The 143,468-nt window shown below is 45.7% G+C and overlaps 3 protein-coding genes and 4 pseudogenes across 4 annotated transcripts; 5 read left to right on the forward strand and 2 right to left on the reverse strand.

Moving 5' to 3' along the window:
- Positions 1–19,104: 19,104 nt before the first annotated feature.
- On the forward strand, positions 19,105–50,566 carry LOC136644050 (putative N-acetylated-alpha-linked acidic dipeptidase). The gene is made up of 19 exons (XM_066619545.1): positions 19,105–19,237; positions 20,897–21,005; positions 24,473–24,659; positions 26,605–26,706; positions 27,758–27,883; positions 28,966–29,152; positions 30,429–30,519; positions 33,086–33,184; positions 34,446–34,531; positions 35,851–35,970; positions 38,111–38,193; positions 39,722–39,785; positions 40,996–41,063; positions 43,119–43,210; positions 44,591–44,681; positions 46,063–46,327; positions 47,346–47,427; positions 48,956–49,048; positions 50,344–50,566. The coding sequence occupies exons 1-19, from the start codon at positions 19,105–19,107 to the stop codon at positions 50,531–50,533; spliced, it is 2,268 nt and encodes a 755-aa protein (XP_066475642.1). The 3' UTR covers positions 50,534–50,566.
- On the forward strand, positions 34,196–34,315 carry LOC136646216 (5S ribosomal RNA; annotated as a pseudogene).
- On the forward strand, positions 38,649–38,771 carry LOC136646363 (5S ribosomal RNA; annotated as a pseudogene).
- A 1,100-nt stretch (positions 50,567–51,666) lies between the features above and the next one.
- On the forward strand, positions 51,667–51,780 carry LOC136646535 (5S ribosomal RNA; annotated as a pseudogene).
- Positions 51,781–56,353: 4,573 nt separating this feature from the next.
- Positions 56,354–94,599, forward strand: LOC136643984 (N-acetylated-alpha-linked acidic dipeptidase 2-like). Of its 2 annotated transcripts, XM_066619434.1 has the most exons (19): positions 56,354–56,432; positions 62,103–62,214; positions 65,964–66,150; positions 67,090–67,191; positions 68,572–68,697; positions 69,492–69,678; positions 70,271–70,364; positions 71,993–72,091; positions 75,806–75,891; positions 78,338–78,457; positions 79,775–79,857; positions 80,594–80,657; positions 82,093–82,160; positions 86,312–86,403; positions 88,479–88,569; positions 89,890–90,154; positions 91,651–91,732; positions 92,238–92,330; positions 94,410–94,599. In XM_066619434.1, the coding sequence occupies exons 1-19, from the start codon at positions 56,354–56,356 to the stop codon at positions 94,597–94,599; spliced, it is 2,220 nt and encodes a 739-aa protein (XP_066475531.1). The 2 variants fall into 2 exon arrangements, with proteins under 2 accessions (XP_066475531.1, XP_066475532.1); XM_066619435.1 differs by lacking the exons at positions 56,354–56,432; positions 71,993–72,091 and having other exon boundaries at positions 62,156–62,214.
- A 680-nt stretch (positions 94,600–95,279) lies between these two features.
- CHORDC1 (cysteine and histidine rich domain containing 1) lies at positions 95,280–115,497 on the reverse strand. The gene is made up of 11 exons (XM_066622025.1): positions 115,367–115,497; positions 105,503–105,552; positions 104,920–104,976; positions 104,263–104,423; positions 103,848–103,948; positions 103,489–103,547; positions 102,054–102,124; positions 101,835–101,940; positions 100,916–101,035; positions 99,950–100,012; positions 95,280–99,128 (listed from the first exon to the last, which is right to left on the reverse strand). Exons 1-11 carry the CDS (start codon positions 115,428–115,430, stop codon positions 98,979–98,981), a joined length of 1,002 nt encoding a protein of 333 aa, XP_066478122.1. The 5' UTR covers positions 115,431–115,497; the 3' UTR covers positions 95,280–98,978.
- Positions 115,498–135,938: 20,441 nt separating this feature from the next.
- LOC136647257 (5S ribosomal RNA) lies at positions 135,939–136,057 on the reverse strand (annotated as a pseudogene).
- Between the last annotated feature and the right edge of the window lie 7,411 nt (positions 136,058–143,468).

The following is a 143,468-nucleotide window of genomic DNA, read 5'->3' on the forward strand; positions in this document are numbered from 1 at the left end:
ATAGCAGATAAGGGAAAGGGACACCTCCAGCCTGCCCACTTTCAGCACCAGACATGGCTTGGGCCATGTAGCCTCTCTGCACTAGCACTGAATAGGATTGGGCTGTCACCCTGTTTTCACGCTAAACAACTTATAACCCCCCCTTTTTTGCATAGTATGCTGCTTTATGTTCTAAATGTTTTCTTAGATTGTCACTTCAGTTCAAATTTTGGGGCTTGGAGGGGCAAGATGGGGAGACACGGGGCCCAATCCTATCCAACTTTCCAGCACAGGTGCAACCACAATGCAGCCCCAGGGTAAGGGAACCAGTGTTCCCTTACCTTGAAGAGGCTTCTGTGACTGCCTTCTCATCACAAGATGCAGTGCATCCCCCTTCTCCACTGGCATGGCTGCACTGGCACTGGAAAATTGGAAAGGATTGGGCCTACAGCATCTAGCAGAGGAGATTATATGAAAATATTACAGCTGCTATAGGTGGCTGGGAGTGGAAGACATCAATGGGAATGACTATAGCTTTTGTGCCCTTTGGGTGGGCTTCCGTTTTCACCTCTGGTTGTTCAGTGTCTGAAAAAGGATGCTGGGATAGACAGTGGTCAGGTCTGCTCCATCAAGTCTCTTCCAGTTACATTACATGAGACTGACAGGTTGTTTTATGCTGCTTTTATTAATTTTTTTTTAACATTAATAGATGTTAGATGTTGGCAACCTTCAGTCTCGAAAGACTGTGGTATCGCGCTCTGAAAGGTGGTTCTGGAACAGCATCTAGTGTGGCTGAAAAGGCCAATTCGGGAGTGACAATCCCTTCCACACTGGGAGCAAGTGCAGTCTGTCCCTGGTCTGTCTCCCTGGCTGTGGGCCTTCCTTCTTTGCCTCTTAGCCTCAGACTGTTGGCCAAGTGTCTCTTCAAACTGGGAAAGGCCATGCTGCACAGCCTGCCTCCAAGCGGGCCGCTCAGAGGCCAGGGTTTCCCACTTGTTGAGGTCCACTCCTAAGGCCTTCAGATCCCTCTTGCAGATGTCCTTGTATCTCAGCTGTGGTCTACCTGTAGGGCGCTTTCCTTGCACGAGTTCTCCATAGAGGAGATCCTTTGGGATCCGGCCATCATCCATTCTCACAACATGACCGAGCAAACGCAGGCGTCTCTGTTTCAGCAGTGCATACATGCTAGGGATTCCAGCACGTTCCAGGACTGTGTTGTTAGGAACTTTGTCCTGCCAGGTGATGCCGAGAATACGTCGGAGGCAGCGCATGTGGAAAGCGTTCAGTTTCCTCTCCTGTTGTGAGCGAAGAGTCCATGACTCGCTGCAGTACAGAAGTGTACTCAGGACGCAAGCTCTGTAGACCTGGATCTTGGTATGTTCTGTCAGCTTCTTGTTGGACCAGACTCTCTTTGTGAGTCTGGAAAACATGCACCTTGTGTACCTTGGCTCAACATTAATAGTTAACTTGATATTGTATTTTACTTGTTTTTTTACTTTATTACTGTATGCAGCCCTGTAGGCCTTAATGGGGTATGTAATAGGATACAAATTTTGAAAATCAAGTTGCCCCTTTTGCATGAGACCCTAATGTGCAGGAAGAAGATGTATCAATTTCCTGCCTTGTCACTTTCATGGAATATACAAAGTAATGGAGATGGAGAGTAAACAGAGGGTGCCAAAAAGCCATGTTTAACGGATTACACCAGTTTAGGTTATGATAAGACAAATGGCCCTTTGCTTTTCATCTGGGTTAATCTCTGTCTCCTTTAGATGTTGGATGCCTTCCACAACTTTCCTCATTTCTAAAGCAACCCTATTAGGCTGTGCAGTTATTTCTGTTAGAACGGGGGCTGATGAAGGATGGCTGATACATTTCCAGCACCAGATGTTCACTCCAACTGCTGCTGGATAAATGAGGACCTTCTCCAAATATGGCACTGGGTAATCATTTTGAGCCTGCAACATCTGGTCTGTTTGCAGATGCCCCACGTTGCCCTAATGGAATCATATCTAGCGTCAAAACACTCCATTGACTGAATAAGTTAATGGATGCCTCTGTCAAGCAACAATTTCAAAAGCGGGGAACAAAACCAAATGAGTGGACTCTTGTGAAACCAGATGGAAAATAGATTGTGCTGTTACCCTGGGAGTACAGTGGGACAAAATGCAAAGTGTGGTTACAATGGCATGATTGCCAGCACTTCTGACTCCACTCTGTGAGCTTAGCACCTCCAGTTCCCGCAACCATTGTGCATAACTATGCTGCAACCAGGCCTGGACCCAGTGTACCAATTCTAGAGCCCAGGTCAACCATGCGGGTAGACCTGGGCTCTGGGTTGAACTTAATGTCCTCTGTGGCTGAGGTTCGCTGGGCAGGTAGACCTTGGTTACCATCTGGACTTGTTCTGATTGAACTGTCCTCCAAAGCTGGGCAAGTAGATTTGGGGTCCTGCTCAGACTTGGAACCCAGATATACCTACCTAGTAGACCTGGGCTTCCATTCCACCTCTTCCAGGTGGGTAGACCTGGGCTCCCAGCCATGCTTGGGCTGTTTCCTGTACCAGCAGATGTCCTTCCCCCTCTGGTGTTAGTCTGGAGGGAGGGCATGCACCCATGGCCCCCCCCCCTTGGATCTGCCCTTGGCTGCAACTGTTGCTCCATGGCAGGAGAGAGATCTTCCTCTTTCTTCCTGGGGCCTGGAATGAATAATACTACATCATAACACAGTCCTCAGGAACTGTGTCTGATATCCTTAGGAGGAATGTCAGGTGCCCCTGGAAAATTGTATGTCCCAGTGGTCTGGGATATTCTGTAGCAACGTCCATTCTAAGCGCCATAGAGAGGGAGGAGGATAGCAACACTGGAGAGGAAGAGACTTCTAGGAAAGTGGTTTGGAATCGATGGGAGGAGTTCTTCAGCAGCTTGGATTACAATCTGGGCTGAAGTAAAGGTGTAGGGGAAATGGTCCTGGCTGAGGATGTTCACAAGCATTGCTAGCGGGTCAAATTCCTTTTACAAACGGGGAAAATTGTGGAATGCAGCAATAGCATTTCACACACAGGTGTGTGTGTGTGTGTGTGTGTGTGTGGGGTAAAATAACAGAAGAGTCCCTGCTTGCATAGAGCTCCGCATACAAATTGGAGCCCTGCGGTGCTTTGGAGTGTGCCTGTTGGCTCCGATCGTCTGTGCACATTGTCAGCTCTGACAGCAGAGATCTATGCCAGCAAGCTGCTCCGTAGCTGACAATGGGGCATCCCCCAGCCGCCCCCATTGTACTCAAGCACTGGATCACAGCCATGCATTGAATAAGACACCGGTAGCAAAACACACATCCTGTCTGCCAAAGTAGAAAAATATATGTAAAACACAACTTGCAAATCAAGCGCGTTTTGTTTTTGGAGGAGATTATTGATTAAAAAAAAAAAAAACTTAAGTGAAAACATTTTTTGATGTTGTTCTTCAATTAACCTTGCTGTAGAAGACATTGCTCCAGTTAGAGACAGAATCAGTTTTTCACTATACTCCTGTTCCTCTTCATTTTGATTTGACTCATTAATCACAGCCTCTTGTACCGATTAGCCCGTTTTAAATACCTGTATTATGCAACAGATGCCAAGCAGGGAGTGTTTTGCATGGTAATGTTCTGGCTGGCAGTTTTTCACCTGTTTTTGATTTGCTCATGTATAGTAATGGTTTAATACCACTGCCAACAACCGCATGATACATTGATTGAATTGGTTAGAGCCAGGGGTGTCAAAATCATTTCCTATAGTGAGCCAAATAGCATCCATGGCATTTGCTGAGGGCTGAAAGTGACATCATTAAGCAGTAAGTGACGGAAGAGAAAAATGTGCAAATCTTGATCTTGAAAAGGAGACTTAGAGATGGCAGAGATGGGGTACAAGCCATGATGTGTACGCGCAACCTCCTGATTTTAGAAATGGGCTATGTCAGAAGGCCAGATGCAAGGGAGGGCACCAGGATGAGGTCTCTTGTTATCTGGTGTGCTCCCTGGAGCATTTGCTGGACCGCTGTGAGATACAGGAAGCTGGACTAGATGGGCCTATGGCCTGATCCAGTGGGGCTGTTCCTATGTTCTTATGTTCTTATGATCATATTTTCAAGATATAGGAAAAGCCCAATTATCATGCCGGCTGCCGTTTCAGCAGTGCCGCTGAAAGAGTCACTTTGCAGCTCAAAAGCTGAAGGATGCTCTGCAAAGTGTCACTTCAGCAGAAGTGGCACTGCTGAAAGGGCAGGTCTGGGAAAGACCAGTTATAATGAGGGCTGGATAAAGAGCTTCCGGAGATTGCATCTGACCCTTGGGCCTTATGTTTGACACCCCTGGGTTAGACCATGTCTCGTGCAAAAAGATCTCAGGTTGCAGCAAGGCATGTTCAAATGAAGAGCAACAGTTGCTCTGTCTGAAAATATCAACACAGCCATTATTCCAATCTGCCCGAGGAGGAATCAGAATATAGAAACTGCTTGAAAGTTCAGTTCCTTCAGTACCTTGAAATGAAATGGAACACTTGAGAGGATTAAAGGAGGTCTCACAAACTTAGTACCGGGAAAGTGCCGGAGTTGAGGCCCAAGTCCTCCCCCCAGCCTCATACAGCCTTCCCCCCCTCCTCTGTCCCCAGCCCCCACCTGCTGGAGCCAACCCACCCTCTTTTCACCAAGTCTGTTGCTTGCGCCACTTTGAATGTGGCTTCCAGATCATCCCTGAGGTCGCTGTGAAAGCAGCAAAAAAAGTAAGCAAGCTCAGAGAGACACACAATGGACTGCCGGACCAAAAAACTCAAATTAAGAAACTTGAGTTCATGAGTCAAAACTCATTTTCAAGGAAAGACAGGAGTCAAGAACCCAGAACCGTTCTGGGTTCAAAAATACACGACTCAGGTCTGTACATGTCATGAAAAGTGTGTTTTCGCAACTCGAGTCCGAGCCATCTGAGTCTCAGCCCATCCCTACTTGATACAACTGTACACTTAGCTGTCCACTAGGCAGTGGCATAGCTAGAGGGGGTGCAAAACACTAAGCATTTGGCTCTAGAGGCCCAGAAGGGCTCCAAAGGAGAGGGGGAGGGACCTCTTGCACACTGCAGTGAGGCGCCATGCAAAACATAGTGTTTTGCACCCTCTCTAGCTACGCTAGTGCCACTATGCATGATTTCTGCTCGTATGGAAGAGCCTCCATGCATACAACTGTATGAGCACAGTTCCCCCTTTCAGATTTTCCCCTGGGTATATGGTGATCAGGTTTTGGTTTGACAGGTATGTCAGTGGCAAGGTCCTGATGCACAGTCCTGATGCACTTCCACCACCATGCTTGGGGGGTGGGGGGGGAGGAGAGTATCATCTGAAAACAGCTTATTTAAATCTAACTTCCCACTTAATCAGCATTGATAGTTGCTACTCAGGGAGAGACCAAGAGATCATTTCCCTTGCTTCCCCAGTGGTTGGGGCAACTTCGGTAGCCTGTACTGCATTTTTGCTCCTCACCAAACTAAAATTCCCAGGATTCTTTGGTGAAATTGTGGGAGAAATTATGGTGTACATATGCACTGAAGGTCATATGTGGTCCTACCTCTGAATCCCTCTTCGTGGTCAACTTTGGGCATTATAGTGGCACCACAGCAGTCAGTTACACATATGTTGTCATGTTATGGCATTTTGATGATGGTGAAAGATGACATTGAAAACATGACGAGGACAATCCTATCCGATGTTCACCCCTATGCATGCTAATCAACATCAGAGGTCCTGCTGGGTCACTTTGAATGAGGTGCAATGAGTGAGTAGAAAGGCTAGAGGCCTCTCCAGTTGTGGTGGCAACTTTGTGGAACGGTCTCCCTGGGGAAGCCAGCCTGGTCCCACCATTAATTTTGTTTCATTTTCTAGTCAATCCTTGGCTTTTAAGGGAGGCTTTTGGGAAAGGCTGGCAGGGCAATTACTCCTGCTACAGTACTGAAGATGGGGTAACCCCCATATATACCAAATTTTAATTTTGATGGTTGGATTTTTTTGATTTTTTTAATACTCTAACTTTGTTTTATTGTTAGCCACTTCAGGAAAAATAAAAAGATAGGACTGGTTTTGTGATAGGTAGACCCACTATGGGTGTTTACAGTGGGCTGCACAGGATCCATTAAAGCAAATGTTTCCATTCACTTCAATGGGGCTTGCAGAAAAGAATGTTTCCATGAATTGTGCCCTCAAAGGATGTTTTAAAAGCCTGCAGTTGGCTGTAGGAAGACGGGTGCAGAGGCTTGGGACAGGGAAGGAACTGGTAGATAAGAACATACATATCAATAAACATGTGCGTGTGTGCAGCACAAACTAATGAGATTATTATTACCAAAAAAAAAAAAGGAGATAGCACAGCAAGTGGTAGAGAGGGCATTTGTGCCAGTATTATAAATCTTGGGCAGATGCTCAGCATTTAATTTTTACTGCAGGGTGCATTGAATGGCTGAGAAAACTCTATAAATATCTGTTCTTTTATTACATCTCTCAGAAGGCAGAAAAGCAAGAAAATCCTACGAAGAAAAGGAGCACATCGGTGGCTGTGAGACAAAGGGCTGCAAACTTTATGTAGCGAAAACCCGCAAATTGTGAGGCAGGCCACAGGCCGTGCAGAAAGGACAGTGCCCCTGGGTTATGTTTCACCTTCCCAGCTATTAACGTCCTCCTTTCTCAGCGGCTGGCCACTCTACAGGTTGAGGCCAACTCTTCTGCAGTCAAATGTTTCTACAGTGGCTTCACTAGGTTTGCATCACTTGGTGCAGGAGGCCTGAGCATCACCCCCATGAGGGACTTCTTCCCATGCAATGGGTGGGGCAATGACCAGGGTGGTGGGCAAGATGATGCACCATTGCCCTGCCCTGCTGGGGTATTTTCGGCTATAACTTTTGATAAAATAGAGATATACCAACGCAGATTTTTGCATTGCATTCTGCATGAAAATACGCATCAAGTGATATATAACATGGGGGTATTATTTGAAAATACCAAGAATTTAAAAATTTTGGCCAATAGTGGTATCACCCTCCCTGTGCACGTCGCCCAGTGTGGCCCATACTCTCGACATCCCCTAGCAACGCTACTCTCTGTATATATTCCAGGATACCATACACAAGCACAGAAAAGCTACAGAATTTGAAGTCAAATCAGTGAGGGCAATTTTTCTTATTTCTTATCCCCATTTGGAATAAGTGCGGATTTTCACCCCATGTTGCAGCCTCCAGAATTATTGCCAAAATAAAAGGGGAAGGGGATTTATTTTTCCTGCATAACACCTTCTTGATTTAATTCAGGAGGCTACAAAAGCCCTATCTACATTCAGAAGTGGTACATCCCCAAGAGAGTTGGATCATATAGGTTTATTAATATGTCAGTTGGAAGTACAGAAGCAAAGTGGTAGGAGGGCATATTTAATTATTCTGTATTCTTCAATGTGTAATCTTGCGGAGGCCGTCAGAGCTATTCTTATGGCAACAAAAGATAACTAGGCAACTCTTCTAACCATCTCCTTCTCATGGGAGCTTCTTTGGCTCTTCCCCCCCCCCCACGATGCATTCCAAAGATAAACTGGTCCTCGCCATCACTAGTATGGCTTTTAATGGAGTCAGTCTACTTAAATAGCAATATAAGTGGGAAGAGAGTTAGCATCTAAATCCCAGTTCTGTGCATATATACATATATATATGCACAGAACTCCCACGTCCCCTCTGTGCTCTCTCTTTTCCAGCAGGTAAGAACATAAGAAGAGCCCCGCTGGATCAGGCCAACAGACACAACCTGTGTCCCGGTGCCTTCCCCTGCATCTGGCAATCAGAGGCAGCCTGCCTCTAAAACCAAGAGTTTGCACATACAGGTAAGGTAAGGTATTAAAAATGCCACTTTTGCTCTGTCTTCCGGAACCCATGTCTGGCTCAAAAGAACAGGGCAGGCAAGCAGAACCAAATCCGAGACTATGAACTGACATGCACAGAATCTGTGGGGAATCCAATAGCTCTGGTTGATATTCCTGGACTTGACACATGCTAGCCTAGAAACAGCTTCCAAAACCAATCGACTGATCTAGCTGTGTAATGAAGCCCATTTTTCACAGCTCCCTCCCCTCAAATCAAGGTGGCTTAACAATATTTTGTATGAAGAAAATCTTATGAATATATAAAAGGGCAAGTTAGTAAGATCATACCTTAAGTTGATCTGTGAAACCCCTTGCCACAGGATGTAGTGATGACATCTGGCCTGGATGCCTTTAAAAGGGGGATTGGACAAGTTTCTGGTGGAAACTTCCATCACAAGTTACAAGCCATGATGGGTATGTGCAACCTTCTGATTTTAGAAGTAGGCTACCTCAGAATGCCAGATGCAAGGGAGGGCTCAGGACTCAAGTTGTTGTCTTGTGTGCTCCCTGAAGCATTTGGTGGGCCACTGTGAGACAGAGGAAGCTGGACCAGATGGGCCTTTGGCCTGATCCAGCGGGGCTCTTCTTATGTTCTTGAGTGCTCTTCCTTGGATCTCATCCTGCCAAAACCAGATGGGGAGGCAGTTCCTGCGTACCATCAAGAGCAGGCCAACCTTTCAACATTAGGGCTCCTGAACCTTTAACAATTGTGTAGAAGAGGGAATTTCAGCAGGTACATCTCACAGACGACAAGCTGAACCTTCTGACATTTCCACCTCTCCGCAATTGTTAAAGGTCCAGGAGCCCTAAAGTTGAAAAGTTGGCCACCCAGTCTAGAGCAAGAGTGGGCTTATGGCCTAATACTATGCAGGCCTACTTAGAAATAAGGCTGAGTTCAATGGAACTTACTCCCAGGTAGAGCCTGCAGAGATTGTTTTGCATTTTTTCCCCAAGTGCAAGGAAGGTGCCGTTTGGCTTTTTTTCAAAGAACACTTGATTCTTTGACCAGGGATGACTCTGAAGCAACCCTGTTACAGTCAACACTGCCATGTGATGAGTTTTTATTATAGGAGATGGAAGGGGAGCAGTGGTTTCATGAAGCTGAATCTCATTTTTTTTTTTAAAGTTTTCTGCAGAAGTTGCTAGACCTCATTGAGGTCTAAATGTCATAAATGTCATGAGAGGCTGAAAACCTTAAGTGGGACCTAAAGACTGAGAACCTGCAGGATAATCTGAATCCAGTCTGAAGACAAATGCATGGCAATGTCCATGAGACAATCAGACATTCAATATTTTAGGATTTTGAGGGGCTGTACTTGCTGTTTTTTGTACATGGCAATCTTACATAGGATTTTAAACTGCTACTGATATTTCCCTATGAAGGAATGGCTCTCTATGTTGGACTACCCTAAACAGGATTCCAGTGCTGTATCTTATCTTTGATTATCTTGGCTTTCTCATGTAGCAGTTACCATCGCCATGAAACCTCATGTGACATTCTGCAGTGTTCCAAAAGCCTTCTGAGGACTCTGGAGTGGCTTTAACCAATACCTCTGATTTTCCTATGAAAACTGGGAATACGGTTAAAGGTGCTCCAGAGGCCTCAGAAGGTTTTTGGAGTGTGCTTGGGGCTTTTGCCAGGACTGCCTGTGTATGCAGACATGTGTAACAGCCAAAACATGGTTTGGTGTTGGCTCATGTACTCGCTCTGAGCAATGTGGTATTCTAACACTGTCACACTGACCCACAATCCCTGACTGATTGGGCTCACTTCTGTTTCAAAGAGAGAAAAATATGGTGTTGAAATAGCTGCTGATTAGACAGCAAACAGCCTATCTACAACCCCAAAAGTTGAACAAAGGTGGACCAGGGAAAATATTTCAACCTCCCCAATTATTATTTTTTTATATCAAAAATGTTCACATTGAAATATTTGATGCAGCCGTGACTGTATTTGCCTCACAGCAAGCTAAAGAAGCCACCCTGAGCTGCTATGGCAAGAAAGGTACAGTATAAATGTTTAAAAATAAAGAATGTAACGTTAACTCAATAAGGAAAGTGTGGGCGAAAGAGCCCCTGGATAGTGCAGGTTGATCAGCCTGGCCCTTTGTCTCCCATTTGACTGGAGTGTGTCAAGGTTAACAATAATTAACCAGGTTGCTATCTGGTTGTCCTGCTTCTCTCTGCAAGGAAAACAATACATATTCTGTGACTGGTGATCTTATTTAAAAAGCAAGAAATGGTTACTGCAGCTGTTTGTGGTATAACCCTGCCATCCAGTGGTAAAATAGGAAATTACAGAAAGCTGAGAATTACGTAAAGCCAGGGAGACCAGATGTCCTCTTTTTCCAGGACATGTCCTCTTCTTTAGCCTCATGCCCTGGAAAATAACTTCAGTGTCCTCCTTTTCCCTATGAGCAGGCAGTGCGTAGCCTTCTTGTAATTAATAAATTATATGTAATATAGTTTTAAATGCAATAAGTAATATAGTGTTTAAATTAACCACATGAAATCAATATACAAATGGTTTTTAGCTTTTATTTTGCCATGTCCTACATTTTTCTTGGCTGTCCTACATTTTGGGGCACCTGGTCCTCTTTTGCAGTTATGGCATCTGGTCACCCTGCATAAAGCTGAGAACAAAAAATACAGTATTTTCCCCTGTTAATGGGTTGAAGGATAAGGACGTAAGAGCTCTGCTGGTCCATCACCCTGGCTCCCACAAGGGTCAACCAGATACCTTCAGGTATACTGGAAGTAACCACTGGATGGAGCATAGCCATTGTTAGGTTTGTTCTTCATCAGTTTGTCTCATCCCCTTTTAATAAGAAATGGGACTTTGCTTTCTGGGCAATGGATATGCTTCTAGGATTCCACCCTACACTTCTTTGCTGTAGTGTGAGCTGCATCAGGGAATCTTTGGTGCATCTAGATATAGAATATAGATTGTGTTGGCAACCTTCATTCTCGAAAGACTCTGGTATTGCGCTCTGAAAGGTGGTTCTGGCACAGCGTCTAGTGTGGCTGAAAAGGCCAATTCGGGAGTGACAATCCCTTCCACACTGGGAGCAAGTGCAGTCTGTCCCTGGTTTGTCTCCCTGGCTATGGGCCTTCCTTCTTTGCCTCTTTGCCTCAGACTGTTGGCCAAGTGTCTCTTCAAACTGGGAAAGGCCATGCTGCACAGCCTGCCTCCAAGCGGGCCGCTCAGAGGCCAGGGTTTCCCACTTGTTGAGGTCCACTCCTAAGGCCTTCAGATCCCTCTTGCAGATGTCCTTGTATCGCAGCTGTGGTCTACCTGTAGGGAGCTTTCCTTGCATGAGTTCTCCATAGAGGAGATCCTTTGGGATCCGGCCATCATCCATTCTCACAACATGACCGAGCCAACGCAGGCGTCTCTGTTTCAGCAGTGCATACATGCTAGGGATTCCAGCTCGTTCCAGGACTGTGTTGTTTGGAACTTTGTCCTGCCAGGTGATGCCGAGAATGCGTCGGAGGCAGCGCATGTGGAAAGTGTTCCGTTTCCTCTCCTGTTGTGAGCAAAGAGTCCATGACTCGCTGCAGTACAGAAGTGTACTTAGGACGCAAGCTCTGTAGACCTGGATTTTAATATGTTGGCACCCTTCAGTCTCAGAAGACTAGGGTATCGCGCTCTGAATAGTGTTCTGGAACAGTGTCCTCTCCAGTGCTCGAAGCCTGGGTAAAGTAGATATGGAGGATAGACTGTTACCCATGCAGCAAATCCCCCCTCTCCACGTCGCTGAAATGGTCCAATGGAAAGGCAGAAGCCAATATGGTTGGTTCCAGTGGTGTCGCAGGAGTTGCCAGAACGTGACTGTGTTCAGCCATGAACTGCCTCAGGGACTCCAGCTCCAGATTTTGCCTCAAGGTTGACTCCTGACCTTTTCCATAACTGGATGTAGCCACAAGGCAGTGGAGGTTTGGGATCAGAGTTTTCCTTCTCTCAGATGAGCTGCCTTCCCAGGCTGACGAGTCCCATCTACCCGGTGGCTGTTTAGTCGCCTCTTACGACAAGTACAGCCAAACTGAGGGCCTATTCTTATCCCCAGCCCTCAGGGGATATTAATATAATATCTATAATATAATCTATTAATATAGATATAGATATAAATATAAATAGAGAATTTCCCCCCTCATAATTTTTTTCGGTTGCCCATATATTCGCAGAGAAGAAAAAACATTTCAGTGTCCTATGAGGTTTCCTCACTCTGATCAGCATTGGAAGTGAGCACTTAAGAACATAAGAACATAAGAACAGCCCCACTGGATCAGGCCATAGGCCCATCTAGTCCAGCTTCCTGTATCTCACAGCGGCCCACCAAATGCCCCAGGGAGCACACCAGATAACAAGAGACCTCATCCTGGTGCTCTCCCCTACATCTGGCATTCTGACTTAACCCATTCCTAAAATCAGGAGGTTGCGCATACACATCATGGCTTGTACCCCATAATGGATTTTTCCTCCAGAAACTCGTCCAATCCCCTTTTAAAGGCGTCTAGGCTAGACGCCAGCACCACATCCTGTGGCAAGGAGTTCCACAGACCGACCACGCGCTGAGTAAAGAAATATTTTCTTTTGTCTGTCCTAACCCGCCCAACAATCAATTTTAGTGGATGTCCCCTGGTTCTGGTATTATGTGAGAGTGTAAAGAGCATCTCCCTATCCACTCTGTCCATCCCCTGCATAATTTTGTATGTCTCAATCATGTCCCCCCTCAAGCGTCTCTTTTCTAGGCTGAAGAGGCCCAAACGCCGTAGCCTTTCCTCATAAGGAAGGTGCCCCAGCCCCGTAATCATCTTAGTCGCTCTCTTTTGCACCTTTTCCATTTCCACTATGTCTTTTTTGAGATGCGGCGACCAGAACTGGACACAATACTCCAGGTGTGGCCTTACCATAGATTTGTACAACGGCATTATAATACTAACCGTTTTGTTCTCAATACCCTTCCTAATGATCCCAAGCATAGAATTGGCCTTCTTCACTGCTGCCGCACATTGGGTCGACACTTTCATCGACCTGTCCACCACCACCCCAAGATCTCTCTCCTGATCTGTCACAGACAGCTCAGAACCCATCAGCCTATATCTAAAGTTTTGATTTTTTGCCCCAATGTGCATGACTTTACACTTACTGACATTGAAGCGCATCTGCCATTTTGCTGCCCATTCTGCCAGTCTGGAGAGATCCTTCTGGAGCTCCTCACAATCACTTCTGGTCTTTACCACTCGGAAAAGTTTGGTGTCATCTGCAAACTTAGCCACTTCACTGCTCAACCCTGTCTCCAGGTCATTTATGAAGAGGTTGAAAAGCACCGGTCCCAGGACAGATCCTTGGGGCACACCGCTTTTCACCTCTCTCCATTGTGAAAATTGCCCATTGACACCCACTCTCTGCCTCCTGGCCTCCAACCAGTTCTCAATCCACGAGAGGACCTGTCCTCTATTTCCCTGACTGTGGAGTTTTTTCAGTAGCCTTTGGTGAGGGACCGTGTCAAACGCCTTCTGAAAGTCCAGATATATAATGTCCACGGGTTCTCCCGCATCCACATGCCTGTTGACCTTTTCAAAGAATTCTATAAGGTTCGTGAGGCAAGACTTACCCTTACAGAAGCCATGCTGACTCTCCCTCAGCAAGGCCTGTTCGTCTATGTGTTTTGAGATCCTATCTTTGATGAGGCATTCCACCATCTTACCCGGTATAGATGTTAGGCTGACCGGCCTATAGTTTCCCGGGTCCCCCCTCTTTCCCTTTTTAAAAATAGGCGTGACATTTGCTATCCTCCAATCTTCTGGCACCGTGGCCGTTTTGAGGGACAAGTTGCATACCTTAGTCAAGAGATCTGCAACTTCATTCTTCAATTCCTTAATAACCCTTGGGTGGATGCCATCAGGGCCCGGTGACTTATTGATCTTTAATTTATCAATGAGGTCTGAAACATCTTCTCTTTTAACCTCTATCTGACTTAACTCCTCAGTTAGGAGGGGCCGTTCGGGCAGCGGTATCTGCCCGAGGTCTTCTGCTGTGAAGACAGATGCAAAGAACTCATTTAATTTCTCTGCCATCTCTAAGTCTCCTTTTATCTCCCCTTTCCCTCCCTCACCATCCAGAGGGCCAACCGCTTCTCTGGCGGGTTTCCTGCTTCTAACATATTTGAAGAAGCTTTTATTATTCCCCTTAATGTTGCTGGCCATGCGTTCCTCATAGTCTCGCTTGGCCTCCCCTATCACCTTCTTACATTTCTTTTGCCACAGTTTATGTTCCTTTTTATTCTCTTCATTAGGGCAAGACTTCCATTTACGGAAGGAAGCTTCCTTGCCCTTCACAGCCTCTCTAACTTGGCTGGTTAGCCATGCGGGCACCCTCCTGGATTTAGTGGAACCCTTCTTTCTTTGCGGTATACACCTCTGCTGGGCCTCTATTACTGTTGTTTTAAGCAGCCTCCATGCACTCTGGAGAGATTGGACTCTTTTTACCCTCCCTTTCAACCTCCTTCTAACCAGCCTCCTCATTTGAGGGAAGTCTGCCCGTCGGAAGTCAAGGGTTTTTGTTAGAGATTTGCCTGGTATTCTTCCCCCAACGTGCAGGTCAAAACGGATCGCAGCATGATCACTGTTCCCCAATGGCTCAGTAACGTTTACATCTCTAACCAGGTCCTGCGTACTGCACAAAATTAAATCCAGAGTCACCTGTCCTCTGGTGGGCTCCGTGACTAGCTGATCTAAGCCACAGTCATTTAGCACGTCAAGAAATCCGGTTTCCTTATCGTGACCAGAACACAAATTGACCCAGTCAATATGAGGATAATTGAAGTCCCCCATGATTACAACCCTGTCCTTCCTTGTCACCTCCCTGATCTGTTTCCTCATTTCAAGGTCCCCATCAGATTTCTGGTCTGGAGGACGATAGCACACCCCCAGTATTACATCGCTGCTCAAGCCTGGTAATTTAACCCACAGAGATTCTACGGTGGAGTCGGACCCACCTTCAATCTCTACTTTGCTGGATTCTATCCCTTCCTTAACATAAAGGGCCACCCCACCTCCAACACGCCCCTGCCTGTCCCTCCTGTAGAGTTTATAGCCCGGGATTGCGGTATCCCACTGATTCTCCGCATTCCACCAGGTTTCCGTTATGCCCACTATGTCAATATTTTCCCTTGTCACCAGACATTCCAGTTCTCCCACCTTTGCTCGTAGACTTCGGGCATTCGCATAAAAGCATTTATACACGGAATGCCCCAGGATGGGCTGCTTATTCGCTCCTTTGTCCCTGCATCCTCTCAGTGTGCCAAACTGTCTATCACATCCCATCTCCCTACCTTTCCCAATTTCTTCTCCTACTTCTTGAACTGTGGGTCGTGACGCACTTGGTGGGTCGCAACCCAATGCCAAGGTGGGTTGCAAGTTAGGCCCACTTGTCTGCCCTTTCATTTCTTTGGCTCCAAATGGATGCAACTATAGGCTGCTTCTGGCTGCAACCCACCACTGGCAGCCACCCTGATGTCTTGCCTTCCCAGGATAGTCTCCAGAGGCCTCCGTGGACCTCAAAAATGGCTCTGGAAGTGACTTCTGAGTCACTTCTAGTTTCATGAACACAACCAAAAGTGATTTAAAAGCAACACTTCTGAGGCCTGCAGAGGCCTCTGGAGGCTTTACTGGGGCTATGGGCCGTTGGAGTGGCTGCCGGAGGTGGGTCATGACACCCCCTCTCCCTGAAGACAAGGTGAATCGCAGCCCCAGTAAGTTTGAGAACCACTGGTGTAGTGGATGTAGTCTACATGATGGCTTATGTTTTCAAAACACTCTTGCAACATGCGAGTGTGCCCTGGTTGGCATTCTGGGAATGGCTGAGCTCAACATCGCCCAAGCACAAACAAGACCTGACTCACCAGCAGTTTGAGTCCTTTGAATCCATATTGCCAGACTGATCAAGCAAGCCCAGTGTGTGAGCCAAATGTGAGAGGGGGGCAAGAGGAGGGGGAAACAGTGAGTACTGAAGGTGCCACAATGCCGTGTAGGTGGAAATGGAAAAGGTGCAAAAGAGAGCGACTAAGATGATTACTGGGCTGGGGCACCTCCCTTATGAGGAAAGGCTACGGCGTTTGGGCCTCTTCAGCCTAGAAAAGAGACGCCTGAGGGGGGACATGATTGAGACATACAAAATTATGCAGGGGATGGACAGAGTGGATAGGGAGATGCTCTTTACACTCTCACATAACACCAGAACCAGGGGACATCCACTAAAATTGAGTGTTGGGAGAGTTAGGACAGACAAAAGAAAATATTTCTTTACTCAGCGTGTGGTCGGTCTGTGGAACTCCTTGCCACAGGATGTGGTGCTGGCGTCTAGCCTAGACGCCTTTAAAAGGGGATTGGACAAGTTTCTGGAGGAAAAATCCATTACGGGGTACAAGCCATGATGTGTATGCGCAACCTCCTGATTTTAGAAATGGGCTATGTCAGATGCAAGGGAGGGCACCAGGATGAGGTCTCTTGTTATCTGGTGTGCTCCCTGGAGCATTTGGTGGGCCGCCGTGAGATACAGGAAGCTGGACTAGATGGGCCTTTGGCCTGATCCAGTGGGGCTGTTCTTATGTTCTTAAGTGGCCCCGCCCACTCACTATCAGAGCCATTCCAGGCAGTGACAGCAACACACAGGAGACACTGTTTGGTTTGGTGAGCACCTGTGCATTGCCATTGCTACCTGGAATGGCTCTGACAGCAAGTGGGAGCGGCCACTTACACGGCGTGTTGTGGCACCAGCAGTACTTACAGTTTGGCCCTCCTCTAGCTACTGACTGCGCTAGCATTGCCTGCTGGCTGATCCTTTTTAAAAAAGGAAGAGCCTGAGATTGAGCACAGAATCTTCTGTGTGCAAGGAAACTGAACATGGAACCTTCTGTGCCCATCAGTGAACTATGACCCTTCCACATTTCAAATGGGAGAGTAGCAAAGTGACAAAGAAGTGTTGCTTAAAATGGGGCTAAACAATGGCCCAGTTCAGGGGTGCCCAAACCCTGGCCCTGGGGCCACTTGCGGCCCTCGAGGACTCCCAGTCTGGCCCATGGGTAACCCCCAGTGTCCAATGAGCCTCTGGCCCTCTGGAGATTTGCTGGAGCCCGTGCTGGCCCAATGAACTGCTTTCAGTGTGAGAGCGACTGTCTTGACTGTTTGACGTCTCGCATGAGCTATGGGACGAGAGCTCCCTCCACTGCTTGCTGTTTCACGTCTGTAATGCAGCAGCAACAGAAAAGGAAAGGCTGGTGTTGCTTTGTGCAAGGCCTTGCAAGCTATTGCAAGACCTTCATTCATTCAGATAAGTTCCATCTCTAATATATTCATTTACATAAGTTTATGCACATTTATTCAGATCTGAAATGTAAATTAATTGTTTTTTATTCCCTGCCCCCGACGCAGTGTCAGAGAGATGATGTGGCCCTCCTGCCAATACGTTTGGACACCCCTGGCCCAGTTCAGAGGACAGCCTGGCACGATATGCACAAGCTGTGGTGAACCACTAGCTCACATGCTCTCCTCCCCTTTTCTTCACACGCAAAGGAGAGATTTAAGGCTGTTTTTCATGGTTTGGAACAAAGTACAGTTTCATCCAAATGTGGGAAACGGTGGCTTCTACAAGCCAGTTAGTTGGAAAATGAGGATATTCGGCCACAGCATTTTCTAACTGTCATGGGTCCATCAATGCAGGAAATGGGAATAAATGGAAGCTTTAAATTTCTCTTGCACATGGGGGCTGGGAGGAGAGGAAGCCCACATGTCTGAGGTTTTTGCACCATGGAGCATGGTTGAATGTCATGTCTGAATTAGGCCAGTGAAGGATGGGAGAGTATTATACACTTTTTTTTTTTTAAGTGTCAGACACTTGATAGGTAATTCTTGAAAGGAGAGCACCTATTGTCATCTATCAAACACTGCAGGTTATCATGGGGGCCTACCAGTGGTGTAGCTAGAGGGGGTGGGAAAGCACTAAGTTTTGCAGGGAGATTCACCATGGTGTGCAAGTGGTCCCTCCCTGTCGGAGTTATTCTGGGCTGGGGGGGGGGAGCAAACCTCTTGCCAGTGGCATAGCTAGAGGGGGTGCAAAGCACTAAGTTTGTCAGGGAGACTCAGCGTGGGTTGCAGCAGAAAGCCCCTTCCCCTCCCCTTTGGAGCCATTCCAGGTAGGGGGAGCAAAACGGAAGTGAACACCTCCACCCTACCTGCAATGGCTCTGAAGGGGGGGGCGCTTGAATGCCACACTGAGGCTCCCTGCCAAATTTAGTGCTTTGCATCCCATCTAGCTATGCCTCTGGACCCCAATACTATATTTATTTATTTATACAGGTATTTATATACTGCCTTTCTTGGTCGTCAGATTTCTCCTCAGATTTTAATCCAAGGCGGTTCACATAGGCAGGCTGTTCTAAACCCCCGTAGGGATTTTTACAATTGACTAGTTCTAGTCTTTCATAGAACTCCTCCTTCCAGCTGGATTCCTTCCAGTCTGGCCCCTCTGTGGCCCTTCACCTCCCACGCTCCATACTATATGCATGCCATATTGATAGGATTTATATCTGAGATTCTCATTAAAGAACAACAACATTGATAAGTAGCTATGCCGCATAGATTAATGCTCCCCATTTATATAGTGCAGTCAGGGGTTCCTAAAAGCTTCACGTGCAGCATCTCAGTCATCCTTGCAACCAATATGTCCATTTTATAGACTGGGGAGCTGAGGCTCAGGGAACAGTGGTTTGCCCAAGGCCACGGTGAGCTTGTGGGTGAGCTTGTATCTGTGCTGACAGTTTCTGGGCTTGCATTCTTTGCCACTATGCTCCAGGCAGGGCAAAAGCCATAGTTCCAGAAGACAAAAGAGCAGCTTCAGCCTGAGAAGGAGTCCGTCCCCAGTGCCTTCCACTATCCCGAGCAAAGGGATGGTGGTGCCAGGCCGTGTGGCTTGGCAGCAGGACAACACTTGGAGCCTGGCCTGCTTCAGAGGCAGAGAGAGGACCCATCTCACTGCTGCTGCTGCCGCCTTTCCTACAGCCTGCAGGAGGAGTCAAGATCCATGCAACAGAGTGAGGACTTTGTCCCCCTTGTAAAGGGGGGCAGACAATACTGGAGGATATCGAGCTGAATCCAGACTTTGGGAAGTCTTGTTCGCAGCTGGGAGCAGAGACGCCTGTTGAGGATGTGGACCTCTCTCGGGACGGCCTCTGAGCCCACCTACCCCACAGGGGCCAGCAGCTGTGGCAGCAAGAGTCGTTTCTGGGTTCTGGCTGGAGGGGCTGCTCTGGGAGTGTTCCTCCTTGGTTTCCTGATTGGTACAGTTCAAACAGAACAGGGCTGGCCTTGCCCGGTGAAAGCAATTGTAGGAAAGGGTTGTGGGGTGCGGGGTGGGTGGGAGTGTTCTTGCGGCTCATTCTGGAAGTGAAATTGATTTCCCACATTCCAGGGAGAGGCAGAAGGCTATTCCTGAAGCTGTTGGGGGGGGTGCAGGTTGGAGATAGTAAAGGTCCTTTCAGCTGGTGAGCAAGATTCAGGAAGACATTTTCAGCTCAATTTGATGCATGAGTGCTCAGGAGTCTCCCTGTATTCACTGGGGCTTGCTCCCAGAACAATGTATATTGGATTGCAAGCGTTGTTTTTCTGAAGTCTGGCACAGATGCTCTTCTCAGAAAGATGGGAAAGTGCTTGCCTGCCTGGCCCAGCAGCTCATGCGCCCCAGAGATTCAGGCAGACAAAAGAAAAACGTTGCGGAATTCAGTGCCGTGTGCTGCCGCTGAGCTTAGATGACTGGAGAAAAGAAAGTTTGAGCAGAGGTCTGTCAAGGGCTGTTCTCTAGGATAATTCAATGAAATCTCCATGTGGAGGGGCACAGTTCCTCTGGGTACTCATTGGAGATAAATGACAAGGATCTGATTGAAGGTTTATCAGGAGCATGTCTTGGCCTCCCCCAGAAAGAGAACTTTGAACTCTAAGGACTTTTGGCCTGATCCAGCAAAGCAATTCTTATTGCTTGTTGGGGTCAAGAATGCATACTTGATCCCAGGTCTAAAGTGATACAGGATCTCTGCTAGCACAAATTCTCTCTCTGTCTCTCCCCATGTGATAATGATCTTTGTAATTGTTATTTATTTTTTTCACATTGTTATGCCAACCTTCCTCCAAGTTGCTCAGGGTGGTGTACCTAGTTCCTCCCCTCCTTTTGTCCTCACAACAAACCTGCTTGGTGGATGAGGCTAAGAGAGAGTGACTGGCCCAGGAAACTTTGCAGCTGAGCAGGGATTTGAACCTGGATCTTCCAGGTCTAAGTACAACTCCAGAACTACTATACCATCCTGGTTTTAATAGTGCTCTTGATGCCCTTTTATTGAGCTTCATGTGCAAAAACATGAAGGTTCCTGCACCGAATTGCCTTACAAATTGACAGTGGACAACGGAACAGAGGGAAGAGAGGGGGGAAAATCCAAAGATTTCATCCCCCATCTAAAAATGTAGAGATGAATGGAATAGGGAGGAGGATCTAATTGCACCTTAAAATTTCATGCACATTAGTTGATGGTTAATGCTATGTTCAGCTATAGGTTACATATTATAATCTCCTTTATCAAATTAGGAAGCAGATTGTCCTTAAATGACCACTATCTAGTCGTTTTTTCCCCCCTTTATCAAAAGGAATGTTGTGGTTTAAAACTTCTTTCCCTGTTTGGGAGGAAGCAAAGTCAGAGAGCAGTAACTCATCCAGAGGTATAGTGGCAACCTCCTTTGTAGACAGGTATTTGGGTCTTCAGAAGATTTTTATTATTTATTTATTTTAATTGGTTGATTGCTTGTAGCACGCTAGTACCATGCGTCTGGCATAGAGTTTGGGCATTAGCATGAATGGGAGGAGGTAACCATCATGTATTGATAAACCCATGTGTACATATCTCATGCTGAAAAATTTCACACTGTGGACATGTTTTTGTTATCACTCACAGGCTGGCTGAGTAACTCCGCAGATCAATTGCCGGCTACAGGTTCTACTGAGAAAATGAAGAAGTCATTTATGGTGGAACTGAACGCAGAGAACATCAAGCAATTTTTGCGGTAAGTGGAGCATACAGTTTGCTGGACTCTTCAAAGATGTGTGCTTTTTTCTCCCCTGCTCTGTTAAGATCAATGTGGTGAACAAACCTCAGCAGGCATGCGAGCAAGGACCAAACCACACACCATTGTTTACACATGGCAGTCAATAGGGATCAATGTGTTTAAACAGGATTTCAACATGTTGTCAGCAGGAATTGTGAATATGGACCTGTCCATGGACCAACATGGACCTGTCCAGATAGCAGCTCTTGGTCTAGCTGTTGAGCCCCTTTCAGGCATTCTAATGAACATATGTAGTGGGGGTGGGAGAGTAGGATTGCAGCAAGGTGGTTATTATTATCATTATTATGTCCTTCCTCCCAGGAGCTCATGGTGGTTTACATAGCTCCTTCCCACCTTTTGTCCTCACAACAGACCTGTGAGGTAGCTGCACCTGAGAAATAATGGCTGGCCCAAGGTCACCCAAGAAGCTTCATGGCTAAGTGGGGATTTGAACCTGGATCTTCCAGGTCAAAGTCCAACTCCCGAACCACTACACCATGCTGGCTCCAGCCTTTTCATTCATTGTGACAAATTTGGGTATTAAGGAAAAACAAAAAAGAATGCAATTTATAACAGTCTCAAAATTGACTTCCTGCTCCTAAACGCAATCTTAAAAAAAAAAAACTCTTACAAGCTGGGGCTTTTCCATCATGACCGAATGTGTCTGCCTCTTATTTTGTTTTGCCTAACATCTAGCCTTAAGTAAATGTCTTTAAGAACTTGATGGTTAGCTCACTACTCTGTGATATTTTAATTGGTCCTAATAAAGGTTTCATTTGGCTTCTGAGCATCTTTGAAAGCAGATTTGCAGATTAAAAGTTATCCCTTCAGACTAATTTGCATTTGAATTGACAAATGAAGTCTTCAGAATTGTTACCACTCAGCTGAAATAGATATACCATCTCCATCCTCCACCATGGACTAGATCTGTGGAAGGAGAAATTTAAACATGTCTTACAACAAAACAGAAAAACATACAGCCCTGCAGGACCAGGCCCAACAAAAAAAAACCCTGCAGGATGAGGCCCAACCCCATCTAGTCCAGCATCCTGTTTCCACCAGCTGCAGTGTGGTCCACCAGCTGCCACCAGCAGCCCAGAAGCAGGAGAAAAAGGCAGTCCTCTCTCCCACCATTGCTATCCTGTTTTTTCCCCTCCTGACTATATCTAACGAACAGCCCAGTCCTGTCCCCACCATTTTATGCAGTGTAGCCGCTTTACCAGAGCACACAATGCATGCAATGGGAGGTAATGAACATAAGAACAGCCCCACTGAATCAGGCCATAGGCCCATCTAGTCCAGCTTCCTGTATCTCACAGCGGCCCACCAAATGCCCCAGGGAGCGCACCAGATAACAAGAGACCTCATCCTGGTGCCCTCCCTTGCACCTGGCATTCTGACATAGCCCATTTCTAAAATCAGGAGGTTGCGCATACACATCCATACAGAGAAGAATGCAACCATACAGAGAAGTATGTAGAAATATTTTACTTACCTCTCCATAGGTCACCGGACCATCAATGGGGCTCATTGAACCTATGCCAGCTATACTGCTGGTATAAGCCTGTGGAGAGGCAGGGGGCATATCAGGCCAGGAAAATGGGGATAGCATCCCGGCATGTGCTGCTACCGCCAGGATCCAGCCCCTCCCACCCCTGCCCCCACCCCAAAACTCCCCAGAACAGCCCACGACTTGCCCCTGCTCTGACATGGGCCAGGTCTCTCTGGAAGGTGTGCAGACCCTTTGGCTGTTTGCACCGGTGGCTCTGACATGTACGATAACAACATAGCATCCTATGTGCTACTCCAGCACTTATGGTGGTGAATTGCAAGCTCCATCATCCTAACTGCCTAACGAGATTGGGCCATAGGGCTGAAATCCTGTGCACACCTACCTGGGAGTAAGTCTCATTGAACTTATTGGGACTTACTTTTGACTAGACATGCATAGACTTGCACTGGAAAGCACATAGTTGTCTATCAGGTTAAAAGTATGATGGGTGTATTCAGATGATTGGTTCAAGACATACCCCCCACCAAATGAAACCAACCCCAATGAAACCAACCCCAACTACATCTCCATTGTTGATGAACAAGGGCAAGAGGTAAAGAAGAGAAGGTGACTTTTACCCTTCCAATTGCATCTCTCTCTTCAACCCTATCCCAATGTTTTCCTGCAGGGCCGGCCCATCTATGAGGCCAACTGAAGCTATTGCCTCAGGCAACAGAGTAGTGGTGAAGGGGGCAACCATCTCTGTTCACCTACTAACCTCCCCTGCTCTTTCTTCTCCTTCTACCCTCTGGATTGGAGAAAGGAAGAAGGGGCAGGTTAAAAGTATGATGGGTGTATTCAGATGATCGGTTAAAGACCTACCCCCCACCAAACATTAGCCTTAGCAGGATAATACTACATGGCTAGAGTTGAAGGCAAGACATTCCATGCGTAATCATCCTGCCTATGAAGTGGGAGCAGAGTGGAAACTGACTGTTTTCAGAGCAAAATCATAGGATTGTCTTTGTCAGTTTCATCTTGGCAAGGAATCCAGATCAAGTCTCAAAGCAAAGGCCAAAGAGGAAGTTTCCAAAGGGGAGACCCACCTTGGGAAAAGGGAAATTAAAACACCGTAGGATTCAGTTCACACCAAAGTCCTAAGTAGAGCTTCTGCTTGAGAAGAAGCCCTTGAGCAACCATAGCAGCTACCTGACTGTCTTGTCACCTGTTACAGCCACCTGGAAGGCTCGTCCTCCAGATTCCTCCCAGTACCTGTCTACACCACATCCTGCAGAAATACCTTGGAGCTTCTTTGTGGTGAGAAGCTCCTGGGTGACTCACCTGCAGTGAGCCCCCTTACAGAACCCTCTCAGATGAACCACCTGTCTGTCTAGCCCCTCACCCTCCAGAGATATCTTGCTCATTTTTACAGTAACAGAAAGGAACAAGAAGGTCCCTGTCAATCAATAAGAAGCACCACAATGTCTGTAGGGAGAGATGGTGAAGGGGACATTACAGGTTACAAGTCATAGTAGGCATGTGCAAGCTCTTGGTTTTAGAGGGAGGCTGCCTCCGATTGCCAGATGCAGGGGAGGGCACTGGGACGCAGATTGTGTCTGTTGTCTTGTGTGCTCCCTGGGGCATTTGGTGGGCCACTGTGAGATACAGAAAGCTGGACTAGATGGGCCTTTGGCCTGATCCAGTGGGGCTCTTCTTATGTTCTTATCTTTTTATGACTACTAAGGCTGTGAGGAAGAGTGAAGGCATCTCTAATGTGACTCACCTTAGGTCACGATATAACCCGAGTTATGAGTTCTGAATCAAGTTCAAGACTGAGTTCTACTGGACACCTTCTATTAACAAAAAACCATCCAAAAGGATGTGTCCACCACTTTCCACTCTTGGACCAATAATGGCTTTTCCCCTCTTCCAGCAATTTCACTCGGCGTCCTCACTTGGCTGGCACCCCAGAGAACCTGTGCCTTGCTGAGCAAATACGAGCCCAGTGGGAGGAGTTTGGCTTGGATTCCGTTCAGCTGGCTCCCTATGAGGTCCTGCTGTCCTACCCCAATGAAACCAACCCCAACTACATCTCCATTGTTGATGAACAAGGACAAGAGGTAAAGAAGAGAAGGTGACTTTGACCCTTCCAATTGCTTCTCCCTCTTCAACCCTATCCCAATGTTTTCCTGCAGGGCCGGCCCGTCTATGAGGCCAACTGAAACTATTGCCTCAGGCAACAGAGTAGTGGTGAAGGGGGCAACCATCTCTGTTCACCTACTAACCTCCCCTGCTCTTTCTTCTCCTTCCACCCTCTGGATTGGAGAAAGGAAGAAGGGGCAGAGATTTGGCATGCTGCTTCAGGCATCAGGAGGTCTTGCGCCAGGCCTACATCCCTGCCTGTGACTTTTGCTCCTCCGGTGCAACTGCTGTAAGCCATCCAAAGGTCTTTCGCTCTCTTAAATGACTCTGCCCTTTCTCTCATGCTGCCCCTCAGGTCCAGAACTGCATCTCAGAATATCTTCATTATGTCTCTCCTATTACTTCCTCCAAATCCCGTCCCAAAACTGTTCTGAGAAACCTTTGTCATAATCCCTCTAGTCCCCAGCCTGAAACATAAGTATGGGCAGTGAATGCATATCCTTGCTCTGTTTCCTCTCTCCCTGTTGTCTCTTGGGTATTCAACGACACACTGCCTGTTAGCAATCATGGTGAATATACCAATCATTCAATGTACCTCTTTTCCTCCATGCATTTGTTGAATCCTATTTTTAATCTGCTGAGTAAGAGTTTGGTTTTACTAGCATGTTGTTGATTTCCTAGCTTATTTTTAGTCAATTCCTAGCTGCAATCCAGTTTGAATTTTTAATTTTATTTATATTGCAATAATGTTGTTTGTAAGTCACCTGACACCCGACGTGTAAGGAGGCCATGTGAAGCAAGGCGGAATAATCATTTCTTAAACCTGTTTATGCTATGCATAATTTGCATACCTTGCTGCCTGTCTTGCCACAGCTTCTCCCCACTGGGCCTCGTGCCCGCTTAAGCCTGATTAGTTTCCCTTGTGAAACTCACCAGTGCAGCAAGCAAAAGTCAGAGTCCAGTTCCAGTCCACAGATTCCAAGTAAACCGGTCCAATCAATGAGAGTTGCCAAATCAGAGTCCAGAGCCAGTAAGCCTAGTTACAGTTCGAGGTCAGGTTCCAGGTAAGTCGGTCAAATCAGTCAGGGTATCCAAGTCAAAGTCCAAAGTCAATACGCCAAGTCACAGTCCAAGGTCCGATTCCAAAGTCAATAAGCCCAGTCAGTCAGTCAGTCAGTCTCCTACCTCCAACCTGCACTCCTTCTACAACCCACAAACCCTTTCTGCCTCAGGTGCTCCTTATTTTCCTGAGGGCCCTATTGCCTTCAAGTGGCTGCAGCTGTGCAGCACACTCTGCTGGATGCCCAGGCCTTACCCTTAGGGGCCACTGCTGACCCCTCATCTACCTCCTTGCCATATCTTCCGCAATTCCAATACACTGCCTCACCATTGAGAGAGGTCAGGGGGATGGCGGCCAGAAACAGGGCCTTCTTAGTGGTGGCTCCTGCGTTCTGGAATTCCCTCCCCTTTGAGTTGAGGACATCTTCCTCTTTGTTAACCTTCCAGTGAGCCCTGAAGACATTTTGATTTAGGAAAACCTTCAAGACCCTATAATGGCTGCTTATAGGAATTTAATTAATGTTTTTAATTGACTTTTCTTACCGCTGTCTGCTTTTGTTTTAAATTTCCTGTTTTTATTGCCTATTTGATTTAGACCTTTTAGCTATATTTTATCTTTTTTGTTATTTTATGTTTTGATTGTTGTTAGCTGCCTTGGGTGCCCTTCAGGGAGAAAAGCAGATTACAAATCGAATGAATTAATGATTTATGAGACTTCCACGAGTCTTGGGAGAGACACGAGTTTGGGGCCACTAGCCCCCTTCCTTGAGAAATTCTGCTTAGCAATCAAAACTTTGGCCACCACACCAAATCTGACTGTTTTTCACATATGGTCACCTCTTTCACTCCCTCTTAACTCCCCAGATCTTCAACACCTCATTATTTGAGGAGCCTCCTCCAGGGTACAAGGATATTGGAGATATTGTTCCACCCTACAACTCTTTCTCAGCCCAAGGCACGCCAGAGGTAAGGACTGTTGGATGTTGTAAACACCGTTCTGCATAAATGGCCTTCTTTTTCTAGGGTTTATGTAAGCTGGAGGAGCCAAATGGCATTTGATGACCAGTGGCTACTTCATGCCACTGGATTTGTGTCATACAGTGTTTGTCTGGAAGGGAACTAAAAGAAAGTCATGTCAGGTTTGAAACCTGGCCATGGAGAGAGAGCAAGTATGAATTTTGAGAGCTGACTAACAAGGAGCAGCCCTGGGGAACTGAAATGGTGTACATGGAAAACCCAATCCTAATTAAACTCCCCCGCACCAATGCAGTGGTGCCAATGTGGGCTGTATCCCTTGGTGGAATTTAGCAGGTGGGAAGTCTCCTCAAATCCTCAAAGGTTACCTCATAGTTACCTCAAAGGTAAGGGGACATTCAGAACCACATTCTATCACCCTGCTTTGTCTATTCATTTTGAAAAGCGCTTTAGGATGCAGTTTCATACAGTGGCCTATCTTCGTAGAAAGGCCTCAGATTGCACCATTTCAGTGGCGTAGCCAAAGGGGGGGCAGCATAATATTTATTGCAGGCACTGCAAGGCACCATGTAGGCAACCTCTTCCACTCACCATTGGGGTGGCTGCTTTTACGGCGTGTTGTGGTGTCTGTAGTTCTTACCGCACCACCACCACCACTCCCGGCTACACTTCTGTACCATTATACTCTTTGGTGTGTTTGCCCTCATAGCAAATGAGTTAGGATTGTGTATGGAATATGGCAAGTGTGTGCAATGATCTGGAGAAAACAGGGTAGAAAGAGTTAAATAAAGACTTATTTAAGACTCACTGCAGCTCCTATAAGCACTGTGAAATGTAGTTGGTCTCAGTGGGTCAGTGGAATTTGGCTTGCTCCTTCTCTCCCCCCCTCCCCTGTTTTCAGCTGCAGTCTTAACAGGCCACTGATGGGCCCCAGTTGTGGGAGACTATAGCTGACCCCCACTCCTTGTCTGGTCTCATCATCAAGCCTTCTGTCTTTCTGCTTATGTTGCTTGTCTTTAAAACGGTGTTTGTTACACTCCAGGGAGATCTTGTGTATGTGAACTATGGCAGCATCGAAGACTTCCACCGCTTAGAGCGAGACATGGGAATTAATTGTTCTGGGAAAATTGTCATTGCCAGATACGGGAAAATCTTCAGGGGAAACAAGGTAATGAAGATATCCAAACTTGAAAGGTTGTGGTGTGCTCTTTAGGTACAGAGATAGAATCTGTTGAAAACAGAATGCCACTTGGGTGTTTTCAAGTTAAGTTAAGGGGGTGATGATAGAAGGGGGATAAATACTCTGAAAGGGGGCTCTGGAGTGGAGCTCATGATTAGCATACTGAAGACAGCTGGTTCAGTTTTGTTTGGGAGAGTTATGGAAGTTTTGTCCCCTCTTCAAACATTGACATGTACCATGGGTTGCAGGGAGTAGGCAGATTTGCCAAGACAGTAGCCAGGAACATATATCCAGTGAGGGCACTTGATGGATACAGTGAGGTGTGGGAGTTCTTGCTTCATACTTTTGAACTGAGACGTATAAAATTATACACGGATAGAGTGGAGAGAGGGATGTTCTTTTCCCTCTCACACCACATCAGAATCAGGGGACATCCACTCAAATTGAGTGTCTCTGGAGGGTTAGAACAGACAAAAGAAAGTATTTCTTTGCCCAGCGTGTAATTAATCTGTGGAACAGCTTGCCACAGAATATGGTGACAATATCTGGCCTCGATCCATTTCAGAGAGGATTGGATGGATTTATGGAGGAAAAGTCCATCACAGGATACAAGCCACACTGGGTATATGCAACCTCCTGTTTCAAAAAGTAGGCTACCTCAGAATGCCAGGTGCAAAGGAGAGGCAACAGGATGCAGGTATCTTGTGGTCTTGTGTGCTCCTGGAGGCATCTGGTGAACCTCTGTGAGATACAGGTAGATGGTCCCTTGGCCTGATCCAGCAGGGCATATTCTTAGCTGGGAAAGGAGGGATTTGCAGGGCAGCCAGGAATGTATATATGCTTCTTGAATACAACCTGCATTTCCGAGTGCACCCAGAGATGTAGGCTTTTCTTGTGTCCCTAGTCCTGGTCTATGCTCCACAGCCTGTCACGTTCCGTTGGGGTCACAGGGCCAGATGTGATGATTTCCAGCCGCAACTACCAGGTTCCACCATACAGAGGCAGTGTCCCATTTTGCATGAAAGAGCTGCCTGCTTGCCATACCAAAACAGAGGTGTTATTTTTTTTAGGTGAAGAATGCAGAGCTGGCTGGTGCCAAGGGTGTTATTCTATACTCTGACCCCGCCGACTCCTGCGCCCCTGGAGTAGAGCCTTTCCCAGTTGGCTGGAATCTCCCTGGAGGTGGAGTCCAGCGTGGGAACGTGATAATCCTGAATGGTGCAGGAGATGCTCTCACCCCAGGATATCCCGCCAAAGGTGAACACTACTGAGTGAACATGACTTTGTTTCATTTTTTCCCCGCTGAAGTGGCCCAGGCTCTAATCAGAAGTTTGGATGAGAGGAAGTTCAATTGCATAGAATGAAACTGTCATAGTTTAGACAGAATCACAGTTATTTAAGACTAAAAGTTGTCTCAGCAGTACCAGTTGTAGAACTGGTTTAGCAGCCATTTCCTCTTTTCAGGGAACCTTGGAAATTGTCATTCTGGATGACGAGAGCTGCAGATCTCTAAGAGAAAGTGCATTCCCCACCCCCACCCCAGATTTCAGAATTCAGTGTGTTGTCTACAAATGCTTAGTCAATACCTAAAGAAAAAGAATTATTGCCCTAGCTCAGTCTGTAATAGTTCTCACACATTTAGCATCGGGACCCACTTTTTAGAATGAGAATCTGACAGAACCCACTGGAAGCGACGTCATGATTGGAAGTGACATCATCAAGCAGGAAAATTTTTAACAGTCCTAGCTGCAATCCTACCCACACTTACCCAGGAGTAAGTCCCATTTACTATCATTGTTAAAATAATACACATAGTTGCTTGCTAAAAGTACAGGTCTGTAACATTTCCCCAAATGCAGTCACATTCCATGGTAGCATCAAGTCTAACATATTAAAAATAAGATATTGAAATGAATGGAGACCCACCTGAAATTGGCTCACAACCCACAGTTTGAGAAACACTGCCCTAGCTGATATAGTTTTCATACAAGCATCCTTTGAAGTTGACTGAAAAGATTTGTTCATGGAGAAAGACTGAAAAATTCCTGGAGAAAGACTGAACATACCTCCTGGAATTATGTTGGCACTTCAGTTCTTCCAAGATGCATGTTCTGCTGAAAAAAACGTACAGGTTTTGATCTGGGTTGGAAACCCTCTTTTTATTTGCTGCGATAGTTCTGCTTTCACCTGTCGGGCCTCAAAATCTTGTCAGGCCTTTAAGGTGATCAAATGCCCAATTCTACCCAGGGCTTATGGTAGTATAAATAGTGATCTGTCACCATAAGTCCCAGGTAGACAGTGGGAAATATATATTATTCAAAATAATATATTCAAAATTTTATATTTATATAGATTAGGAATTTTATATATAACCTTGTGTGTGTGTGTGTGTGTGTGTGTATTATATATATAATTCCAAAATACAAAGATTTTAAAAATTTTGGGCAGTAGTGGTGTCACCCCATGCGTCCCACACCCTCTAACAGATAACAGTTGTTGATGTTTGCAATAATTCCTGGGTTTCTTGCTCCAGAGTACATCTACCGCTATGATGAGATGGAAGCGGTGCCCTTGAAAATTCCCGTCCACCCCATTGGTTACCGTGATGCGGAGCAGTTACTGAAGTAAGTCCAGCTAACAAGATGATTTACAAGTTTAGTAAATTCTTCAATTACCTTTCCAAGCAGGGCAGTTGAACTTTTTGGCCAACAGGAGCTGGATAGCATCAAAGAGTTTACTACGGCTCTTAACAGGCAAAACTTGTGGCTCATTGGTTTGAATCATGTGGGGTTTTTCTGCGCTGTATTTAGCTGAACCAGTGTGATGACTTGGATGCCCAGGGTATTCAACTGTTTTCAGTCTGGATTCTGTGAAAAAAGAGAAACTAGACTGAGATTAACACCGTCACACAAGCAGACTGAGGACTGAGATGTCCCAGCTTATGGGAAATCTATCTGGTAGGGAGACCAGAGGCTGAAGGAAGAATACAGACTGGGCAACGAACTGAACCATACCATAATGTCAGAGGTGCACAGGTGTATGTCTGTTGTTTGTTTGTGAAAAGTAGTTAAGGTAGGGTGGAGATTTGTTTTGGCAGTAGTATCTTACAGGTATTTGTAGGAATTCCAGTGTTATATGTTTTCTCCTGCTTAGCTAATAGCAACATGAGTGGTTGTTATGTGCATTGGGGAATTGGGGGCAGTGGCCAAGCTAGAGGGGGTGCAAAGCACTAAGTTTTGCAGAGAGCCACACTGCAGTGTGCAAGGGGTCCCTTCCCCTCCCCTTCAGAGCCATTCTGAGTGGGGTGGTGGTGGTGGTGGAATGGAAACCAATGCCTCCATTTTGATCTCACTGCCTGGAATGGCTCCGAAGGGGAGGGAGGGGCCTCTTGCATGCTGTGGTGAGGCTCCCTGCAAAACTTAGCACTTTGCACCCCCTGTAGCTATGCTACTGATTGAGGGGTTTAATTGATTCTTATGGTGAGGGGTAACCCATGGCTGTTTCAGACAAAATAACTGTAATAAAAGACATTAAAGTTTTAAAAAGACCTTGGAGAAGCATTCACACATTTCTGATGTCATGATTAGTGTAGACCTAGGAAAGAGAGAAGCATAGGTGGAGGTAATTAAGTCTTAAAGAAAAAGTCAAAAGACTTTTATACCTTTGTAAAAGGTGTGCAAAGGTTTTACACCATTGTGAAATTTATATATATATATACACACACACCTCTGTGTATATAAGAATGGAATGTACTTATTATTTTAATTCTGAAAAAAAGTTTTAATTCTTTCGGGTGAAGTTTGAGAATATTATTGCATTAACAAAACAGAAAGGTGTGTGCATATTTAATATTAATTGATAGGAAAAAAATTATGCTGGGGGAAAACAGAAACCTGTGGACCACTCGTGAAGAGGCTGCCTACAATATTTTTAGAGAACCACTGTTTATGTAACAGGGATCATCGAGCAAACATTGGTTAAAAGAACACACTGTGCTGGGACATGTTTTTCAGCCTCTTTCCCATCCACCACCACCCCTTTCCTTGCCTTACAGGAATCTTGATTTGAGCCAGAAATGTGCAGGGGGAGAGAGGAAGGAGCCAGTGCTTAATGTGGAGAAAAAAGAGGTCAAGGATCATATTCTCAAATATCTTTGCAAAAGTCTTTAAAAAATAGGTGCAAGAACGCATTATCAGTATGAAAAGTCTGGAACCTTTGAGGTGTGGCTCTTGCTCAGTTTCCTTTCTTTCTCTTTTGGGACATCAAAACACAGCAGTCATTTTTATGTCTCTTTGTTGCCATGTTCCAATCTGAAGGGGAAAAAAAGAAGTACTTTTTTTTCTTCCTTTGTAGAGGGGACACTTCAGTGAGTTAGGCACACACAGCTATCCTGCCTGTGGGAGAGCTGGTAACACAGGTCAAGGACAAGGGACTCCTATGTTTGGAGCAGTGTGTCCAGGAAGAGAGGAAAGGATGTGGCATAAGACTGGATAACTGACATAGTCCTAGTAGTGTGAGTGGGTAATATTTCTGGATCCATAAATATGATAGGTTGACATAGCAGAAAAAACACAACTAGAGTTCACCATTCATTCAATGTGCTGGACCTTGCACACAGCTGCTTGTTGTGATTGCTTAGAACAGTTATTTTCAACCACTATGCCTTGGTACATTGGTGTGCCCCAAATGCTGTGGGAGATGGGGGGGGGGCTTATATTAGTAGGGCTATTGAGGAATGTGAGCCCCTGGCCTGCAGTGTGACATGTCTTATCAATTGATGTTGCACTGATGGTGGGCCAAATCCAATCCAAGTTTCCTGCCCTGTTGTAGCCATGCTAGTGGGGTGTGTGCTGCATCCTGTGGTGGAAGGGTAGTTATGGAGGCCTCCTCAAAGTAAGAGAACATTTGTTCCCTTACCTCCAGGCTGCACCAGCCCTGGAAAGTTGGATAAGATTGGGCCCAGTGCGTCTTGACAATTTTTGTGCTTTGTCAGCATCCATGAGATGAAAAAGGTTGAAAATTGCTGCCTTAGAGTATGACCAGATGTTCCATTTCTCTGACACCATTTTATTTGCAGTCCATATAAAGGAAGGTCTCTAAACTGTAAACTCTCTCATCGCAGGTGGAAAGTTTTCCATTCTACTGAAACTTATTGAATTCAGGAAGCTGTAATTTTCTCTTTTCCAACAGGGAGATGGGAGGGCCTCCTCCTCCAGATGACAGTTGGAAGGGAAACCTCTCTGTGCCTTACAACCTTGGGCCAGGATTTATAGGAAATTCCTCAAAAAGGTGGGGAAAAAATATTTTCTTGTGCTCTAGAGCAAATGATCAGCAAGAGAAGGAAGGCATTGGGACAGGAAGGACATTCTCCAGCACAATGCTGATTTCAGCAATTTAGGATCACCCATCCATCCACAGGCTTCAGGCATTAGCCTAGGCTATTTTTCTTTGCCCAGAGGTTTGCCCAAACCTTCTGCTTTAGGTTTATTTTTTTCAATATGTCTGATTGCTCTACAGCTAGAATTTTTAGCTGTGGCCTTTTGATGTGATTTCTTTATCATTGCTTTTATCTTCATCTGTGTATGCCACTTTGAAAAAAAATTTGTTTCATTATAAGGCAGGATGTTTTTATGTCAGGAAAGCAGTGCAGGGGCAAAGGGTTAACAGCCCTCCTCAGCATCAGGCACCAATTCAAATCCCCCCCCCCAATTCACATCCATGCTTGATTGCTTGAAAAAGAAAAGGCATCTGATGTCATAGTGACCGAACTCCCATGTCACATCTAATTGGCCTGAGAAGACTGAAAATGACAGCCCTACAGCCTAATCCTAACTAAATTCCCTTGCACTGGTGCAACGGTTCTGTTGAGGGCTCCGCTGTATCCTGTGGGGGAATTTCAGCTGCTGGAGGTCTTCTTGTGGTAAGGTGACATTTGTTCCCTTGCCCAGGGGTAAGCTCCAGCAGCTGGAACAGGTCAACTTAGACCTGCACCAGTGATATAGCTTATGCAAGTCCATGTTATTCTGTGTGGGTGGTTCAGGCCTGGGAAGTGGGACAGGATGCAGTGTGCACCAGCACCATTGATCCTGCCCCTTCCCCTTTTGCCACCCCCCAACCCTTATACTATCTTCGCACTTTCCCTCCGCCCTTGCATCAGACTTACCTGTTTCAGTGGGTGTCCCTCTGTGCGCCAGTGGGAAGGCTCTGCAAGTGCTGATAGATGCTGCACTGTCTCAAAGTGCTTTTTGGCACTTTTGAAACAACACATGTCCGTAAAAGGTAAGGTTGAGCCACTAATCTTTTAACAGCAACTGTTACCCTGCACATGCCCAATCTTGTCTGATCTCGGAAGCTAAGCAGGGTCAGGCCTGGTTAGTACTTGGATGGGAGACCGCCTGGGAATACCGGGTGCTGTAGGCTTATACCATAGTCTTTTGAGACTGAAGGTTGCCAACCACTTCTAACTTTAAACTCACTGACTTTTCTAAGATGCTTCTCTTTGTTAATCTGATTTTTCTCTTTGAATTTGTTTATTTTTTAACTGCATCAGCAAGGTCAAAATGCACATTCACAGCTTCAAGAAAGTGGCAAGAATTTACAACGTGATTGGTACTATCCAAGGTGCAGTAGAGCCAGGTAAAGCCAATCTCTTGTTCGGCAATCCCCAGGCAACGGGTGCAACTTTTCAGAAGGTGATCTCTGCAAATGGCAGATAGCATTGAGGCTTCGCGTCCTGTATTGGCTCCCACGTAACTAATGTATGGTTAATTCATGGAATTTGCTGCCACCATACTGTGGCAATGCCCACTATCTTGGATGATGTTAAGAGGTTATTAGACAAATCTGTGAAGGCAGAGAAGTCTATCAGTGGCCATTGTCCCTCCATGTTCCCTCTATCATGTTCACTAAATAGAACCTCCATGTTTAGGAGCAAAATATTTCTGAGTACCCAAGTGAAGGGCAAACTGTGTTTGAGAGTTGTTGCCTCTATGCCTTCTTTGTCGATCCCAGAAGCATCTGGGCAACCACCATTGGAAACATGAGACTGGACTGCAAGCGCATTGGTCTGATGGGCTCTTCTGTATGCTAACTTGGCAGTGGTGTCACAGATTGAACTGATTAACGAGTCTCCTGATATGTTAAAGGGGGGGCCAACCTAAATGTGATGACAGTGACGTCAGAGGCACTGGCCTGTTTTCTAGCATTTTGTTTAAAAGGTTCTTCTTCACTTACCATGTGGCAGCCCATATGACTCCATTATGTGCAAGCGAGCTAGCTACGTTACAGGTGTATAGTATATCATATCAGTATGCATACATTGCATATATTTTTCATACCACCATCTCTCCACAGAAAGGCTGAGAAGGTGTCCCAAGGTCACCCAGGAAGCTTTGCGGCTGAGTGGGGATTTGAACCTGGAACTTCCAGGTCTAAGTCCGACCCCAAACCACTACACCATCCTGGCTCTATCTGAGCTGGTGTGTGGAACAAAAACAATGCTCTAACTAGTCATGTCTGTGTCTGGGGCAGGCATCAGGTATTGGCCAAGACAGGCACTGTCCAAGGGCCTAAACCATCACAGGCCTCACCTAACCAGGCCAAGCTCTGAATTTTTAGAATCAGTGGCAGAAGTAGAACCACAAGAGGATGGGTAGAGATACTGTGGGGAACCCAGTGCAAGGCTTTGCAAGGCCCCAGCAACCAGCATTAGCATGGGGGACAGGATTCCAATTCTGTTTTTCAATTCCCCTGTCCATCTTCCTCAGATGGACTGTTGGCTAGCTGCGAGAAAATACAGGCATACCCCCTGTATCCATGGGTGTCCTGTTCTGGATCCTCTCACCCGCTGATACCAGGATCCACAAAACCGTGGATAACTCAAACCGTGGCTGCTGGATCTGTGGGTACCGGGGACCACCTGCACTGAGTGTAATCTTCCATCTCCTTGTCTCTAGACAGGTATGTTATCCTAGGAGGCCACCGTGACTCGTGGGTGTTTGGAGGGATTGATCCTCAGAGCGGAGCAGCCGTTGTCCATGAGATTGTCAGAAGCTTTGGGAAACTGAAGCAGCAAGGTAAGACTCAAAGAACCCAGACTGTAAAGACCGGCATCATTTCTGTGGCATGTGGGGGTTGTGCCCTAACATAGCAGCTCTCAGGTCTTCATGCTTACCCTTTGCTTTATGAAAGAATCTGACCTAGACAAGAAAGATTCTGCTTCTTTCATAAATGAAGTAAATTTATGTCAGCTCTTTTCTTTAGCGTAGTTTGGGCTTTAAAAAAAACAAAAACTCCCCATTTTGCATGGTTTATCTTGGCTTTGAAAGACCCAGCTATGCAGCCTAATTCTGTTTAAGGTTGGAGCCAGAATGATTAGTATTCACAGCAAGAAAAAAAAAATGGTGAATGCATTTTAATGTTTTGAATTATTTGTTGATCGTAATGATAGAGAGGCTTGATGAGACAATGGCTTGTTATATCAAATGACCAAATTATCGTTGCAAAGGGCAGAGTCAGTCTGGCTTGAACGGCATTTTGCAAGAAAAAAAAGGGAGGCTCATTGGTCATTAGAAAATGGGTGGTGCGGGATACAAAACAGAGGATCTGAAACTCAGAGGCAGCAATTTACAGGATAAATTGGTTCCCCGAAATCCTTCTAAATCTTCTAGATTTGGATTGCCCCACTGGCATAGCTAGAGGGGGTGCAAAGGACAAAGGCTGCAATCCTAACCTCACTTTCCTGGGAGTAAGTCCCATTGAACACAATAGGACATACTTCTGAGTAAGGATTGTGCCCTTAGGATTGTGCCCTAAGTCTTGCAGGAAGCTTCACCGCAGCATTTGAGTGGCCCCTCCATTTTGCTTCCACTGCCTGGAACAGCTCACAAGGGGGAGGAGGGGCCACTTGCATGCTGCAGTGAGGCTTCCTGCAAGACTTAGTGCTTTGCATCCCCTCTAGCTATGCCACTGGACTGCCATCTCAGTTTTTGCAGTTGCTCAGGAGGCTGCAGGAGGAGCCCTGTCTCTGGAGCATGCAGAATGTCCCAGATACAACTCCTGGGCAATTCCAGGAACACTGGAAGAAACTCCAGCTCCCAGGGGTCCTCTGCCATTCAGTTAGACAACACTGAACTAGGTGGACCAATGTGGTCTGATTCAGTTGAAAGCAGCTTAACATACAAGGAGCAGGGACTGTGAACTGTGAACATCCTGTTCTGTCACAGCTCCTCCCCACTGGGTATCCTGAACATTTAAGGCTGGTTAGTTTCCCTTGTGAAACTCACCAGTGCAGCAAGCAAAAGTCAGAGTCCAGTTCCAGTCCACAGATTCCAAGTAAACCAGTCCAATCAATGAGAGTTGCCAAATCAGAGTCCAGAGCCACTAAGCCAAGTTACAGTCCGAGGTCAGGTTCCAGGTAAGTCAGTCAAATCAGTCAGGGTATCCAAGTCAAAGTCCAAAGTCAATACACCATGTCACAGTCCAAGGTCAGATTCCAAAGTCAATAAACCCAGTCAGTCTCCTCTCCAACCTGCACTCCTTCTACAACCCACAACCCCTTTCTGCCTCAGGTGCTCCTTATACCCCTGAGGGCCCTATTGCCTTCAAGTGGTTGCAGCTGTGCAGCACACTGCTGGATGCCCAGGCCTTACCCATAATGGGGCCACTCCTGACACCACGTCTACCTCCTCGCCAGAACTTCCGCAATTCCAATACACATCCCTGGTCCCAAAGTTGCAAGAAAGCAACATTAAGTTCCCCAGGTGATTGCAGATTCTAACTGTTGCTGAAAAGTTCCAAACTACAAAGTCTAGTCCCTGACCTGTCAAAACATGTCAAACTGGATTTCTAATTTCAGTGGGGGCTGCTGGCCACTGGTGCAGGGGCCCTTAGTGGCACTTTAGTGGCCCTTAGTGGCCACTTTAGTGGCACTGGTGCAGGGGCCCTAAAACAGTCAAACTTGCACCCCTTGTGTTCAAAATGGGGTGACCCTAAAAATCTGGGGGGAAAAAAAATTCAGGGAACAAACCTCATCCCTCTACTATCCACAGTAAAAATTTCAGATCAGTACAATGATTCTAAGTACTTTTTTGACACTCATATATTAATGTTGCTTTTAATATACTTGGATAATATACTTGGATGATTATTATGAAAATCAACATCCAGATTTTATGCTATTAGGATATAATGTTGCTATAAATATCACTGCTGTAGGATGGAGGCCTCGAAGAACTGTGATGTTTGCCAGCTGGGATGCCGAGGAGTTTGGCTTAATAGGATCTACCGAGTGGGCTGAGGTAACTCAGTAGTAAATTAAGAATAATATTTTATATTGGTGTAGCCCTTTCAAGTGTACAATGCATCATCTTGTCATATTGCAACAACCCTGTGGGAATAAGTGAGCATTATTATCCCCAAATTGCTGATGGGTGGGATTGCACAACGGAGACTTCCTGCGGGAGGAGAGGGGAAGTCTAGGTGCACAAGATCTCATGTGTCCAATAGTGACTAAGGTTCAACTCTGTGCACACTCCTGGGTGTCAGTACCATTGAACATAGTGGGGCTTACTTCCAAGTTGACATGCATAGGGGCTAGGACATTTAAAGCTCTGACCCACCATTGAGATCTTTGGTAGTAGAATTACCCACCACCAGTAGAGGCCAACTGGAAGGAGAAAAGCAAAGTCAGAGCAGCAAATCATCCAGGGACCCAGCAGGCAGCCTCCATCACATCCCCCTGCACTATACTAGGGTATACAGCAGCAACTGTTACCCTGCACATGTCTGATCTCGTCTGATCTTAGAAGCTAAGCAGGGTCAGGCCTGGTTAGTACTTGGATGGGAGACCACCTGGGAATATCGGGTGCTGTAGGCTTACACCATAGTCTTTCAAGACTGAAGGTCGCCAACCATACTAGGGCATGTGGGTTCAAAAAATAGATGCTACCAAAAAACCACTGCATCTCTGAAGCATCTGAGAATGCTGCTATACAAATAAGATGTTGCTTTTTAAAAAAAATAAAATGAAAATGAAGGACATGAATGTGCATTCTGAAATAGCCCTTCCCATTCCACCACCTGTTTGTTTCGGAATAAATGGAACCTGATACAAATGGGTCAAATTCCATGCATTCAATGAACAAATGCACATACCTTTCACTCAGGATATTGATGGATTTCTTTTCCAATGTGCTAATATACCTATGTACTTGCACTTTGAGTGCTGGTTCAGTAATGCATGTTAATCATTTGAATCCCCACTTGTCCTTATTTAATACATGATGAATCTAAGCCAGTGTGTGCGTTGTCCTTTGATGTATGTACCTAGAAAAGATCAAGAGCTGTAACCATCTTGCACCACAATCATATACAAGTTTGTTCAGCAGTAAACACCACCATGCTCAATGGGAATTAGGACCCAATCCTGTTCAATTTTCTAGTGTTGATGCAGGCACAATGTAGCCCCAAGATAAGCGATCAAATTTTCCCTTACTTTGGGGAGGGCTCCATGACTGTCTCTCCCCCGAAACAGCAAATACAGTGCACACCTCATTGGCATGGCTGCATCAGTATTGGAAAGTTGGACAGGATTTGGTCCTTACTTGCCAGAAATGTAGTGCAGGTCATAAAGAGGTTCAAATTATGTTTGACTTAACATTGGGAGATAAGAATGTCCTATCCATAGGGCTGGAACGGCCAAGGTCCATTCACACATGCAAGGCATTGCTGGGCATTGAGTGATAAACCTGTATGTATGTGTGAACCGGCTCATAAAGTAATATCTCTGCACAACTTGAATGAGGCTTTTCCTTCCTTCTGTTGCAGGAACATGTCAAAATACTGCAGCAGCGAGGAGTGGCCTATATCAATGCTGATTCCTCCATAGAAGGTAAAAGGCACAGTGTTTAAGAGAGGAAGAAGGCATCTTGTAATTAGTTTATTTTGTCAAGGGAGGATTAAGCTTTTGTAGCCTTCTATACATTTTTGTGACTTTGTAATAATTCTCACTTTCATTAGAATTTTTTTTTTTTTTTTGGTCTGCATTTTCTCGTTTCTGCAGAATTTATATAAGGACATAAGACTTGTGCTAAATCAAGCCAATGCTTTATCACAGTGGTTCCCAAACCGTGGGTTGGGACCCACCAGGGGCTTGTGACCTGATTTTTGGTGGGTTGTGAAACTGACAAGCCAATAACTGGCAAGGAAAATGCACTGAGTCTAATGGAAACCGAGCAGCACATGTGTGTTTATTCACAAGTAGGCAAACATGTCTTGGTCCATTTCGAAGGGCAGGCTGAGGGGAAAGCAACACCACCTAAATGGTCCCAATCCAATGAAGCAGGCCTCAACAAACTCAATGTTCCATTCCCCCCCCCCCATTGCCCAGAAAAATTTTTTTTAGTCCTATAGAAAGCGAAATGGAAGCAAATGTGCACATTTGCTCAAGTGTAGGCAATTATGTCATGGCTCATTTAGGCCAGGCTAAGGGGAATGCAAAGTCACCAGAAATGTCCTGATCAGATGAACATGGAGCTTAATAAATGCTCCAGAAGGCGGTTCCCCCTCCCAACCATAGTGGAAAGGACAAAAACAGAGGCTTGAGTGGCTAGTAAAGTTAATTTTTTTTTAGCCTCATAAAACGAGGTGGGTCCCAATAGAGTGTCATTTTAAAAAGTGGATACCAGAGCTAAAATGTTTGGGAAGCACTGTTTTATCGAGTTCCAGCACTCGAGTCCCCTCCCCCCGCCAGCTGTTTTTCTCTGTGCAGGAGACAAAGTGCAGAAAATCAGCTGGGAAAGGAGGTTCTAAGAAGAAAAACAGGTTAGTGGGGAAGGGGCTAAGGAACCCCTCCTTCCTACTATTCTTCCACAGAAACTGAAAATCTCCTGCAATTTCAGAAGAGGCAATACTATTTCTGCACCTCTCCTATATCTTTTAATCTGCAACCCTATGCTCATTTTCCAGGGAGGAAGCCCCACTGAATTCAATGGGTCTTATTTTTGGGTAGACATGCAAAAGATTGGGCTGTTGGGCCCATTGCTGTCAATGGATGCTTTGATTTGACTTAGCCTGTATCAACTAGAATATTTTTCTTGTAGGTAACTACACACTAAGAGTTGACTGTACTCCTCTGATGTACAGCCTGGTGTACAATCTAACTAAAGAGGTAAAAAAAAATGCATGCATGGATAATATATGTTTATTTCACTAATGAAAATGACTGATGCTGAATTGGACCATTGAATCTAGCCCAGTGCTGTCTGTTGTGATTGACTCAGCTCTCTAGGGTCTCGGTCTTTCATTGGCTTGGTACAGACATCCCCTTTTATCCATGGGGGATACTTTCCAGCTCCCACCACAGATGTCAGAAACCGTGGATAGCAGCAAACCCCACAAAAAGTGGCGAACAAATCCCCCCCCCCCTTGTGCAAATGACTTCACTGGTCTCTGATTGCAGCACTTGCTGTCTCCTTTGCATGGCTGTGCTGTTTGTAAATGGTAACAGGAAGAACTAACAGGAAGCAGGTTGGAGGGCTGAAAGCAGTGTACCACTAAGCTCTTTGAACCTTGCAAGAGGTATCACATTCTTTCCAGCCCTCCAACCTTCTTTCAGTTAGTACTTCCTACTAGCAATTGCAGACAGCACAGAAACAGGCACAGGAGAAAGCTCTAGTCAGACAGGATGGCTCTAGTCAGAGACCAGTGAAGTCATTTGCGTGATGGGGTGGGGATTTGTGAATGGTGGACAAGTGAAATCGCAGATATGGGATTTGTGGATACAGGGAGATGCCTGTGTCTGAGATCATGTAAAACTGTAACTGGCACAGACTGAATCAGAACTTGATGAAAGCAAAACATGAGCTCCGTCACTGAGCCCCAGGTTTTCTCCTGAGGTCCTGCCCAGCATGCAGAAGTGGGTGTGGGGGGTGGAATGTTCTTCAAGGCTGTAATGCCTGTGCTGCCTTTCAAGATCCTTCACATTTCAGCTGAGAAATAAAGATTCTTCAAATAACAATACAGGTGGAGCCTATTTATCCGCGTTAGTTCCATTCCGTGACTCGGCGCGATTAACAAAAAACATGTTGTGCTAAATTCCATAGAGTTACGCAAATACACTGCAGCCTGACACTTCTGGATGGAAGGAAACTAAGGCAGCTGTTATCAATCCCCTCCCCTCCGTACTCAGCCCTCCCCGTTGCCAGCTGCCCGGCTTCTTTCACAGTTGGGATGCTGATCTTTTATGAGTCCAGCTCTATGCATTTCTACTCAGAAGTAAGCCCATTCCAGTCAATGGGGCTTACTCCCAGGAAAGTGTGGAGAGGATTGTAGGCTATATCTCATGCTTTGCTTGGTGGGAAGGCTTGCTTGTGTCGGTGATTGCCTGCACCATCTCAAGGGGGGGGGAATTTGGCAAACACTTCCTGGGTTTTTTAAAAGCAATCCCCTCTGCTGCTACCACACCTGCTCCTGTGTGAGTGAATGAGAGAGAGAGAGAGAGAGAGAGAGAGAGAGCGAGAGCGAGAGCGAGCGCGAGCGAGCTCCACCTTGCTGCATGTGTTCTGGCTACAGAGATTTTCGCCCCCACTTCCCCTCTTCAGCCTCTTTGCTGGCTCAGGGGCTCCAGGAGTGTTACTGTTCCTTTGCAAAAGGAACCTCTTCCAGGGCTCCAGGGCTATTTCCTTGCCTGGGCGAGGCAGAGCCTTTTTGCAGTGTTCTGGGCTGCCTGGAAATAGAGTGAGATGCCAGCACAAGCAAAGGAGGCAAAGGTGTGTGTGACTTTCGGTTCCCCCACCCCATTCGCATTGAGACAAATCTGCAGATAAAAAATCTGTGGATAAATAGGCTGCATCTGTAATTATAGCCAATGGCCTCCCAGCTAGGTATGCAAATAACATGGTATGATGAAACAGATTGGATAGGACTTGGTTAATGATGGAGTAGCAGCATGTCAGCAAAAAGTATGCACTCTTTTCAATTGTAAACGTATTGCACATGCAACAATGTCCTTAGCACTGTAGGTCTATATTTTAAGCATTTCTGCCTTGGTCTTCAACCCAAGGGTTCCTAGAACTGCCAATGATAGAACAAAGTGGATGGAGCAGCAGTCATAGAATTAATAAATCCTCTCCTCCAGCTGTCACATGGCTGTAGTATTCTGTCCAGATGGCTGTTCTTTCATAGTCCATTTTCACATATGCAACATGTGCTATGTTTTTAATAGATTCCCAGCCCTGACAAAGGGTTTGAAGGAAAATCTCTCTACGAAAGCTGGTATGAGAAAAACCCATCGGCAGAGCATAAAGGTGTCCCCAGGTAAATGCCAAAGTGAGGGGAGGCCAGAAGTTGGATGTCTCCACTGTGTTCCATTCTTTGCAGGACAGAACTACAAATTCACAACTCTACTTTTCCTCCAGGGCTGCCATTTAAGGAGGACAGCCTGTTCCTCTCTATGTTTCAATCTCTGTATTATTAGGAGTACTTGTAGTTCTGATCAGCTCAATGGCCTTTCACATCCACCATGAATCTGTTATATAAACATGCCTGCAGGCTGTGAATTAGAGCAGAGGAATGGTGGGGGGGGGGAAGCTGAATCTGCTTCTTAACTCTTAATTTTCCAGTGATTTCCCCACTTAAAACCCCACACTTGCTCCTTTTTGCCTTGAAGAGGAAAAGATATGTGTAGGAAAAGGGTTCAGGATCTCCATCTTTCTGGGCTCCACCACAGCTTTCCCTGTTAGTGATATCTACAATGGTGCCCCTGTTTTGGGCATGCAGAGAAACAGTGTGTCCGATGTGAGATGTAATCACATATGTTGGATAGGGCCACCTACCCACTTCACACATAGAAATGCTTTCTGTCTTCAATGTATGATACAGGCAAACTCTTGCACACATGTCCAGTTCTGGTCGCCACATCTCAAAAAGGACATAGTAGAAATGGAAAAGGTGCAAAGGAGAGCGACTAAGATGATTGCTGGGCTGGGGCACCTTCCTTATGAGGAAAGGCTACGGCATTTGGGCCTCTTCAGCCTAGAAAAGAGACGCCTCGGGGGGACATGATTGAGACATACAAAATTATGCATGGGATGGATAAAGTGGATAGAGAGATGCTCTTTACACTCTCACATAACACCAGAACCAGGGGACATCCACTAAAATTGAGTGTTGGGCGGGTTAGGACAGACAAAAGAAAATATTTCTTTACTCAGCGTGTGGTTGGTCTGTGGAACTCCTTGCCGCAGGATGTGGTGATGGCAACTGGCCTGGATGCCTTTAAAAGGGGATTTGACAAGTTTCTGGAGGAAAAATCCATTATGGGTTATGAGCCATGATGTGTCTGTGCAACCTCCTGATTTTAGAAATGGGCTATGTCAGATGCAAGGGAGGGCACCAGGATGCAGGTCTCTTGTTATCAGGTGTGCTCCCTGGGGCATTTGGTGGGCCGCTGTGAGATACAGGAAGCTGGACTAGATGGACCTATGGCCTGATCCAGTGGGGCTGTTCTTATGTTCTTGTGTTCTTATGCACCTGGATGGACACAAACACCACACGGAGTAGAGTTTTGTGTTTGTGTGAGTGGAAATAGTTCAGGATTGGAGCCAATACTTTAGGTTTGGAGTCTACAGTGTCTTGCTATAAAACAATAAAATCACTGATTTTCACATGTCCTCTCTTTTCTTTTCTTTTCAAAAGGATAAACAAGCTGGGCTCTGGCAATGACTTTGAGGTCTTCTTCCAGAGACTGGGCATTGCTTCTGGAAGAGCCCGTTACACAAAAAACTGGGTAAGCCTGTTTCATTATTTGATAATGTCACTTCCCCCCCCCCTCCCTAAATGGGCACTCTGGGAACTAAATGCAGAGGTCAGCAACCAGCCAGGAGCAAGCTTTGAGCAATATGACCTATAGGCTTGAGGGCTTGACAGAGCACAAATTCCTAGACATAAGGATGCTGGTGGGGCTGTTGAGGGCACACTCCACGATGAGTTCTTCATGGAAAGAGAGGCTGCTGTTATTAGGACTTATTTGCCCAGGCATGAACCTCCACAAGTTGAGGGAGTGGAGAAGCACTGAGGGGTCACGCAACACCCACACCCCTGATGCATTTCTCCAGAGTAATTGCACATATGGTAGGAGACTTGGTGGAATCGTGTATGGGGGGAGGAATTAGATATGAGCGAGGCAGGGAGCTTCTTTAGCAAATATCTCCCACCCCCTCTCAAGCCCAAGGAAACACTTTCTCATAAGTGCTGCCCATAAATTTGTCCTGCTGCAATTCTTGTGTTATAGAAGTAAGAAGATTACGAAGTTGTAAAAATACTCATTACTCATAGCCAAAATTTGAACATGGTTGTCATATTTTTAAAAATGCCCCAAAGGTTTTTTTCCCCCCAAAATGCATTGAGTTCCACTCTTTCTCCAGGATAACCGAAAGTATCTGTGCATTAAAAAAAAAAAAATGAACAACTCTAGTTCATATTTAGGATTTTGTTGACCAAGATACTATCTTTGATTACTTGCATTGTGTTCATGATCTCAGTTTCTCCAAGCAGTGTGCAAAATGCATTACACATCACAAAATGAATAGCTAACATGTGGAATTCACTCCAAGAGGATGTTGTGATGGCCACAGGCTTTGTGGCTTTAGAAGGGGTGGGTAGACAAATTCATGGAGGAGAGGTTTATTAACCACACAGTTGATAGCCAAACCAAATTTTCAGAAGCAGTGATGATGTTGGAGAGCTATTGATTTTGTATTCTTGCTTCTGAACCTCTTGGAAGCATCTGACTTGTCACTGTTGGAAACAGGACCCATCAGCTGGTCAAACTGGCTCTTTTTTTATGTTCTTACATAACATAAGAGGTTTGGCACTTGTGGGTATTCAGCACTTCGCTTGAGAGTTGAGTGGAACATCTCACAAAAGCCAGACTTCAATTGCCTTAATGGCCAACTTCCTCTCTTCCTAACAACTAATGTGCTGGCTTTGTTTATTCAGTGTTCATACAGTCCAATCATTGTTTGCCAGGACAATCCTGTGTACATTTACTCAGAAGCCAGTCGCAAGGTGTTCAAAGAGGGATTACTCCCCAATAAGTATGTTTAGGATTGTATCCAAAGTCAATGAGCCATTAAATGCAGTCCATGTCTTTGCTTGTTTCTTTTCAGAAAGTGGACAAATATAGTAGCTACCCAGTTTATCACAGTGTCTACGATACCTATGAGCTTGTGGAGCGGTTTTATGACCCCACTTTTAAGAACCACCTGGCTGTGGCACAAGTGCGAGGAGGACTCGTTTTTGAACTGGCGGACTCCCTCGTCATTCCTTTCGACTGCCGCGATTACGCCATGGCATTAAGCAGCTACGTGCAAGTCATTAGCAACTTGACCTTGAAATATCAGGCAGCACTGACCACGTACAACGTATCCTTAGGTATTTACATGGTTACCAAACAAGTTTCAAAATATGAGTTGGGACTCCCAAAGGAGGCACTGGCTTTTCATAGACTAGCCCAGCAATTTTCAACCTTTTCCATCTCACGGCACACTGACAAGGTGCTAAAATGTTCAAAGCACACCATCGGTTTTTTTGTCACTTGACAAGGTACGCCACACAGCTGGCCAGGGGCTCACATCCCCCAATGACCCCACTAATATATGACCCTTCCCCAATCTCCCACAACACACCTGCAGACCAGTTGCAACCCACCAATGTGCCAGGGCACAGTGACACATTAAGTGGCACATTGGCTGAAAATCACTGGCATAGCTACAACTAACAGCAGGTCTCGCAGACGTATCTCCCATTACCTGCTACCTGATTCTTTCTTAACCAGCAGTGGTTTGAAACTGGAACTTTCTGCATTCAAAGCATGTTCTCTGGGCCCTCCCTATTGATCAGGAGCTAGTTTTGTCCTAGTTTCAGGGGGAGTCCATAGTTCCATAGTTTGCAGTATAAAAGGTCCCAGGTTTGGTTCCCAACACCTCTAGTTAGAATCTCAGGAAGCACAGAGGGGATCAGGAATGATGCCTGCTCAAGATCTGGTAGATGGTGCTGACCCAGATAGACCAATGGTTGGATTCAGTACACAGTAGCTCCATATGCCTGAGGGCTGCACTGAGAATGAAATTGAGGCTGAACTATCTCTACTCCTCAAAATAACTTACTGGTAAGACTTATTGTTGCACATGAATTAGGGGATCAGGCCCCAACCTTCAGACCCCAACCTTCAGGTTTAGCTTCAGGCTTAAGAACATAAGAACAGCCCCACTGGATCAGGCCATAGGCCCATCTAGTCCAGCTTCCTGTATCTCACAGCGGCCCAGGGGGTACCAGTTGCTAATTCTTACTGTTTGATTTTTACTTCTCTGAAATTATTATTTGGGGGAAACCCAAAAGCATCTCTTAATGTATTTCACTAGAGTGCACATTCTACCCCTTTTTGTTCCAGATTCTCTTTTTTCTGCAGTGAAGAACTTTTCAGAAGCTGCCAATGATTTTCACAGAAGACAGCAACAGCTGGACACCAACAAGTAGGTCTGTTAGGCCCTCACCTAATCTCAGGTTCAGGGACATCATCCTTTTTTATTCCATCAGTGGCGTAGCTAATGATCATGTAGCTTGCTGCCAAGCTCACAATGTTGCCCTGGAAGTGATGTCACAACCGGAAGTGACATCACACCCAGGCTTCTGAAAAAGTGAAAATTGGGAGGATCACACCTCCTCCCCACAGCCGCTCACCACCTACTTGCTCTGCTGCCTCCCCCCAGTCAGTGGCATAGCTAAGGCATCTCTCTGCAACTATCTGTCAAAGAAGATTGTGTAGCCTCCCCCACATGACAAAAATCAAATTTAATTAAGTAAATAAATAAAAAGTTATTGGTTCCATGCTGTATCATAATAACATCTCATTGGCACTCAGAAGAAACAGTCTTATAGGTCAGTTTGGAGTTAAGCAAGTCCACTTTTTGTTCCACAAGTCAGTTGTGTTTTCATTTTCTGGTTAATTGGCCATAACTTTTGATAGAAAACAGATATTCAAGTGCTGTTTGTTTCATTGCATTCTGCATTAAATTACCTTTCCAATGATATGTAACATGATGGTATTTTTCATACATACCAAGATTTTCACAATTTTGGTCAGTAGTGTCAAGCTCAGCTTGTTGCCCCCCTAAAGCTTGATGTCTGGTACAACTGCTACCCCCTGCACCCGCTTAGCTTTGCCACTGCATGCCATGGTCTTGACCTCACTGACAAATGCCTGCTAAAGACAGCCATTCCCCTGCTGCCCTGAGAGAGATCAGGTGGGGCAACCCCTCACATACCTTCCCAGGACTACTGAATGTCCCCATGTGGCCTTCGAACAGCACTGTGAAAGTGTTATTTGAGAGCAATTCAAATGGGCTTTGCTCAGCAGGGGCTATGAGCTCCTAACATTATGGTTTGATCGGGGATGGAAAAACCACCTGCGGCAACAAGTAATAATTTGCTTACCACTTAGTTAATGGTTTCAGTATTTGAATCATTTTAGAGTGGGAAGGGGTTAGTTTTCTGTATGACTGATGGTCACCTTGTGCATCCAATCCTGGGCAGACTGAATGAATGATTGAGGATGTCTGGGTGCTAGTGAGAAGGTATTGGCGAGTGTATTAATGATACCTCTGTCCAGAGTAGACATGTCAACAAACCCTGTTGATGAGAGGCGAATCTGTAACTCAGTGGGAGATACTCTTCCTGCCAGAGGTTCGAGGTTCAATCCCTGGCATCTCTGAGTTAGGCCAGTGAAGATACCTGAAAATCTTGGAAAGCTGCTACCAGTCAATGTAGACAATGTTGAACTAGATGGATCAAGAACCTGACAGTGCGCAGGGCAGCCTCATACGTTCCCTGGACCCTAAGAAGGTCCTTCAGTGGAAGGAACTCACTGGCCATGCATATATGCCCCAATATGCAATAGTCAATGTATTTAAATTTATTTCTCTGATGTAAGCTATTTTCAGCACAGTGCATACTCAAGCATTTGGGCATTCATTTTTCCCCCCTGTACTGTTTACTTTTCAGCCCAATTGCAGTGAGATCTTGGAATGATCAGCTGATGTTTTTGGAAAGAGCCTTCATTGATCCTCTGGGTTTACCAGGCAGGCCATTCTACAGGTAAGGATGAAAATCTGATGACCCTGTGATCCACCCTCCTTGCTGGAGAAGTCCTTAGGCATTTCATTTGCTTGAAAACTGAACTGAATTTTGTTTGCAACAGTTCTCCAGAGTGTCCAGTGGTGGTCTTTCCCAGCCCTACCTGGAGATGCTGGAAATTGACCTAGAAGCTGCTTCATGCAAAGAATAAGATCCACCATTGAGCTAAAGCCCCTCCAAAAGCTGAGTTTTTGTTTGCAGATGAAGTCCTTCAAAAGTCCTTCAAAAGTCCAGCTTATTCCATTATAGATTACAGAATTTAGTATTTCTTCTCCTTGTTGGATGAGCAAAGAGTAGGGTGTGCTGGTCAATTAGCCCTTTTGTCTTGATGGCATAAATCACCAGTCACTATGCTTGTAAAAGCACCCAGTCCATTTTACTATGGGATGTCTTTTCCTTTGTATTTATTTGTTTAATACAATTCAATCACTTTTCGCCATGACAGTTTTAGCTTCATAACCATGATGGCTTCTGAAGACATAAAAGGCATTTGGTGATAAAAACACCAAGACAGACCACAAGGGCACAAATTGAAATGCTCTTCTCTGAACATTTGTCAAATTATTTTGCTCAGCTCAGATGGTGCATGCTTCCTATTCCTCCGCTTCTCCATTTGAGTGAAGAAGCAGAGGCAAAATGTTTTATTCTAAGTGAAATGAAGAGAATCAGAAGAATGGGATATATATAGTGCATGAAAGAAGAAAAGGAAGCAGATCATTTGAAAGCAAGGGGGGACCCATAGGTGTATGCCCCCACCAGGATGGGGAGCAGCCCAAGTGTGGCCAAGAACCCAGGTCTACCTGCCTGGAAGAGGCAGAATGGGAGCCCAGGTCTACTTGGCAGGTAGATCTGTGCTCCAAAGTCTACATGCCCAGCAAACCTTGGCCATGGAGACCAGTTCAACTGGGAGACCAGGTCTACCCATCTGGAAGAGGTGGTTTCAGAGGGCAGAGTCAGAATGGGAGCACAGGTCTACCTGTCAGGTAGATCTAGGTTCCAAGTCCAGGTGGGAGCTCAGGTCTACCCACCCAGAAAACCTTAGCCATGGAGGCCAAAGTTCTACCTGCCTGGTTGACCTGGGCTCTGGAGTTAACGTAGTGCTCGACCCGCCCCTGCTTGAAAAACAGGGTTTGCTTTCCAACCTTCCATCATCTTGCAAGGAAAAGGGTCTTCACCTGTTTCAAGCTGGCCAGACAATACTATGAGCATCATTACTACTTTTCTTTCTCTAATGGCCAATTGTTCCCTTTCTCCAGACATATCATCTTTGCCCCAAACAGCCACAACAAGTACGCTGGCATCTCCTTTCCCGGGATCTACGATGCCTTGTTCGATATCACCAATGCAGGAGATCAGCACAAAGCCTGGGAGGAAGTGAAGAGGCAGATCTCCATTGCGGCCTTCACAGTGGAAGCAGCCGCTGAGACTCTCAAAGAACCAGCCTGAAAAGACTTGAAAGCTGCACAAAATGGGTTCCACTCTACAAAAACCCACTGAGCTTGGAGCTTTTGGACAGAGCCTTCTTATCTTATTATGTTAAAGGACCTAAGATCCATTCATGCAGTCTTGCTAGTGATCCTGAGAGCCCATCCTTTGGGTGCTGGGCATTCTTTTGTATCACATGAACCACGATGGATCAGACCAGAAGGTGGACCTAGAGCTCAATCTTATGCATGTGTAATCAGAAGTAAGTTCCATTGTAGTTAATGGGCTTACCAGGACTGAGGGGAGGGGGGGACGAAATCCCCAGGGCCCAGGCTTCCAGGGGGCCTGGGCCATGACAAAACAAACTATACAGTACAAAACAAATTGATAACAAAATAAATTTGGCTACTTGGTCTATCCAAGGCTGTGTATCTACTTCAGCTTTAATTCACTTTCAGTGAACTTCTATTACACCAATACATTTAGGAAGGGGGGGGGCAATCAGGCATCTTGTCCCAGGCCCAAAGCAAGCTCTTAGCAGCCCAGGGGTTTACTTCCAGGTAAGTGTGGATATGATCATATTCCTAGGGTCCAAACCTAACTAAACGCTGTCCGCAGGGCACCGTGGCAACGGCATCAGCACTGCTACGTCTTGCAGGCAGCCAGAGACCATGTAGGGTGGAGAGGTAAGCATGACGAGTCCCTCTTAGCTGAAACAAGTCCAAGTAGAAGCAAGGGAGTGTGTTGGGGCCAAAATAGAGTGGAGGATATCAGCAAAGCCATTGCCACCAATATCGACCGTTTGCCTGCCATGCTCCCCTGTGGCAGTGTCCCCCCAGTTCTTGCTGGCTTACCATTGGTGGCAAGGGTAGCTGGGTCAGGTGGCAAGCTTCCGATCCTGCCTGTGTCTGTGGCAGCACTTCTAAAATGGGTAGTGGCAGTGCGCTGTGCATGCCTCCAGAGACCACTTTACAACAACGGAATCATGCTTTGCTGTCATTCAAGCCAGCTGCTAGTCTAGCATCCTGCTTCCCATGATAGTAAAGCCAATGTTGCTCAGTTGTACTCCATGCCTGCTTCCCACAGTGGTAAAGCTGATGTCCAAAGCAGGGTCTGAAGCACTTTTTCCCCACTCCTGCTGAGCTTCAAAGCCTCTTTACTGTTACCCTGTAAATGCCTGATCTCATCTGCTCTCAGAAGCTAAGCAGGGTCAGGCCTGGTTAGTACTTGGATGGGAGACTGCCTGGGAATACCGGGTCCTGTAGGCTTATATATATGGCTTATACCATAGTCTTTCAAGACTGAAGGTTGCCAACCATTCCGCTGAGCTTCAACCAGCATTCCACAGCATACTGCTGATAGAGAGCAGGGCTTCCAGAAGTTCCCTGGCCTGTGACGTGTTCCCCCCCCCCCATGCTGAAAACGCAGCATGTGGCGCCTGGAAGTAACTGGGGATGATGTCATTGCCAGTTGCTTCTGGGTTCAGAGATTGCAACACACTGCTACAAACAGAGGTAAGAGGCTCGGGGTGGACAACCAGGTTTCTTCAGTCGTGTGAAAACTGCACACTGGAGCTCAGACCATCAAGCCGAGCCTCCTACTCCTGTTTGAAGCATCATGTCACGGTCTTGCTGCCAGCCAGAGGGCATAGCACAATGCCCCTGAGTGTTCACCATGCCACCCCTGGGAGCCACACTTCACAGATTGGAGACTTCTGACATATGTTTTCATCATAATAGTATTGATGGGAATCTTTGTTTCCCTTGTCTCTCATGAAGTGGGTGTCAGCAACCTCAAACCCCGGATGACCTCACCGGAAATAATAAAAAAAATGGTGTTTGTAAACTTGATTAGGCCAATGTGGATTTCTTTCTTTCTAGAGGTAAAACCCTGTACATAATTAGCTATGAGCAAATGAGTTACGCATCTGCGTAGGATCTAAACATTTTTTCCCCCTTTGGTTTTCTGTTGCTTGAGGATTTGGGGGATTCACCAAGGCTGTTAATAGGCTTTCATTATTGCCTTTTGATGCCCCAACTGCAAAGCCAGACTTCTGGCTGCTGAATTTCAAGAACAGCCTGCTCAGAGCACCTTCGTGGGAGTCTATCATCCCAGCAATGACTCATTGAGGAGCCTGCTTGACAATCCTGCTTGAAAACAGATTATTTATGGACAGTGGCCTGCTCCTCTTAAGTCTCTAACCCAGCCACCTACAAGATTATGTAATACTAACAATGCTACACTTTGGCTCCATGGCTACCATTTGTGGAGTGTTGCAGATGGCATTCCATCTGGTTAATGTACCTTGGGCAAGATTTGCTGAAGTGGGAAAAGTCTTTGACAGTGTTTTGATGAGAGCTTCAAGAGGTGTCACTGTGGATCTGGGGGACAAAAAACACCCCATAACAACAAACCTTGTATGCACGACTTAGTCCTGGATGCCAAGAGCTTAGATGGGTGGCTGAAACAATGGGTGCCAGGGATATTGGCATTAGAACTGCAGTGAAATCACCATCTCTGTTAATGCCCTTCCTGCATATGCTCACCATCAAGGACATCAGTGTGTGTTCCTCTCTTTGCAGAGTGGTGGAAAGTCCCTGGGGCAGTGGCATCACTAGGGAGGTACGGGTTGTGTGGGCTGCACCGGGTGATGCGCATGAGGGAGGGTGACACCACTACTAGTCAACATTTTTTTTAATCTTGGTATTTTTGAATAATGCCATCATGGCATATATCATTTGATGTGCAATTTCATGCAGAATGCAGTGAAACAAACTGCACTGAAATATCTCTCTATCAAAAGTTATAGGCAAAAAAACCAGTGGGGGCAGGGCAAATGTGCATCACCACATCCACTCCCTGGAGCACTGCCCCTCTCACTGCATGGGAAGAGGTCCCTCATGGGTGTAATATGCAGGCCTCCTACTACTGGTGATGCAAACCCTAGTGACACCACTTCCTGGGGGGCAGTGATTCTGGGTTTCATTTCCTCTGGGTGCTGGCAGCTCAAGGGCTCTTTGTAGGATTTGCTTTATTCACATATACAAGCAGACCGTCAGTGGAGACCCTCCTAGGTAGCCAAAGATCCCGAGTAGCAACTTGGGTAATTTCCACTGGGCTGCTATCCTACCCCAGTTTTATCTCATTGGAAACTCAATCATGTTTTCCTCTCTCTCTCCTGAATCCAATGGCAAACTGCTGCTTCTCTCGCCCCTTCCCCCTACACTTCTAACTCTTCCCTTCAGCTTCAGTGGTGACACCTCGAACTCTGATGAGTATCTCATTCAAAAGCAGAGCAAGATCTTCCACCCTGTAGCCGTCACTGATGAAACCTCATCAACCACCTTACCTAGGCAGAGAATGATTGGCCAGCAGCCACAATATGTTCTGGTGAGGGCCAGGTCTGTTTAGAGTTTTCCTGGTCAAGTGAAAGGCCTGGAGATTTGCAGCACTCTTGTAATGCAGTATCTATATATTCACAAATGTACCCATTGAGTAGGGCTGGTGGGTGGAAAAGGCAAGCATGTTAGATAGGCAATAACAGGTTTCACACAGTGTTGGCCCCTCAAAAGCAACAGCATGCGCTTGCAGTTCCCTCCATGCTGTGTCTTGCCACTCAGTGTCAGAATCAAACTCTATTTGTTCACCCAGATTCAATCAATCTGTTTTTTCATTCTGTTGGAACACAGGCCACATTTTTGTTCCTTCTTGCTGTATGTACTCCATGCACAAAGAAGGAGCAGAATTGAGCACACTGGTCACATACTATGGTGCAGCCATGGACCTCCGCAGCCCCGCGCCAGGCTCCACAATGGCACCCCCTGTGGGTTATCACCACCCCAGGGCAGAAATCTCCCCCCCCCCCCACTCACCAGAGGCTCACGGAGCCTTGCGTGACCACAGCCCATGCCGGAGAAACCTCTGTGAGGTTCCCCGGTGCAATAACTGTGTTTCTGGCATTCTGCCCCCATTGGGAGCCTCAGAGAGGCTTCCACGGGGTCCCAGCGGCTGGTGCCTGGGGCATTTGCCCCATCAAACCCTATGGCAGGCACGCAACTGCTATGGTGTTCATGTTTTCAGTATGTGCAAAAGAAGGCCTACACACCTTGGCCATCCAGAATTTCCAATCACGCAGAGGAACTGCATGCATATGAGGCCCTTTCACACTGCTGGATCGTGTGGCCAAGAGGTGGACTGGAGGGCAATACAAATAGGTGATGTCCTGTTTCCCCAGAACTACTTGCCTCAAGCCCTGAGGCTATTCAAAAATCAGATACTGTAGCTGCTATTTGCCCTGCAAAGAGCTCAGCTCCTGCAGTTTGCAAGCATGTGTAAATCCCATTCATTTCATGGGGCAAATGCCTCGGGTACAAATTTATTATTATTTATTTATTCACAGTTTTATACCGCCCTTCCTCCAAAGAGCTCAGAGCGGTTTACACAGCTGCTCCTCCCCTCCTCCTTGTCCTCACAACAACCCTGTGAGGTAGGTGAGGCTGAGAGAAGGTGACTGGCCCAAGGTCACCTAGGAAGCTTTGTGGCTGAGGGGAGATTTGAACCTGGATCATCCAGGTCTAAGTCCATCTCCCAAACCACTACACCATCCTGGCTCTTGTGTGCCTTTAGGACCCTACGGAAGCCTCTCTGAGGTTTACTGGAAGCACAGTTTAAAACATTGGGGAACCCTCAGGAAGCTTCCCTGATGTGTTCTGGAGTCGTGCAAGGCTCCGTGCGCTCCAGATAAGTGGGGGGAGGGCAGATTTGTGTGGGGGAGCAGTGACATCCTGTTGGGGGATGCAATGGCAGTGGGGCTGGGTAGGTCTGCCACTAATGTAAATATAGGAAGATAATTGTTTGAGGGTCTTTTTTCTGGTTATTATTATTTATAAATAAACAAAATAGAATATATTTCTTTCTAGATCCACTTTTTTAAAAGTCTGGTAAATCTAGGTGGGTCCCGACAGAATGTTGTTTTAAAAAAGTGGGCCCTAGTGCTAAAATGTTTGGGAACCACTGTCCTAGATTAAGCCATTTCTGTCCAATATTGCATATATGCATCAGGGACCAAATGTGTAGACCTGTGGACCGGGTTAAAAATGGGTTAAATCAATAGGTAGTCAGAGGCATCTATCTCTCCATGTGCACGATTCAATAAACTGGATTTTTTTTTTCCACTGTTCCCTCTCCCCTACTCATCAGGGACATGTGGTGGTGGGGAGGCAGGGGAGCCAGAGCCTCCCCACCAGAGTTCTCCGAAAAAAGCTTTTGCGCATGAGTTGTGAGTGCTTGCGCGCCTCACACGGTGGCAGCGCTTTTTGAAGGACTCCAGTGGGGACCCTCCCCACCCACTGCATGTCCCTGCTACTCATACCTGGGTAGAGGGAGTGATGAGGGGGGGCCAAAAGGTCCAAAAAAGCAAGAGGTCGCTGTGGGAGAGGCAGTCATGAAAAAGCACTCCGTGTATGCTCAAGGAGTGTCTTTCCTACTGCAGATGTTCCAAGTCTTGCCCCTGGAAACAACAACACAGTTCTCTAAAGGGTGTTGTTCTTTGCACAACTCTGCAGTGACACAACAGACACCCAAACAACCAGAGCCTCCCTTTGTCCTCTCCCTGGCAGATTTCTGGGGGAGGGAAGTGGGGACGTCCAGTGCCCAGAGGGGAGAAGCACATGGCCTGGAGCGCCTGGCCAGTAACCTCAGTTCAACTTCCCTGCGGTCCCTTTCCCTGGACTTCCCAGAGGGATCCCAGTGGGAGGAGAGATGGGCTGGACCCCTGGTCGGGGCGGGACAGCTGCCTGCTGTCCTGAGCCGGGATCCCTGCCTTTCTTTGCCTGGAGGATCATGGCTAGGAAGGTGACTCTGTGCAGTTGGCTGGGCGCTGCTGCGCTCCTGGCACTCTTCCTGCTGGGGATCCTGGTGGGTGAGTACTGGGGTGGGGAGGCTTTACTGGGGAAGGGGGGGCAAGGATGGGCTGAACACCAAGACCTCAAGTTGACACCCCAGACCATCCAGGGGACGTGGTCCAAACAGGGTCCACATCAGACCACCCAGGGCACCCCAACCAGTCTGGAAATAGATCTTGTAACCCAGAACCTCAGCCCCCACCTCTGACCAAGAGGGGGTGTGGGAGGGCTTGTGGCGGGGGGGGGGGGAGCCAGTGCTTGAATTTTGGGCGGAATGAATCAAAGAATCCTAGGGTTGGAAGGGACCTAAAAGGTCATCTAGTCCACCCCCCTCCAGCCTGTAGCAGAAAATCCCCTGAGAGCATCTCCAGCAGAGCCTTCGCTTGAAGATCTCCAGTGAGGGGGAATCCAAAAAGTGAGGGGGCATTACAAAAAGTCAGGAGTCCAGGATTTTTTTGAGCCCCTTAAATTGGAGTTCTGAGAGAAACACTCTGTACATGCTCAGATGTTTTACTTTCTCACACCATCCCAGCATGGAGCCTCTTAATGAGCCTCAGTTTTAGTTAATACCTGCAGAAAACCAATTCTATCCCAAGCATCCACCTGCTCCATTCAATATCCTGGATTTTCAGACCATCCCATCCACCGCTTATTGAATGATCACTCGTCAATAAGTAGGGCTTGTTTGATTTCTTTAAAGGGGGGGGGCAGTGAAGGTGTCAGGGGCTGAGACCTTCTGCTTTGGAAGTCATTTGCCCTAGTGCAGGCTGTGTTGTGTTGATTCCTGAGCAGATGGACACACTGAAATTTAAAAGTGAGGGGGCGTTTGGGGGTGGTAATTGTGGTGATCTGGGAGAAGTTGCGCAACTTGTTCCAGGTGGCTTAATTCTCCTCCTGAAGGTGTGCTGGTATGCAGTTTAAAGGTGGAAACTCCGGTTGCAGAGTCTAGGAATACTATAATTTTAAAAAATTGCTTTGAGTGGCTCACCAGCTGTGACCATTCCTGGAGAAGACGGCCATTGCTTCAGTTATCCATGCCCCAGTTACTTCTAGGCTCAACTACTGCAGTGCTCTCTACACAGGACTCCCCTTGAAGATAATCTGGAAGCTGCAATTGGTCTAAAATGCAATTACCAAAGCCAAACTGTTGTCTGAAACTCAAAGATGGGAATGGTGTTGTAGCTCAGTGGCAGAAAATGTGCTTTGCATGCAGGACAGTCCCAGGTTCAGTATCTGGCACTCACTGATTGGGCTAGCCAAGACCCTTACCTGAGAGCCCAAGCCAATGCTTGTCCATTCAGAAGTAAGTCCCATTATAGTCAATGGAGCTTACTCTCAGGAAAGTGTGGATAGGATTGCAGCCTGTAGGCCCAAGCCTATCCAGCTTTCCAGCACTGGTGCAACCGAAATGCAACCCCAAGGTAAGGGAATGAATGTTCCCATACCTTGAGGTGGTCTCTGTGACTGCCTCTCCACCTTAGAATGCAGTGCACGCCCCATTGGCACAGCTACACCAGGCCTGGAAAACTGGATAGGATTGGGTCCTGTCACCCCACAGAACAGCTACCAGGTGAGGGAGCACTGAACTAGATGGATTTATGTTCTGACTCAACAGAAGGCAGATGCTCATGAGCACATAATCCTGCTCTTATGTCATCTTAATGGGTCGCCTGTTAGTTTCTTAGCTTGAGTTAAAGCCCTAAATAGGTTGGGATTTGACCTAAGATCTCCCAGCATTGGGAGTTGCTGACCAAATGCTGCTCCCCTCTTCTTACCTGATAGTGCAGCTAACCGTACCTTGCAAGTCCATCACTCTCCTCTCCTTCACACTGCCCCTTCCACTCCATCCTGTTTCCATCCAGAAGGAGCAGTGAAAGAGAAGAGGTGGGTTGTATTGGAATCGCAGAAGATCTGGCGAGGAGGTAGAATGTGGTGTCTGCAGTGGCCCCTTTGAGAGTTAAGGCCTGGGCTTTCAGCAAAGCCACTAGAGGCAATGAGGTACCTAAGGATATAAGGAGCGCCTGAGGCTGGAAGGGTTTGTGTGTAGCAGAAGGAGTGCAGGTTGAAGGTAGGAGAGAAGACTGACTGGGCTTATTGACTCTGGACTTTGGCAACTCTGACTGATTTGACTGACTTACCTGGAATCCGACCTTGGACTGTGACTTGGCTTATTGACTCTGGACTTTGGCCTGGATACTCTGACTTTGTGGCTAATGGACCTACTGGACTGTTGACTTATTGCTGCTCTGCCTTGTGGACTGACCTGCTGGCTAATTGATTATTTGGCTCACTGACTAAAGGACTACTTGATTTGGGAGCTGAGGTGTGCTGCTATACCTGGAAGGACTGCTGCCTTAGGAACTGTGTCCCTGCAGTTTAAACAGGCAAGCTACCCTGGTGGTGGAGTCTAGCAGTACTGCAGTAGAGAACTGGGGCCTTTTGGGGGGAAGGAAAGGGGAGCTAATTAGCTTAGAGTGGGCATAAGTTCCCTAAGTGAGGCTCGGATTGGGAATCTGGCAGAACATGCGTGTGCCCCACCAATTGGCTACTTGAGACAAGCTCCTCAGTCAGCCTCATGAACTGGCCAGACCTATTGCCTGACACCTGTTTGGCACCAGAGGCCCTACTCTCAATCTCTTCTTTATGTGAGTTATTTCCAAACACAGTACTTGGGGTTGGGCCCTTTTCCATGGTGGCTCTGACATGGTGAAATACCTTTCCTCTGGAGGTCTGTTGTGTCCCTTTAGTTGGCAACCTTCAGTCTCAAAAGACTATGGTATTGCACTCTTGGTTCTGGTGGTTCTGGCACAGCGTCTAGTGTGGCTGAAAAGGCCAATTTGGGAGTGACAATCCCTTCCACACTGGGAGCAAGTGCAGTCTGTCCCTGGTCTGTCTCCCTGCCTATGGGCCTTCCTTCTTTGCCTCGGTCTGTTGGCCAAGTGTCTCTTCAAACTGGGAAAGGCCATGCTGCACAGCCTGCCTCCAAGCGGGCCGCTCAGAGGCCAGGGTTTCCCACTTGTTGAGGTCCACTCCTAAGGCCTTCAGATCCCTCTTGCAGATGTCCTTGTATCGCAGCTGTGGTCTACCTGTAGGGCACTTTCCTTGCACGAGTTCTCCATAGAGGAGATCCTTTGGGATCCGGCCATCATCCATTTTTCACATCTTTTCAAGACCTTTCTGTCTTGGCAAACTCATGGATTCCATGAGAAACATGTGGGGGAGTTGGGGGTGATGACAATATTGGATCCTTAGGGCACACAGTTCCCCTACTACTTCAACCAGTCAACAACTCCCTTCCCCCCCCCCCCCCGCAAGCTCCCACACCCATTTCATCCATGGCAATGTTAGAATCAGTAGATGTCCCTTATTTGAAAAAGTTCTTCTCTCTTTCCAGGGTCTTCCTAGGGAATAACATTGTTCTCAATGTCCTGCTGCATTTTATGTTCCAGACCCCATATATTGCATTTGTAAATATTTTTTTTACAGCATGATTGGTTTCCCATAGGGCCGCACGAGAAGTTAAATGCTTTTCCTGTGTGGGCCCATCAGGATGTGTGGAAGGTTATCCGTCACCCCAGACACCAGGAAAGGTCTGATGTAGCCCCTGCATCTGCTGTGGGGAAGGCAGTGGGACACAGAGGGCAGTGGAATGCGCAACAGCTCCATCTTCACGTGGCACATCACTTTATAAAGTCACAGGCCTGACCTCTGGGTTGATATCAGGCACCCTTCTTTCACTCCTGACCCTCGTTTCACTCCTTTCATGCAGAATGCCAGCCCTCTGGGGATATAATTCTTCCCTCCCTCCCTATGCAAGTGTGCACACTACTTTTCTTTATAGCACACTGTTGTAGCAATGAGACCCTTCCTTTGCTAAATGCATTTAAATGAAGTGATGAGAAAGGGCAGGCTTCTATATGGCACCTCTGTGAAGCAACAGGCCTTTGGTGGGATGGAGTGTTATATAATCCCTTTGATGCACTAAAGGAAACAAGTTGGACCAAGCCAGGTTGTTATTTTTTGTGCAACAATGCACAAAGGAAGCAATCTGGAAATGCTCTGGCTGTGTTGGTTGTAGTGAGTCAAAGGACACGGGGAATACAGGCAGTTGATTTTTATTGCTCAGCAGTGGGTCAGTGAGAACATGTTAACACCAATTCCCCAGGGTCTCTACAATACCTTTCTGAGCACAAATTCAAACGGCTGGTTTTACTTTATGCAGGGACTAAGCTTTCTATTGAAGGCCTGGTCTATGCGTGAAGCAGAATCCTGTGGTAGAACAGACACTGCCACTTCACATTTAAGTGGGGGAAATAGCATATTTTGATTATTCCTCTGTGTGGAGAAATTCCCTGCAGGCAGAAAACTAGTACAACATCTTTCCTTGAGGTGCTAGTTTTTGACTTGCAGGGAATTTTGTAGGTGTATTCTCCTGTCTTCTCACACGTCATCTTCTTTCGGAAGTGGTACAGTCCCCACTTTACCACCTCTGAATTCTAACATCTCTTTCATATGCATATCCTTTTCTTTTAAAATCAGTGACACCCTCTCTTAAGAACATAAGAACAGTCCCACTGGATCAGGCCATAGGCCCATCTAGTCCAGCTTCCTGTATCTCACAGTGGCCCACCAAATGCCCCAGGGAGCACACCAGATAACAAGAGACCTCATCCTGGTGCCCTCCCTTGCATCTGGCATTCTGACATAGCCCATTTCTAAAATCAGGAGGTTGCACATGCACATCATGGCTTGTAACCCGTAATGGATTTTTCCTCCAGAAACTTGTCCAATCCCCTTTTAAAGGCATCCAGACCAGATGCCGTCACCACATCCTGTGGCAAGGAGTTCCACTCTTCCTATATGATCTTATATGATCTTCTTGCTCTTCTTATATGATCAAGGCTTTTGTGAGTTCAAATGCACTTGGCTGCCAGCCTCATGTCCAATTTGGCCTTGAATTACCCTAATTTGGAGAGTCAAACAATTTAAAACAAGTTCCATTTGAGATGGCAGCTACAAGAGGAGGTGTGTCTAACTGCAGCAGGGTTGCAAGTTTTTAACCCAACTGGGCTCTTCATCAAACAAAAGCATTCTGGACAACTCCAATGAATTGTGGGTGGTTATGCAGCCAGACCCGGCACATCCTGAGTTCAGTGACTGAGTTCATTTTTTCCCCTCCATAGCCAACATCTTCACCTGCCATTCTTGATCAAAAAGAACATGTAACATAATTGTTTGAGCAATGTCATCTTGAGCTCTTGGTTATCGTGGTTAAAAAAGTGCACCACCACAACTGTAACTTCAAGACAGTGCCAGTGTCCTGGGAAATTTAAATGTTATCCTATTGGTTTCTAAGCCTTGCCACTGTAGGTGGTGGATTTGTTCCTATTTATGTTTTGCGTAAGGATTGCCAGTCCAATCTTATGTCTGTCTACTCAGAAGTAAGTTCTGTTAAATTCAAGTGGGGCTTACACCCAGGAAAGTTTGTGTTTAGGACTGCAGCCTGACCTGTTTATTCTATGTAGACAGCAGATACGTGTTGTGGTGGGTGATGTATACCATGTAGGAGGAGGAGAAGGTAAAAGTGCCCCTGTGATGACTTGGCTGTTGCTGCTCTGCCCTCCAGTAGTCTTTTATGATGGATACGCAACAGAATTGGAACTTATTGGTGTTGCGTCATATTTCAGGTTGGTCTGTGAAACCGGGAAGCAAATCCGTGCCCCCAGCAGCCCCCCATCAAGATGTAAGAAGGCAACTTCTCGCAGAAATGAAAGCCGAAAATATCAAAGCGTTCCTACGGTAAGCTGGTGACTCTCTTTGATAACAAAACTGTTGAAGATGCTGAAATCCAAACGAAACAACAAAAGAGGCTCTGGAAAGATCTCTCCAAGCCACATGTTTGGCATTCCAAAGATAAGAGGAGATTGAGGTCGTTGTAAGGAGGCAACCCTCTATACCCAGGAGCGCTGCCAGCTGAGGATAGCACTTCTTTATTTATATATATATATATTTAAAGGGATACTTATACTGCCTTTCTCAAGACATAAAGTGGTTTATAATCATAAATCCCTTTTTTCAAATGGGGTTTTTATAATTATTGTTATATATATACACAATTCATAGAAAGCTCAGTTTCTCCAGATGTCTACTTTTCAATGTGTGATCATTATTTGGGCAGCAACTGTTACCCTGCACATGCCCAATCTTGTCTGATCTTGGAAGCTAAGCAGGGTCAGGCCTGGTTAGTACTTGGATGGGAGACCACCTAGGAATACCGGGTACTATAGGCTTATACCATAATATTTGGAGACTGAAGGTTGCCAACCAACCAATTTTACACCTTCTGAGCCTTCACAGGCAACTGCAGATCACACCCTGGCCAGTTCTCAAGATTTTATCTGTCTCTCGTCAGCTGAGACTAGTACATTCCATGCACTTCACATTCCTCTGCAAGCTCCATCAGCGACTACTGGTCTCCCAGACAAGGGCGATCCAAGACTGATCTCGCTCAGCATCTTCAGGCAGGGCAACAGTTCAACCACCACACCACACCTCCTGTCTTCTCCATGCATCTGATGTGCTGGACTGTGGTTCACCAAAAATTTGGCTACAAGATACTTGTTAGTCTTTAAGTTGCCACAAGGCTCTTTGTTGTGTTTGCTGCAAAAGGCTCTCATTGCTATTCCTCTGGTTGTACATTAAAAGCAGGGTATATCCATGGAGGCTGCAGAGGTGCATGGCTGGTTAACCATCAAAGTCATTTACTACATGTGCCAATTAATCATTGAACCACAGAGCCCTGCTGAGTTGAGGGAGTCAGTCATGAGTCTCCTGAAGACTTTCTGTGCCTCTTTCTGTTCTCCTTCTCAGCTTTGTATCCTTACTAAGCACAGCAATATAATTTCACATACTGACCCACCACTAATCTCTTATGAATCTGAACCCAACTGAGGTCCCAATCCTATCCAATTTTCCAGTGCTGGTGCAACTGTGCGAATGGGGAATGCACTGCATCTTGTAGTGGGGTAGCAGTCACAGAGGCTTCCTTAAGATATGAGAACATTTGTTCCCTTACCATGGGGCTGCATTGTAGTTGCACTGGGACTGGAAAATTGGATAGGATTGGGCCCTAAGAATCCCAGCTGGATAGGCTGAAAAGAAAAGAAAAAAATGTGATGTGTTGCAACTTACCCCATCAATGTTCCATGCAAATAATTCAGGCAGCAGTTAATGATTCTTCATTCCTTTCTGAAAAACGTTTTCAATTAGTTTGCTGGCATACCAAGCAACACACCTTGTAGAACTCTATCCCTTTACACCAGTGGTATTGAAGGTGCATTCATCCACCCCAGGGCAGATGCCCTCCCCCATTGCATGACACCACCCCACTTACAGTGCCAGAGCAGCGGGTGCATCTACCACACATGTGCAAGTTGAAGCACTTGGTGGTGACATTACGATGTTGGTGTGTCAGCACCAATTGCTTCTGGGGGGGCCAGAATTTGGAGCCGGTCAGGTGCTAGGGCAGGAGAGAGAGCCCTTCTGCTGCCAACCACTGCACGGAATTCAGCTCTTTTCTTTAAATAAGTGTATCAACATGTGAAGATGACTTATTCTGCTGTTGCCCTGGAGTGCCACTCTTTTGCCAGCCCAGCAGTGGCATCTCTGGGGGGCTGTGAGCCTCACCGGGTGACGCACACAGTGGGATGACACCCCTGGCCAAAATTTTTAAATTCTTGGTGTTTTCAAATAATACCATCACGTTATAGATTATTTGATGTGCGATTTCATGCAAAATGGAACAAACCGTGTTGAGATATCTCTATTCTATCAAACGTTACAGCCAAAAAACCCGCAGGGGGTGGGGCATTGCTCCGTTCACTGCATGGGAGGAGGTCCATTGTGGGGGTGACACTCTGGCCTCCTGCACCAGTGACTCAGACCCTAGTGACGCCACTGCAGCCCAGCTTTAGTAATCCTGCACCATCAGTTCCCTCTTCTCCCATTCCTCCCGCTCCACCTTCTACACCTCAAAGATCAGCTTAGCATATGAAAACAATAATTAAACGGGCGAAGCTCATGGTGAAGCCTTGAGATAAACGGTGGGGAAACCATCACCTGCTTGACTTCTTCATGCATAGAAGTAAGGCCAGAAAAAGATTGGCAGCTCTAAATGTGGCAGTCTGCGTCATATATTTAGCTGGAAATTAAATTGCTGTTTCTTAACCATCTGTAAAATAAGCATCATAATAGTGACTGACCTGTTAGATGTTTGTGAGGGTCAATGAGATATGAAACTGTTGGGATGAAGCTGCAACGTTTTCCACCAGTAACTTGGTACCTTTAACATTTGCCTGTGCAGCAGAAACATAGCAGGTTCCACCTTTCCTGGTATGGCGTTGCATTCACCTTTCTAAAAAAATCCAGGAGCCCTGTTTTATAGGAAGGTATAAATCCTGATTATTGCAAGTAACAAAAGAAGTCAAGGTAGTGGTTATCAAAGGTACCTGTCATATTTTGAGCAGGCATAAGGATTAGACTATTGTTTGAAGCACTTCAAGTCATCCTTACCAAAACCCCTACAGGGCAGCGATGCTTTATTATTCCCTCCCACTTACTGTGTTGTCAGTTTCCAAGTAGAAGTTAGCTCCCTGTCATCCATGCCAGATGTTTATTTTGTAGCTAAAGAGCCAAAGGAGATGTGATGTGGGAGGCTTGTGATTTGGTCTTCTCCTATCTTATTCTTTGCTTAAAAATCTTGTAACCCTTTGTTACACTCTATTACCGTAAAATAACACAGACCCCACTCACCCACCTGCCTTAGGACCAAATCCTATCCAACTTTCCAGCCCTGGTATAGCCATACCAATGGGGTATGCACTGCATCTTGTGGTGGGAGGGTAGTTTTGGAGGCCTCCACAAGGTAAGGGAACATTTTTTCCCTTGCCAAGGGGCTTCATTGCAGTTGCACTGGGGCTGGAAAGATGGATAGGATTGGGCCCTTAGTTGGCATTAGCTATATAGGGGAAAAAACCTATATATAAAAAACCATCAGCTATATAGGGGAAAAAAAGTCTGGTGTAGATACCTGTATCTCCTGCCGTCCCTCCCAGCTAAGAGCATCTTTAAGGGGAATCTGGAACTGGTGTGCGGGAAATGGGCTGCCCCCTTGGTGAGGCAACCCTGATCTAATCTCCCTGCTCAGCTGCTTTTAAAAATAAAATTATATCAGGATCTTGCATATCAGGCCCACCTAGAACCAGACATTCTGCTTTTTGGACTACTCTGCAAATACTTCCAAACAATTTTATGTATATAGGCAGAAGGGATGCTTTAAAGATATCCTCAAAATCAAAGGCACTAGCCTTGGACATTGGTATCTTCACTAGAACTATCACTAGGGTATGGGTTCTGGAAATGGTATTAGCCCTGCTGCCCCCTGTAACATTGGGGTGAGGTGAACTGTAAAACCTTTGTAAAAGGCCCGACCTCGGGGCCCTTTGGCAAACGTGATCTTGTTGCTTACCAGCCTCCCTTTGAGTTTGCAGGTCTTTCACCAAGCTCCCTCATGTGGCAGGAACAGAACAGAATCTTCACCTTGCAAAGAAAATACAAACCCAGTGGAAGGAATTTGGTTTGGACACCGCTGAGCTGGTTCATTACGACGTCCTACTTTCCTACCCAAATCAAAGCTCCCCCAACTATATTGCAATTACTGATGCTCATGGCAACGAGGTAAAGAGGGCAGAATGTTCCCTGAGTGACGTGCGAGTCAAAAAAGCATTGTGTTCCCATTGCTAGGATGAAGTGATGTCAGATTTTGCAGTCAGATCTGAAAGCTGGTTAGGCTTTTTTTTTTTTTTTTGGGGGGGGGGGGGAGCTTTATACCTTTGATCAGTGATTTTCAGCATTTTTCCTCCTCATGGCACATTGACCTCTATGGTCTTGAACTGGCTGGCTGGGTGGTAGTGGACAAAAGGCAGGTGTGTCTTTGGGACATCCCATCAGTTTGCCCCCAGCCTGCTGCTTGAAGCAGCCACTTCAGTTAGCCTCATGGCTAGGAGGTCTGGTCTAGAGGGTAGAGCCTCCGTCTGCCTGAAGATAACATCCACAAGGTCGCCAGTTCGAGGCCACCGGCACTGTGACCTTGACAAGCTGAAGCCGAGCAATTCCATCTGCTCTGAGCATGGGAGGATGGAGGCCGGAATGTGAAGCCAGATCGGAATGAAACACCTTGAATGTAGTCATTCTTGAAAGAAAGAACCTTCTTTGAAATGGTAAAAATCCCTATTTAATAGGGATTTAATAAAGCCTGCCTTTATTAAATAGGGATTTAATAAAGCCTATGTAAACTGCCTTGAATAAAGTCTTGAATAAAGACCAAGAAAGGCGGTATATAAATACCTGTTGTTGTTGTTGTTGTTGTTGTTGTTGTTGTTGTTGTTGTTGTTGTTAATAATAATAATAATAATAATAATAATAATAATAATAATATATTATTATTATTATTATTATTATTATTATTATTATTATTATTATTATTATTATTATGGCCCTATTGGACAGTCAGAAATTCTGAAACTCTGGTGTGAAATTTCATTCTGGGGGATGAAATTTCCTTTTTGTGTTCTTTGTGCTCCAGATCCATGTTTGACATTCTTTTCTTCTAAACAGATTTTCAACACATCCCTCTTCGAACCTCCTCCTCCAGGATATGAAAATATTTCAGGGGTGCTGCCCCCATATAATGCCTTTTCCGCACAAGGCATGCCAATGGTAAGTTCTGGAAAATTATCCTTGGATAAATTCTGCTGTTGAAGGGCAGTGACCGGAAGGGAGGACAAAAATTGCCATACTGGGTCAGGTTTAGGTCCACAAAATCCAGCCCTCTTGTCTTAACAGGCAAATTCTCTGTAAGCCACATTCTCCTAGACATGGGCAAACCCAAATTATTTATACCCAGAATCTGGCCCTCAGATGTATTCTGCGCTTGATCTTGGAGGTTCTGTTTTGCTAACATGTCTAATAAACTGTTGATGGATTGATCTATCCTCCATAAACTAGCTAATTCTTTCTTTAAAACACCTTTTATTTTTAATGTAAGCTAGTGGTCATTCTGCAGTAAAGGGGATTGGCCATAACTCAGTGATAAGGCACATGCTTTGCCTGTATTGGGTCCTGAGTTCACAACCAAAAAGGATTGAGATAGGAGGTGATAGGAATGAGCCCTCGTGGACCAATGGCCTGGCCCAGTAAAAAAGTGTCATATAGTAATGAATTCCACCAGTGATTTACGCATTGTGTGCTTTCCTTTGTCCATCATAATCCCACTGCCAAACCACCAGAATTCCCTTTTTGATCAATTTACTATGGGCACCAGATATGCCACTCTAGAGCCCATTCAGACAACAAAACTACTCCCAGGTGAACTCTTTTGCTCTGTGATAGGTAGGCTGATTGTATGGTGGGAAGGAGAAATTCTGTTCTAAGCAATGGTGTAGTCAGGGCGGGTGCAAAGCACTTAGTTTTGCAGGGAACTTCACTGTGGTGTAAAAGCAGCCCCTCACCCTCCCCTTTGGAGCCATTCTGGGAGATGGGAGCAAAACAGATATATATGGTGGTTGGCAACCTTCAGTCTCAAAAGACTATGGTATAAGCCTACAGCACCCAGTATTCCCAGGCGGTCTCCCATCAAAGTACTAACCAGGCCTGACTCTGCTTAGCTTTTGAGATCAGACAAGATCCAGCATGTGCAGGGTAACAGTTGCTATCCACCTGGAAAGGGGAGAGGGAGGGATTGCTTGCACATTGTGTTGAGGCTCCCTGCGAAACTTAGTGCTTTGCACCCTTCTAACTATGCCACTGGTACTAAGGATTGTTAGTTCATTCATTCATTCATTCACTCATTTAGCTTTCTAAACTGCTTTTTGAGAATCGAATGACCATTAATGGAAATTTGATTTACGAGCATTGGCTGCTTGCATTCAAGAAAACTTGAATCAATTCCATTGCATGGTTCCCTAAATTTAAGTGTTCAGAGGAAGAGAGATCTTTTAAGAACAGCTGATCCTCAGAGGGCCCATATATTTCCCAGGAAGCAGTGTTATAGATACAAAAGTAATAAGGTGCGTAATTTTTCTTTCTCCCCTTGAAAAGGCAGATCTGGTGTACGTAAATTACGGCCGCACAGAAGACTTTTTCAAATTAAAAAGAGAGATGGGAATCAACTGTACAGGAAAGATTGTCATTGCCCGATATGGGAAAATATTCAGAGGAAATAAAGTAAGTGTTTAATGTCTCTGTTAGATTCCAAAGCCGCTCAAGTCATGTTCAGTAAGGGGTGGGGAAGTATGTCTGGCTTGGTTTGCACCCGCAACAGAGCGAGTTGGTAAAGTTTTGAGTCAGTACAATAGATATGCAATTTCAGCTTGCAGGTGTGAAATCACATTTTTGGGACAAAAATAACATAACTTGCGAACAGAAATGAATATAACCAGGAGTGGACTGGGTCAGAACCTTTAATCCTGATTGTATAGAGGTGTTTTTTCCTTGCAATGACTGTGTTTTGTGGGGGAGCTTTTGAAACTGTGATACACCTCTGCAGCCTGTAGATATGAAGTCTGTTCCATCATCTCATTTTGTTGCTCCTGCAGACCACTGTTAAGAAGGAGGGATTTGGGGCATATCTGCTCTTGGGTGGCATCAGAATTAAACTTAGAAAAGGTGTATTTTAAGAGAATTGGATACAATTACTTTTATACCTAATAGTTTAAGATCGCTTGCAGTCTAATAAACCCAAGCTGCCACCCTTTGGTAGAATGAAAGGAAGTCAAGCTTAATGCTATCTTCATACCTTATTAGAGTCACCCACCAGAACCAAGCAAGTAAGGCTGTGATCCTGTGCATGCTTACCTGGGAGTAAGCCCATTGAGCATAGTGCGGCTTCCTTCTGAATTAACATACACAGGTAGTTTATTAGATTTGTAGAAACAGCAATACAAGCTGCTGCTACTCATGTTTCTCTTAGAAGGAAACCAATGTTGAAAACCACTTCTTACTGTTTGGCTGCTCTGTAGGTTAAAAATGCCATGTTAGCTGGAGCTAAAGGGATTATACTTTACTCAGACCCTGCTGATTACTGCGCACCGGGAGTGAATCCGTATCCAGATGGGTGGAATCTTCCTGCTGGAGGAGTCCAGCGTGGGAATGTATTGAACCTAAATGGGGCAGGAGATCCCCTTACTCCAGGGTATCCAGCCAAAGGTGAGTGACAATCATCCCGAAAAGGTGCAGCTGTCTTGTTGCCACCAGTGTGGTTTGGTTAGGAGCCCACTGTGGTGGGACTTGGGAAAAGACCTGTGCATGAACCTTCCTCCCCCATGGCTTGCCAAGTTCCTCCTTGGTTCTCTGTATGCAGTTGCATGGGACATTGGGCACCCAGTGTACCAAATCCCAAGGAGAAGAGGGCTGATCACCTACGTGCAGAACATATATACTTGGATACGCACTGGGTACATGTGAATGCATGTACCTGGGTTTAAACTGTGCACAGATGGTACCTGCATTGAATGGAATGTGTGAATAATTGTGCCCAAGCACAGGCTGATTGCACCCAGGTGCAGTTTAACAAGTGAAGAGCCCCCATCTCTTCCCAAATAGTGCATCTGACTCATCAGATAGATGTGGTACTCTGAGAGAGCAGGGGTATGGCATGCATTGGTGCTGGGGCACTCTCATCCCCCTTATAATGGGGAACAATGCCTAGAGTCACATTAATGTCCAAGAACAGCCACAGTAAATAGCCCTATAGACCTCTGTGCATCCTGGTTATATCAATGTGTTCTTGTTTTCTTAGAGTACACTTTCAGATATGAAGTGGATGATGGAGTGGGGATTCCCAAAATCCCAGTGCATCCTATTGGCTACCATGATGCTGAGATATTATTAAGGTATGTAGATTTAATGTACTTCTATGCTTGTGTTTGCAGAAAATATTGCTAGTTTCCCAGGCTAGTTTTAACATCTAAGGGCCTGATCCTATCCAACTTTCCAGTGTCAGTAAAGCTGTGCCAATGGGGTGTGTGCTTTATCCTGTAGTGGAGAGACGGTCACAGAGGCCTCCTCAAAGTATGGGAACATTTATTCCCTTACCTTGGAGCTGCATTGCAGCTGTACTGGTGCCGGAAAGTTGAATAGGATTGGGCCCCGATCAGGCTTCAATCCTAAACACGCTTATTTTATTTTATTTAAAACCCACCTTATCTCTAAGATCTTAAGGCTGCTAGGGTATAAGCTCCATTGTTCTTCTTTTAACTCTCCTCCCACTTTTTATTGGTATGGGAAAATAATTACAGAAAAGAGGTCAGGGACAAACCAGAATGAAGATTACTGGTTGGCAATACTTTACTTAAAATAGCAACATAAGAAATACTGGATTGGACCAAGGGCAGTGAAATTTAGCATGTTGCCAGCCTTCTAAGAGCTGCCAGCCTGATGTCCCAGCAGAAGTGGGGCAATCAGGTGCTGGTCTGTACCTGCTCTTTGCCCCCAGTTCCCTGATACAGAGAGACTCTGCGACAGTTTATGGAAATTCCAATCAGCTGCCACGATGAATAGAATCTCTATGTATTTTGATTTCATTTTTTAAAAACTGCTACACTTCTTAAGACAACTTGGGGATATAGTTATAGAGAGTATGGCTGCAATTCTAACCACGCTTACCTGAGAGTAAGCCCCCTTGAACAAAATAGAACTGAGTAGACCTGGTTAGGATTGTGCCCTAAGACAGGTTGGAAATGCTGTTTAAAAAGCAGTGATAGGGCACAGAACACCATGGAGGGCTGTTCTGCATTTATTGGTAGTATCTCTTACTCTTACTCCTTTAGTGGGGCAGGTGTGTTAGCAGAGGGCATGCTTTGCCTGGATAAATCATCAATTGAACCCCACCATCAACCCCACACTGCAAAGGGCATGAGGCTACTGCTGAAAGTGACCACCCTACATCTTTTCCCCTCTCCCCACACCTCCCTTCCTGCACTGTGTTCTGATGTCACTCTTCTGTGCGTTTATTTCTGACTGTGCCTTTCTTCCAATGAAGAACCCAAAGTGGTTCCCAAGTGGTCGCCCATCTGATCCCTGGCCAGACTTGACGCTCTTTGACTTTCAGCAAGGTGGCAGGATTGGAGACCATCACCCCTACCCCTGCTTCACGGTGGCCTTGGCACCCCTGGTGTGATGATACTAGAACGTGGTGGGGAGGAGAAGGGGGGAAACTTGCTAAGCACCTGTTGCGTTTGGTGGTTGCCTCTGGTGTGTTTTTGAAACTTGCCTCTGATAACTGGCAAGAAGTCAACTTGGTTCCATGTAACCCCTTCTGCTACGTGGAAGGGATGATTCTGGGTGTGGTAGACCACGGGACTGACTCAGCAGAAAGCCATTCCATTTAGTGACTGGCTGATGATCCACCTTCAAACCTCCCTGTAATTAAATGCTAGCCCCTAACCTGTCTGTGTGGCGTCATCACATTAAGGAGATAGTTGTTTTTCAGAAGCTGACTGCTTCAATTTTCCTGCCACAGGTCCATGGGAGGCCCCGCAGCTCCGAATGAGTCCTGGAAGGGGAAACTGAATGTGTCCTATAACATTGGGCCAGGATTTTCAGGTGCCCACTCTGCAAGGTCAGTTTAAGTACATTTGCACTGTCCTTATTTTGCTGCTCCTGCATGGACTCTGTGTCTTTTATTGAAACATAGTCATGTTTTGTCCTCTGTTCGTAGCCACAGACTGCTGGGGTGACCTTAGGCAAGGTGGTTTCCCAGTGGTTTCCAAACTTATTGGAGTCATGACATCTCCGCAGCCTCTTCTTCCCAGCTCGGCTGGGCAGTGCCATCGTGGATCGCACAGAATCTTGCACAATTGAAGTTGGCGGTACCGAAATCTTGCAAGATGTTGCGTGATCCAAGATGGTGTCACCCAAATCTCATGTGATCTTATGTGATCCAAGATGGTGGCACCCTGGAGAGCTAGTAGGCCACTGGGGACCTGCAGTGCCCCTCCGAGTGTGCCGTGGTGCCCCAGGGTTTTGGGAACCTCTGCACTATCCTTTAGTCTCAGAGGCCCCTCCTCATCACCAACAGCGGAACTTATACTTCTCTGTCTTACAGGGTTGTTGTAAAGATTGCTGTATACTCCAAATGTAAACACTGCTACTTTTATTAGTATTAAGACCATAAATTCAACTGGTGAAGCTTCTTCAGCCCTGAATCTGCATGTCACCTGTTGAATCATGTAGGTTTTCTGTGTCAGGTCTATGTTCTGGATAAGGCAGAAACACAGCCAACAAGGTGGTTCAGGAACAGGTGCAGATTGCTGGAGTCAGCAGGATCAGCAAACACCTGTGACTGCCTCACCCTGGGTGTGGCTTAGCCTACACTGATTGGCCACTCCAACTACTTAATGTTTGGTCTGTTGAGCTTCCAGTGCAGCAGTAGGAGTGTAGTAGGAGACTACTGAACTGCTGCCAGTAACCTGGGAGGCTGGATGTGAGTATATACATGTTGTTACTGACCATGGAATGAACTTTGACTGTGTATCTTGGAAAACTGATTTGGATTTGTTGTTTATGGACTGACTGCTCATCGTGCTGACTAGGACTGTTTACTGATTACTCTACCTGTGATAGCCGATAACCCTTGCTCTGAAATATAACCACTGCATTCAAAGAACTCTGCTGGTGTATGCTGTTAAGAACATAAGAACAGCCCCACTGGATCAGGCCATAGGCCCATCTAGTCCAGCTTCCTGTATCTCACAGCGGCCCACCAAATGCCCCAGGGAGCACACCAGATAACAAGAGACCTCATCCTGGTGCCCTCCCCTACATCTGGCATTCTGACTTAACCCATTTCTAAAATCAGGAGGTTGCGCATACACATCATGGCTTGTACCCCATAATGGATTTTTCCTCCAGAAACTCGTCCAATCCCCTTTTAAAGGCGTCTAGGCTAGACGCCAGCACCACATCCTGTGGCAAGGAGTTCCACAGACCGACCACACGCTGAGTAAAGAAATATTTTCTTTTGTCTGTCCTAACCCGCCCAACACTCAATTTTAGTGGATGTCCCCTGGTTCTGGTATTATGTGAGAGTGTAAAGAGCATCTCCCTATCCACTCTGTCCATTCCCTGCATAATTTTGTATGTCTCAATCATGTCCCCCCTCAGGCGTCTCTTTTCTAGGCTGAAGAGGCCCAAACGCTGTAGCCTTTCCTCGTAAGGAAGGTGCCCCAGCCCCGTAATCATCTTAGTCGCTCTCTTTTGCACCTTCTCCAATTCCACTATGTCTTTTTTGAGATGCGGCGACCAGAACTGGACACAATACTCCAGGTGTGGCCTTACCATAGATTTGTACAACGGCATTATAATACTAGCCGTTTTGTTCTCAATACCCTTCCTAATGATCCTAAGCATAGAATTGGCCTTCTTCACTGCCGCCGCACATTGGGTCGACACTTTCATCAACCTGTCCACCACCACCCCAAGATCTCTCTCCTGATCTGTCACAGACAGCTCAGAACCCATCAGCCTATATCTAAAGTTTTGATTTTTTGCCCCAATGTGCATGACTTTACACTTACTGACACTGAAGCGCATCTGCCATTTTGCTGCCCATTCTGCCAGTCTGGAGAGATCCTTCTGGAGCTCCTCACAATCACTTCTGGTCTTTACCACTCGGAAAAGTTTGGTGTCGTCTGCAAACTTAGCCACCTCACTGCTCAACCCTGTCTCCAGGTCATTTATGAAGAGGTTGAAAAGCACCAGTCCCAGGACAGATCCTTGGGGCACACCGCTTTTCACCTCTCTCCATTGTGAAAATTGCCCATTGACACCCACTCTCTGCTTCCTGGCCTCCAACCAGTTCTCAATCCACGAGAGGACCTGTCCTCTAATTCCCTGTTTGTGGAGTTTTTTCAGTAGCCTTTGGTGAGGGACCGTGTCAAACGCCTTCTGAAAGTCCAGATATATAATGTCCACGGGTTCTCCTGCATCCACATGCCTGTTGACCTTTTCAAAGAATTCTATAAGGTTCGTGAGGCAAGACTTACCCTTACAGAAGCCATGCTGACTCTTCCTCAGCAAGGCCTGTTCGTCTTGTGTTTTGTGTGTCTGCTCATCCAAGGTTCCATACAACTCTTTACCAGACAAAGAGTTGCAACTCTAACATTCTGTTGTGGTGTTAGTAGTGACAGTTCGTTGTAAAGTGATTTAGGGTGCAGTCTTAACCAACTCTCCAGTACTGACATAGCTGTGCCAATCAAACTAAAGGGTAGCCTGAGCTGACAGAATGAACTCTTTATGCTTAAACGCCTTTGAGCAGATCAGTAGCATAGCTAGATGGGGTGCAAAGCCCTAGGTTTTGCAGAGAGCCTCGCTGTGCTGTGCAAGCAGCCTCTCCACCTCTGCTTTGGAGCCATTCTGGGCTGCTAGAGCAAAACAGACGCATAGGCCTCTGTTTTGCTCTAGCGGCCTGGAATGGCTCCGAAGGGGAGGGGCCGTTTGCACAGCATGGTGAGTCTCCTTGCAAAACTTAGTGCTTTGCAACCCCTCTAGCTACGCTCTTGGTACATTTCTGCACCTGCCTAGATTCTGCAAAATAAAAAACAAAAACAAGCGCCACATACTTGCCATTGGTGCAGCACGCACAGCTTCTTGAGCAGTGACCTGGTTCACACAATTCCTCCCCCTCAAAGAATAAGGGAAAGGGGGAACACTGTGCAAAGCAAAGGTATTACTGGGTACAGCCATTCTGCAAGTGCGGCTTGGAGGAGGTGCAGGGTCCTGGAGAACCCACTTCACCCGCTAAAAACACTCTGCAGAAACATATGGCTATGGCCAAGTTTGTACATTCAACCATTGCTTTCAGAAAGGAGTTCCGTGACCAAGACCAGAAGTAACTGAAGGTGTGATCTTAGATTGGATTAGAGCTGTGGTTCCCAAACTGTGGGTCCAGGATCCACCAGTGGGTCATGGCCCAATTTTTGTTGGTTTGTGAAACTGACAGGGCAGATTAGGCTACGTGCAACAAGAGTTAAACAAGCTATTACTTGGGGGAGGGGGGAGAACTGCTTCCCAATTACCATTATAGCCATACCCCTTGGCATTTATAAATCATGCGGCAGTCTTTAGGGACGGTAAAAAATCTGAGAACCACTGGATTAGAGCCTTCATTTCTGTTACCAGCAGAAGGGTGACTTTTGGCCCTGTCAGCAGCATCAAGCCTCAATGCTAATGCGATGATCACTATCGCCCAGTTCCAGTCCTAGGTTGGCTGCTTTCACTGTTTTTTTTTCCCCCCACAGAATAATCCTTTCTCTCTCTCCTTCATCTTCTTCAGAAAAATCCGAATGAATATCCACACAGTCAATCAAATCACGCGAATATACAATGTCATCGGGACCATTAAAGGAAAAGAAGAACCTGGTAAATCTTAGTTTAATGACTGCCGAGTGTCATAACTGCTCCCTCTCTGGAAGTGTGGATGTTAAGGGGTTACTAACATGCGCATGAATTGAATTTGAAAGTGGAGAGGACTTATTGGGCCATCATATCTATTCCCCAATAACCAGCACTTTAACACTGTGAGACATGGATGTGGAAAGTGCACTGGCTAAGAACATGATCTGGGTAACATGAGCTTTCTGCATGCCTTTGGGGCCAAGCTACACATTATGTTAAGCACATTGTTACTGCTGACACACTTATGGTAACTTTTCTGTAATAAATAAGATCTACCAGGGCCCCAGTCCAGATCCAGGAAGGAAGTTTTAACCTTTTGCTTCCAACAGAGTTCCAATTTGAATCGGATCCCCTGAAAATCCTTTTCAGTACAGAAAAGCCAAACAGGTCAGCTCTGATGCTTAGTGTAATGTGTAGCTTGACCCCTAGTTCAAGGCAGTGGCATAGCTATGAGGGGTGCAGTAAGTGCTGCAGCCGCTGCAATGTGAAGTGCAAGTTGCCCTTCCCACTTACGGTGGAGCCATTCAAGGCAGTGATAGTGAATGGGAGGGGCTGCTTACATGGCGCCGAGTGGTGCGTGCAGTAGCTTACTGCCCTCTGTAGCTATGCCACAGGTCCTAAGGCTCATTAGTCAAGCCATAAGAACATCACACGTGTCCTGCCAGATCAGACCAAGCATCCAGGATCTTGCTTCACACAGTCACCAACTAGATGCATCCCAGAAGCCCACTGTTGGGGCTTGTAGGAGATAAGCCTCTCCTGCCATTGCTCCCTGCAGCGGGTATTCCAACACATTACCTCTAAATACTGAGGCTACATGTAGCTCTCAATCGCCATTGATGGGTTTGCCTAATCCCCTGGAGCCACACTATCTCGGCCTCAGAGCCCCATCCATGATATCAGTGACTGACCTACCTTACAGGCCAATTAAATCAGAGGCCCACTATAAGCTAGAAGCAGGAACTGGTTGCTTATTGCCCCAAGTCTTTGGAACAATCCCCTCCCAAAGATGCCTGCCTCCCCTCGTTGACCTTCAGGAAGGGTTGTAAGGCACACCTGTTCTGTCTGGTTTGGGGCTCAACTCATTACTCTTTCTAGATCTTTCCCAGCAGTTGCTTACTCTGTGTGTCTGTTGTGTACTAGTGTACAAGAGTTTGAATAGAGAAAGCTGCCAAGATGTTCAAAATAAAGTAAAAGCAGTGAATTTGAATGGTCTTTTTAGACATGTATCTGCATACCTGGTTTTTCACAAGCTGATTGTGTAGTGACTTAGTGTCGCTGTACTATACGGTCCACTCCAAGCTGTGACTTTTAGGCCATAAAGTTGATCCACAGTACAGGAGTGGCCGTGTTCCTGGAACCTGCATGCCTGAAAGAAAGTGTCAGCACTGGAATTCGTCACAACATTCTGCTCCTTGGTTTTGAGAAGGGCAGACCTCCCTTCTAAACCAGTGAACCTCCCCCTAAACCAGTGGTTTCCAACCTGTGAGCTGTGGCTCCCCAGGGAGCCGTGGAAACCAGCTAGGGGAGCTATGAATCCTGGCAAAAAACCCTGCTACCCTATATAGTGTATAGGATTGCAGCCCTAATGGAGAGCCACGACCAATGACTCAGTAGGTCAAGGCAGCCACCGGTTGAAAGTTTGGGAACCACTGGTGGATGTGATGGGTAATAGCACCCCACAGGGCCTTTCACCTGTTACGTAGCCTGAGGTACAGCTTGCTTATTTCTTTTTCACATTTTTATACCACCCTTCCACCATAGTTCCTGCCCTCCTCTTGTCCTTGCAATAACCTTATGAGGTAGGTGAGGCTGAGAAATAGTGACTGACCCAAGGTCTCCCAGGAAGCTTCATGGCTGAGAGCCGGAATCTGAACCTAAATCTTCCAGGTCTAAGTCCAACTCCAGAACCACTATGCCATCCTGGCTCTCTTACATAGGGTATCTATAAAGGGAAGTTGGCTAAGCTTTTGATCAAGGAGCTCCCCTCAGCTCAGGGTAGAAAACCACTATCTCAAAGGCTTGATTGTACCCCAGAATTGTCAGAATTTTCTGAAGCAAGAAAGCAAGACCCACATCCAGAATGTGGATGAAAAACATTTCAAAGTCTTGGGGGCTGTCAGAGACATTGAAGAATAAGAGTATGTTTCAGTGTTAACCAAACCTGCAGAGATGATTTTGGGTCAACATTAGTTTGAGACTGCAAGATTTGCGGCTCACAAAAGAACACTATAGCTGTGCTGTTCAGAAAGAAAATGAACTGAGTCCTCTGTTTTGTGTGAACGATTCTATAGCTCTGACACCTGCTGCCATCCACCCCCTGAAGCGTCTCTGATCTGAATCAGAAAAGTGTCCAGCTTGTCTTGAATGAGATCCAGTTCTTTCTGACTTTTCTCTCCTCTCCCCCAAGATAGGTATGTTATTTTTGGAGGCCACAGAGACTCCTGGGTGTTCGGTGGTATTGACCCAACGACTGGAGCAGCTGTTCTGCAAGAAGTTGCTCGGAGTTTGGGCAAGATGGTGATGCAAGGTAATGATCAGCACAAATAGAATAAGAACATGTGAGTAGAAAAAAAAGAAACACGCAGGGGACAATGACGGTAAGCTGGGACTCGCTTTCTAAACTTCACAAGAAAATGCATTATATACTATAGATCAGTGGTGTCACTAGCGGTTGCGTCACCCAGTACAGGAGGCCAGCATGTCACCCCTATGATGAACCTCCTCCCAAGCAGTGAGTGGGGCAAAGCCCTGGGCAGTGGGCATGGTGATGCACCATCACCCCACACCTGCTGGTTTTTTGGCTATAACTTCTGATAGACTAGAGATATTTCAATGGCGTTTGTTTCATTGCATTCTGCATGAAATTACGCATCGATTGATATATAACATGATGGTATTAGTTGAAAGTACCAAGATTTTAAAAATTTTGGCTGGCAGTGTTATCACTTTTCCCCAGTGCTCGTCACCCGGGTGGCCTGCACCCCCCTTGTGATGCCACTTCCACAGACTGGATGCAGACCAGCATGTGTGCAGAGCAGGCTTGCTTATGTGATGTGCCTGTACGTGTATCGTCCAGGATCTGCCTGCTGCATAGATTCCTGATGTTGTCAAAGTTGGCAGTTCTGGTTGCCTGTTTCGGCGGGGATGTTAGACAGTATCCAGGCCATCGATTTCCCCAATGGGGAAGTGGGGAAAAGGGAGTTGTGGTTCTCAGTCTTCTAGTGGTTCCTAGTCTAATGTGGAGATTCTGGAGATTGAACCTGGAGCTTCCTACATACCATGAATGTGCTCAGTCTTCAATTTTTTATTTCAAAAGCATTTTGAGCTCGATACAGCAAAGTTTTAAAAATGTATTCTGGTTTTATGACACTGACTTTCTCATTTTATTGTTCTCATTGATTGAAGCTAAATGTTTAAATGTCTGATTTTATGCATGGCAAGTTGCTTTGAGTTTGTGCTCAATAATTATGATAGGCAAATGAATAAATACGTTCCTGATCATAAATAAGGCAAGCAGAAATCTGTATTTCTGGAGACATTGTTTAAGGATAGGTGGTTAAGCACCCCAAGTGGTGTAGATATTTAGGGGCCATAATTTGGTGGTAGGTAACATGCTTTTATGCAGAAGGACTTGCATTCAGTTCATGGCATTTCAAGTAGCTGGGTAAGATGTCTGCTAGAGAGACACTGTCAAGTCAGTGTGGACACTGCTGGGCTAAATGGACCAAAGATCATATAACTCAGCTTCATGTATTATAAAGGATTTTGTATGTTTTATTTTTTAAGTAACTGTAGTGAAAATGCATTCTTGGTATAACTTCTGATTCTTTGTGGTTGAGTGCAGGTTGGAGGCCTAGAAGAACTATCATTTTTGCCAGTTGGGACGCTGAAGAATTTGGATTATTAGGCTCTACAGAGTGGGCAGAGGTAAGCGATACACTACAAAAATGTTGGAAATAGCAGGTCAGTGACATAGCTAGAGGGGGTGCAAAGCACTAAGTTTTGCAGGGAGCCTTACCATGGCGTGGAAGCGCCCCCCCTTCAGAGCTATTCTGAGACAAAAGAGCGAAATGGAGGCAACCCTTCTTTATGTATGAATGCAGTTGGTTTTCCCATTCATATGGTTGGAGTTTATGGAGGCAACTTATGGAGGCAGCTCAGGAGCCCAGTCCTGAGCTACCTGGCACGCGGAGCTGTAACGGTGCTGAAACTGGCTGCCACATGCTCCAGGCAGCCGCTGGTGGCTCCTTGGGAGAAGAGGACTTTTGTCCCCTTCCCTCGGGTAAAGCGAGTAGCCCTGCAATAGGGCTACTCGATTCTATGGCGACTCAAAGGTTGGCATAGCATCAAGAGCCTCCGTGTTGGGCAACCAGGTCCAGTGGAGCTTCGACTATCTCCCGCCTCCCCCCGGAACGCCTCCTCCCTGCCCTCCTCTGCCCTGGAACGCCTCCCCCCACACCTCCACCTTCTCTCCGCTGCTTGGCAGTCCACATGACCACCGAGCAGTGGAGCTCCAGTGCTTGCCCGGCGTTAGTCCAGCATTGGGCTAGCACCAGCGAAGCACTTGTGCTAGGGCCTGCAAATGTGCCATGCAGCTTAGGATTGGGCCCTTAGTTCTCCATGGTCTCAATGCAGTAATGCTTTTATTTTCGTCCCACTGCAGGAGAATGCCAAAATTCTGCAGGCACGAACCGTTGCTTACATCAACACAGACTCTTCTATAGAAGGTGAGCATCTTTTTGATGTGCTCAAGAAAGCAGCAAGCTGGATTTGGGCTTTCAGGGCCATGAGATTTGAAGAGATCCCTGCCCTCTTTCTTTCCTCAGATCTGTACCAGCAAAATCATTGGTGCAGGTCTGAGGAGACCTATTGCAGGGTGGGAGGCTTGTAGAGGGGATTTAAATCTGATTTTCACACTCTGCCCCATCCGGATATAGCATGAGCCTTTTCACTGAGGCAGTGCACCATCAGGAACTTGTGCAATTATTATTTGTAGAATACCAACAAACCTGAACATGAGTACGTTTATGCCTTTCAGAGCAATGCCTGAAATTTCTGACTTTGGGAGCACATTTTACATAGTCATATGAGCCTTGAATAAGTCTGATTTCTCTTTCCAAGTTAGGAAAAGCTGTTAACACATCTCGACTTGTTCTGAGAGACATTCCATGAATTCCTCAGGCTTATGAAACAATGGTGGAGAAAGGGGAGAGAACTTAAAGTACACTATTTACATACTCCAAAGAAAAAGAGAAGAGCTTAATAGACCTGTCCATGCAGATACTGAACATGACTTTTTACAGTCTTGAAATTTGTTTGGAATTGTCCATGTCTTTTTTTTTTTTATTAATAAAGTAGCCAGAGAAGGATGACTGCCATTTTTAAATACTTTTTCTCTGTACCCTTTTCCTGCTGAAAACTATTCTTCCCACACATGGCACCCCACCCCCCCATTTGAAGTCTTCAGGCTGGTTTGGAAGTAAATTTGGAAAATGCACTGATTTTGGTATATTTGAAAATCAGTTTCTGAGAAGCAGTTAATCTTAATTAATGAAAGCCAATAATTTTGTAACTTTACCTAATTTACAGATTTTGTCTTCCAGTATTGGGCAAGAGCTGCTACTCTTGAACTAAGCACTAATTCATACCCCTTTCTCTGAACAGTAAGTGAGGAAACCTGTTTTATGGACCCAGACATAACAGAACATTTAGCATCACAATGACTGAAGTTGAAATCATTGAGACAGGGAGGGGATGTGTTGACATCAGAGGCAGCACTACTGCTACTATTCTATCCCCCTTTCCCAGCCTTGCCCCACCTTCGTGGATCCACTCACTCTTGTACCAGCAAGCTAGCGGGTGCAGATCCAAGGAGACCCGTTGGCGCTGGGGCAAGGGAACGAAGGTTCTCTTTTGCTCTTAGAGGTGAGGAAATTATTCTTCACCTCCAAGGCAAAAAGAAATGGTCAGAAAAGTTTCTTGTGTAACCTGTAAGTTCCTGGTGGTTGTTTCATCCCTAACAAAATTGCCCAGTAGGCAGAAAATTTGCTTTTTTGTTTGTTAGGAGTTAAAGGGGGGAAATGAAGTCAATACTTTTTAGGATTTCATTTAACAGGTCCATTATTGTTTGAAAACAATCTCTATCTGTGTTTCAATTCACAGGCAACTACACATTAAGAGTTGACTGTACTCCCCTCCTGAACCAATTGGTGTATAACCTGACAAAAGAGGTACAAAACCACAGTCTGGTTCCACTTCCCCTTCCTTCTCCTCCTCGGCCTGCTGCTGCTGCTAGCCTTCCTTTGTCCCAGTGCGGCTAGGGAAGACAACCAGAATAAGCAGAGACAGGACTCGATGTGTGTGGCATAAGAACAGCCCCACTGGATCAGGCCATAGGCCCATCTAGTCCAGTTTCCTGTATCTCACAGCGGCCCACCAAATGCCCCAGGGAGCACACCAGATAACAAGAGACCTGCAAGGCTTCCTGGGAATTGTAGTTAAGAACATAAGAACAGCCCCGCTGGATCAGGCCATAGGCCCATCTAGTCCAGCTTCCTGTATCTCACAGCGGCCCACCAAATGCCCCAGGGAGCACACCAGATAACAAGAGACCTGCATCCTGGTGCCCTCCCTTGCATCTGACATAGGCCCATTTCTAAAATCAGGAGTTTGCACATACACATCATGCCTTGTAACCTGTAATGGATTTTTCCTCCAGAAACTTGTCCAATCATCTTTTAAAGGCATCCAGGCCAGATGCCATCACCACATCCTGTGGCAAGGAGTTCCACAGACCAACCACACGCTGAGTAAAGAAATATTTTCTTTTGCCTGTCCTAACCCTCCCAACACTCAATTTTAGTGTATGTCCCCTGGTTCTGGTGTTCTGTGAGAGTGTAAAGAGCATCTCTCTATCCACTCTATCCTTCCCGTGCATAATTTTGTATGTCTCAATCATGTCCCCCCTCAGGCGTCCTTTTCTAGGCTGAAGAGGCCCAAACGCCGTAGCCTTTCCTCATAAGGAAGGTGCCCCAGCCCAGTAATCATCTTAGTCGCTCTCTTTTGTACCTTTTCCATTTCCACTGTCCTTTTTGAGATGTGGTGACCAGAACTGGACACAGTACTCGAGGTGTGGCCTTGCCATCGATTTGTATAAAGGAATTGTAATATTAGCTGTTTTGTTCTCAATACCCTTCCTAATGATCCCATGCATAGAATTGGCCTTCTTCACTGCCGCCACACATTGGGTCGACACTTTCATCAAGCTGTCCACCACCACCCCCAAGATCTCTCTCCTGATCTGTCAGACAGCTCAGAACCCATTAGCCTATATGTGAAGTTTTGATTTTCTTGTGCATGACTTTACACTTACATTGAAACACATCTGCCATTTTGCTTCCCATTCTGCCAGTTTGGAGAGATCCTTCTGGAGTTCCTCACAATTGCGTCTGGTCTTCACCACTCAAAAGTTTGGTGTCTGCAAACTTAGCCACTTCACTGCTCAACCCTGTCTCCAGGTCATTTATGAAGAGGTTGAAGAGCACCGATCCCAGGACAGATCCTTGGGGCACACCACTTTTCACCTCTCTCCATTGTGAAAATTGCCCCTTGACACCCACTCTCTGTTTCCTGGTCTTCAACCAGGTCTCAATCCAGGAGGCTACAATCCTATCCACACTTTCCTGGGAGTAAGCCCCACTGACTATAATAGGACTTACTTCTGAGTAGACAGGCAGAGCATTGGGCTCTCAGGCCACAATCCTAGCCACACTTTCCTGGGAAGGAAGCTGCTGGGCAGGTGGGTGCAGCACAGCAGCGGAGTGGGTCTGCCAAGCTAGGTGCACTCTCCGGGGAGGCAGACCTATGGGACGCAGTGGGACTTACTCCCAAGTAGACATGCAGAGGATGTGCCCGGGTCGGCCCGCTCACTGCAGTGGGGTCTGCTCAGGTCGCCTGGAGGGGTAGAAAGCCAGGGAACGGAGCCTTCCAGCAGGCAGGAGGGGGTGGCGAGTGTAGAGGGGGTGGCGGTGCCAGGCTGCCCCCCAAGAGTGGAGCCTGGGCAGTTGCTTCCCCGCGACCTCCCTTTAGCGACGCTACTGATCTTGCACTTTATCTGGTACACTTCCAGCCTCTTTTCATCTGAGCCGTCAAGTGGCAGCCCGTTCCGCAGGTGAACCCTGCGCCAAAAGCCTCCTCCGATGCAGGGGCTGCTCGGAAGCCGGTTCACACGTGTGTGTGTCAGATGTTGGAGGCTCAGCCTAGGCCTGCCCAGTGGACACCCACCTGGGGGATGCCCAGCCACGGGCTGGCAGGCGGGTGGAGCGGAGGAGAGGGCGGTTAGGGTGCCCAAGCGGGGCAGGCAGGCAGCAAAACGCGGGCGGCGGACTCCCGGGGTGGGGTCCTGCTCCTGGCACTTACTGCCTGGGGGGCCAGTGGCTTCCTCCCAAGGCGCGTCCAAGGCTCCATGCACTTGCCTGCTGGCAGCCAGCGTCACACTCCCGCTGCCTTGGCGGCCACCAGGGGTCGCGCTCCTGAGCCCTCTGCCTGCCCAGGCGGCCCCGGGTGGAGGCGAACTCCTGAGCTCGGGAGGCTCAACCTCTCCAGCTAGGAGGCTCCTCCAGGTGAGCCACTCGCCCTCCGTTCCCTTTACCTGCGCGGAGGGCGGTGCCTCCGTCCTCCAATGAGCTCTGCGCATGCAAATGAGGGCGCTGCCTGCCTGCATCCTCACCAGCATCCCTCCGGCTGAGCATCCCCAGGAGGACCACGGGGTGGGCAGAGTGAGGCGGGGTGGGGCTTCACAGCCCACTCCAAGGCATGTCTACTCAGAAGTAAGTTCCTTTAGAGTCGATGGGGCTTACTCCCAGGAAAGTGTGACAGGATTGCAGCCTTGGAGCCCAATCCTCTGCATATCTACTCAGAAGTCCGTCCCATTATAGTCAATGGGGCTTACTCCCAGGAAAGGGGATAGGATTGGGCTGTCCTGTGTTGCCATGAGAAGGGAGGGGGGTCTGGACTCTGTCCGCTTGCATGTTCTGGAGTGGGTGCCTTCATTAAGTGGCCCGAAGGGGAACCGTGCTATTGCACATGTTGCACATACACATCATGGCTCCTATCCCATAATGGACTTTTCCTCCAGGAGGAGGAGGAGTGGTGTAGCTAGATGGGGGGGGGTCAAAATGCTAAGTTTTTCCAGTGCCTGAACGCCTGTGTAAAGTAGGCCCTCGCCCTCAACTTCACAGCCATTTGGGGCAGTGAGAGCAACACAGAGGAGACACCTCTGTGCTGCTCCCACTACCCGGTATAGCTCTGGTAGTGAGGAGGAGGGGATGCTTTACTCTGGCATTCAGGTGCCTAAAAACTTAGCATTTTTACCCCCCTCTAGCTACACAACTGAAGAGGAGCACCACTTGAGAAGGTGCCTCTTTGCCTGGTTGGTAACTAACTGCTAACTAAACCGCTAGATATCACAGGCCAACACAAATTTTGCTTCCTTAAACGTTACACCAACTCCTGGGTATATTTGGGGTGCTGATTCCAAAAATGACATCCGCTTTGCCCTATCACATCTAGTTTTGGAGACATGGCATAGTCTCTTTAGTGAATGGTTCAAGCAGCTTCCTCATGAGGAAGCCTACACCATGGCTTCCTCATGAGGAAGCTGCTTGAACCATTCACTAATGAGCCTATGCTATTTCTCCAAAACTAGACATGATAAAGCAAAATGGATGCCATTTTTTGATTCGGCACCCCAAATTCATATCAAACCACCATAAAGTTGGGAAAAACTTTTCTGAACCTCAATTTTGTAGGCCTGTGTAATCAGTGAACAGTTCTCCTTCAGGGCTCATGAGAGGAGGGTACATTGTACCTGGGTGCGGGATCAAAAAAGGGGCCCGGGAGCCAAAGGAAGGGAGCCAGAGATTTCCTGGGATCTCATTAAATGTTTGCATATATTGTGTGAAGACTAGCATTCATTTTGCGTAAGCCTCCATGGTTTTATATACTATAATTGGTAGAAATTATGATCCAAAGGAAAAAGGAAGGGACCCAAAAGAAATTGTGTACCCCAAAACGCCCACCCCAAAACATTGCACCCCCCCCAAAGGCACCCAAAAGAAACATTGGACCCCTGATAAAATTCCTCTCCAAGGCCCTGCTTATGGTTGCAGCTTTAGGTCCAGTCTATCGTTGTCTTGTGTGTCAGTGGTCCATGGGTGTTGGCACCTGGATGTGTATACAGATGTCCTCTCCCCATGTCTGTTTGTGTTTGCTTTCTAGATTGTGGCAGTGACTTAGACACAGATCACTGTGTTTGGAGCCCCTACAATATTAAGATCTTGAATAACTGTGATGCTTCAGGTATGTTATTTTCCTGTCCTAGATATCAAGCCCTGATGCAGGATTCGAAAACAAATCTCTCTATGACAGCTGGCTTGAAAAGGACCCATCTCCAGAAAATGCACATCTTCCCAGGTAAGAATCTCCTCTAGTCTGGTTCATGCATAGATTGAACAGTAATCAAGGCTAGAGAAATGAAGCTATGCACATTCATGTGTGAACCAGTCCTTTGATTAAAACTTTTAAAAAGAAAATTCCAGGCACCTGATCTGCCCACTCCCCACCCTATTATGCCTTCCCAGCACTGTTCACTATAACCAAATTTTCTTATTAGAGAGTGCAGAAAAAGTTACCATGAAGCCTGGCACTAGTGAAAGCTATCTTAGCACACTTGCTAAGAACCTGAGCAGGTCTGGGACACAGTCTCCTGGTTCCTGAAGGGGTACACCAGATACCTACCTGGTGGTGCTCTAGCTCAGTGGTTTTCTACCTTTTTCATCGCTGTAAATTGCTGCAACCCCACGACTGAGGCTTTGCAACTCAATTGAGGTCCCAACTCCAAGGTTGAAGAACGCTGGTTTAAGTGAACACGTGAAAGGGCAATTCTTCTGACGTTGGAGTCACCTCCAGTAAGCCCATAAGTGGGGTTGTCCAATGAATCCTGGAGTTCACCGTGAACCAGCATTTATCAGCACATACGCTTCTATTTGTTTAGGACTAGGGTGAGACCAGGGTTTTCTCTCCCACTACAAGTGTTAAATAGGCATAACAGAGCTAGGAAGATGGTGTTACTGCCAATGACAGCTGGTGTGAGTCATTGCTGTGCTTATCTTGTATACAGCTAAGCTTTGCACAGAAATGCCACAGATTGTACTTCTTGAATTCTGTGGCCTGTTGGCCCTGCTCTCTGTTTGTAAAATAGATATACACATGTCTCTCTAGCTATCTACTTGTGTTCCAACTAAAAATAGCACTTCATTCAGCTGCTGTAGCAAATTGTAGTCCATGAAAGTCTCTGGGACAATAAAAGTTTTGGCCATTAAGGTGCCAGAAGATGTTTTCTTTGTGTTTGCTGTGACAGACTAGTGACCCAGTCCTAATCAGGTCTCCCGCTGATGGAACCTGCATTCCATTGATGGAAGGCTCAGGTCATTGGCTCAGCCGCTGTATCAGTGCCACATGGCATGGCACCACCAGCAGGAATGGCTGGTGACTGTGCACTCATTTCACCAGAGCACTCAACCACCCCTGGGCCCAGAAAGTTGGCTGCATGGGTGGGCTGTAGGAAGGGAGGGTGAGGAAAGGTGTGCGGATCGGAACTGGCTGGGAGCATGCTGGGGAAGGGCAGGGCAGATATAGGTGGCAGCAGCACCAATACCACCCTATGCTCCCATCTTGGCCTTGACATGTCCTCTCGGGCCCATTTGAATGTGTGCTAGCCAAAGGGCTGGCACAGCTTTGAGTAGGTCCATTGGGGACCATGGTGTGATGGAATAGGTAAACAAATTTTTTACAGAGCCTGTTGCATGCTTTGGGCTGGCTAAGGAGTGAGCAGTGAGATTGCAATTCTGTGTGTATTTTCCTGGGAGTAGGTTCTATAGAGTTCAGTGGCACTTATGTCTGAATAGACATGCACAGGCTTGTGCTGTAACAGGGTTTGTTGGTCAGAAGTGTGAGGCTGTATCCTACTCGGTAAAATGCCCATTGTTGTGATGAATGGGAAGGGACTAACTATTGTGGGCATCCTTGGGGAGACCTTTCATCCCCCCCCCCAGACTTGCTCAGCACAGACCAGGCCACCTAGTGTCATAGATGGGTATAACTTTCTTCTGTCACTACCTCAGGCTCATTTTCTACTTTGAGAATTGCTTTAGTTTTATGCACAGCAGGCAATAAAGTCTTTACAGAGAAGGGCTTAAATTTGCCACTTTTGGCCCAGTTTTGGAGGGGCGGGGAATTTTGCCCTTCATCCCACAATCATGCTAACAGCACATTTGCTTTGCTGCGTAGAATTTAATGGGGTTCATGCTAATGTGCTTGCATTGATGCACCTCATGGTTTGCAAAGCCTTGCTCCGAGATCTGTTTTTGGGTCTGATCTGAGCCCTCTTCACAATTCCAAGGATAACTCCTCCCCCCCCCAATGCTCCGAAGCCACTGAATGATGGCACTTTAAGAGGTCTAACTATAGCATCTCTTATCTCTGGCCAGAATCAACAAACTGGGATCAGGCAGCGATTTTGAAGCTTATTTTCAGCGGCTGGGGATTGCTTCGGGCAGAACACGTTACACTAAGAATAGGGTAAGTCAACCAGATTGCCCAAAAGGAGACACTGCTATTTGTGATTTAATTGTGGGGGAGTTCTGAATGCAGAAGTGTCCCCCTTCCTTTTAAAAGGAAAAGGCACCTTTGCCATGGCCAGCAGGAGGACAGTAATTTCCACAGTGTGCATAGAATATGCTCAGTGTGCAAGAGTGACTAACCCTCCTCCCACTTTATTTTCTTGTTTAGAATTTTACTCTGCTCCCTCCAGAAGCTGTTTCTTGCCTTGTTACACAAAAATTACCTGTAGCCATAAGTGTTCCCCAATGGACAAAAGAGTGAGTTGGCTCTTGGGAATTTTCATTGACAAAACAGCATGGAGGATCAACCTACCTCACCCCTACAACAAGCCCAGTGTAAATATGCTCCCTGCCCATTACCATGGCTGCAGCTTGCAAAAAATTTAAACAAATTTAAATTAGCTGATCATGGATCGTCGGCATTTCATCACTTTTACACTATGAAATGACCATTTCTGTGACCACTATACTAATTCTGGTCCTTCTGATGGCCATGGCAAGAAAAAGAAGCTATGCCCACCCAAAGAAGCTATGCCCACCCAACATATGATGAAAAAGGTTCTGCCAAGCCTGTCACATCCTCCTACTTCTGCCTTCAGATTTTTAAAAGGAATCATTAAAAAAAAATACCTTCCTATCTCCAGCCAGAAGTGATTCCACCACTTCACTCTGATGCAAGCGTAGCACTGTTTAGCACCCTCATAAGAACATTAGAAGAACCCTGCTGCATCAGGCCAAGGGCCCATCTAGTTCAGCTTCCTGTATCTCACAGTGGCCTACTAGATGCTTCTGGGAGCACATAAGACAACAAGGTATCTGCATCCTGTTGCCACTCCCTTGTATCTGGTAGCCTACTTCTAGAACCAGGAGGTTGCACATACCCATCATGGCTTGTATCCTGTGATAGAAATCTGTCCAATCAACTTTTCAAGGAATCTAGGCCAGATGCAATCACCGCGTCCTGCGGCAAGGTGTTCCACAGACTAATTACATGCCGGGTAAAGCAATGTTTTCTTTTGTCTGTTCTATCTCTTCTGCCAGTCAGTTTTAGTGGCTGTCACCTGGTTCTGGTATTGCATGAGAGGGAGAAGAATATCCCTCCATGCACTCTGGCCATCCCCCTGCATAATTTCCGATGCCTGTCATGTCCCCCTTCAAACTAGTCCTCCTGACGAGGAGTTTGGTCCCAAGTATATTCAAAGACAGAAAGTATTTCACCAGTTAGGGCTGCTGCAGCAATTTGAAAGTGGTTGACTGGCTTGCTTGTTCTCCTCTCCAGAAAGTGGACAAATTCAGTAGCTACCCCGTTTATCACACCACATACGAGACCTTTGAGTTAGTTGAACGGTTTTTTGACCCAACTTTCAGCAAGCAGCTTGCTGTGTCTCAGCTCCGAGGAGGCCTGATTTACGAGCTTGCCCATGCCCCACTCATCCCTTTCAATTGCCAAGATTATGCCGGAGCTTTATGGACTTTTGCCAACGGAATCCACAGTTTGGCCAAGAAACACGAGACACAGCTTGAGAAGTATCGTGTTTCATTTGGTGAGTATTGCATCCTCAACGTATGCATCTCGAACGCTTGTCAGCGACACACTTGTAACTCCCCCTGCTTAAAAACAGATTGGGAATGTGCCACCTTGAGTGACTTTTGGTTGTTAATTCAGGCACCTCACAGGTGTTGGTCATTTGACAGTTTTATATGCAATTCTTAGACAAAGCTCTTAATGCAGGCCTGCAGATGACTTTCCGCTGGTGCCAGGGAAAGGGAGACTGGCACTGAGTTGCCTTAAAGGGGAGAGTGCGCAATTGTGTCACTGGGCTTGAATACAGCCAGTGACGTCACTAGGGTTTGCATCACCCAGTATGGGCGGCCAGCATGTCACCCCATGATGGACCTCCTTCCATGCAGTGGGTGCGGCAACAACCTGAGTGGTGTGCCTGGTGATGTACCATCACCCCATCCCCACTGGTTTTTTGGCCATACCCTTTGATATATTTCAAGGTGGTCTGTTTGATTACATTCTGCTGTAACTTACACATTGAATGGTATATACCATGATGGTATTCCTACAAACCTTCATTTTGGTCACTAGTGTTGTCAAGCCCCCAGGGTATCAGTTTACTAACGCATTATTGGTTCTGTGCTGTGTCATAGCATCTCATTGGCTCTTTAAACCATCAGTCTTATTGGGCCATTTTGAATTAAGGAAATGTATTTTTTTTGTTACATGAAACAGTTGCGTTTTTTGTCATAACTTTTGAAAGAATAGAGATATTTCACTCGTTTTTTAAATTGCATTCTGCTGTAAATTCCACATCAAATGGTATATAACACAATGGTATTATTTCTATAAATTCACAAGTGCGAATCACCCCCATCCCCACCCCATGTGCGTCACCTGGTGCAAGCTCCACCTCCCTAGCAATATCACTGAATACAGCACGGTGACCTGCTCCCTTAGAACTTCTCCCCATGAAATCTCCAGCTAGGATTTTTGAGAAGAGGATGTTCATACGACTAGAATATTTTTATAGATTTCAGGCTTAATCAGAGAGAGAGAGATGTTCTGCATATCTTGGTGCAGGGCTAGGCTTATGGAGTATACCTGTATTTTCTTAGCATCATCAGTTTTACCAACCAAAACAAGGTACAAATCAGTGACTGGGGTGTGGGACGAGCCAGTTATCTTCTGGAGGGAATGACATACCTTTATGCTGGCCCTGTAGATATGACTCCATAAAACACATTTGCATGCAGAGAATTGCAAGTTTAATTTTGAGTATCTCCAGTTAAAGAATCTCAGGCAGTAGAGGTGGGAAAGAACTCCCTGAGAACCTGAAATGCCATGACTAGCAAGCAGTATAGAGGACATCATCTCTTCCTAAGCCAGAACTAATTGCACTCTCCCAGGGCCTCTGTGTCAGAGCTGAGAATTGCATTCCTTTCCCTTAAAAACAAAGCAGCTTCTCTCTTGTTCAGAAAGGGAGGTGAATTTTTTTTCTCTTAAGGCATTGTTTGAGTAACTCTGTATTTGCAGATCCCCTCTTTTCTGCCGTGGCTAATTTCACAAAGGAAGCAGCAGATTTTCATCAAAGGCTGTCTCAGCTTGATAAGAACAAGTAAGTACAATTGCACACCATCAGGTTTCACAGGCAGAACAGTGCCTCTGTGTTCTGTGACTGCTACTTTAAGAACATACACCCTAACGTCTAGTTTGGCCCTTATAATCTCTCAGTTCTTTTGCCAAACAAGAGGGTGCCTGGGTCCAGTGCCAGCTTCTGTCACTTCAACTAAATGGACAGAAGTACTTCAGAACACCCGAGTGCTGCCCTGCTAGTTCCACAACCCAGAAGAATTGTGACAGCTGCATGTTAACAGAGCAGCCAAAAAAAAGATAACAGGCAACCGAGTGAACAAGCACCAAAGGCAAGGGAAGACAAAATTGTTTGGATCTTCCCAGCAACTGGTTTGTTAAAAATACAAAACCTGCAAGTGAGTTGGGAGTGTAGCAGCCCTAGCTTTAGAACACACACACACACACACAGAAAACAGCACCAAAGGTAGAAATGCCTACCAGATACCCAGGGGTGGCTACAGCCCATCTCATGTTTCTGTCTTCCACAGCCCTCTTGCCTTGCGGAGCATGAATGATCAGCTAATGTTTCTGGAGAGAGCGTTCATTGATCCTCTTGGTTTGCCAGGCAGGCCTTTTTACAGGTAAGCCTCATCTCACCAGGAAGTTATTATTATTATTATTAACAGTATTTATATACCGCTTTTCAACTAAAAGTTCACAAAGCGGTTTACAGAGAAAAATCAAAGAACTAAATGGCTCCCTGTCCCAAAAGGGCTCACAATCTAAAAAGATGCCAAGGAATACCAGCAGACAGCCACTAGAACAGACAGTGCTGGGGTGAGGTGGGCCAGTTACTCTCCCCCTGCTAAAAAAAGGAGCACCCACTTGAAAAAGTGCCTTACCCAATTAGCAGGGGTAACATTTTCCTTTGTAAAGCATGAACCAGTAGTTCTTGAAAGGCTTCCTTTCAGTATCTGTGTGTGAGAAATTCAAACAGGTGGGAGAGCCAAGCTTCCCACAGATCACTTCCGTAACTCCCCCCAAGCAGTTTTTGGGGGCGAGGGAACCAGGAAAAACCAATGAATATTTTTTTCCCCCTAGAAATTCCTTTTGCTGTACAAACTCAGTGACCAACACTATCACACTTTGCCTTCCAAAATGACTTCACCCACACCACTGCTGCACCCAATAATCAAGGCCCTTTCTTGCAGCCCAACTCCCTGTACCAGAGGAACTAGCCATCTATTATTTGATTTTTTTGATACTTTATTTTATATATTTGTCTTAAAATGTTTTGATTGCTGGCTGCCTTGGCTGCTGCTTTTTAGAGGGGGAAAAGGTAAGAGATAACAGTGGCCTCCCTCATCTCACCAGTCTATATTTATCATCTAAGCCAGGGGTGTCCAAAGTTTTTGGCAGGAGGGCCACATCAGTTCTTTAACACTGTGTCAGGGGCCGGGGGGGGGGGAAGAATTAACTTACATTTACAATTTGAATAAATTTACATAAATGAATATATTAAAGATGAACTTATATGAATGAATGAAGGTCTTGCAATAGCTCAAGGCCTATAAAGGGCCTTGCACAAAGCAAGGCTGGCCTTTCCTTTGCTGCCGCTACTGCATCACAGACGTGAAACAGCAAGAAGTGGAGGGAGCCCTCATCTCACAGCTCATGTGAGGTCAAACAGTCGCCCTCATGCTGCGAGCAGTTGCATCGGATCAGTGCGGGCTCCAACAAATTTCTGGAGGGCCAGAGGCTCATTGGAGACTGGGGGCTTTCTGAGGGCCTCATTGAGAGGCCTCGAGGGCCGCATGTGGCCCTAGGGCCGGGGTTTGGGCACCCCTGATCTAAGCCTTGGTTCCAATTGAGAGACAACCATTACCCTATTGGGTATATTCCTTCTTCCTTCAAGGAGCTCACACTGTACATGTTCCAGCCCTCCCCACCTCACAACAACCCTGTGAAGTAGGTTATGCAGAGAAAGCCCTATTCAGACATATGCTGTCACACAAAAAAGGAATGAAGGATGGACATTCCAACAACACATGTGCTCTGGTCCTGCTCCAACCACCCCAGGCTGCACTAGACAGCTGGATGTGTGCTCCAACCCATTAGTAGAATTTATTGTGACTTGTTAATCATGGGGCCACCCAAATTGCTATACAGAAAAGCCTGACCCCAAAGGCACTGATCAGTCCTGCACCCAGTGCATGAGAGCAGCAGTTTTCAAACTCTCTAGGAGAGTTTGCACCGCTGTAAGTCCTTGTGGGGGCAGGGGGGAGGCAGCGATGCAATCCCCAGGATCACTCCGCTGCCTCCTCCCTGCCCCCCGCCCCTTATGGGGAAAGAGGCCAGGGCCCTCAGACTGGGGCATCGCGACGCCCCAGTCTGAAAACCACTGCATTAGAGATTCACTGTGGTACATGAACCTGTGAGATATGCATCTGAGAATCTTTGGAAATTCTCCCTAGATTCACAGGGGAAGACTATAAGCACATAGTTTGTGATAAAAGCAATAAAAAATAAGGATGCACAAATCTTAACTCCCTTATTGTGACTTGGTCACTGCTTTCATTGTGCTTTGCATGCATAATCCCCACTGCTCAGAGCTGTAGGACAGACAGTTCTGCTGGCTATGTTTAGCCTTGTAAGGGGAGCTGCTCTAATAGAATGGGCCTGTTTGTATTTTTGAAAACAAATGTTCTCTTGCCCTGCAGACACATCATCTTTGCTCCAAGCAGCCACAACAAGTATGCCGGAGAGTCTTTCCCTGGGATCTACGATGCCCTGTTTGATATTGAAAGCAGGCCAGACCAACATAAAGTGTGGGAGGAAGTCAAGAGGCAAATCTCAGTGGCCGCCTTCACGGTACAGGCAGCTGCAGGGACACTGAAAGTTGCACTGTAGGACTGCAGTGATGGGAGTGACTGACAGGTGTACCAGGACTGCCTGCTTGCATTGCATGGTTAGTTAAAGTCCGGAAAACTTTCCAAACGAGTGTACTCTTCAACCGTAGCCTCACTGATGCTACACAACCCATGTGGGCAGGTCTGAGCCACTCAGTGGCACTTCAGGACATTGGTGAAGTGACCATTTATGGACACTTAGGCTTGTCTCCATTGATACTGCCGCTCTGGACCTGTACAAATGCTTCTTGGTACTCTTCTGTGTACCATCAGGTATGGTGAGAACAGGTTGTGCCTTGTGTGACCTCTCCCTTCACCTTCTGGTGGAAGTAAGGCTGCCTGTGAATTGTTCTGAACATTCCATTGGCCACCACATTCCAGACTAAGTTACTAATGGTTGATTATATTTTGCCAGTACTTAAAAAGCTTCAATGGCACCAGCTCATTTCTGAGCCCAGCTTATTGGTTCAGACCTTTTAAAGACCTAACAGGTCTGGAACCAGGGTATTCCGCTGTGCCCAATGATTCAGATTACCATATAAGACCCTGGTCTGAGTATCCTCAACCTTCTGAGGTGAGATGAATGACTACCAAGGGACAAGGAACTTTCTTTTTTTTTTAATTTTCTAAAACAAAATAGAAGGTTCAAGTTGTTTACAAATCAAAATCTTAAATCGAGCCAAATAACATTAAGTTATCAACCAACAAGAACAAAGTATAAGATTTAAGTTGTTTGAAAAAAGCAAAGCAAGATCCTGTAAAAATCCAACCAAGGTATGAGTCTGAATTTGTTTTTATATAAAGAATTAAAAAAAACAACTATGAGCACAATCAAACTTTTCCAATTAAAACCATAATGACAACACCGTGCCAGTCTATTAATGAGGATCACTAAGTTACAGTTGCATAGGCAAGAGCCAATTACACCATTTCCATCACTGGTTAAGATGAGTTACTAATCTCTTAGGATCTCGCCACATCTATAAGGGACTCCAGTTCTAAATTACAGGCAGACCCTGGGTTACATCCTCTCTCTGCACATATGGGGGAACCCTATATAAACAGTGCCCCCCACATGCCCATTATGGTACAGTTTTATTTCTATAGTAGTGCTTGTAGTGCAAGTGTTTCCTGCTGAACTGAAGAACTGACCATGTAGGCAACTAGCCTGCATGTTACAGAGAGTTTAACAGTAAGTAGGAAGTGTCCTGCTTCCTGTTAGTCACCCTCTAGCATTCTTGCTGCAAAAACACATGGATCGTTGCTTACTGACTTGTAGTTTTTTTCCCATTCTATACCAGGGAAAAATAGGAAGTGAGTTATAACCATGTTGTTTTAAGATTCCATTGCATCTCTGCAGACATATTTGGCAACCAAACAAGCCAATCTTCTGGGGTTCCTGCCTTTCCAAACACTAATTATTACAACAGAATGAACCAAGCTTAGCATTAACCATTTATTCCATAAATTTAGCAGAAGGTCTGAAAACGTAACACCACTAAGAAACATTCTCCATCAACAAATTTAAAAGAGACATTCATGCAGGGGATGGGGCAGCAAACCACTGAAAAACCAGTTAATTTTTTAAAAATCCTCTAGTGTTCCAGACACCTATTTTTTTTCCAAATAAGCATATACAAATTAAGTTCTGGTTGCAACAGGGAAAAACTTAATTAACTTAACCACTATTTTAAAAAATTATCATGCCTTGCTATATTTAAAGCACAGAACTTCATTCTTACACAGAATAAATTGAATCCTTTTCAAGGCAAAACAGCTAGTGCTACGGACTGCTGAAGTGGTGACTTGGTGTTGCGACACCTCTAACAAGTAACAGTAAAACACACGTTCAAGTAGGGTTCACATGCACGCTGATGGAGAAAGCAAACTGGTGCATAAAAGGACAGTACGCAATTCTAAAAAGGAAAGTTCAAGTTAAAATTAATAGCCTGTGAACCACTTTGTGATGACAGCAGCAGCTGTGACCAGAACCGACAGCCATAGTAGCCCTGAGCAACTAGGTACGTGTCAGGCCAAACATGGCTAGCGGCCCCCTAAGGCTCAACCAACCACTTTTTCTGCCTATACAAGACGGTAGAAGTGGGGGTTATCAAGATGCTGCTGTTGGCAGTGCATGACTGGAGGCTGCATTGACTTTGTGGGTCACAAGTCATGCTGGTCTAAAATACAGGTGCCTGGGGAGAACCTTCAGGTGCCTGAGAGGTACCTGCTGCTCCCCCCTACACCTACAATAGCAGCTGGATTTTTGCATCAGAAAGGACGTCACCTCAACTTCCCACTGTTAACAAGCCAGATGCTGTTGGGTTTAGTTCATGGGCTACTGGTTGCCAGTGGGATAGGAGCTCTATAATTAAGAGGGGCAACTGAACTCTATAATTAAGAGGGGCAATTAACAAGTGAACTTAACATTGCAAGTACACTGACTTTTTCCTAGGAACAAAAGCATACAGTAAACCAAAAGAAGTGGCTAAGCTAGATAAAGCCAGTTTTGTTGCATTTGGTACATCAATATTTATACAATATAAACTGTTTCCCCCAAAAATGGATTTGCTCTTCAAGCATTAAGTGCCTTTTAGGCAGGGTCTTCAAGTCACATGTGAACAGTACATCATAAATAGAAGCAGCTACTCCACCACTTTCAGTCACAGTCTCAAGCTGCCAACAGTTCAGGCCCATTTCAATGCTCTTGGGCCATAGAAAGTACTTTGGCTTATACATTAGCCTCGTGTTGGAGAGCCAGAAAGTTGAATAACCGTTTTAACACACAGCTAGGGACAAATATGCCCCCTGACATTTCACAAGACAGCGATCAGTCTCTGAACATGGAAGACGAGAGTTTATCCAAACATTTCAGTGCCAAAACAGCAATACTAGGCCACAAGCAATTAGCAGAAAACAGCATCTGCAGTAGGAGAATGCTGTAGGTGGGACCCAATTTGTGCAGGTGCTTCACCCAATTATATTTTGACTGAAGGCAATTGAGTTACAACTAAGAAAAAGTTCCTGAAGCACAATGTCCCTTTAGCAAGGTGGCCATTAGGTAGCTTGGCGTTATTACAAGTGAACTGAACTGCTTTTGTGCCTGCACGTATGGGACCAATATCCATATTTAGGTAGTACATTCATTCAGACATAAGCCCTAACATAAGGTTTAGTAACAGGAAGGGACAAGACCTGGGTAGCTTTTATACCAGTTAAATTCAAGAAGAAGTCAGACACTTTAACCAATGCACTATCAGAGAAAGGAAATTGAAAAACAATTGTTCCTTCTCTACTTCAGTGTTCTTAAGGACTCAGAAAGCAAGGCCATGGCTAGTACAAACTGTGCTTCCCTAGGACAGAAACCAGATAGAGAATTCTCTCTCTCTTCACATTCTTTAGCCCCAAAATCAGAACTTTAGTCCCCACCACCAACTACTCCACCAAGAATCTGCAGTCCTTGTGAGGAGTGAGTGGCAGCAGCAAATAGAAAAATACATGGATGAGAAAGGGTTATGACAGGAGAGGACGAGAGAAGAACAGGTTACAATTCAGGGCATGGTGCTTGCAATCCTAAAAGACAGAGGTCTTTTCAGACATCTGCTTTCAGATTTTATTTCACAACTACAAAATGGTTGGGGATTTGATGCAAAGATGACCAGCAGTGTTGGGATACTTGTCCCAGGAGCTCAATTCCATAGCTGTTGAATTACAAGCTAATTGGCAACCCAGGTGCCAAATTTCAACAGCACCTGCCTCAACTACATCAAGATACTGGATTAAGAGCAACTGCCTACATCCTGGGAAGGGGCATAAAGAGGCAGTTTAGCAGCTCTTTGGCTGGGAGTTAACACTGCAAGTTGTGCACTGACACAACTGAGAACCTGATTTTATCAGCTTGAGGAAGCACAGAAGGAACCAGGATCCTATTTTATCAACTTATTTTTAATGTCTTTTGTGTTCTCGACCTAAAAATAAATGGGATGGGAAAAGAATCTGAAATTGAAAAACCCCACTTTGGGCCAGCCTTCTGGGCAGCAAGTGATATGGAGGAAGCCAAAAGCCTGCTGCATCTACCCTCTTGCAGGGTTTTTCACTTCAGATTTGACTGGATACGGATAAGTAGGAAATTGACAAGGTAGCACAACCAGTGTCCTCACAAATTATACTGTGGTTTCAAATGTCCCTGACCTAGATTATTGGCATCCACATGCCTTTCTTAGAGCCAGCTGAACGATTTCACTGTTGAAAAGCTAGCGCAGCACCTGAGTTGGAATGCAAGGTTTATTTTTTTTAAAAAATGATCATGTATAAAATCAATACATATTACAACAGCAAGTCACCACTTCAGAACGGGCAACAACTGGCCTCTTTCGGACTTCAAGCTTGCTCTGTAACGTCTTGCTGTTTCTGCTGCATTTTGGACACTGGAAGCTCCAAGCCTGCCCATAACATCGGCTCGGCTTTCTTCATTGTGAGCTCAATCTTTGTGGCTGTCATCATTACATAACTTCTCTTCACATCAATTACCTGGAAGGAAACATGAACATTTCAGTTCAAGTACAACTGCGTACCCATGCATGTGTGCATTGACCACAATAGTACAGTTTCTTCAACATGCTTGAAACTAAAATAAAGCGATATCTATTTCTAGTCTTATCGTGCATGAAAATTAACATATTCTAGTGGTTTTTGACCAGGACAAAGCAGGTGTGCACAAGTGCTCTAGAGCACAAGTTCTGCCCAGCTGTGCAATGCTCAGGCTACAGTCTAACCCTCACACAGAGGAGTTCTTCTGTAACCTTGTGCACACAGATTATGGAACTAGCAAGGAGAGACTAAATTGTTCGAGAGCTTTGTTTCTACAGAATATCTCATTGCTAAATACATGCAGTATATAATTCCTCAAAAAGAAAAGTAGGAAGTTGTGCTCTGGAAATCATGCAGAAAGTTCAGGGAGATTCAAATCTGTTGCTTTGCACACTATTCAAAGTACCTAAGTGGCTGATTCAAAATGTCTCAGACTGGCGAGAAAGTGGAACTCGCAAAAGGGAGATAGCCTACATCTGGGATGCTTGTAGCATGCTAAATATTTCAAACAGCATTTTGGAACTGGCTGAATGAATCCAATGAATGAATTCACATAGTGATGAATAAGCGCAGGAGAACACACATACAGCTGTAGACTGGTCCCTGTGGCATTGTACCTTTCCTGTACAATGTTACTTAATATAAGCATCACAGGTACAAGAATCTGACAATGGAAGCAAAAACTAGAAAGTGTCTAGGCCACAAAACTCATCACAGGAACAGCCTTGTACTCTCCTGAATGAAAAACTTTATGTACTTACACCCCATAGACTCAGATTCTGTTTGAACTCCTTATGGCCTTCGAACACAATATGGATATTTAACTGCAAGAAAATGAAAAATTTATGTAAGAACAGCTACACATACAGCACTACCAAGTCTAAATGCACATAAATAGGTTAGGACCTGAACTATTTACAGGACCTGCAATATCCCATATGTGACTGTCCAAAACCTTCAACTGAGGACCTCCTCACCCCTATCTGCAGTTAGATGGTGATCAGTAACAGTGGTGTAACTACAAGGGGGCAGGGCAGGAAAGGGCAGTAAGTACTGCAGGCACTGCAATGTGCCGTGCACGTTGCCCCTCCCACTTGTCATCACTGCCTGGAATGGCTCTGATGGCAATGAATGCCCGTCTATCGCTATTGCCACTCGGAATGACTGCAATGGCGAGTGGGAGAGGCCGCTTACCCTGGACATTGTGGCACCTGCAGAACCTACTGCAACCCCCCCCCCCCAGTAGCTACACCCCGATCAGAAAGAAGATCTCCGTGGCTATGGGAAGACAGACTGCTTTTCCCTAGAGACACAAAAGGCTAATTTTGATGCCTTTTCAGTGTCAGGCAAAAAATATTTGCCCAGGTATCCTAGCATGTTTTATAGCAATTTTTAGCAAAGTTTAGGGCTTTGCTACATTATATATAGCATTTAGTTGCCTGGCTAGTTCTACCATGAGATGGCACAGAAAAATCTCACAGTAGGAGAAGCCTAGTCTAGAAATCACCACCCCACTGGAGTTCCACAGGTATGCTGGTGTTTTACTGCTGCTTGTGGGGGAACATTCAAACAAACATGTAATTTCCCATCTCATGTAAGGAAAACCCCCAAAGATTACACCTTGTGCTTATTCTGAACAAGACAAGCCTAGAGTTTTGTGCGAGGCACAAAAATGACAAGGTATTTCAACTAAGATGGCAATGACATTAATCTAAAAGATACGTTACCAGTGTACTATTTGCTTCTACGTGGCTGAGTTCAGGAACAGAGTTCTTAGCATAGATCGAAATGGTCACTTCACCTCCAGTCTGATGCCAATCATGCCGGCACGGAACCACCTGTTTCTCCTACAGGTGAAAATAGTTGAGATGTGGTTTACATTTATAAAATACTTTCTCACCCCCCCCCCCCACCATTTTCTTAATTTCTAAAGCTGGAGAATACAAGTTTTGTAAAGTTCTTTTCATATAAGATACAAAGATCCTTGCATAGTGTTAAGATATTAACTGCTAGTATTAAAAACAGCCTGTCAAGACATTCCTGGGGAACCAATATGGGTAAGGCTTGACACTGTACGATGACACAACCATATGGTTCTGCCTAAATTGTTCTGGTTTGGGATTCTTTGGCATCATTAGACTGTATTTTAAAAAATCCTTTGCTTCCTGCCCCTCTGCACCAGAAAAAGAGTACGACAGTTGGTCAAGGGCATACTTTGAAACTGCATTTAGCATAACTGGCTTAACACTCCCTGTAACTGTGTTTTGTTAGCAGAAGCACGCTGTCCTATAGCCCACTCAAGAGCAAAGCTTACTAGTGAAATCTCAGAATACCTCCATAAAACAAACATTCTGTACTGAGTCAAGCTGCTCAATGCATCATGCACACTTCTGGTTTCCACAGGATATTTAAGAAGTTTGCCTCCCTAAAAGTTGTGTTCAATTTTTCCTCTCTTGGATATGTTAAAGTATCAACATAAGATTTTGCTGTTTGGGACTCTTTATTTTAAGATAAGAGTTGGTGGAAAAGATGGTGAAAATGTATTCCAAATTTCACACGCAAGTTAGCCTCTCTAAACAGATACAAATTTGCACCCTGACACAGATAAGGTAGCCAGTTACCAATGATACGATCAGAGCTACTTACAGCATCCTTCTTCACCCATAAGTGTGTACCTGTTGTACAACCCTCTTGAGCCAAAAACGTATTGAAGTCTGATGTTTTCCTCCTGCAACAACTCCAGTATTTCATCCTGTATTTGAAGATTTCAAGAAATGATACCAAGTCACTGAAGTACATGTCTCCTCATATGACCAATATCAAGAAAACCAAGGGGTACCAGTGTGCGATCTGCATAATACTCACCCTTCATGGAATATAGGCACACCTGAGTGGTAAGTACATATGTCTTCCATGTCATCTGGCCCTTCAAATGTCTAGAGCAAATAATACACACTTAATTTACTTGCCATTAAATTTAGACAAGGATACATGTCTGTGCAACAGTTAAGCATTCATCAGGTGATGAGAAAAGCAAAAGTATTGTAATAGTCACTCCTGAAATCCTCACTCCAGGCTGAAGTGTCAGTTAAGTTTGCTGGTGCTTACCATTTCGTCCAGTTGCACGATTCATTTCTGGGCTCAATCCAAGAAGCCGGTTTTGAGTTTTAATATCATATGGTTCAGAACCAGGATATTTAAAGAACTGCCTTCTTTCATATGAACTGACCCATCCCCTAAGGTCAGCAGAGGGGCTCTGCTGCATGTGCCATTTCTGGTGGAAGTCAGAGCAACAACATGGGAAGCAAAGAATTATCTGTGGTGACATTTCTATGATGGAGCTCTCTCTCTCTCTCTCTCTCTCTCTCTGAGTGGGATTAAGAAGTTCCCTCTCCCTGTGAGCCTTTCAGTAAGGCTGGAAACTTTTCTTTTCTACCTGGCCTTCCCTCCTTAATAAGTTGCTTTGGGGTTGTGTGGTTCTATTTTGATGTTTCTTATTGCACTATTTATGATGCTTGCATTTTACTGTTTTTCTCTACGTTGTACAATGCCCTGAGCATTTTGCTTTATTTCAAGGGAAAGACAGGATACGATTTGTTTTAATAAATAAACCGCCATATAAAAACTTTGCACAGCTTACATATCACATGAAGCTGATACTATTAATCATAAAAATGACTAATGTATAAAGGTTCCCTTATTTGCACCCACCACTGCAAAAATGTGTCCCTAAATAATTATATATTACATTCATTACTCAAGTACAGGCCGCTTAACAATCTTCCGCTTAACAACGGCCTGCATATACAATGGTGGTCAAAGCACAACAAAGAGGCTCTTAATGAGGCAGTCAGGTCTATCATAGCCTGCAGAAGAGTGTCTGCATTAAGAATTTTGTGTGTGTGTGTGTAAGCAGAGAAGAGGCAATCAGTCTCCAGTAGCTTGTGCAGCCAGCTGTTGTCTGGCAGGGAAGGTCTGTTTACTCAGCAAAGGCACTAGATTGGGCTGAATGACCGCTTAACAACCTAATCACATAACAAAAGGGACTGGAGAATACATCCCCATCGTTAAGTGCTGCACACCTGTATGTTGGAAGGGTGTCATGTGACACTAGGGCAGGCAGGATGTACTCAAGTGCTGAACTGAACAATGGGAAAGGGAAAATTAAAGGTTTCTGGAAGCGTGACATACTTTGGATGCAATCCTAAACACAATGTCTTGGGAGTAAGTCCCACTGACTACTTTTGAGTAGACATGCACAGAATTGCACCTTAATTTTTCATCAAATTAATACACTTACCTTTGTACACCCTCGGTTTTTGCATGCAGTTCCAATCTTTATTTCGTCGCTATCCTCCTCTGTAAAATAAGAGTGTAGCAATTTTAATAGCCTTTAGGGTTTCATTGTTAAAAGAAGTTGAAACACAAAATCAGTAAAGTTTATAATGAAGAAGAAAGCAAAAACCCAGAATTTTTTTCCAACTAAGATATTTTATCATTGAGCAACTGCAAAGAGCCAGAACATAATAGCCCCAACTGCACTGTCTTGATCCCGTGAAGGGGTGTAATAATAATAGTGGGATAAATGAAGTGAATACAGCACTGAGATATGGTACATTCAATTAATGTTAAACCTACAATTTTAACAAAGCCACATACCATGCTTTACTTCATTACCCGATGACAGTTTTAGCTTGTCTAATGCTTGTTTCAAGGAAGCCGACACCTTCATCTGCAAGCAGGTCATTGGCTCATCAGGACTAAAGAAAATACAAAATACTGGTGTTACTTTGGCTAGCGTGATTTGAACAGGACAGGAACATGATACAGTTCTAATCCGCTTTAAGTACTGTAGTCCAGAACGGAGCAGTTTCCTGGCTCTCAGAATGCCTTTTAAAGGCATATAAACATCACTTCCACAAGAAAACCGGAAGTTACGTTTTTTTTGCCTGAATCAGGTATTCTGACTTCAGGTTTAATGGGACATCTACCTAAGCATGACATCACAAGCTTCAGGCATACATGACTTAAAACAATCAACAGGAAACAGACTGACCCTATCTCAGTACAATACCTTGGTCTCTGAATGGCTTCCACGGGCTTTGGTGCCTGAATTATGTGTTCCTGAAATTTCGGTTTCAGGTCAGCCAGCTCTTTCCGCTCAGAGGTAGTTTTAACCTCGGGTTTCACAGGTTCAGGAGGCTTCTCACTGTTATGGAAACCCTTTGTACAACCCTGTTGTAGAAAGCACGGGGAGTATGTCAGTAAGCCAGCCTCAACTACGCACTACTACTCAATTAACATTATTTTATGAACAATTCTTATCACTTCATCTCTAGCATTCAGCAGTAAACATCAAGCATAGCAGTAAACATATAAATCAATTCTCCATTATTTCTCATATGCGATCCTCTAAATACATATCCTTTAAAATTTTAAATGTGCTGGGTTAAAAGATATTCCACTATAGCAGAACGCGTCAAAGATTTATTAGATACCCCATATCAAGTAATTTCCTTCACCTAACTACTGAAACAAAATTAAACATCTCAGCAAACAAGATGTTGCGGGTCAAACATGTAATGCACAGATGTTAAACATAATAGCTATTTCTTCTAGGAAAATGCATCTTTTGGTTTCACACTGAAATTCTGCTGTGACAAGATTGGTTTTATCAGGTTTTGTACTAAAGTCTATTTTGTAATAAAAGCCATATGTTACTAATACATACTGCAATGCTTAAGAAGTCTGAAAAGTCTGTGGTTCGCCTTTTACAGCATGACCAGCCCTGTAAAATACAAGCCAAGTAAATGATTTTAATCTAACAACTACTACTAGATAGCAAATGAGAACTATGGATGAGAACACAAGGCTAAAAATTTCACCTTTCCCAAATTATTGCTTTATTGCCTTGCTAGTACTATAACACCTACTTTAGCCATTATCTCCATTTATGCAACTGCACCGAAAGCTTTATTAGGTAATGTCTGCCATTTTAATATCAACACATACACCTAAAAATAAGTTAACATTTGTCCTAGCGGCTGAAGATAACAAAGTATATGAATGACTAAAAGTACATAACACTTTAAAATGGCAAATACGGTTCAATGCTGACAAATGCAGTGATATACGCTGGGGCAAAAAAAATATTCAGATTTCATGTGTACATTGATGGGGGTCTAAGTTGACAGTAACTAACCGGGAAAGAGATTCTGGGGTCTCTGTGGATAGCACCGCATTTGAGCAAATTAAAGGCACAGTTTAAGTGAAATCTGTAAAGACTTTGAAAATAATTATGTTTATACACCTACTTTAAGAGCATCATGAAAGACTGGTACTCCTGGGTGATATGTACATGACTCTGAAAGGGAGAGAAACACAAGAATTAGATGAAAAGAGTCAACACTGTTATTTTTAAGGGCTGTAGTTTGAGGTTGGGAGAAAACTGTGGTAACGAAATAGAAACACATCTGCACTTCTTATTTTGGTAAACAAAACCAAAACAAACAAAAGACGAAATTGTGAAAAACTAAAATTGTTTTGATTTTTATTTATTTTTTAATGTGGGGTGGGGTTTCATGGGTAAGGGCTGTGGCTGTATCTACTGACACTATACCATCTATATCACCTACCTCAGTGGTTCTCACACATTTAGCACAGGGACCCACTTTTGAGAATGAGAATCTTTCAGGACCCACCAGAAGTGATATCATGACCGGAAATGACATCATCAAGTAGGAACATTTTAAACAATCCTAGGATGCAATCCTACCCGCACTTAACCAGGAGTATATTCCATTTTCTATCATTGTTAAAAAAAAATACACATGGCAGCTTGTTAAAAACACAGGTCTGTAACATTTCCCCAAATGCAGTCACATCCCATGGTGGCATCAAGTCTAATATATTAAAAATAAAATATTGAAATGAATGGGGACCCAGCTGAAATTGGCTTGCGACCCACCTAGTGGGTCCTGACCCACAGTCTGAGGAACACTGACCTACCTAGTACACTTTTAAAGTGATTACAATTTAAAATGTAGATTTTGAATAAAAACACAGACCACTGCTTCCTGTACTTCTAACTTTGAAAAACATCAAAAACTGGAAAAAGGTTTTTGTCCACTTTTAGCTATAGTAAATCATTGAACAGAATCCTTTATTGGCATATAAAACAAACAAAACTTCAACTATATACAATTGGTCAATTGGTCAGCCAGGTGGCAAATTGACTTTATCATTTATCTGAGGATGGGGTCTGTGGGGACCCCCCCATACGCCCCCAGTGTACTCCCCCCTGGAGGCAAGGGGAGCTGTGCTCCCCTCACCTCTGGAGCATCTTCTTAGTGCAAAGGCCACATGCGGCCACCTGCGGCCTCTGCCAAGTTCAGAATGAGCGTGAAAAAACATGACTTCTAGTTTTTTTATTGAAAAACCAGATGTTCCTTTTTTTCACTCAGAGCACAGCTCCCCTCGCCTCTGGAGGGGGTATGCATGGAGGGTGCATATGGTGGGGGGGGGTGCCCAATCCGAGGATAAATGAAACCGTGGATACGGGATCCATGGATGTAGGGCCCCTCTTGTAAAATGAATATTATACATGACATACATGCAATCTTTTATACATATATGACAAAGATATTAATATTAACTTTACGCTTTGTTTCAGAAATTTTTATGGGGATCTGCTCTGCTGAGAAATTCTTTAAGGAAAATGCAAATATAGTTCAATGAGGGAGGATCTTAACTTTCTGAGCTTAATTTACATAATCAAGCTTATCTTTCAACTTCCAGTAATTATTGGAATAGCACTTCACAATGGAGAACTCCATCCTGGACAATCCTAGAGACTTTTATACTGTAAATATATAAGTAAATATATAAGTAAATAGGGCAGGAGCAGATGATGACCACTTATAATGATCTTGTGGAGTCCATGAAGGGGTTTCAGGAAGCCCCAGCGGTATTACGAGAACTCTTTGAGAAACGTTGGTCTAGAACAAGCAAAGCTGCTACATACAATCAAGCCGTTTTGGCAACATCATTCCAATACTTGAAGCGTAAGGCTGCAATCTTTAATGGGAGTAAGTCCCATTACTTACTGCCAAACAGATGTGCACAAAATTGCACTGTAGAACTAAGCATTCATTGAGTGCCCTTTCTATTAGGTATTTTGCCCTAAACGAGAACACAGTCACCATCCTGCTTAACGCTGATGCCAGTTTTGCCATTACATAAGCATAGCTGCTCGCATGTCTCAACTTCTCACCTTTTAATTAAACACTCTGTTCAGTTGTCGTTTCAAAGTATTATAGCTCAATCAGGGTTCTGAAAATAGTGCTAAATACAATACTGACATTATGAGTCCTGACGGCTAAACTTTGTAAAGTCAAAATTACGCTGTCTGGTTTTTACTGCTGGAACATCTGAATTGTTACAGACACACCTACCCAGAAAAAAATTACAGGTGCCACACATGTAATTATACCAATGACTAAAAGGAGTCTCAAAGGTGCTGAAAACCAGAACATCTTGACCAAAAAATCATGTTCCTTTACAGTAGGACTTCAAAGTTTTGTCAATTTTTTTTAATTTACTAAGAAGCTCCGAATGAATCAGGAACTTTTTTTAAAGTATATATCTTTAATGCAAGAATGATCAGTAGCAGGAAATAAGAATGAAATGCATCTTCCAAGAAGGTGCCTGCTGCAACATGTCTATTCTCTGAAAACCAGGCAAGGATGTGTTTGCTCTTCAGAGTTATATTTCATTCCTGTGTAAATCAAACGGCGGCAACCTTGACTTCCGACGGGCGGACTTCCCTCAAATGAGGAGGCTGGTTAGAAGGAGGTTGAAAGGGAGGGTAAAAAGAGTCCAGTCTCTCCAGAATGCATGGAGGCTGCTTAAAACAACAGTAATAGAGGCCCAGCAGAGGTGTATACCGCAAAGAAAGAAGGGTTCCACTAAATCCAGGAGGGTGCCCGCATGGCTAACCAGCCAAGTTAGAGAGGCTGTGAAGGGCAAGGAAGCTTCCTTCCGTAAATGGAAGTCTTGCCCTAATGAGGAGAATAAAAAGGAACATAAACTGTGGCAAAAGAAATGTAAGAAGGTGATAGGGGAGGCCAAGCGAGACTATGAGGAACGCATGGCCAGCAACATTAAGGGGAATAATAAAAGCTTCTTCAAATATGTTAGAAGCAGGAAACCCGCCAGAGAAGCAGTTGGCCCTCTGGATGGTGAGGGAGGGAAAGGGGAGATAAAAGGAGACTTAGAAATTAAATGAGTTCTTTGCATCTGTCTTCACGGCAGAAGACCTCGGGCAGATACCGCTGCCCGAACGGCCCCTCCTAACCGAGGAGTTAAGTCAGATAGAGGTTAAAAGAGAAGATGTTTCAGACCTCATTGATAAATTAAAGATCAATAAGTCACCGGGCCCTGATGGCATACACCCAAGGGTTATTAAGGAATTGAAGAATGAAGTTGCAGATCTCTTGACTAAGGTATGCAACTTGTCCCTCAAAACGGCCACGGTGCCAGAAGATTGGAGGATAGCAAATGTCACGCCTATTTTTAAAAAGGGAAAGAGGGGGGACCCGGGAAACTATAGGCCGGTCAGCCTAACATCCATACCGGGTAAGATGGTGGAATGCCTCATGAAAGATAGGATCTCAAAACACATAGACGAACAGGCCTTGCTGAGGGAGAGTCAGCATGGCTTCTGTAAGGGTAAGTCTTGCCTCACGAACCTTATAGAATTCTTTGAAAAGGTCAACAGGCATGTGGATGCGGGAGAACCCGTGGACATTATATATCTGGACTTTCAGAAGGCGTTTGACACGGTCCCTCACCAAAGGCTACTGAAAAAACTCCACAGTCAGGGAATTAGAGGACAGGTCCTCTCGTGGATTGAGAACTGGTTGGAGGCCAGGAAGCAGAGAGTGGGTGTCAATGGGCAATTTTCACAATGGAGAGAGGTGAAAAGCGGTGTGCCCCAAGGATCTGTCCTGGGACCGGTGCTTTTCAACCTCTTCATAAATGACTTGGAGACAGGGTTGAGCAGTGAAGTGGCTAAGTTTGCAGACGACACCAAATTTTTCCGAGTGGTAAAGACCAGAAGTGATTGTGAGGAGCTCCAGAAGGATCTCTCCAGACTGGCAGAATGGGCAGCAAAATGGCAGATGCGCTTCAATGTCAGTAAGTGTAAAGTCATGCACATTGGGGCAAAAAATCAAAACTTTAGATATAGGCTGATGGGTTCTGAGCTGTCTGTGACAGATCAGGAGAGAGATCTTGGGGTGGTGGTGGACAGGTCGATGAAAGTGTCGACCCAATGTGCGGTGGCAGTGAAGAAGGCCAATTCTATGCTTGGGATCATTAGGAATGGTATTGAGAACAAAACGGTTAGTATTATAATGCCGCTGTACAAATCGATGGTAAGGCCACACCTGGAGTATTGTGTCCAGTTCTGGTTGCCGCATCTCAAAAAAGACATAGTGGAAATGGAAAAGGTGCAAAAGAGAGCGACTAAGATGATTATGGGGCTGGGGCACCTTCCTTATGAGGAAAGGCTATGGCGTTTGGGCCTCTTCAGCCTAGAAAAGAGACGCTTGAGGGGGGACATGATTGAGACATACAAAATTATGCAGGGGATGGACAGAGTGGATAGGGAGATGCTCTTTACACTCTCACATAATACCAGAACCAGGGGACATCCACTAAAATTGAGTGTTGGGCGGGTTAGGACAGACAAAAGAAAATATTTCTTTACTCAGCGCGTGGTCGGTCTGTGGAACTCCTTGCCACAGGATGTGGTGCTGGCGTCTAGCCTAGACGCCTTTAAAAGGGGATTGGACAAGTTTCTGGAGGAAAAATCCATTATGGGGTACAAGCCATGATGTGTATGCTCAACCTCCTGATTTTAGGAATGGGTTAAGTCAGAATGCCAGATGTAGGGGAGAGCACCAGGATGAGGTCTCTTGTTATCTGGTGTGCTCCCTGGGGCATTTGGTGGGCCGCTGTGAGATACAGGAAGCTGGACTAGATGGGCCTATGGCCTGATCCAGTGGGGCTGTTCTTATGTTCTTATAACCCAGACTATGATCAGCTATGATCTCCTCAACTGGGTGACATCCTGTTTCAGAGAGGTGAATGTATCCCACACTAATACAATGCCTCAGAATGAGCACTAGGGCAGTGCTTCTTAAACTATCTCATGTGGCACACCAGCAATTGCGTTTTCCAGTGTGCCAGGGACAGGTAACATATCTGTGCCTTATTAATACTGTTTCAGTGGTTCTCATATTTTTTAGCACCGGGACCCACTTTTAAGAATGACAACCTGTTGGGACCCATCAGTAGTGATGTCATTAACTTGGAACTGATACCATGGCTGGAAATTACATCAAGCAGTAAAATTTTTATCCCCCCCCCATACGACCAAATCAAATCAAGTAAATTAAAAGTTTATAGTAAGTTTAAAAATTTATATAAAATAAAGAAGAATCTTCTAATCCTCCCAAGCAATCGCTGATCTGTTTAGAAAAGATTTCCCAAATATCCCAAATGCTGCAATCCTATCCATACTTATCTGGGAGGAAGCCCCATTGACTATCATTGTTAAAAGCATATACAGTACATTGTAGCCTGTTAAAAGTACAGATATGTAATATTTCCCCAAATGATGCTACCATAGTATGTGACTGCAAGTCTATTATATCAAAAACAAAATATGCATTGAAATGAGTGGGGACCCAACTGAAATTGGCTTGCAACTCACCTAGTGGGTCCAGACCCACTGCTTGAGAAACACTGTATTATTATATCTTTCCTGGACATTTGCCAGGCACCAGCAGCCAATAGTTGGGGGACCAATAGTGGTCTGCAGACTACATTTTGAGTAGCACTGGCCTGGGAAATAGACCCAGTGATCTGTGTGGCATTAAAGCCAAGTCACTGTTCACAGAATAATTCAAAACTGCAATTTATAGCACCATTATAATAATAATAATAATAATAATAATATACAGTATTTATATACCGCCTTTCTTGGTCTTTATTCAAGACTTTATTCAAGGCGGTTTACACAGGCAGGCTTATTAAATCCACGCAGGGATTTTTACAAATTGAAAGAAGGTTCTCTCTTTCAAGAACCACCACATTCAAGATGTTACACTCCGATCTGGTTTAACATTCTGGCCTCCATCCTCCCACGCTCCGAGCAGATGGAACAGCTCAGCTGCAGCTTGCCAGCTGCTTCAAGGTCGCACGGTGCCGGTGGCCTCGAACTGGCGACCTTGTGGATGTTAATCTTCAGGCAAATGGAGGCTCTACCCTCTAGACCAGACCTCCTGCCCAGGCAAGAAATCTTCATAATCTTGCCGATCCTCTCTTTCTGCCTTGAGCATCCCAGCAATCGGGGGGGGGGGAAGAAATAATTATTTTATATTTCAAATAAATGAAATCAAATCACCTCTCCTGCTAAAGTCTTCAACCCTCATCCCCAGAAACTGAACCCAAGGATGTGCAAACATATTTCCTTTGCATTCATCCCTTGTTTCCTTCTCCATTCCTCTGCTTTCTACTTGTTACTCTTGCCTTTCCTGCCCTCCTTCCTCCCATGTATAGGTAAATTTAGAGTTTCTGTAACTACAATGCAGTATTATAATACTATTAATAGTTCAGATTGCAAAGAGATCAAGCCTCAGGATCATAGTGTTGAAAGTATACATGGTTAATCATACTTCTCATTATAGTAAAATATGCCTTAAACCAGCCATTTTCAACTGGTGTGCCACAGATGGTCAGCACAGATGGTTACCCCAGCTTACTGGATAAGAGGCACTTTTTCAAGTGGGTGCTTCCATTTTTAGCAGGGGGAGAGTAACTGCCCCGCCTCACCCCAGCAGTGTCTTTCTAGTGGCTGTCTGCTGGTGTTCTTTTGCATCTTTTAGAATGTGAGCCCTTTTGGGACAGGGAACCATTAGTTGTTTGATTTTGTGTAAACTGCTTTGTGAACTTTCTGTTGAAAAGCAGTATATAATAAAATAATAACAATAATAATGGTCAGCAGGTATGCCATGAGAGTTGGGGGAGGGTCATTTGTTAGTTGGGTCACTGGAGGATGTGAGCCCCTGCTGCCAAAGGGTGTGCCTTGTCAATTGTCAAAAAACCGATGATGTGCCTTGACAATTTTAGCGCTTTGTTAGTGTGCCACGAGATGAAAAAATTGAAAATTACTGTCTTAAATAAAACTCCTTCCCCCAAAAAACTACAGCCAGTCCTTCACATTGTTCACGCTGCTCAGGCCCACCTCTTAAGATAGCTTCCATGTCATTTGTAACTCAAAACCACTATTAGCTTGCTACAACATAACATCATGTTCCCAAACAAACCTGAAATGTTATCTGCACTATAAGCTGACAGAACAACTGACATGATTTTTCTGAGATATCTGGATCACTTTGCAGACAAAAAGCACAAGATACTCTCTTCAAGATGAATGAGATTGAACTCCATGATTTGTAGCAACTCAAGCAGGACATCAGTAGGCTAAGTAATGGATGATCTGTGTATTTTTACTGATTCCCAATCTATGCAGTTCAGACTTTCGCATCTACCAAATTTTCCTCAAAGGTTACTACCAACAGGACAAAACAGTAGGTTCTAGGAATGCAAAAAAGACTTGGTGGATGGGAGAAGAGAAGTGGATAGGGTAGAATTGATGGCACCGCAGCATCTAGGCCAGTGATGACAAACTTAGGACATGTGTGACGTAGTTTTGGGTGCCACAGCAGCGTTCACCAACACCTGATAACTGAGTTTTACTCATACAGTATTTAATTTCTGTGATTATCTGATATTTATTTAATACAAAGCACCACAAATTATTGGACTGTATTCCCCCCCCCCCAAAAAAAAAATATGTAAAAAATTGTTTTTCTTTTGTTCAGGAGGGAGGGAGACATGCCAGCAGGGTCCAGTTAGGCATTTTCCAAATTTTGACACACTGAGCCCAAAAGGTTCACCATCACTGATCTAAGCCTTGTTGTGCCATCAGATCATAGCTCAGATAGTTACCTCCAAGTTTCCATTCAGAACATGTGTTAACACTTACCCTCATTTGTTCCCAAGGAGTCAATGAGAGATGGGTGCAGGAGGATGTGAGATCATCACCCCCACCCTCTCAGGAGAGTTGCAAGACTGAAAATGGATGTAAAGGGCTATGGCCAGCCAGTTTCACTTTCTGTCGAAATTTAATTGATTGGGTGAATTGAGTCAGCATCATGTTACTGTATTTTTTCTCCCCAGGTGCCGTTTTGATAAAGTTAACATAATGCTGAGAACAAAAAATTCCAAAATAGTTTCAACTAAAAATTGAAAGATGAGCATAACCTACAGCCACCTTCATATTCCACACTGTTCCCCTCCCTCCTCTCTTGCCCTGCTGATACTTTCAGTTTTTTCTTCTTTGCATCACCAGTAACAGCCATCCCAGTTTTGGAGCTCTCAAAGGGTGGGCAGAACACAAGAAGCCCCTGTCTTTTCCCTTCCTCCTCCCCTCTCTGTGTGTATCTATACATTGCATGTGCATAATTATACAAAATACATTCACTTTAAAAATGGCCAACTTAAATGCCCTGCTAACTGGGTAAAAAGGCACTTTTCCCCCAAGTGGTGCTCCACTTATATTTAGCAGGGGGAGAGTAAATATCCCCTTCCACCCCAGTGCAGTGTCTCTTCTGCACCTCTTTTTAGACTGGGGGCCCTTTTTGGACAGGAAGCTATTTCATTATTTTATCTTTGGTCTGTAAACTACTTTGTGAACTTTAATTTAAAAAAAATACTGTATTGCTGAACAATAATTCTTTTCATTCCCTATATCAGTGATTTTCAACCACTATACGGGCACATTGGTGTGATGCGAAAGGTCAGCAGGTATGCTGGGGGGGTTGGAGGGGGAATTAATAGGGCCATCTGGGGAGTTTGGGGAAGGACAAAACATGTGTCATTCTTCAGTCAACTGCTGTTCAGATCAGGTGTGTTATCCTGTATAAGCTTGTACTAATGCATTGTTATTTCTATATCTTAATACTTGCTTCTTAACTGATGAAATATATTCTTTCAAAAACTGACAGTGCACTTTGACAATTTTAGTGTCTTGCCCTGGGATTCCTTGCCAGGTGAACTTTCAGGCATAAGTCAGGGTTCATAAAATCATAAGAGCCCTGCTGCATCAGGCCAAAGACCCATCTAGTCCAGCTTCCTGTATCTCAAAGAAGCCCACCAGCTGCCTCAGGGACACACAGACAAGAGACCTGCACCCTGGTGTCCTCCCTTGCATCTGACATTCTGAAGTGGCCTACTTCTAAAACCAGGAGGTTGCACAGACCCATTGTAACTTGTAACCTGTGATGGAATTTCCCTTGATATACCTGCCCAATCCCCTTTTAAAGGCATCTAGGCCAGACACCATCACCACATCCTGTGGCAGGGAGTTCCACAGACTAGTTACATGCAATAAAGAAATGTTTCCTTTTGTCTGCCCACTGGAAAAACGGAGACACCATCACCAACAAAATTCATCAAAATTCCTATCCAACCCTCATCATGAGCCACAAGCTAATCTCAGACTGTACATACCCATCGTGGCTTCTCACCTGTGAAGGATTTTCCTCCAGAAACCTGTCCTTTTATAGGCATTTGGCAAGGTGCATCACCACATTCTGTGGCAAGGAATTCCACAGACTAATAACGCTCTGGTTGAGGGTGTAAGGGGGTTCCTCTCACTCATGATAAGTGCCATCACTACATCCTGTAGCAAGGAGTTTCACAGGCTAATAACACTTGGGAAAGAGTGTAAGGCCATTTCTGCTACTCACGATTAACGCCATTACCACATGCTGTAGCAAGGAGTTCCACGGACTAATAAAACTCTGGGTAAGGGCATAAAGGGGCTTCTTCTACTCACGATGAGCGCCACCCCCACATCCAGTGGCAGGACGTTCCACAGGCCACTTGCACTCTGCGTAGGGGGGCTTTTGCTACTCATGAGGTGCACCACCACCACATCCAGTGGCAGGGAGTTCCACAGGCCAGTTCCACTCCGGGTAAGGTGCCAGGGCTGCGGTGGGACCTGCAACGCCCCCACCAGACCACGTGACACCTCCTCCCCTCACCTTCGGTGTTGGCCTCGGGATCGAAGCGCTGGAGGCAGCCGCGATTGTAGCAGAGCAGCGCCATTGAGGCGAGCCGGCGACGAAGCCGCTCCTGGACAGGAAGGAAAACCCGGCCCCGTAGTCCGGAAAAAGCCGACCCGAACCTTCGCGAACCTTCACGAAGCCTCGGCCGGGGCCCCGCAGCGCGCAGGCGCACACGCCTCCCGACGGCAGTGAGAGCGGAACAGCCTCGCACATGCGCAGTCGGGAGACCTGAAGCAGCGCGGCAGGAACACTTGGGCGGGGCTGAAGGAGCCATGCAGCACAAAGACTTAATAACCGCTAGACCAACAATCGTCCGCTGCTTCGCGCAAAACAGTCTCACGCATGCGCAGTAGGTGAAGGAGAAGCCCGAAGGAGGCACGTGGGCGGGGCTTTCGGGCAAAACATAGACCTAATAACCGCTAGACTAACACCCCTGTCGTGTTTTTCAAAAACCAGCCTTGCACATGCGCACTAGGAAAAGAAGAAGCCACAAGGTAGGAACACTTGGATGGGGCTTAAGGAGTGATGCAAAATACAGACTTAACTGCTAGACTAACACTCCTCTAGTGTATTGCAGAACCCACCAGTTGGTTTTTTTTTTGCTCTGCACTTTTTTTTTTGCACCTGGATAGAAGTGAGGAGGGAACATTTCAAGCACTGCACAAATCTGGTGCAGAGACCAGGCTGGACCAGAGACAGAGACCAGGCCCCATTTTTTTTTTTTTTGCATCTAATTTATTTATTTGTAGCAAATAAACAAAATCAATGCACACAATAACACAACCTTGTTATTCTGTTGTGTTGTGAGTTGTGTTTTGTGTATTGCACAGCTCCATTTCTCTCCCCACCAAGGATTTAAAAAAGTGAGTGACTGAGTGCAAACTGGAAACCACCCAGAGATGGTTCTGAGCACCTACTTTTGCTGGATTGAGGCAAACGGTTATTGCTCTTCCACCCAGGCTGCTGGCAAACCAAGGCACAAAAATACTCAGACCAAAAATTAAGACTGAGAAGGAGTCTACTTACAATGGGATGCAGGCTCACACAGAGACTTTACTTGCATCAAGATTCTTGATATTGAAAGACCAGGAGCCCTAAATAGCTGCCCCTGGATACATGCAGGTGTGCTAAAAAACAGAGACTGAGATACACTCTTTTCTAATGCAAAAGTCAGCAAACGGGAAGCTATATATACACATAAAGAGGACTCAATCAAGACACACCCTTTACAATGACCATTAAAGGGACCACATACAATTTCACTTTAAAGAACTAAATGCTCAACTGTTGTATACTACTCAGTCTTGCTATTCCCCAACAATTTTTTGTCTCTCTGGTGCAAAATTGCACAATAAAGTGGAAAATAAAGTGTTGCAAGAGGCAAAATCCTGGCTATGTGCAGTCCTGGCAGGGAGCAATGCTCTGGGTGCATTAAGTGGTGCATTCAGCCACTGCATTAAGTGGTGCATTCACTGGCGCATTCAGTGGCTGAAACAGAGACGCCTGCATTGACTTGGTCATATCGTGAGAATGGGTGATGGCCGGATCCCAAAGGATCTCCTCTATGGAGAACTCGTGCAGGGAAAGCGCCCTACAGGTAGACCACAGCTACGATACAAGGACATCTGCAAGAGGGATCTGAAGGCCTTAGGAGTGGACCTCAATAGGTGGGAAACCCTGGCCTCTGAGCGGCCCGCTTGGAGGCAGGCTGTACAGCATGGCCTCTCCCAGCTTGAAGAGGCACTTGCCCAACAGACTGAGGCAAAGAGGCAAAGAAGGAAGGCCCACAGCCAGGGAGACACACCAGGGACAGGCGACATTTGCTCCCAGTGTGGAAGGGATTGTCACTCCCAAATTGGCCTCTTCAGCCACACTAGACGCTGTTCCAGAACCACTTTTCAGAGCGCAATACCAGAGTCTCCTGAGACTGAAGGATGCCAACATGTCAAGTGGTTGCATTAAGTGACATTATGTGACCCCTGATGGAGCAATTGCTGAACTTTCTGGTTTCTGGTTCTTTGCAGATTTTCTGCTCCAACCGAGCAAGAGACACCCAGCATACTTGGAGGCAAGCCCCATTGAGTTGGGGGCTATGCAGGGGGTGGATAGAGCAGGGACATGCAGGGGGTGGATAGAGCAGGGACATGCAGTGGGTGGGGAGGCAGGTGAGGCAGAGCGTCCCCGCTGCAGTCCTTCAAAAAGTGCCGCCGCCGTGTGAAGCACCCAAGCACCCACAACCCACATGCTTCACACCCTCTTCAGGGATTTCCTAACCAGGAGGACCTCTGTCTTTTCTGGATTCAGTCTCAACCAATTAGCCCTAAACCAGATTTTGGCCCAAAGCCTGGCCTGAAGCCTGATCGGAAGCGGTCCAGATAATCCATCTCATCTGCGACCTCCTGGAGTTGAGATGCCACCACCCCATTTATTTTGGGCTTCCGTCCCAAGAAATGACCCACAGGGAGAAGTGGATAGAAGACAAAAACACTTTTATACAGACACAGAACATTGCAGACGTTGAGTTCATAGATATCAGATGACATCTCCTTTGTCTTTCTGTAGCAGCAGTTTTCAATGTTTTTCTTCTCACGGCATACTGATCTCCATGGTCTTCTCTACGGCCTTTGCCTCTTGGTCTCTTGGTCATAATGGACCACATCCACTGAAAGTGGCTCTGTATAGTGCTGATTCCTCTTCCCTCTCCCCCCGCTTTCTGTAAGTGTAAGAAAGTGGAGGGAACCAGAATGTAGCAGGTTCTTCTGATGCAGCCCTCGTTACACCTGACAGGCGCCAAGGAAGTCCCTGGCATCTCCAAGTAGAAACCTTTGCCTGAAACCCTGGAGAGCTGCTGCCCGTCAATGTGTGCAGCAGGGCCTTCCTTGTGGCAGTCCCAGACCTTAGGAATGCCCTCCCCTTTGGAAGTCAGACAGGCACTCACACCTCTGCAAGCTTTCAGATGGTTAGCCAAAACCTGGCATTTCATATTAGTCAACTGGCTTTGTTGTGGTGCTCTCTTGCAACTGGCGATGTTTCGTTGTGATAGTGTTCTGATTACAGTGAGGATTTCTAGAGTAATTGTGTTCTAATTTCCCTATAGGAAGCTGAAAACATTGGTCATGGCCTGGATTGCATTGTCACTCCTTTCTTCAAACCCCGACTGACTGAGCACAGAGTTGGGCACTGGGGGAGGGAGCCATCTAGCTGTTAAAGTGATTTTCAACCTTTTTTCATCTCATAGCACACTGAGAAGGTACTAAAATTGTCAATGCGCACCATCGGTTTTTTGACAATTGACCAGGCATACCATACCTCCGGCAGGGGGCTCATATCCCCCAATGGCTCTACTAATATATAATCCCCCTCCCCCAAGCTTCTGCAGCACACTTGCAGACCATTCGTGGTTGAAAATTGCTGAGTTAGAAGGAGCATACTTTCCTGTGATTTGGGGACCTTCTTGACAATGTACATCTTTTCTCAACTACATAATCATGTGGGCAGTTGCCTGCTGCGTTCCTTGTAATGGGAGTTATTAGATCCCATCAGAAAAAATTTTCCAATCAGTCAGAGGACAGAGATGTTCCTGTCCTCACAAGGATGTTCCCAGAAGGGAAGATTGCTCATTAACCCCACTTTTATGGTCCTTTCAGGCCGCGCTGCTGACATTCTTAATGGCAGCGACAATCTGAAAAAAAATTGATTACCACCATTTAGGATGTCAATGTGACATTGAAGAGCTTGTATACCGGACTCCAGAGGACATGGCGCATATTAATTTGCAGCTTTGCTCCACGCTGGATGTCAGATTGGCCTTTTGGCCACAATTCTTAAATCATTGGTCAGTGACTTTTTTTTCTGGAGAACAGAGTGATAGGTCAGCACTTCAGCGCAACCCACAGCTCCTTAAGTTACTGTGGACACTTTGTCCCTCTCCTGCTCATCCCACTGGGGGAGCTCTGCATCAGTGATTTTCAATGTTGTTCTCATGGCACATGGACCTCTATGGTCTTCCTCTCTTATGGTGTCACTTGCGGTTTCCGGGAGACTCTTCTGGGTTCTGCGGCTGTGTTTCGAGGGCAACTGTCTGTAGTAATGAATTGTCCGTTCCTCTTCTTCCCCCAGCTGTGGGGGGGGGGAGGAAGGAGGGGGTTGAGAATGGGAACAAACAATTCTGTACCACAGACCGTTGCCCTCGAAACACAGCCGAAGAACACGGATGAGTTTTTCAGCGATTTTCAATGCTGGTCCCCAAACTCCCGCAGCACATCTGCAGACCTGTTACGGTACACTAATGTGCGCTGTAGCACGCCAGTTGAAATTAGTTGCTCTGCATCATAAAGTGTGAGAAACAACATCATGTTGTCCTCCTTCTCTGTCCCTTCTGCCTCTTTCTCTGATCCTTTCCTCGATCCTTTTAAGCTTTCCCTCCAGCCTTTCCCGCACTTGGCAAGACTCCAGCCACCAGCTGTGCTGACCATATCTCATGAAGCTTTGTCGCTCAGCAATGTCATCACCTGGCCCCATCCAGCTGTTGGTCCACACGGCTTGGTGTCATAGGTCCCAGTGTTGCTTCTAAGTTGGCAGTGAGAGGACCAGACAGAACCTCTGAGTTCCGATTTGGTCTAGTGGCACATTGGACCCATATGTACGTTATCACTGACTGAGCATTAGATCTTTAGGCCCCTTCCAACTCTATGATTCTATGCTCAAAAAGTTTGTATCCTCATTCTGTGTCCCCTCCATTGTGTCCTTTGGTTCCCTGATGGCCATGCATTTGGCATTAGGTATAGCATCTATAGCATGGCATTAGGAATGGCCAATCAGGGATCTCAGTTGCATTGAGGAGTCCTATATGAATTCAGTTGCATGCCCCTTCTGATTCGGAACACCGACCTCTGGGGACATGCCTGTGTGGCAATTGTGGTCCTCCTCCCTCCTCCCACACCCTATAAATGCTGGAAGGGGAGGGAGGAACACGTGAATTCCCAGGGCATTGGGCCATCCAGCCCATCAGTTTTAGACCATAGTGGCTCTTCATAGTCTCTGGTATTTCTCAACCTTGATACTGGAAATCCATTTACCAGGTTGGGGCTCAAGTTGTTGGGATCTTTCACATGCAAAGCAAACGGCTTTTAGGTAGAAATCCTAAATAATATACTCACAAGTGCATAATCCCACTGGAGGGGGAAATAGCATTTACAAACCCTTGAATGGGCATAGATCTCATTTTTGAATTCCTGCCCTTCTTTGTGTGAAGGTATTTCATGACTTCTTGAATATTCCAGCAGATGGCACTCCTGGGCTACTTATGGAACACAACATGACAGCCCATGATCCCAGAGGCTAATTAAAACATATTATTGCTACCTCTTTCCTGCGCATCTGTAATAATTGCCAGTACTCCAAAAATGCAGTTCAATGTTCCCTCCTCCACATTCCAAGGTCACAAGATTTACAGATTGGTTTGCAGTAGTAAAAGCCTGAGATGCCAGGGGCCCAGTGTTGGGAAGCTGACACTCCCAGTTGGAGACTCTTGTGGGGTGTGGCTAGGATTCCACACCCCATGAGATTCCACTCTCATGGGGTGTAACAACTGCAGCCGAAAAAGGCCTCACTCGGTGACGGAGCAGCCAAGAGACTGAGCTGTGAACTGCAAGTTCCACATCCAAGTCTTTAACCAGGAAGGTTAAAGGAAGCTCTTAAAAATACAATCCAGGTCAAGTTCTGTGAAGCCTGTGTGGTTTGGCCCTTAGTGTTCACTGACACACCTGAGGACCTGCATCCCTTTTCTGCTTTAAGAGTCCATTGTGTTTGTTTTTTATAGTCTTGGGCTGCAAAGGAGCAGAGTTCATCTAACCAGGGGCAGGGCAGGGCAGGATAGGGCAGGGCTGTGGTTACATCCAGAAGGTCCTGAGTTCACCCCCTGGTCTCTTCAGGTTGGATAGAGAAAAACATTTCTGTCGGAAACCCTGGAGAACTGCTGCCAACCTGTGCTGACGGTCCTAATCTAGATGGACCAAAGGTCTGATTCAATATGGGACAGCTCACTTTAAGGCTGAGGTTTTCAAACTCTCTGGGAGTTTGAAAGCCGCAGTAAGTGCTTTCAGGGGACATGATCCCCAGGCAGCAACACAGGATCGCCAGGACCACGTCGCCGGGGGGGGGGGGGGCTGCAGAGACTGGGATGTACTCCCAGGCCTGCAGAAAGTGAAAGTGGAGCAATTGCGCTCCACTTCTGGAAGTGAAGCACTTCTGGAAGTGAAGCACAATCACACCACTTTCACTTTCTGCAGTGAAAGTGCACTGCACTTTCCCAGGACGCTGCTGCAGGGACTGGTGAGTACATCCCAGTCCCTGCAGCCACGTTAGCAATGCAGTCCTGAGGATCATGTCACTGCCTTTCCCCCTGTCCCTGCCCCTTAAGGGGGCAGAGGCCAGGGTCCTCAGGCTGGGGCGTTGCGATGCCCCAGTCCGAATACCACTGCTTTAAGGTGTAATTTTTTAAAAATATTTTTTTAATCCGGCATGTAATTAATCTGTGGAACTCCTTGCCACAGGATGTGGTGATGCCTTTAAAAGAGGATTGGACAGATTTCTGGAAGAAAAGTCCATCACCGGTTATAAGCCATGATAGGTATGTGCAACCTCCTGGTTCTAGAAGTGGACTACCTCAGAATGCCAGGTACAAGGGAATGTCGACAGGAAGCAGGTCTCTTGTTGTCTTGTGTGCTCCCGGAGAGATCTGGTGGGCCACTGTCAGATTCAGGAAGCTGGAATAGATGGGCGTTTGGCCAGATCCAGTGGGGCTCTTTGTATGTCCTTAAAGTGGATCTCAGGTGGAATAGTTGATTTCCAATGCTGATGTAAGAAGCTGCCTTCTGCTGAGTCAGACTTTGGGTCTATCTAGCTCAGTATTACCTACGCCAGTATCCCCTGGGGGCTGGGGATAAGAATAGGCCCTCAATTTGGCTGTACTTGTCGTAAGAGGCGACTAAACAGCCACCGGGTAGATGGGACTCGTCAGCCTGGGAAGGCAGCTCATCTGAGAGAAGGAAAACTCTGATCCCAAACCTCCACTGCCTTGTGGCTACATCCAGTTATGTTTCAGGAGTCAACCTCGAGGCAAAATCCGGAGCCGGAGTCCCTGAGGCAGTTTATGGCTGAACTCAGTCACGTTCTGGCAACTCTTGCGACGCCGCTGGAACCAACCATATTGGCCTCTGCCTTTCCACTGGACCATTTCAGCAACGTGGAGAGGGGGGATTTGCTGCATGGGTAACAGCCTATCCTCCATACCTACTTTACCCAGGCTTCGCGCACTGGAGAGGACACTCTGTTCCAGAACCACCATTCAGAGCGTGACACCATAGTCTTCCGAGACTGAAGGATGCCAACTCAAATTACCTACACTGGTTGGTTGCAGCTATCCAAAGTTTCAAACAGAGTTCCTTCCCAGCCCTGCCTTGAAACATCAGTGATTGTAGCTAGAACCCCAAAAGAGACAGGAACAGCTTCCCCAAAACCGGGAACCATGGGAACTGTAATTCCTAGTGTCCCCATTTGTGATACACATGCTCATAACAGCAGTGCCCAGAGTCTCAGATAAGCCATGCCTGTCTTTCTTTGGGTCTTCCCCCCAAAAATGTGCAACCTCTTAGAAAAGTGCAACCTCTTAAGCCATTTCTGCCCAATGTTGCATACATGCAACAAGGATGAAATGTGCATGCCAGTGGGCTGGGCAGAAATGGGTAAATACCTGAAATTGATCCATTTTGGATTGAGTCTGGCTCTGCAGGGACCTGGAGCAAAGCTGAAAATGATGGGAGGGGCATTTTCCAAGTTTCTATTTCTGCCATTTCACTGTGGGCACAATCCTAACCAGGTCTACTCAGAAGTAAGTCCTATTTTGTTCAATGGGGCTTGCTCTCAGGAAAGTGAGGTTAGGGTTGCAGCCATTGTCACATACATGGACGTGGACATACTGCTCTCTTGTGGTGAAAGGCTGGAAGACCGCTTAAGCAATTGGCACCCAACAATTAACTAATGCCACAAACTTTGGGGTTCAGATTCCAAGGATTCCGTGCCTAGCAAGCCCCTCTGTGCCATTACAGTAACTAAACTACAGATTGACCACAGGGTGATCACAGATTGACCTACAGGGTGACCACAGATTGTGACTTTATTCTCTTCTATGGCTTTCAGTATGTATGCAAGATCACGTAATGTGAATTGTGGCTCTTCAATACATTTTAAGCTCCCAGCTAGGATGATCAAAACCTTGGGCAGAACAGGGTGGTAATGAAGGCAGGAAAGAGGGCAGATCAGGACCAGGAAGCAGCTATGACTTGAGCAGCATCCACCAAATCCAAAACGCTTTCCTGGACTCAAGTCACCTTCGTGGGTTCATTGCACCAGCCATAATGGTGGTAAAGGTCTGAGTAGACCTATTGGGCCAGCAGGGACTTGCCCTGAGGAGGCCTTCAGAGGCTGCAACTCCCCTGCAGAATGCAGTGGACACCATGTTGGTGCTGCTGCATTGCCATGCGGGCAGTGGCGTCACCAGGGTTTGTGTCATCTGGGGCCGGAGGCCAGCGCTTCACCTCCATAATGGACCTCCTCTCATGCAGTGGCTGGGGCAATGCCCTGACAGTGGGTGTGGTGATGTACCATCGCCCTGCCCCTGCTGGCTTTTTGGCTAAAACTTTTGATAGAATAGAGATATTTCAACACGGTTTGTTTCATTGCATTCTGTATGTAATTGGTTGGCAACCTTCAGGCTCGAAAGACTATGATATAAGCCAGGGGTGTCCAAACATTTTGGCAGGAGGGCCACATCATCTCTCTGACACTGTGTCAAGGGCCGGGAAAGAAAGAATTAATTTACAATTTAAAATTTTGAATAAATTTACATAAATGAATATATTAGAGATGGAACTTATATGAATGAATGAAGGTCTCGCATTAGCTCCAGGTCTATAAAAGGCCTTGCACAAAGCAAGGCCAGCCTTTCCTTCACTACCACTACTGCATCACAGACATGAAACAGCAAGTAGTGGAGGGAGCCCTCATCCCACAGCTCAGGTGAGAGGTTGAACAGTTGTCCTCATGCTGAGAGCAGCTGCATTGGGCCAGCGCAGGCTCCAGCAAGTCTCTGGAAGGCCAGAGGCTCATTGGAGACTGGGGGCTCCCCAAGGGCCTGATTGGGAGCCTCCGAGGGCCGCAAGTGGCCCCCGGGCTGGGGTTTGGGCACCCCTGGTATAAGCCTACAGCACCTGGTATTCCCAGGTGGTCTCCCATCCAAGTACTAACCAGGCCTGACCCTGCTTAGCTTCTGAAATCAGATGGGCATGTGCAGGGTATGGAATTATGCTTCGATTGATATATGATGGCATTATTCAAAAATACCAAGATTTTAAAAATTTTGGGCAGTAGTGGTGACACCCCCTGCCCCCTGTGCACATTACCTGGTGTGGCCCACACCCTCCTCAACCCCATAGTGATGCCACTGCGTGCTGGGAATTATAGCGGACTGGGCTGCTTGGTGCCCTTTTTTAAAAATGATAGGATATTCCATGTTTTCCTAATTTCGATTTCAGTTGAAACATCATTTACAAAAAGAGATCAAATCAAATCAAAGGGACATACATTTTTCAATCCACAAATGGATACTGTTTATTTATTGCAAACAAAACACACATCATCGTAACATATTAATGAATCGTCAGGAAAGCTCTTGAGAAACTGTACCCAGACTAGCCATTTTATTGAAGTGCCAAAAGGTGGTGCTGTCTGAATATTTTCTTATCTTTCTTCAGGAGGTCAGTTTAGGAAGAAGGAAAAGTAACATATTTATTTGCCAAACAAATTCCCCCCCCCCACATTCACCAACGCTTTTTCTGCCTTTTTAAGGTGTCTGTGTTTTAAAGTACATGTTGGGAAAGCCCTGGGAATGAGAATTTATCTAACCAAGAAGAGGGCCATGTGGAAGGGGAGCACAAATTGCCTCTTGCTGACCTGTCAGATTTAATCTGGTCTGAACATCTTTGTCAGCCATGATAGGGGATTTAGCTATCTTCCGAGCTCAAAAGTGGGGATGAGCAAACTGATAGCCTAGGGCAGGGGTGTCCAAAGTTTTTGGCTGGAGGGCCACATCATCTCTCTGACACTGTGTCGGGGGCCGGGGGGAAAAAAGAATTAATTTACATTTAAAATTTGAATAAATTTGCATAAGTTTACATAAATGAATATATTAAAGATGAACTTATATAAATGAATGACGGTCTTGCAGTAGCTCAAGGCCTATAAAAGGCCTTGCACAAAGCAAAGCTGGCCTTTCCTTTGCTGCCTCTGCTGCATCACAGACATGAAACAGCAAGCAGTAGAGGGAACCCTCATCCTACCGCTCACGCGAGAAGTCAAACAGTTGCCCTCATGCTGAGAGCAGTTGCATCGGGCCAGTGCGGGCTCCAACAAATCTCCAGAGGGCCAGAGGCTCATTGGAGACTGGGGGCTCCCTGAGGGCCGCATTGGGAAGCCTCAAGGGCCGCAAGTGGCCCCAGGGCCGGGGTTTGGGCACCCCTGGCCTAGGGTTTTAAGTTGGCTTAAAGCATTGGATTAGGAACTGACTTTAAAAATTAAAAAAGGTAAAAAAAAATCAGTGTGTGGTGGTAGCCATAAACCGGGAGGGGGGTGGTGGCAGCAAGAAGGTTAAGTGAACATCTCTCTCTCTCTCTCTCTGTTTATGTGAGTGAGTGAGTGCCCAATCTTGTTCAGTGCCATGAGGTGTGTTTGCAGCCCTCAGTGCTAGTGCAGTGGTTGCAGCCATTTTCAGTGCCACAGCAATCCTGTGCGCCGGGCAGCTCAGGATTGGATTGCCCATGAGCTGTGTTATGTCCCTGTGATCAATTCCTGCAAGGAAGGTACAGCAATACCTTGACTTTCATCACTTTCCCTTGTCAGCCATTTTCAATTATAACCACGTTTTGAATTTCGTCCACGTGCTTTCTTATTTTGTCCTAGTTAATCTAACCTTCCATGACGTCCATCAACGTTCTCATGTTTATTTTTCATTTATTTCTGATTATTTAGGCATTGAATGTATTTGCATGTGTTATGTAGTTATTTATGTTTGTTGATGGTCAAAATACATTTGCAGGCTGTGCTTTGACATTCATCCATTTATACTTTTTGTCCATGCTCTGGTCCCTAACTAGACAAAAGTGCAAAGTATTGCTGTAATTGTATATTTCATACACCACCACCCCTCATTTGTTGTTTTTAGTGCTTCATCTGCTGCTGCTGCTGTGAGGCCCTGCTTATCTTCTTTCCAGCTGGTTCACCAATCCTGCCATTTGAAAAAGCAGGTGGGAACTGGAAAAGGGATAGAGGGAGAAGGAGGAGGAGTGGCCAGTCTAGCTAAAGTAACCTCTACACTACTCTACTCCTCCTCCATTTTCTTTTACTGGCTGGGCAAAGAGAAAATTCCTGACAGTAAGGGCTGTTCGGCAGTGGAACAGATTGCGAAGGGAGGTGGTGAATTCTCCCTCACTGAAGATCTTCAAGGAGAGGTTTGACATGCACCTGGTGGAGGTGCTCTAGGAGAATTTCCTGGTCAGACTGGGAGTTAGACTAGATGACCTTGTAAGCCCATCTAACTCTATGATTCTTCTATTCTTTTCCCTCTCTGACAAAACTAAAACCAGGGGACATCCACTGAAATTGAGTGTTGGGAAAGTTAAAACAGACAAAAGAAAATATTTCTTTACCCAGCATGCAATAAATCTGTGGAACTCCTTGCCACAGGATGCAGTGGTGTCTGTGCAGACAGTGGTGTCTGTCCTAGATTCCAAAAAGGGGGAATTGGACAGATTTATGGAGGAAATGTCCATGACAGGTTACAAGCCTTGACAGGTATACACAATCTTCTGGTTTTAGAAGTAGGATACCACAAAATTCCAGGTGCAAGCGTGTGGCAACAGGATGCAGGTGTCTTGTCGTCTTGTGTGCTGCCTGCGGCATCTGGTGGGCCACTGTGAGATCCAGGAAGCTGGACTAGATGGGCCTTTGGCCTGATCCAGCAGGGCTCTTCTTATTGTCATTAGAGAGAGGACAGAGTAGGGGAGGCATTTGTTATGCTTGACCTAATGTAGGTTTTATGTGCACATTACCACTGATGGATGCAAGAGCCACTTGAAGCTTCACTTGTATGAAGAAAGTGCCCCAACAGCAATTCAAGTTTTCTGATCACTTAATGCTGGGTAAATGCTTTCCTGTTGCATCTCAGCCTGCCACAAAGATATTAGAGAGATGCCCAGAATCCTACTGGAGGCAAAAAGATAGCAAACCTCTTTGCTGGCCTCATATGTCTCATAGAAGAAGGGAAATAAGTGTTCTGATGCTCAGTCCTTCTCAGCTCTGTCCCCCAAGGCTATTTAGAGAAAAACACGATGATCTTAAATGAAAGAAAGCCAGTTTCCCCATGATTCGCCGTAGTCTATAATTTATTCTGTCCTCCTTTTCACCAACCTCTGCAATATATACTGAGCCTGTAAATAAGCTTTAATCTACAGCTATTGTTAAGTAAAGAATGCAGGTAGTGTAGGAAATAAATTGCCTCTGTCTGCTCAGAACCTCATGAAAGTGGAGATTTCTCATGTGATCTTTTCCCCCTTCTAAAGTATTGCTGGATATATATAGCTGGCACACACTTATCTGTTTTCAGCGTTTGTATTTTCTTCCCGCCCACCCCCACTCTTTGTGTAAGTTGTCTAGTGAATAAAACAGAGGTGGAAGATGATCAAGCTGATAAAGAGGAGGTAAGTAATGCTGGCATATTAGAGAGCGCTAAGCTGGAGATAGCTCATCTGCGATTCATCGGCCTACTGCCTTCTTGGTACAGATACACTGTGCGTCGTCAGAATGAGATGTACAGCAGTTCTGTGGAATGGCTTGCACGGTTCCTGACTGTCACAGTAAATCCTAACCGGAGTGCTGGAGCCCATTTGCCAAGAAACCACTGGAGTGTGCCAGGAGAAATATATTGACAGTGGTTCTCAAAGTTGTTAGTTTTGGGACCCACTTTTTAGAATGTCGGGACCACCAGTTGCTTGTCAACCTCTCCCTGAAGATCATCAGTGAGGGAGAATCTTACAAATGGGGTGGCAATAACACCAGAACCAGGGGACATCCACTAAAATTGAGTGTTGGAAGAGTTAGAACGGACAAGAGAAAATATTTTTTTACACAGCGTGTGGTTGGTCTGTGGAACTCCTTGCCACAGAATGTGGTGATGGCATCTGGCCTGGACGCCTTTAAAAAGGGATTGAACAAGTTTCTGGAGAAAAAATCCATTACAGGGTACAAGCCATGATGTGTATGCGCAACCTCCTGATTCTAGAAATGGGCTATGTCAGAAGGCCAGATGCAAGGGAGGGCACCAGGACGAGGTCTCTTGTTATCTGGTGTGCTCCCTGGGGCATTTGGTGGGCCGCTGTGAGATACAGGAAGCTGGACTAGATGCGCCTATGGCCTGATCCAGTGGGGCTGTTCTTATGTTCTTATGTGAGCAATTAGACTCATTCTTACTCTATTGCTTTTTAAAAACTGGATGCTCTGACTGGCAAGCAAATCTAACTTGAAGCCTGTGGGGAAGGAGGTCAAGGCATGTCCTGGTCTATTGGTCTGAAAGGCAGGGAGAGTCTCCATGCAGTTCACCCATTTGCACAGAGCTTCCTGTCTCTCAGGGTGCCAGTTCAAAGCCCTCTTGGGATTCCATGCTGGAATCCTAAGGCAGATTTTTTTTTTTTTTTTTGGCAAGAACATCAGCTATGACAGTGATGAAGGAAAATCCTCCGTTTTGCAGCCTACAAAGTCATTTCTGTTAAAGTGGAGTTGAAGGAAAGTGTTTAAAAGCATGCACCAGAAATGCAGAACTTTAATTTTGAGGGTCTGAGGCCATCTAATCCAAAGCCTCCTATAAGTAACCTCCTCAGTGTTTTCGTATGAAGCTGGGCTACCTGGCCTGATCATCTTTGACCTGAAGGATTGATTATCTCTTTCCAGAGCATTAATATATTTGCTGAACATCACAGCTGTACTACACTGCAGTCCCAAACAATTCTCTTTCCCTAAAAGATCTTTGCCATGGGAAGCAGGTGATGTTTTCATGCCTTTGGTTTCATAATTTGCATCATTTATTTTTCAATGTTGGAGATTTAGCTTCCATCAAGGAATCCAAGTAGGAGGCTGGAGAACTAGGATACTTACAACCCAATCCTGAGCTTCCCGGGACCCGTTGGAGCGGCGGCGCCAAAGTGGCTACTGTTTTATTCAGTGGGTGTCAGGAAGGAGCTGGAGGTCTCCATGGGAGGAAGCCCCAAGCCCCATAATGGGGCTTCTCAAGCCTGCGCTGGCTATTTTGTTCAGGTTACAGCGGAGTTCAGGATACGGTGGAGCAGAGCTCTGCCAATCCCTCTCTCTCCTGCCCCAGTTCCTCCCCTATCCTGCCCTCCCCCACCCCATTACGTCCAATCCTTGCCCCCCAGAGGCTACACTGCCGTCCAGTGGTTGAACTTACCCCTGGTGGCGGTGCATCCACTTCCTGCCGTCTCTGGGCCCAGCGCCTGAATGGAGCAGGCCCAGCACCAATGCCCCATACCTGCCGGATGCCGTAAATGTGCTTTATGGCACACTTACGACACCCAGCGCCTGCACTAGGACTCAGCACTGCTGCTGGGTGACTTTAGGATTGGGCCCTTAAGCTATAGATGAGGTGTTTGTTTTTTTTTGTTTTTTTTTTTTTGCATTAAAATGTTCCTTTGGGGGACAGAAACACATTTGGCAAAATCTTACCAGTCACTTTATCAGATAAATGAGGAATGTTGCAGAAGTGTACCAAAATGGCTAGTAAAAATACTTAGCAAGGTCAGCTTGCTCTACTCATTGGCCTTTGATGAGCTCCGGTTGTGAAATACACTTTCCAATTTAATTTGTGTTAATCATCATAGTTTTTTTCTTAATGAACACATTACTGTTAATGTTTCTGCTGCTAAATGTACCAGCACATCACAAAAACAACCAGGGCGTGTCTCGCGGGTGAGTTCATGATCGGCAAAAATGAAAATCGGCAAATTTTCAGCCATTCCTGTTGTAAACTTAATGTTGTATGAACAATTATTCTTGCTTATTTAGGGGACCCACTGTGTGTGTGTGTGTGTGTGTGTGTGTGTGTGTGTGTGTGTGTTCGTTCTGACAAATTATTGTCTGGGCCCCTTTGACAACCTACTTCTGCTCCAAAATCAGAGGTGAAGATGGAGGTCATTTGGGGCTGGTAGAATGTCAAGTATTTCATACCAGGCTTAGCTCTTTGGCTTTCTGTTTGTCTAATCCAGTGTTTTTCAATGTTTTCCTTCTCATAACACACTGACCCTTGTGGTCTTCTCTACGGTCTTTGTCTCTTGTGATGGCACTGCCAGGAGACTCTTCTGGGTTCTTTGGCTCTTTTTCTAGGGCAACTGTCTGTACTAACAGATTACAGTCCCTCTCACTGGCGTACCTCTCACTGGTCAAGGGGGGTCAAATGCCCCAGGTGACACACCTGGGGGGCACCACTGCCACCGCCGCTCCCTGTTGCCTGTTTCCCTTCCCTGTGCTTTTTTTCAAAAGTGAAAAAGCTGGTGGTGCTTCCAGGTTCTTTAGTTTTTTTTTTTTGGGGGGGGGGAAGTGAAAAAGACCCTTTTTTTTCTCTGTTAATACATTATCTGCAATTCAAAACACTGTCTGTGCTTTTGGATTAACTATTACTTAGAAATAGTCCAAAATAAGACAACTGTTAGAAGACTGGTAAACAATACAGGGCCCAACCCTATCCAATTTTCTAGTGCCAGTTCAGCCGCGCCAATGGGGCATGCACTGTATGGGGAGGCAGTCACAGAGCCCCCTTTGAGATACAAGAACATTTGTTCCCTTATCCTGGGGCTGCATTGTGTTTGCACCAGTTGAATAGGACTGGGCCCACAGTTCCTTGGCAAAGTATTCTTAAGCATTCCTAAGCAGTCAGTTAAAAATATAAAACTTCAACAAAGCAGCTGCAATCCTATCCACACTTTCCTGGAAGTAAGCCCCATTGACTATAATGGAACTTACTTCTAAGTAGACCAGCATAGGATTATGCTTCAAAACTCAAACTTTAATCTTTAAAAAAAACTCAAGTCTGTCCTCCATGCACTTTTTGGTTTCTTCTATCTAGCTTTATATCTCTTCTCTTTCCTTCTAAAGACATTATCTGACAACCTAAATCAAGGATTTAACACAGGAGGGGGCAAACTCTGGGCTGGGGGCCATTTGCAGACCCCCAGTCCGGTCTTCAGGGAGCCCCCCCGTCTCCAATGAGCCTCTGGCCCATCGGAGCCCACACTGGCCTGCGACTGCCGGGTATGACCACCAGAACCCAGCTGCGGGTTGGGTTGGAGCAAGACCTTTTGTAGTCTCTGTTATGTATTGAAATCCTGCATAACCAATTGGCCCAGTCTTATGGCTGGCTAATAGGGTGGTGGATCAAAATCCTACTGTCTGATTGGCTCTCCAGTGTAGTGTTCCAACAGCACCAATCATGAGGAATCTGGGTGGAGCTAAAGGGTATAAAGCCAGGGGTGTTGCCTTGTGTTTTCATTGCCAGGTTCTGTTCTGAAGATGGAATAGTGTCCATGTGTGTTCTGCTTTTCCTTGGGCATTATGTTAACCAACCCCCCCCCCCCCACACACACACACACTGCCTTGGAACAACTTATGCCTCCATGTGCTTCTGGCTTGGTCTGTATGTTTCACAGCGCAAGAGTCACAAGTTAAAAATTGCTGCCTGCTACCGTTAAGATCAGGCCCCACAGCGGTTTGGTGGCCCGGTGCAGACTCCAAGGTGGAAAGTTTTATTTGAGGCCTCAAATGGAGACAAAGCCTCGGGTCAGACAGGAGTCCCTCTATTGAGGTCTAGCAACAATTTGGAGCCTAACAGACCAAACTTCTGACGCCAGGCCTAACTAGTGTGATTAGGGTTGAAATCAGTTTTAAATACAACATGTGCTTTTGGGGGTAGGGGGGCTCTAAGCATCATTAAAACCCCAGAGTGATGAGGAAGGGAAATGCGGCTCCACTGGGGAGGGGGACTGGAAAAGGCAACAACCCCTATGAATAAAGCAGTGGTTCCCAAACCTATTAGCACCAGAACCCACTGTTTAAAATGAGAAACTATCAGGACCCACCTGGTTGGCAACCTTCAGCCTCAAAAGACTATGGTATAAGCCTATAGCACCTGGTATTCTCAGGCGGTCTCCCATTCAAATACTAACCAGGCCTGACCCTGCTTAGCTTCTGAGATCAGACAAGATCAGACACGTGAAGCTACCTTCTACAGGCTCCACCTAGTTTTACAAGTTTAGATAAGAAAAATAATTACCTTCCCAGCTCAAGCCTCTTTTTTATCCTTTTTTTGGGGGGGGGGGCTGCATTCTGGAGCATTTGTTGAGCTATGCTATCATCAAATCCACTCTGGTGGTCTTGCATCCCCTTTTGCCTGACCTTCAACAAAAGCCAAAGAAAGCCAAAAGCTTTCTCACAAGTAAACATGACCGTGTAGCTTAGTTTTGCTTTCCATAGGGCTTAATGCATTTGTCAGCTTGGAGGGAGGGATTTACTTCTTGAGTTTTTTTTGGGGGGGGGGAGGGGGCTGCGTTCATCAGCTCATTCTGGTGGTGTTGGATTCCTCTAGGCCTATCCTTTTCAATGAACCAAGGCACACTGGCCCACTTGTGAGTAAACGAACCATATGGCCCTGTTTCACTTATCACCTGCCTGCCCTGAGACTCTTACCTGTTTGTAAGCCACTCACTAAATTTGAGCATCATGGTCCTGGGAACTTTGGGAAGCGCTGTATTAGAGTATTCCTTGTGTACAGTGCTTTTCACATCGCTAGACCCATTGAGAAATGAGGCGCACTGAATGGTGGAGAGGGTCCTGCCAGTGTCAGGAGGGGCACACAGAATCCTCTAAGCCTCAGGCATGCACTCCCACATGATTTATATCTAAATTTATTAAAACTATTTATAACAATTTATAAACCACCTTATAAAAACTATTATAAAAACCTTATAAAAACTATTATTATTACTATTATACTAGCAAAAGTAATTATTATTAGTAACTATTATTACTACTATAAAAACTATTATTATTACTTATTATAAAAAAAACTATTTATAAACCGCCTTTCCCATGCAAAGCAACACACACCAACCTGCAACAAAATAATGGGGAAATAATTATAAACCAGGCCAAATCAAGGGTATGCAGAAATTGCACAACCACTCAGGAAATAAACACTACACGACTGCGCTAATGCCAATCGGAAGCGATCTGACACCCTCCAGAATCCTGCCAAGACGACATTGTCCATCGTGGATAGCAGGAGGACGTTCATTCTGCTACTTTGGGGCAAGTGATATATCATGATGCCATCCAGGCCTCCAGGCCTTTAATAATCCTTCATGAACTAACAAGCAATTACTGTTTGGGTGTCATCAGCTTTGCTGGTCATTTTCAGGTGAATGACCAATTGAGTGAGAGGGTGGGTTGGCCCCTCACCACAGGAATCCTGTGTGCTTGGATGTTACTGGATTACGAACAGTGACTGTAACATGGCAAACAGGTGAAGCATTTCAAGCCCAGCTACCTGAATGTTGTTTGCAGCAAGGGAGAGGCCTCTATGAGCAAGATTGGCAATTCCATACTCAGTGATGGGTAAGTAGCATCCTTGCAGTCTCCCAGTCGATTATCCATACCCTCTGGTTGTACTTCACCAGTCAGGCCCAGCTGCACACTCTGTTGCAAACAAGTTGTCAGTCACTTCACTGGTAGTTATCACCATAGACCTGAATGGCCAAGCTATAGCTAGCGGTCTCAAAACCAGCTTTGTGTTACATAGCTGGGGTTTAAAGGGGTCTGTTTTCTATTCCGCTTGTGCCGAATGTTGTATTTTGCCATTTCCACCCATTAATAAACATGTTTTCAATGTTTAAGGACCACTGGATTCCCATATAAGTCATTTTGTAGCAGGAAGCATTTCTGTTTTGTGATGTCCTGGTTGTCATTGTTTTGTAGGGTTCACTTTCATTAGGGGGGGGGGGAGAGATTTTGCTGCAAAAACAATTTTTCTTTCATTTTCTTTGGGTATGACTGTAACAGAGCAGTCCAGTGTAATTGGAAAGACTATTTTTGTACAACGTCATAATGATGATATAAAAAATGATCAAAATTTTTTTGTTCCGAAACCAAAACAAAGGCCCATCTCAAAATGTTCGATATCTTGAATATGGCTAATGGTATATACTCTGTGAAAGACACAGGTTCCTGTGAACTGTTCTTGTAACATTAGATCTCTTTAATAAATTATCCTCTTTTATTGACTTTTATCAAATGTCTTGACAGATGCAAAATGGTATGGTCTCACTCTTCCATACATAGACTTGCAGCAGATTGAGTCTGGCCTTTGGGGAAAAGAGCATTCTAGACCACAATGCCCCACTGAGGATGCAATCCTAACCAACTTTCCAGCACTGAGGTAAGGACAATGCAACTTCAAGATTAGGGAACAAACATTGCCTTACCTTGAGGAGGCCTGTGTGATTGCCCCCCAACTGCAGGATGCAGCAAATGCCCCACTGCTAATGCCAGTGCTAGAAAGTTGGTTAGGATTGCACCCTGAGAGTCCCAAATGGACTTCAGTGAGCATGTGCAACCCCTGTGTGTGTCAGCTGATTCACTATTCTAAAAGAGGTCACCAATCCACACACAGGAGATATTTTGCAGCCACTGCATCTTTTGAAAGATTCCCTCTAAATGTCTATAGATTTTGCACTCAGCTGGGATCTTCCGAATACGGCTCAAATTTCAGTGTAGGAGTAGTTTGTTGGCAGGTCTAAAAGCAGACATCTAATAAGGGGGTTGAGTTCCATGTTGTAGTTCTTTAGTAAATGCAATTGTAAAAGAGTGTCACTGATCGCACTTTTCAGATGTGTGTAAAAATGTGCACATGGGGGAAGTCTGTTTGGTGAAGTCACTTCATTCATTTGCAGGGAGAGAGCTAATCTCACTCATCAGATAAACCTTCTTTAACCAGTACAGCAACTACTCAAAGGGGCTGTTGAAATCTGGGTGTGAGCAGTTGCTGTGATGGTTGAGGACATGCAAGGTTTTTCCCTAGAAACCTTACAAGCAACCCAAGGGCACACACAGCCACGAGGCTGGGTTCATAACTTGGCATTCTATTGAATTACAAACGCAGTGTGGAAAACTAGTCGATACAACAGAACAGCAGATTCAACATAACAGCTACTAAGTGTAGCCCAACTGAAGATTCCCTTAGTGCTCAATCATATTCCCCAACATTGGTGCCAATGCGGCTGCCAGCCATTTTGCTGGCATATGTCTGGCGAGAGATGGGAAAGGAGATGTGGTGCATGCCATTGGTTGGCAACCTTCAGTCTCAAAAGACTCTGGTATAAGCCTACAGCACCCGGTATTCCCAGGCGGTCTCCCATCCAAGTACTAACCAGGCCTGACCCTGCTTAGCTTCCAAGATCAGACAAGATTGGGCATGTGCAGGGTAACAGATCCACCCGCTCCCTCTCTTTCCCCCCACCCCTACCAGATCCTCTCTGATCCTCCCCACTCCTCCCTGATCCTCCTCAAAACTCCCCCTCACTGCCCACAACACACGCCGTCAGCCAAATTACTAGAACCAACCGATCCCCCTCTTCAAGAGCAGGGGCTTTGTAGTGAACTCAGGGGCTTGGCTGCAGCCTTAGCTGACTTCAGGACAAAACAGGGCAAGCGAGCTAGAGGGGCCAGGGGAAGGGGCCATGTTGCAAAGCAGCTCCCAAAGGTTGACTGTCCATCCCATGCTGGCCCAGTGGCTTACAATGTGCCCAAGTAGGGATGTGGGGAAGAATGCTGGAAAGGAAATGGGAATGGAGTGCCAGCTTGGCACAATGGGTGGTGCTGATCTGGAGGCTCCAGCGGGAAAGAGGAATCATTTTTGATGTGGCTGCATTGGCCTGGGGGGGAGGTGAACAGGGTTGGGTCCAATATCAAACAGCAGAGCCACTAGCTGGATGAGAGAACTGCAAGAAATTCAGAGTGCAACATACCCTGGGGGAGATACACCATACACTGCAGAGACAAATAAAAGACAAGACAACTGCATTTGGATTAGAAAGTTGGTCACAACTTTATTAAAATAATAACAGCATACCTAAGGACCAGTGTGGAGGGTGGAGCTCAATCCCTGAGTATCTACTTCAGAAAGGAGGAAAGAGGGGCCTGGTAACCCAGCCAAAATTGCACCTTCCTAACTCTTCCCCCCAAGAACTACAATAGGCCGTGGAATTTCCTGGTGGAATCACATGCCACAATTTATTTACCCCAGAACGTCTTGACTCGTCTGCTTTTGGGGTCCAGTCCTCGTATCCAGTCATGTACTCGGTGATCTCCCAGAGTCATTCGTGAATGTGAGGGTGATCTGGATGTGACATCTGTCACCCCATTGATTGCCAGGGATGAACTGGTTGGCTAGGCGGATGTACCCTTCCTTCCTAATCGCTCCATGTGCATCCCTCCCAAAGCGGAGCGCTTGGTGGAAGAGGATGACCATCCCAGAGAGAAGGAATGTACCATTCTTTGTTCAAGGGTCAAGAGTCATCCCTCCCAAAGTGGAGCGCTCAGTTGAAGAGGGTGACCATCCCAGATAGAGTTCATTGGTCAAGGTCCAAGAGTCATCCCTCCCAAAGCTGAGTGCTTGGTGGAAGAGGATGACCATCCCTGACTGAAGGAGTGTTCCTTGATCAAGGGTCATTCCAGCCTCTAATTAGTTCAACTCTCCCTTCACACTGTTCAGAAATTGTTCAGTTGTGACAATTAAAATACCAAGCAGTCAATCAGTGCCAAACAGAACTGTAAATTGTGAATAGTAAACACCCTGGGGAAGGCAAAAAATCCAGCCACCAGAGACAATCGATGGCTGAACCAAAATTCCTTCCCATCCTCTAAAACTGGACGACTAGACTAACTCAGGGTGCCACCATCAAAGTAACAGGAAGTGGGAGGGTGGGATGTTTGCTTTCAAAACTCAGGAAAACTGCTGCATATTCTACATCTTAACTCGTTAGGATCTGGCTGCAAAATCCATCACCCCATTAATGGCCAGGGTTGATTCGGCTGGGCTGGCTGCCGAGGCAGGTGTCTCCTCCCTCCCTCACCGCTCCATATGGATCCCTCCCAAAGCTGTGTGCTCAGTGGAAGAGGATAACCATCTCAGATAGAAGAAGTGTACCATTCTTTGGTCAAGGGCCAAGAGTCATCCCTCCCAAATCAGAGGGCTCAGTGGAAGAGGATGACTATCTCAGATAGAAGGAGTGTACCATTTTTTGGTCGAGGGTCAAGAGTCTGCAACAGCCCCAACTTCCAAACAAAATATGACCAGGAGAGAGAGAGAGAGAGAGAGAGAGAGAGAGAGAGAGAGAGAGGTTTCTGGAACTTTGCAGCCCCCACTTTCCTAACAAATAACTTTCCACTCCAACTGTCAGTTGCTTGGCAACCACAGAAACAAAAGAAAAAACATATTTTGTTTGGAAGTTGGGGCTGTTGCAAACTTGACTTACTTGATACCTAAGGGTACATCCAAGTAGGGGAAGGCAAAGTAGGATGGGAGATCTTCTGCCTCCCAACCACCGCCCTCTCTCTTGGACATATCTCATTCCTGAAAGTCATGTACTCCTTGCATACTTTTGGACTTGTCCATAGATCAGTACCTACCACATGTTTTGTTTGTTCAGTTCATTGATTGATTGACTCCTGCATTTTGACACCCCACTTTCATGAATTTCGAATGCGGCATTAACTGGGCCAATCCATTCACTCATGTTGCCATATTTCACCCTGTAAATGGTCCTGAACTACAGTTTGCATCTGTCTCCACATCAGCTGTGCCAACGAAGCTTTACTCCTATTTGATGAATTAATCAGATAGTAAATTAGATTAAATTTGGGCAAATCTTCTCCTCAATTGGTTAATCTCTCCAGAGAAAGTTATGAATGTACCGATGGGGGATTGAACTTGCTGCCCAGTCCTAGCCAATCCACATTAAAAATTGCTGCCTGCTACCCTTAAGGTAGGCCTAGATCAGGCCCTGAGGTGGTTCAGTTGCTTGGTGCAGACACTGAAGATAGAAAGCAAAAGCGCAATTTTATTTGAGACCTCAAATGGCTCCTTGGAGACAAAGCGCACAAGCCTAACTCAGCCTTCTACTCAGAAGTCAGCCCTATTTTTTTCAATGGGGCTTATTCTCAGGAAAGTATGGTTAGGATTGCAGCCAAAGCCTCAGATCGGACAGGAGTCCCGACATCCGGGGTAGCAGCCATTTTATGCTTTTGCACAAAGCAGCACTACGTAATACTCAAAATCACAAAGTAACGCCCCTTTACCCAAAAGCAACACTCTTCACTTAGTATTTTCCTATCATGCTGTCAGCATGAATTGGTCACGTAGGAGTGACAGGGGTGTTACAAGGGGGCTTTGATAGCCAGTAAGCAGCAGGGGCCGATACAATTGGCTCCACAGCAAAATAGAAGCATAAGAGCAGTTTTGCAAGAAAGAGCAGAATAATGCCAGATGTTCTTTAGCTATGCTAACCTTGGCCATGCTGAAGTTCCACTAGCCTGCATGGTTTGCACTCCCCCCTTTGATCCTTTGCACATTCGTTTCTATGAGGCCAGACTGGTCATGCTCTATATTTCTGGGCTCACAGATCATGGTGGTTGAATTGAGATGGTTGCAGAGCAGTAAAATCAAGTCAGCATTTTCAATCAGGATTATCTGGTACTTGGCCATGTGGACTTGTGTTAACCAGAGACCCCCCTTTGCTTCTAACTGCACTTTTACCACATGTGGAGTATACACAACCAGGGGAATTCTATGTGAGAGCTTTTGGGCATCTTCAATCAATAGGGCTGTCGCAGCCACTGCTTTTAGGCATCCTGACCAACTTCTTGCCACTGAGTTCAACTGCTTGGACAGGTATATCACAGGACAAGGGGCTCCCCTTCATTCCTATAGGAGAACACTCAGAGCCACTGCCTTATGCTCAGGGATATACAATTCAAAGGGTTTCGTCACATCAAGAAGTCCAAGGGCTTTGACCTCGATCAGTTTTGGTTTGAGGACCTTGATAACCTGAATCTTCTGCTCCTTTCAGACATACATACAGAGGCTTTGCCCATAAGCTGAACTCTGGGGTTCACAAAATAACATTTTTCTCTTAAGGCTGCATCACTTTTCTGAGCAAAAAGTGGTCTACTCCATGCTTATTTTGAATTGTAATGCGCTTTATGGTGAAAATAAAGTTTTGACCATGGCTTTCTTTAGTTCACTCACCCCAAAAATGGATTTTGTGTGTGTGTGTTCTGACAGATTATTGTCTGGGCCCCTTTGAGAACCTATTTCTGCTCCGAAATCAGAAGTGTAAATGGATGTCATTTGGAGCTGGTAGAATGTCAAGTATTTCATACCAGGCACAGATCTTTGTTTTTCTGTTTGTCTAATACAGTGTTTTTCAATGTTCACAGCACACTGACCCTTATGGTCTTTTCTGTTGTCTTTGTCTCTTGTGATGGTACTTCTGGGAGACTCTTCTGGGTTCCGCAGCTCTTTTTCTACGTCAACCGTGTGTACTAACAAACTGTTGACCCTCTCACTGGCATACTTAGGGAGTCAAGGGGGTTAAATGCCCCAGGTGCCATGCCTAGGGGGCACCACTGCCACCATCTACTGCATCCTGTTGCCTGTTTCCTCTCCCCGTACTTTTTTCAAAGTGAAAAAGCTGGTGGTGCTGCCAGGTTTTTTTGCTTAAAAAAAAAAGTGAAAAGGGGCAGCTGGTCCATCAATGAGGCTGACTGAGGCAGTCAGGACAGATAGCAGATTGTCAGGGGTGGACGGACAACACTCACTTCTGTCAACTAACTTGCATCCACACTTCCTAGAATCATAGATTTGGAAGGGGCTTCATAGGTCAACTTGTCCAACCCCCTGCCTTAGGCAGGAAATCCTCTTAGAGCATCTCCAACAGGTACTTGTTGAGTCTCTGCTTGAATATCTCTAGTGAGGGAGAGTCCACCACCTCTCTTGGCAATCTGTTCCATCGCTGAACCATCTTTACTGTCAGGAATTTTTCCCTGATGTCCGATCGAAATCTCTCTTGCAGTTTGTACCCATTCCTTTTCCCACTGCTTAGATTAGAAAAGAAAGGGGGAACAGAGTGGAAGAGGAAGTGTGGAGGAGAGGAGAATGGTGGCCTAGAATGTTGGAGGCAACTCTTTTCCACATTTCTTTTTCTACTCTGCCTCTCTTTTCCAACCCAGAAAGTGGGAAGAACAGTGATGGGGAAGTGGGGAGCAGCAGTTGGCATGCTGTCTCAGGAGCCGGGAGAACTTCAAAAAGATCTGAAGCATTACAAGGCAGCTTCCCTCCAACTCAGTCGTTCCCAAACTGTGTGCCATGGTACCCGAGGATGCCGTGGCAAACTCACAAGGGGCTCTGTGGGATGTCTCCAGTGGCCTCTTCTTCCTGGCTCTCCCAGGTGCCACTATCTTGGATGGTGGCATTTGGGAGAGCAGGAAGAGACTGCTGTGAAAGAAGAGTGCTATGACCACAGTAAATTTGGGAGCCACTGGTTAACTCTAGAGTCAGGTATTCCAGTTTAGGTATACCTGATCTAGAACACCAAGAGGTTTTGCCTGATAAATAGCTACAGCTATAGCTCATTGTAGCCTTGCATCTCCCTTTCTTTCTTTCTTTCTTTCTTTCTTTCTTTCTTTCTTTCTTTCTTTCTTTCTTTCTTTCTTTCTTTCTGTCTCTCTGTCTCTCTGTCTCTCTGTCTCTCTGTCTCTCTGTCACACACACATACGGGGAGAGAGAGAGAGAGAGAGAGAGAGAGAGAGTCTACTGTTATCTTTTCCAAATTGGACACTTCTCAGCAGCCCTGACAAAGTGAGCTGGTCTGGTGTGTTTATCACCAGAGGCAGCAGTTTATCACCAGAGGCACAGCCTTGTCTGGATCTCTCTCTACTTTGCCGCTTGCCCCACCGGCATTTATTAAATTGCCATCAAAAACCTTTTTTTTGTGACTCAAGCCTCATTGTTAGGGTTTCAGAGAGCCCTGGCCACATGCAGGAATGGTAAGAGAAGGCACAAAAGCATCACCTGTGATCCTTGTTTCATGTGCTGCCCTGGCTTTGTGCGGTGTATGTGCTGGCTGTATATTTACCTAAGCAGCTCTTCATAATGCAAGCCGCTCCAGGTGTTTTCCTATAATTGGCTTCTGCATTCAAAACAGGCCAGGCAGCAAGTCTTGAACAAAAGCACAATGCTGCCTTTTGTAGGGTTGCCTCTGCTGTCAGGACTTATAAGGGGGGGGGGGGGAGAAGTAGAAGAAGAAAGGAAGAACAGAATGCAGAAGTTAAGCTGTAAATTGCTTTTTACACTGTAAGCAATCTCTCCTTTCTGGTTCCTTGCATGGTGTTCCACTCTGGTTTCTTATCACACAGCCCAAAGGGACAATATACCTACATGTCCATCTCGCAGCATTTTTTAATTTGTTGTGGCCAGTGGGCCCCTGTAGAGCGATTAGCTTTGCTGTCACCTTCGTTCCCAGGCTTGGCTGTCTCTTCCTTTCTTTCAAACCTGCAATGCAGATAGGCCCTAAGAGCTGGCTGTGGTGGTGGCTTCAGTATTGATGCTAGTGTTGATTTTAAATCCTGAGTAGCCTGTATTAGAGAGTACCTGCTGCATTTGGACTGGGGCTCCCTTTGCCTGGTCCTGCCCGGCATGAGCTGCGAGCCTGGTATTTCGAGGATGGGGGGTATTGTGCTTGGATGTTCTGTTTTGGCCTGTCTCTGAACTCACCTGTGGTCTGCACTGGTTCACCAAACCTGTTGGCCTAATTGGAGACAACCTTCTGCATCTTTTCAATGTGTGTGTGTCTGAGAGAGAGAGAGAGAGAGAGAGAGAGAGAGAGAGATGCTTTGAGAGTTCCAATCATAAGTGGCATACCAAGGTCATTTGGCACCAAGGTCCATAAATTTTTGGCACCCCCCCCCCAATGACAAGCGCAGTGAACATTTGATTGAACATTATATATATATTTGTGCATGTGTCTGTGTGCATATATATATATACTGCCCACGAAGATCGGGCCCCAACCAGAGGCCTAGGATCATTGCAGGTATTGCAGGTTATATACTTATATACTTATATACTTATATACAGGTTATATACTTATATACTTATATCATTCATTGGCATCCCTCAGTCTTGGAAGACTGGTATCGCGCTTTGAAAAGTGGTTCTGGAACAGCGTCTAGTGTGGCTGAAAAGGCCGATTCGGGAGTGACAATCCCTTCCACACCGGGAGCAAGTGCAGTCTTCCTTCTTTGCCTGTTTGCTTCAGTCTCTTCTTGTCTACTTATATATATATATATATATAACATTTATATATTGTTTTATATATGTTTTATGTTTTATATATGTTTTATATATATATATATGTTTTATATATATATATAACATTTATATATTGTTTTATATATGTTTTATGTTTTATATATGTTTTATATATATGTTTTATATATATATAAAATGTTATATATATGTTTTATATATTTATAAAATGTTATATATATATATATATATATATATATATATATATATATATATATATATATATAACATTTTAACGTATAGTCATACCAATAAACAATTTAAACATATGTTTAAAAGGAATAAATGTTGAAAAATAGTTGAACCATTTTGGGTCAGCCTCTCAGTTACCCCCTGCAGCCTGGCATCAAGGGCTGGACCTCCCCAGTCACCCTATTTATATGCCACTGTCAATCACAGAACTCCGACTTTACATTTAGTTTGGCCCCAAGGATTAAGTTGTCCTGAAGAAAATTGGCTCTGTACTGTCCTGAGACAACATTC

The sequence above is a fragment of the Tiliqua scincoides genome, chromosome 3, assembly GCF_035046505.1.
Source record: "Tiliqua scincoides isolate rTilSci1 chromosome 3, rTilSci1.hap2, whole genome shotgun sequence".
Taxonomy (NCBI): domain Eukaryota; kingdom Metazoa; phylum Chordata; class Lepidosauria; order Squamata; family Scincidae; genus Tiliqua; species Tiliqua scincoides.

Excerpts from the sequence above, each read along its gene's own strand:
- LOC136643984 (XM_066619434.1), top strand. The coding sequence starts at position 56,354 with ATGGCTAGGAAGGTGACTCTGTGCAGTTGGCTGGGCGCTGCTGCGCTC. Across the intron at positions 75,892-78,337 it reads TAAAGGAAAAGAAGAACCTG|ATAGGTATGTTATTTTTGGA; the intron begins GTAAATCTTAGT and ends CTCTCCCCCAAG. Across the intron at positions 78,458-79,774 it reads GGGCAAGATGGTGATGCAAG|GTTGGAGGCCTAGAAGAACT; the intron begins GTAATGATCAGC and ends GGTTGAGTGCAG.
- LOC136644050 (XM_066619545.1), top strand. The coding sequence starts at position 19,105 with ATGTGGACCTCTCTCGGGACGGCCTCTGAGCCCACCTACCCCACAGGG. Across the intron at positions 21,006-24,472 it reads AACATCAAGCAATTTTTGCG|CAATTTCACTCGGCGTCCTC; the intron begins GTAAGTGGAGCA and ends CCCCTCTTCCAG. Across the intron at positions 33,185-34,445 it reads ATAGGAAATTCCTCAAAAAG|CAAGGTCAAAATGCACATTC; the intron begins GTGGGGAAAAAA and ends TAACTGCATCAG.
- CHORDC1 (XM_066622025.1), bottom strand. The coding sequence starts at position 115,430 with ATGGCGCTGCTCTGCTACAATCGCGGCTGCCTCCAGCGCTTCGATCCC. Across the intron at positions 105,553-115,366 it reads TCCCGAGGCCAACACCGAAG|AGTCATGTACATATCACCCA; the intron begins GTGAGGGGAGGA and ends TCTCCCTTTCAG. Across the intron at positions 101,036-101,834 it reads TATGGGTGAAGAAGGATGCT|GAGAAACAGGTGGTTCCGTG; the intron begins GTAAGTAGCTCT and ends TTTCACCTGTAG.